Consider the following 144,179-nt stretch of genomic DNA (forward strand, 5'->3'; position numbering starts at 1 on the left):
GCCTCATGAGAGACCCTGAAGCAGAGGATCCAATTAAGTCATACCTAGATTCCAAGCCCACAGAAACTATGAGATAATAAATGTGTGCTGTTTTAAGGCACTAGCTTTGTGACAGTTTTGTTACAGAGCAATTGTTATCTAATGCACTTGCCAAAGGACCTCAGTGGGGAATATCCTAATCCATAAAGCAGTTGCTCATAAAGTTGAACCTCAAAAGTGTAGCTTGGGACTTCCCTGGTGGCGCAGTGGTTAAGAATCCGCCTGCCAATGCCGGGTACACGGGTTTGAGCCCTGGTCCGGGAAGATCTCACATGCCACGGAGCAACTAAGCCTGTGCGCCACAAATACTGAGCCTGTGTGCCACAACTACTGAGCCCACGTGCCACAACTACTGAAGCCCGCACGCCTAGAGCTCGTGCTCCGCAACAAGAGAAGCTACCGCAATAAGCCCGCACACCACAACGAAGAGTAGCCCTGCTCGCCACAAATAGAGAAAGTCTGTGCGCAGCAACAAAGACCCAACACAGCCAAAAATAAATAAAATAAATAATTTTTTTAAAAAGTCCTTGGAAAAAATAATTTGTTAAAAAATACACAAAGTGTAGCTTGAAGTGTAGATGCTTGTTACTCAAAGTGTGACTCTGAGATTGTTAGAAATGCAAAAACCCAGGCTCCATCCCAGACCTACCAAATCAGAATCTGCATTTTGACAAGATCCTCTGGTGTTTTATATATTCACATTAAAGTTTTAGAAATATGGGGATCCCTTTCTCCCCAAGAAGCTCCCCTCCGTGAACTTGCCTGCCACCTTTGTAGTTACTAGCCCTGCAACCCACAGGGGTTGGAGGGCACCTTGTTTCAGGCCACAGAAGTCTAGTCACATCCTTATCCTGGGTCAATGGGAAATACTCAAGTTACCCCTTCCATGTTAATAGGGAATATCTATTTCAAAAGGACTTATTCCCTTAACATCTAGGCAGAGAATGTGCTGGTATCCCTTTTAAAATTCTACTTCTCTGGGCCCCTGTTGCTCACATAAAACATTGTTGGTATCCTCAGCAATCTTTCAGTCTAGTTGGGAGGATGGGGCATCCCACAGATCTGTAAGTAACAAAACACAACAAGAGAACCAAGTTGCTCAATTTGGGGACAGAATGGCAACTGATGACAGCTGTGGTCAAGAATAGGGTTTACAGAAGAATCGGGACAAGAATTGATCCCTAAAGGTGAAGAGCACACAGGACACTGAAGGTGAGAGATGTTGAAGACAGAGCAGGTAGAAATATTTCTGGGGCCTTTGGTGAAGGTGAAAGTAGACCCACTTGGCTGGAGCAAAGACTTTAAGTAAAGGAATAATGAGAGATCAAGGAAATAGAGGTCAACACTGTGGAGAGAGATAAAGAAAGGAAAAAAGAGAAAGAAATGAAGGAAGGAAAGAAGATGGATTACAATAGGGGCCGATTGCTGTTTCAGCCAAGTCATCAAGCTATAACCGATACCATGTTCCAAAGTGAGGTGTGGGCCACTGGTTTACCAATGAGGTCCTCGAACACCAGTAACACGACTCTGAGTTCCTCACTCATAATTGAGGTATAAAAAGGTTGGAAATAATTGAAAAGGAGTGAGGAGTTTTACAAAGAGTTGCTGGTGTTCTTGGGCATTAACCACGGCCCCCATCACCATCAAGGAGGAGAGAGAGGGGTGTGCTTCATCCTTTACTTCAAGGCAAGGGGATCCTCTGGCAACACTGCTCAGCTTAACGTGCGTCCCCTTCCTGGTGCCTGTCTTCCATCTGAAAAGTTTAAATGGTGAGGAATGGCCTGGTCAGCTGCTTTGACAATGAAGCAAAGGAGAAGTGGCTTCACTGGAGGAAGGCGTGACTGTGCTGCCCACAGTTTTTTGGAGCAGAGACTGTGAGGGGGTCTAGGGTCCTGTCTACAAGGGCGTCTGGAGGGGCAAGCAGCCCTCAGGGAAAAGAAGCCAGAAGTACCACCGGATGCCTAGAGCCTGAGGAAGTAGTGAAGAGACAGCCAGAGAAGACGTCCCCCCTCTTTGATGAGACTTGAGGAAGATAGATTCCTGGGCTGGAAGGCGATATGGTGCCTGCAGGTGTCTCCAAAGAACCCTTGAAAATTCGTAAGATAGCAGAGTCTGCGTTTAACCCCTTCCTTACCAGTTCAGCTCTGATGAGAGTTCTAAAGTGGAACTTTCTTGTCCTCTCTTTTTCTCTTCTCCCTCACAGCCCAAGCCTGTGAAGGTAAAAAAAAAAAAAAAAAGTGGTCAACAGGATGGGGATGTTGAGTAGAAGGACCTGACAGGGAAGGAGAGGAAAAGGCCGAGCTCCCCAGGATGCAGACACAAGACGGAGACTTGCATGCAGAAGGCTGATGAGGGAGGGCCCCCGACACTGACTCTGCGGGGGGCGGTGAGTGGGATGGGGCAGAGGAAGACGTTGAGCTGGGGTGCAGTTGTTTGTTACAGAGGCCGCAGCCTTTCCCACGGGGTACTTCTAGAGCTGGGTTGCCCTTCTGAAGTCATCCCTCATTGGCAGAGGGCGCTCTATCCTCCTTTACCCCACTAACCCATCACTGGATAAGGGCTGCCCCTGGGGAGGAGGCAGCTCTCTTTTGCTGAGGCCAATTTCCAGAGAGCCTCTCAGCTGAGAATCCTCAGGACCAATCCTCCGGCAGCTGGGGGACAACTGGGGGGGCATGCCCGTGGATGGCAAACACAGCGTCACTACACTGACAACACCGCCCTCCCAGTGCATGCATCCTGTCTGCAGGAGCATGGGCAGTGGAGAGGAAGGAGTTTTTAACCATTATGGTCACCGGGCTTTTAATTAGTGTCCAGAGTAGCTTTTATTACCTTGAAGTACTGGGAAAATCATGAAGCTTGCTCTAAATTTCATCCATGAGGAAGGAAAGAAATATCCCCATAGAATAAATTTACAGAAATGTGCATCTAGCTAACTAGCTAGGTAAGCTTACTTACATCCCCCAAACCTTGGTTATAACTGCATCGGTTTCTAGAGAAGCCGCATCAGGGGAGATGAGCTTTGCAGAGGAAAGTTCCTCAGTAGGTGTGATTACGCAAAGGCAGGCCCTGGAGCAGGTGTTCTACACTTTCATCTGTGGAGTCTCGTCTCAGAATCATATTTTCAAAGGCATAATTAAAATTAGTAACACAAAGAAAACCAGCTATGTTGAAATCTTTTGTTATTGAAATATTTAAAAAATTCTGATAGTGATATGTGTGCTACTTCACACATTAAACAAGATTTTAAGTCTTGTTATTTAACGTGTAATTTAAAATTTCAAAGTAATTTCCAAATAATAATGGGTACAAGCAGTATTTTGAGATATCTGCACGACTATAATATAATATGAAAATATCTGTGGTTTCTGTTGGTGCCAGTGTTGCAGGCACTGTGGTTTGTTGCTACATTTATCAAAGAAGGAAATGCAAAACTTCACTTCAAGATTATTGAAAACAGTTTTGAATAATTTCAAGATTAATAAGGATGTGATGTTTTCCCCACTAGAAACAACAACCTCCCCTGAGTTCTATTTACAGTCCCCTTGGATTCTGGGTTAGAACCCCTGCAATCTGGAATAGGATCACCTGATCCTCTACATGATAATAAGGTAATGAGAAGTTTTAGAGTGTTTTCTGGGGGAAGTGAGCTGGCAGTAGAGTGTATTGAAAGCCTTGTAATTCTAGGAGAGGAGAGATAGGGCTCTTTGCTCTGACCCTAAGTGGTGGTCCAGTGGTTAAGAATCCGCCTTCCAACGCAGGGGATTTGAGTTTGATCCCTTGTCGGGGTACTAAGATCCCAAATGCCACGGGACAACTAAGCCCGTGCGCCACAACTACTGAGCACACGCGTCACAACTAAGACCCAACACAGCCAAAAATAAAATAAATAAATAAATAAATATTTTAAAAAGGGGAAAAAAAAGATTAAGGAAGTTTCCTTTGAAAAAAAAAACAGCCAAGAGGTGAGTGGGGACCCAGGGAATGTGGTGGACTTACAGTGAGGAAACTTCCATGGCTGTGATGGCTGAGGGGATTCTGAGAACCACCTCATTTCCTGTTCCATCTGTGCTGGGTCCACAGATGATACTGGCCAAACCTTCAGGAAAAGTCTGTTACACAAAGCACCTCTGTGTTAGTATGTCTGGGGGAAAAAGAATGGGCAGCGTACATGTTTGGGGAGGGGGCAATGAAGAGAGTGGCAGCCATTCCTAGAGGCCAGGGTGGCTGTCCCAGAATTGCACAGAGAGCCGCTAGGAGCCAGGTGACCATGAATAAGTGGCTGGCAGTGTGGACTGAGTCAGGATGGCCAAGAGGCCACCCTTTTTCAACCCAAATGTGTTAGAGGTAAGTGACCCTCGACTGAAAGGGAGAAGCTGGATTCTGCCTGCATGGATATGAGGGTAGACATTGAGGTTACAGCAGATTAAAGAGTTGAACGTGACCCTGTAGGCAGCAAAGGGTTGGGTCCTAGAAGGGAAATGAGCAGAGAAATGTCTGCTATCAGTGGGGTTTTAGAAGTAGCACCATAGCGGTGAATGTGGGATCGGGTAGAACAGCGCATGCTGGAGACAGACTGTTCAGAGGCAATTGCAGGACTTGGAACCACCAGGAACACAGAAGGAGGATCAGTCCCTTAGAATCGTGCCTTTTAGGGAGAAGCAGTTGTGGACATGGCTGTGCCTTTCCGAAGTCAAACAGAACTGTACTGTTTCTTCAGCAAGAAAAAAATAAAACAAAACAACTTGTGTGATTGCTTTGCAGCAGATGGAACTGGCCACCAAGTTCCTCCATCTCAGTGTGTGCTCACAGAAGAAAAGATTGTTTAGAATGTCAGCACTGAAAGTTCCTCATTAAGTCTGACGGTGGGGAGTGGTTTGGGGGTGGGGTGCTGGCAGGGGAAGGGCCGTCAACTGCCCTCAGGCTCCCTTTCGAGCCAAGTGGGTTTCTGGTGAAAGAGTCATTCGTGAGTGCCGGGCGCCAGCCACAACTGTGAAGCTCTATTTAGTTCATACCACCCCTGCAATATCGTTAGTTTGTACTGTTGCTTCTTCACCATATCAGCAGAGAATGGAGGGTCAGAAGGATGGAGGAATCATTTTTTTTAATTTATTAAAAAAAATTTTTTTTACTGAAGTATATAGTTAATGTACAATATTATATAAGTTACAACAAGAATGGAGGAATTTTTTTTGGCAGCCTTTAAGTTTTTATTTTATTATTCCATATTTCTTTTGAGTTATTTAACAGGTTGAAAGAAAGTCAAAATGTTCCAGAAATATTTTCCACTTTCTTTTGATTGCAAAACAGGACCCCTTTCTACCAAAGGTTAGTGCTTATCCCACCACCGTATATTAAAGTGGTTAAAGAAATGATAAGTGAAAAAGCCATTAAGCTTATTCTATTTTTAAAAATTTCCCCCTTTTCCTAGTTTTATTCCCCAAAGTCATGCAAAAATGTTGCTTAGATCATGTGAACGGGGGATATAAAATGGCCCTCTCCAGATTACAGTGATTCTGAACAACATGTTATCAAAGAAGGTATTTATGGCTGACAGAGTAATGGGAAAATTGATATTTTAAAATAATAGATTATTCATGCAGGGACCACAATATCTCTATCTTCCTTTAGCACAAAGAGATATAAGACCACGCATGGGGTTGTGATCAAAATCAACAGCTGAATCAACGTGCATGACCAAGCAGGCCTTTCTCCCTGGTACTCGGCACCCTCTTGGCAGAAGGCATGTTGTGACTCTTCACCAGTGGAAAATGGAGCTGCTACAACCTTTAATCCTGCCTGCAAAATGAGTTGCCACAGGTTCATGCACAGAAGTGCATCTACCCTCAAGGAATAGAGGAGTCTTGATAAGCATGACCCTTGGGAGTAAAAGCAGAGGGGAGAAGACCAGCAGCCTTTCAGTCACCGCCTCAGGAAGGACTTAGGGTCTCTAGCCCAGACCTGCATGGTACTAATGGTCTCATGCAGAGGGGCAGAGTTGGTGGCAGCTGGTACTAAGAGCTGACCAAGCAGACTAACTTTTTGGCCAGGCCGAAAGGAAGACGGGGAGAATCCTTGTTATTGACCTGGGTCTTGGCAACAGAACGGCCCATGTGGGATTCTCAGAGTCTTGGACTATGTTGAGAAAGGGCCTTCCCCTCCTGCAGCTCTCTCATCCTCTCCGCCCCACTGCCCTTGTGGTACACCTCAGGCACACCAGACCCCTAAGTTCTCTCCATACATCAGCCCTTTGGTGTCCTAACCAGCCTACAATGAAGCTTATCACCTCAAACCCTTATCCTTCAAAACTGCCAAATGCCCTGAAAAACCTCTAAGATGTCATGCTTTTCCCTAAACTGGGATCCATCTCCTACACTGCCTCCTTCATTCCTACCCTTGGGCCACTAGGCACAGTTACAGAGAATCACTCAGTCAAGTAGATTGGTCCATGAAAAATTCATGGGCTGCAGCCCCAGCTGTACCCTCCGAGATGTGCAGTAGCATATATACTGGGCAGCTCTCCTCTTCCCTTCAGTGACTTCTACTAATCTCAGAATCTCTGAGAATTAGCAAAAAGTGCCCCTCCCTCCAGTTAGTTTATTCTGATACTATTGTACAATCTGGACAGCTCTGCCCTGGGGGTAGGGGGAAATGGGATTTCCAGGGTCCCAGGGGGAAGCATCCCTGGCTGCACACGTACGTGTGCCCAAATTCTGACAACTCGCCCCCCCCCCACCTCCAGACTTTGGGTCCCCACAGTGTCAGCAGCCTGCACACTCCACACATCCCCAGGGAAAGAGAAGTAGGGTTGGAGTCTGATTGTCACAAATCAGGCTTCTGCAGGTGAGAGAAGAAACCTCAAGGGATGCTCAGCAAAGACTGACATAGGACACAGTCATGCATGTGTGTGTGCGTATGTGAGTGTGAGCACCAGTGACCATGTGCATGTGTAGTCTTCCAAGTGTGTGCATGGCCTTGTCTGCAGTGTGGGCTTATATGCACGAGGCCCTTCCCTGCTTTTCCAAGAGTTGATCAGGAGGCCAGAATCTCTTGCCTTCACATTCTGGAATAAGTTCATATATGGTGCCTAGTGTGGTACATGACTCAGACACATGTCCTGATGGCTCTGACCATGGTCTCCTCAAAGCCCTTGCATCATTCCCACTCCTTCCATTGTCAAAGGATGGTTTTGCCTCCATCAATGTGAACCTCCTCAACTTTCTTTCTCAACTGCAAATATATTCATCTTGGTGCCTTTCTTTGGCCTTTTCCCTTCAATTTTAAAGCATGAGGTGTCTGCCTTTTATTCAAGGCTAACAACTCCTATGCTTCTATCAGGGGTCTCCTCTGGACCTTGTGACGTTAGTTATGCCCTTCTTCACTACTTCATTTCTGTCTATTTTCCAGTTGTCCCATACAATCAATTCCATTCCATAAAAATCTTCTCTTGGCTCCCAAGGTCCCTCTACTACTCCCTCCCTCTTCTCTCTCAGCCAGGCTTCTGAGAAGAGAGCTCTCCACGACAATTTCCACTTCTTCATCCTCTACACTCTGGTATCCCCCCATCATTTCCTTAATGTTCTTTCACAAGCGTTCTCAGTAACCTCCATGCTGACTTGGAGGATATCTTTTTCAGTTCTTATTTTACTGGACTACTCTGCACATACGATGCTGACCATCACTTCTTTCTTTAGGACAATCTTGCCTCTATTCTGCTTCCATAATACTTCCCTATGTAGAATCTATCAGTCCGCGTGAGGACCACGCCCAACATACCCGACTAGAGGCTACATTCAGAGTTCCTACACGTGGCAGCCCCATGTTCTCCTGAGACATGGGAAACCAACCCACAGCCAGTCTGTGGAGATCAAGCTAAGCAGGGCCTGGGTGCAAAGCAGCCATGGGAAGGCCCTGCCAAGATGAATAAGCAATAGCAGATAGCAAATTAGCAGATAGCAGAGAGTGAGAGAGAGAGAGAGAGAGAGAGAGAGGTAGAAACACAGAGAGAGAGAGGAAGTATAAACTTGCTAAGAAGTAGAAATGAGAACAATGTGGTAGCGCAGAGATAGAGAGGGAAGCACACCCCCTACATTTACCATCTACTGTTCTCAGTTCTGATTTGTTTGAGGGCTTGAGACTTGGCCATCTTTATATCTGTGAGTGTTTTACCTTTATAATAAATTTACTGTTTATTCAGCTAGTGTTGATGTTTCTGTGTATTGCAATCAAAAGGAACCTTGACTAAGACAGATACCTTGTACTTTGTCGAGTTTCTTCTCCAAAATGTGCATTTGTGGGTTTTATTGGGCAGAAACCATGGGGTTCATTACTATAATTCTCCCTTGCTCTTTACAGGGAATAACCATATCATTGTATGTCCACCCGATTTTGAGGCTCTAGCAGCAAATGGTCTGAGTCACTTATGTGCAATTTTCAGGGGACTGTGTGCCCATGAAACGAAACTTGACCTGGTGGTCAGGAATGAGGCAGCGATTATGGACACCACTGCTAACCCAGCAATCAGATTCCTCTGATGTCCTCTGATGAACATGTTGGCAAAACTGGGACTTCTCTGTTTGCAGCTTCCTAACAGATGATAAAAAATATTTAATTGAAGAACTGAAATTCATCTCAACCTCCCTAAAACAATCTATTTTGGTATAATTTATGACAATTCCTGGGCATTTAAAGTTCTCAGTTCTCCTATTATTGACCACTGTGCTCAGCTCTGACCCACAGTTATAGCTGACCTGTTCTCCTCTCCCTCTTTCCCTCTGTGTACTCATCACCGTGCAGCCTACACCATGCTAAATTCTGTCACTGTACAGGTACTTATACCCTTCCCCCACCTCTCCACTAATCCCTGTACTTCCCTCAATTTAGCCCAAATTGCACCTTCTCCATGAAGGCTTGCTCAGAGCCTCCGGTTGCAATCCTTTTGGTTTTGGAATTCCTATAGCCCAGAGGTTCTCAGCCAAGGGCGATTTTGCCCCCAGGTGACGTTTGGTAACATCTGGAGATATTTTTGTTTGTCTCAATCAGGAAAGGGGAGAGCGCTACTGGCATTTAATTGGTAGAGGCCAAAGAGGCTTCTCAACATCCTACAGCGCACAAAACAGGTCCCCCCAACAAAGAATTATCTAGTCCACAAATGTCGATAATGTTGAGAAACCCTACAGTCGGGCCCAACTTTGGTACCATGCACCCTATCATTTGATTACTCATTATGGTGTAGAATCTTAGGGCTGGATGGGAACCTTTAGAAATCATCCTATCATCTGCCTGAATTTTCTGGGTAAGAAGCAGCTGGTGAAAGTCATAGAGTGAGTCAGTGGCACGGCTTTATCCTGATCCCTGGGCCTTTGACCATTCCCGTTTCATGATGCAGTTGTTTCCTTTCTTCCTTTCTTAACCTGGCTTCTATAAGCCAGGTTAAGATCTATTATGACTCATGTAGTGACTCTCTTCTCCAATCTCCTCCCCTCAGCCCAGTACTAGGAACACTGTACATACTTGTCAGATCAAAATAGCCTCAGATTTTATAAAATATCACTTGATATACCTGCAAACGTATTTTTTAAAGAACTGAAGGCTTCTTTCCTGGATGTAACCTCTCAAAAGGAAAGATGACTACATCTAAATCACAGAAAGAAGGAATTCTACAGAGACCTTCTGCAGAAGTATTTTCAACATTAATTAGAGTAAATACCAGCCAACTGAGCCTTACACATTTAAATGATGGTGATGAAAATTACCACCTTACAGCACAGAGGAAAACAGGAAAGGTTTCTACTAAGAGGAAGGATTAACTGAATTTTATAGAGAAACTGGAAAAAACAAAACAAAATTCGACAAAAAACAGAAAGGACAGAAGATGGTATAAGTGTGTAAATTTGATTCCTAGAAGCTTTCCCCATATATAAATAACTAATTTTCCCCCAAAAAAGTGCATTTAATCAATTGTTGACACAGAGGTCAAGAAGTCCAGGTTAAGTAAAAAATGACAATAAGACTTTATACTGGAAAAGGAGAGCTAATTGGCTAGTATTCTGCATTTCAGAGGCAGAGCAGTATAAGCAGAAGTTCAAGTGTAGGCCTGGAGTGAGCTGATTCTGGATTTGAGTCCTGGCAGCACCCGGAGCAGCTGTGTGACTTTGGTGAATGCCTTAATCCCACAAATTCTAGCCTTCTCGGCTTTGAAGTGAGGATAAGTAATAATACTTCCCAAAACATAAAATTGTGAGGATTTGATGAAGGAACACAGGAAAAGTGCTTGCCCCAGGATCGGGCTAAACCTAAGAGCTGAGTAAAGGAGAGCTAATGTTACAACTATTTCTACCTATGATCCTTTAATTTTATTTCTGAAAAAATGGGAAGATCATTTAGTCTTGTGATGTTACATTTTTATTTCCTCAGAAGAAATATGACATCCCCTTGCTAATATGAATGAGGAGTTCGATCACACTGAAGTCTTCACATTTAAAATAAAACAATAAGCAATAGCTTTTAGATATGCATATGTGGGGCTTTTTTAATCAGCTGAACAAATCTGTAGGGTTAAGTACCTAGAAAATAATTTAAGCTTCATTTATTTCCTTCCTTCCTTCCTTCCTTCCTTCCTCCCTCCCTCCCTTCTTCCCTTTCTCCCTCCCTCCATTAACAAGATGTGCAAATGCATGTATATGAGGTTCTGTGACAGTGAACTATCTATAGAGAGTGTGTCAAGCAGCTAAGTGTTATGGAAAAGTCTGAGAAGGGAAATTTTAGAGCCTCGGTTCCAACCCTGGCTCACACTAGCAATGAGATAGTAGGCAAGTCACTTAACTATCTCTCATCTGTAAAATAAGTGGCTTGGTAGATGATTACTAAGGTTGCTTCTAGCTTTAATTACTGGATTGTACTCTTATTTCTGGAGAGCCACAGACATCCAATTCAAATAGGTTGTTAAAAATGGCCCGGTCTTTTTAATAGTAAGTTCAATCTGTAAGAAAGAGTGAAACACTATTCATTTTTAAAATGATATTTTACATTTTGAATAGATATCTTGGTCCAATCATTTGGCTACATTCTAAGTTCCAAAACCAGAGCTGGCTTTATAGGTGTGTGTTTAATTTCTAGGCCCAGGACTCTTTCATTTTTTTTTTTTAGTTAGAAACCCACATGGACCTCTTTCCCCTGCAGCCACTCTGTATTTGTGTTGGTATAAAACTGCTTCACCTGCCAGACTGAGGATGTGCGGACAACTGTGCAAAGGAAACACAGTGCCCTTCTTTGGCTTCAAAGGGCAGAGGTTCCATCCTTCAGCTCCAGCCATCTGTAGTGGCCTGAGCTTCTGGGAATTCCCACCTCAGTGCAGATGTTTGTAAGAGTCTAGTGGACTGTGTAGAGAACTCAGCGAGGAGATGAAAGAGTCCTCCTTTGAAAAGCTGAGGCTGACAGGCCAAGGAAGAGCCTGGTTCTGTGAAAACCTCCAATGCCCACTCCCTCCTCTTGCTGGTGTTCTTGAACTTTTGTTCAAGGCCTGACCGCCTTGTTTCAGGAGTCTCTAAAGAGCAGTAAAGAGGGAACTATTCATAGAAAGACCCTGACTCCAATTGCTGCTCGTGATGATGATTCAACTTCAGAAACCACTTCTGATCTCTTACTTAGTGTATGCTGTCATTGAGCTAGGTGGGGAGGGCACGGTGGTGAGCAAACACAATGGAGAGCTAATCCCAACTTATCACGGTGGCCTGGTCATCGGGGGTTTACTCCCTAGCCTGTGAAATAAGGATACTACTTACCTCACAGAGCTGGCGGGACGATACAAGGAGATAATAAGTGACCAGGCACTTGAAGAGTTACTTCGTAGAAGTATTTGCAAGGTGCAATGTGGGCACAGCATTTTTTAAAATAGGCGATTTGTTCCTGGAGGTATGTAGAGGTTTTTTCTCCCAATAAGAGCAGCTTAAATGGAAGTGGAGATAGGAAGAAATTTAAATGAATTGGCTTTTCTCATTTTCAAACATTGGAAGTTGACATCCCGCGCAGCGCCCCTCCCCGGACCAGTCACCTAGGGGAATGCCAGCTGAATAGATAACGCCAACAGAGAAAGAAGATCGTGCCCATCCCAATGATGGCCATGTCCACCCGTCCAGAGCTTCCTGACCTGCTCTTTTTCCTCTTCCCACGCCCACCTAGTCCCAGCGCCCGGGAGGACAAGCCCCGGCGACCCTTCCCCGACCCCGGGCTCCAGCGCTATGTGGACGGCTGCTGTCCAGAGGGTCTAGGAAAGGGAACTAGCGAGCGGACAGGAGGGGCCTCGCCCGGTGGGCGGGGTACGGGGCGGGACCATGGCCTAATCCGGGAGACGGGAGCTGCGGGCGGATTTGGAAAGGAAGCCGGGGCGAAGGGGAGAGGCTGGACCAGGCCGAGGTGGGCGGGTCCGGGGGCGGGGTCACTGGATGTGCCGCCTGCCTGTGTAAGCGGAGCCCGGGGCTAAGCTGGGAGAGGCAGGGCAGAGCGGAGGTGGGTGGGGCCTGAGGGGAGGGTCCCTGGCGGGGCGGGGTGCACAGCGCGCTGAGGCTGAGCCCAGCCAGTCTGTCAGCCCGCGGCCTCCAGAGCTGCTCTTCGCGCCGGAGCCCGGGACGCGGCGCCCCGGGGGAGGAGGGCGAAGGGCCGCGGCGATGGCTCCGCCGGGGCTCCTGGAGTCCGCCGTCCTCGCCGCTGCTGTCTTCGTGGGAGGCGCCGTGAGTTCGCCGCTCGTGGCCCCGGGTGAGTGCCCTGTAGCGGGTGGGGCGCGCAGGAGGAGGCGAGGGATCGGGGCTGTAGTCCCGCTGCTCCTCGAGCTGCCCTGGTCCTGGCACAGCCGCGGGATCCAGGCGCTGAACATCTGGCTGTCTGGGGGTGGCCCGGGCCGGGCGCGGCGCGTGGAGATGGCTCCCGTCCCTCCCAGCCTGCTCGGCTCCCGCCTTCCCTCCTCCGAGGACCTGTTACCCCCCGGCTCCACCTCTGAGCTGTCTGGCGTGTAGGGACCCGGCCGGCTCTTGCCTTCCTCGGAAGCCCTTCCGCCCGGGCCCAGCAACCTGGAGCCCTGCGGACCCCTTTCCTGCCCTTGTCCTCAAAGGCCCCGCGAGCGGAAGATCGTGACACCGGGCACCGGGTGCGCGCTGTCGCCGCCTTCCTCCCCCCTCCTTTTTTTTTTTTTTTTTTAATCTTCAAACCTTGAGGAGTTACAATTTCTTTCCTTTCCAAGTTTTCATTTATTTTCGTGGTTGATGGATTCTTGTAACAGGTTGGGGATTTCTGATTTCCTCCCACATATCCTGGATAAATCAGGCTTGGAAAAACGGAAGGCGCGTTTGTAAACTTACCTTTTTGTTTTTCTTCTTTGAGTTGATTCCTGTCACCACAAAAGGAACCTTCTGTGGTCAGAGCAGGAAGCCACCAGCAGAGACGATAAAATGCTGTCCCCAATGATGAACTTGGAGCAGGAGTTTTTAATTGAAATCTAAGAGGGGGTGTAACTTTTACGGAAGTTCTTTCTCACACTCTTGTTTTTATAATTATAGACACCAGGGATTCCTTACCACCGAGCCCCCTCTTAATTGCCACCTTACAGCAGTAGTTAAAAAAAAAGTATACCTTCTTGTCCAGCTGGGGTTACTAGAGCCTGGAATCTTACGTCAGCAAGCTCTTCCAAGCTTGAGCGGCTCCTCTTCAGTCCAAATAATAAGCAATAACTGGAAGCCTTCCAACCATGACTATCTCCTCCATAAAAACACATATACTGCTCTTCACTCCTAAGAAGAATCCACTTGCTTACAGCTTTTAAACTGGCTTATCACTCTGGCCTTCACTTTTTTGTAGAAACCAGAATACGTTAGGAAGGGAACATATGTCTCCTGAGTCTTTATTAGCAGATCTGTATTTCCTTCAGCCACCCACCCTGAGGAAATGGCCGCTAGTGACATGTATTATTGGATGGGAGATTTTGGTTTTCACCCTGCATTTCATTGCTGAGACAGGTACATGCATCATCAGGTTCAAATTGGACCCCAGGTTGTAGACAGTACTTAGAGGGCTAGAGTCAGTTGCTCCAGAATTTGAAGAGCTTGACCCGGGAGGGAAACTGTTAAAAATTCAGCCCATGATGCATGTAATCAGTCATAGCAGGAGAAATCATCTGTAGAGTGAGTTTGTGTTTTGATGGATCTTTGAGCAACACACAGCTTTCAGGACTGGAATGTGATGACAAAACTCTTAATTACACAGTATAACTCTTTAGAAGAATGAGGTATCTAAAAAGGAAAGGGTACAGAGTACAAATGTGCCAGTGTAACTTGAGACCTGTTTTGTGAAGAAAAGATGCCCTGACCAGCCAACATCTGGTCCCCGTGGAATCTAAGATGGTGTTAATGTTTGTAGGGAATGTTTTAGGGAAGTAGGGAGAAAGATGGGGAGTAATGTTGAGTGCCTGCTATGTGTCAAGCTTTGAGTTGGGCACTTTATATTCATTTTTATACTTATTTCTCAATTCTGTGAAGTTCTTATTTCCAGTGAGGCACCTGAGGCCCAGAGAGATTAAACAATTGGCCCAACATCACATAGCTAGTGTATCCGTCAGCATTCAGTCCGAAGCGGAATCACTAGGAGGGGAGTGTCTCTGTGTGTGTGTGTGTGTGTGTGTGTGTGTGTCTACGTGTATCTATATCTTTGATAACCCAGCCTGCTTGATTCCAAAGTTCATTCTCTTTCCACTATACTGCACTGCTCCCCAGAGAGAAAATAGAAAAGAAATCACCTTCAGCCGTCTTGTTGAGATTCTAAGAGAGGGAGTTTAGGACATCATAATATTGTAAGCATGGGGTTATCAGAAGATGGGAAGTAGAGAAAAGAAGGACAGTTAAGTTCACAGTGGGTAGTGGCAATGTCTCTGACTTCCTGCCTAGTAGAAGAATCTCATTAAGCTTCTGTCTTAGTAGCAGCATTCGAAACTATATACCACCAGCACCAGAAGGGATGATTTTCCACATCTTGGCTTATTTATGTCTTTTAAGTTCTCTGGTTACTTAGGGCTTAGTTTCTCTGCAGACAATGGGCATGGCCTTTGAGTAAGGAGTGGGCTGAAAAGGACCAGGGGCTGGTGAATGAGAGGTGTCCTCTCCTGGGGCTCTGTGAGCTTCCATACAGCCTCCTGATTCCTCATTTAGATGCTAAGGATAAGCTTTAGTAAATTCTGGGCTCTCCTTTGGCCAGGTGGCTGCCTAGCTGTATACGTACATTAATCTTAGTCAGTGGACAGAATGTTTTGAGAAGGCACCCCTTGGAGCTTGGGCTTCCATGCCCAAATTCCATTTAAAGGGAAAAAGCAAAATTCAAGGCGTGCCTGCCCTTCCCTATCTCCCCATCCCCACCCCACCCCAGCCCCCAAATAAATTAAACAGACTATTTGGGAGTTTCCGTAGTCTCATTTGAATGAGAGAGACCAAAGCCCCAGGTGATAGAGAAAAAAGTTTTCATTGTTACTTTTTAAAGAATTGTCTCTCATGTTGAAGTTTAATTACACATTGGGACAAAAGAGTAGTTATTTGAAACCCACAAAAAAATGATTTAAATTGTCATTGGTTAAAACTATTATGTTGAGTTGTTTCTGAGAATTTTAGGGCAGTTGCTTCAGAAATTCTAAAGATTTGGTGGGCTGCTGAAAGCAGGGAGAACAGTGAGTCTGGCTAAAATTGGAATCTGCAGTTAGTACACTGTGGGCCCTTTTCGGAGGAAGGAATGCAGTGTTTATTATACCTGTTTTGTGGCAGGCTCTGGTCTAAGTCCTCAGATCATTTGATTCTTACAACATCCTGTCAGCTATATAGTTTTATTCCTCCATGTAGAGATGAGGAAATTGAATTCTGAGAAGTTAACTTGAAAGAGTCACTTACATGTGTAAGTTGGATTTTGACGTTGACTCACATCTATTCAATTCTGAGGCCTATTATTGTTACCAAATCATTTTGTTTTTCTTTAGAGTGAGGAATTTCTTTTTACTGTAACATATTTATAAAGAACCATTAATAGGGTAATGGCATGATAGAGTAGAAAGAGCACCAAGCTCTAAGTCAGAACCCTGGACTTGAAGTGTGCCTGCCGCTTTCGGGAGTGTGGCTTTCTCCGCCTCCATTTTCTTGCCTGGAAAATGGGTGTGTGCCAACCCCTATCTTTTTCTGCCTTACTGGCTGCTAGTGATGAGCAAATGAGCTGGTGTCTCTGAAAGGTCTTGGCAAATGGCAGAGTGGTATATATCTTCTATCCTGTGTATCTTTTTTCCTGTATTTCCTACCCAAAGTGCCCATTAGACTAGACTTATAATGTCAACCAAACTGTCTAATAAATGTAGACCACACGTGTTTTCATTCTGGAAGTGGTGATGGTTTTGCAGTCATAGGTTCATTGTAAATATATAAAGTGTGGAGTGACACCTCAGATTCATGGGTTTGCTGCCACTGACTGGGAGTTAAGTAGCCGAACCTTTTTTTCCCATTTCTCCTCAGCTAAAATACAGTGCTCTTGGTATTTCTGGATAATTCCCCCAAAGATTTAAAGTTTTGGGGGAAGGGGAGAGAATAACACTTGATCTCATTACTCTAAGACACTTGTCACTGTCAGCCTATTTCATTCTGGTCTTCTTTGTATGTATTTTCTACTTGGAGGGGATCATAATGCAAAGATACTTTTTTACCTGGCATTTTTTTACCTAATGTTATACTTAAAGGTTTCTCCATTTCCCTACACACTCACAAAGTGGCTGCATAATATCCCATTACATGGTTCTCTGTCTTCTACCTCACTGTGCTTCCATTTTAGATTTTAGTTTTTGCTAATTATTTTTAAACGAATTTTAAAACTCATTGTTCAGTGAACATCTATGCAAAGCTTTGTCTGGATATCGACGACTTCCATAGAAAATGGGTTCCTGAAAAGGCAATGTTGGGGTCAAAGGTATTCATGTTTGAGGCCATTGATGCCACCAATCTTAGTGACCTGAAGGTTGTTCCAGTTTACATTCTCACAGCAGTGGTCAAAGGACTCACTTTTCATACCGTTGGCATTTTCTCTGAAAAACATATTTGCTAAATTATAAGGCAAAAATTTACACCTTGATTGTTTAAATGTGTATGTCTTTGATTACTAACAGGTTGACTATTTTCTTCTAGTATAATAGTTGAGCCATTTGCACATGTCTGTAATCCTTTACGGACAATTCTGAAATCTGGAAAACTCCGAAAACCAGAAGATTTTTGAGGCTTTTTGCATACTTCGTTGGTGGGTGAAACCTAATCTGAACCAGTGTGAATATCGCTAAGTTTTGGCTGCAGTAATATTAATGAGTTTGATTTCTGAGTGTTACATAGTGTGTACTAAATGCCTTGTTACCTTTCTAGAATCACAAAGTCTGAATTTCCAGACACATCTGACCTCCAGGTTTTCAGATAAGGGATTTATGGTCCTGCATTTCCTCTTCCGTGACTCATCTGCTCTTGTTTATGGGCAGCCAAATGTAAAACTGCTCAAAATAGTAAAATACCCTATGGAGAGAAAGAACTCCTCAAATGAGTGGCACTTCGTGAAAAGAAGCACTGCTTTGGTATTTTAGTGGGGAATCTAATAAAGTGAAGATACTTTGGCAAAGCTGAGGTTTCCTCTGTTCTAGGTGGATTTAGGGATGGATGCCCATTATAATGGAAACTCTGCTTTCCTCTGCCAGTTATTGACACAGCTTTCTTTGTAAGGGAGAAAAGAAACGGAATCCGCCCAAGGGACTTTTTGGGGAGGGAAGGTTGGTAGAGGGTGGCGGATACCCCAGGCAAGCTGAGTTCCCGTGCCCAGTCATCTCACCTTGAGGATCCTTGTGCCAAACTTGTTGAACTCAGGGTTCTTCTATCCCCCCTTTGCAGCGCCCCAAGTTTCCTGCCTTCTTGTCTTTGTTCATCTCAGGATCCCAAACAGCTGCCAGTTCTTCCCGACTCTCCCCTCCCCCCATTTTGTTTGCACACCCCTGGGTATAACTGCATTCCAGCCACTAAGAAAGTGCCTATTGTACAGAGGGCAAAGAAATCTTTGAACCACTTTCCTCATCTGTGTTGTGGAGAAAATATGGCAGAGTTGCCTCATTGGCGTCGTTGTGACAATTACATGAGATAAAAATATAAGGGATCATGCGCAGTGTTTGGCATGTAGTAAATGCTAAAAAAATATATTATTATTACTTTGTCCTTAACCAAATACTACCTGTCATAGCTCTCAGATGGGACCAAGTTGCTGGCTGCTCCAGAATTTTCCTCTCTGGTTCTCTGCCATTGCCTGAGGTTTCCCCTGACTCATCTTGCTCCTGAGCCCAGGCTGCTGAGGCTGCGGTGTCATGGGCACGAGGCTGAGGAGGGAAGTTGGGCAGCGCCAAGGTCCCAGGGGAGGAGTAGGGACCAGTGAGCCTGGCAGGGAGCTCTCTCGGGGTGCAGGGGATATGTGGGGCTGAGCCATTAGCTACCAAAATTAGGCAAGGAAGGAGAAAAAGAAAGAAACCGTTAATCTTTATAAGGGTAGAATGTGGCAGTTTCTTTGGGAAGAATTTTGAAAAATTCACCAACTGGTTTTTCTTTAGCCGGTGGATCTGTAGCTACAGTCACAAAGTTTTGACAGTTTTCCGCTAGGATTAGTGTAATCATCCCATTGACATCCTGTTTGATTATCCAGGGTTGAACTTGTCCTTGTTCATCTTCTCATTGTTCACCGGTGAATGTTATGTTGAAGAAGAATATAATTAGAAATATATACAATATAAATAATAACATATAATATACGATATGTATAATATATGTATAATAAGAAATATATTTAGTCTCTGTCCTCAGTTCGTGACGCAAAGTTCCTCAAACCCTTGGGATTGCCTAAATGATAGGAGTGTCTTTTTTTTGTGAGGAGCCCCCTTTGAGCGTATGCTAATGAGGGGACTTAGGGTGGTGCCCTTGATACCCTCAGGATGGGGCTGGTCAACTGAAGGAGGGTGGGAGTAGAGGGTTGAAACTTTCAGCCTCACCCAGCCACCTCTTCCCAGAGGGAAGGGGAGGAGGCAGGAGGAGGGCCCAAGATTAAGCACTTTAAAAATTTGAATAACAAGACTTGATGAGCTTCTGGGTTGGCAACCTACCCTATGGAGATGTGTGGAGAGTAGCACACCCAGAGGGCACGGAAACCCCACCTCTTTCCCCATCCCTTGCCCTGTGCACCTCTCCCATCTGTCTGTTCCTGAGTTGTGTCCTTTTATAATCAACTGGTGATCTAGTAAGCAGAATGTTTCCCCGAGTTCTGTGAGCCACTCTAGCAAATTAATTGAACTCAAGGAGGGGGTCATTGGAACCTTCAGTCTATAGCCAGTTGATCAGAAGTACAGGTGACAACCTGGACTTAGCATTGGCGTCTGACGGATGGGGGCCCGGGGAGTGCGGTGGGGAGTCTTTGGGTCTGAGCCCTTAACTTGTGGGATCGGATGCTCTCTGCAGGTAGTGTAGGAATTGAGTTAGTTGCTTGGTGGTGCGGGGGAAACACATGCTGGAATAAGGAGGTAGAACCCTGTAGCATTAAGGCTGACGATCTCCTCAAAGCTTATTTAACAGACGAGGATACTGAGTCGGCCTAGCCAGGTCTTAAGGGGGTTCTTTACTCTGTCTAGGACGCTTCCCACTGTGTGAAAGCTGTCTCTCCACTGCAGTGGACCCCGCTTTGCTGCTTCTGGCAAGGTCTACACTTGCACTTGGTCCTCACGCTCGGGGGTCTGGTTTCTCAGCTCTCTGGATCTGGGGTGAGCGGGCCCTGAGAAGAATGACTTTGGCTAACTGACTCCTGAGAGTAATTGTGTTGTTCTTAGTCACGTAAAGTTAGCGTCAGAGGGGACTCAATGGTCCTCTTATAATTCAGCCCTCCCTTTGCAGATGGGGAAGCTTCAGGTTCAGGGGCCTGCGGGAATCAGGAAGGGCCGCAGCCCGTAGTCGAGGAGCAGAGCGTTAGGCTTGGTGACGGAGGGCCTGTGTGTGTGTCTTGGTCACTGTCCAAGGCTCAGATCCAAGCACAGGACCCGGAACAGAGCAGATGCTTAAAAACATTTGAATGAATGAATGAAGGAAAGAAGGAAGGAAAGAAGCCAGGGCTGGAATCCAGGTGTTCTGACTCAGCCCAAGGCGTTTTCTTTATAATAAAGCGAAGACTTAACGACTTAACGCTTTCCAAAATCATCCCTAAGTCTTAGCTGTAAGTCTCCTCCCCCCTCTCCCCTCCCGAAATGGAAAGAGGCTGCTTTGTCTGTCAGCCTGTATGGGCTATATTGCTCTGAAAGCCTGAGGCAGAGACTCTGGTCATGGAGAAAAAAAGAATGACAAAAAAGTAAGCAAGTACTGCCTTATCAGGTGAATATGGTGGGACATCAACACATTTGAAAGTGTTAGTGAAAATTTTCAGTGCAAAGGTTTTCAAAACTCAAATCCATTCGTGAAGTTCTTTTCAAAGACAAATTGAATTCAGTTGTGTTGCTACACCAGTACTTTAAATGCATCTATTAGTTTTACGTATATATATATATATCATATTCCCAGTTTTATAATACTTTATAGCTTTCCTTTATACCTTCGTTTCACAGGTTAATTCTTTAAATTATTTACTCATTCAGCAGATATTAGCCAAGTGCCTTACTGGGGTGCAAGACACTAGGATGAAGTGATGCGAACAAAATAGACACAGTCCGTGCCTTTACGGAGCCAGCGCAGGTTATCAGGGAGGATGATTAAACAAGCAATAATGATAAAGTGTCATTACTACCTCGATAAGGAAAGTATGGCACAGGGCCAGAGTACCTGACCTGGGGCTGGGGGTGGGACGAGAATTGAGTACAGGTTGAGCAAGACTTTCTGGAGGAAATGAAGTTTGAATTTATAGTTGTAAAAGTGTCAGCATTAGCCAGGTGAAGGGGACACGTGGTTGTGGAACAGACGAGGTGAGAACGAGCAAAGCCATAGCATTGGTCTCTAAACTTGAGCATGCATCAGAATTAACTAGAATGCTGGTCACAACACAGATAGATCGCTCTCCCCCTCCTCCAGTGTCTGTAGGTCTGGGAAGGGACTGGAGAATTTGCATTTCTAACTGCTTCCCAAATGATGCTGTCTAAGTATCTTAACCTGGAAATCCATCCCCACTTCATGGGCTAGTCGTCCTGTTTTCCTGCCCATCCTTGAAGCTGAGCTCTAGGATAACACTTCCAGGAAACCTTCCTAGGCATTCTCAGTGATTTTATCTCCTGTGAATATACATCTCGAGTCCATGAATACATGTTGGATCTATAGTATGTTATTTAACACAGAATCATAGGCAGTTGTTTCCACTGTGTTTTGTGTTAACTAGACAGCAGAGCATATAAGACACACTCAAATATTTGATTACTTGATCAGGTTTATTTCTTGCAACCTCTACGAGGAGCACTTTGCTGTATTCTGTTTTGTAGCGATGAGGAAACAGATGTACAGAGGGATAACCAAGACGAAGAGAAGTGAAATGTCTCATTCACGTCCTAGATGAGGGGAAGCCAAAGCTATATATATGTTCATTGTTCTCAAATGTTCTTTGTTGTTATGTGAAATTGCATGTACTCCATGCTCAGCGCTACCGGTGGAAGGATGGTCTTATATTTATTTACTATTATTATTTTTTTACTTTGTCATTGTAGGGCCATCTACTGAAAGAGAAAAACTAAGGCAGTTTATTAATTGAATGTAGATTTTGTTCTTAGTGGAAAATGAGCGATTACCTAAGGAATTCTTCAGGAATTGTCTGTTTACTTTTAGAGTAAATATTTGAAGGGACTAATTCAATTTACATGTCATTAGATTTCGAAATGATTTTTATAAAGTTTTGGTGTGAGGGAGATATTTTTAAAAATCTATTTCAGTTTCCTGAAAAGACACAGATTAAACAATTATGCCATTACCCTTCTTAAGTGGCCAGCTAAGTTTAGCTGAGTAGTTGGAGATTTATAAAGAACCTGTACATAAAATGTCACGTGATAGGTAAGGGTCACAAAAAAACAACAAATTCTTTTCAATATCAGTAACATGCCAATCCTTCCTCCCCCATGCATATACGAACATAATGTGGTTCTCTGAGATTCCTATAACGGGTAAAAGTTGGAAGAATTCACTGGGTTTTCTGTCTCACAATATAACTCGGGAACTCTAATTTTCAAATATTCCAACGGCTCTCCATAGCTGGAAGTCTCCAACACAATCATGTGAATTATTCACATTATAAGAAACGGCAGCCCGGAATTTCCTGGCATTGGTGAAGTGGCAGATGGCTAATGGACAGGCATTCCTTCATCTTTCTTTGCATGTTTGTGCTATATAGTTGTATGGCCTGAATGCTTCTGAGGCTTCCTCAATTCTTTCCAACCTCCTCCTCCTCTATTAAAGCAAAACACAAAACAACCACCCATAGGAAGAAGAAAAGAGGCATGAGCTATCGCTTAAAGCCAGATGATAGGGCCAAGGAAGCTGGGTTTTGAAGGTAAAACTCATTTCCCATGCATGATTGCCAAGTCAGTGTCTTAATAGTCTTTGCAGGTAAAACATGTAGATATTCCATACAAGCAGCATGCAATTCATTTAAAAATGAGGGCCTTCTTTGAGCTACCGTTAGGTGTTGTGTAGGTATATAAAATGAACAACAAACTTGGTTTCCGTTCTCTACTAACTTGTGATTGAGAAGGGGGAGGAGATAAGCTATGAATACAAATTGTTATAGAATAAGGGAGGATGTATTTGGTATCATCAGAGACCTACAGACAAAGTGCCACATGGGATCACAGAGGAGAGAGACTTTCCTTCTGATAGAAGGGATGGAAAAGCCTTAAGAGCCTAAAACTTGGCATTTTAAGCAGACCTTAAAGGGGAGTGTGGGGATGGCAGCCCAGCAAAAGGAACAGTTTGTGCAGAGGTGTGGAGATGGGTCAGGAGAGGTCAGTGCAGACCTGGTGAGACTGCAGAGGGCAGGTTGAGGCTAGGCTGTGGGGCTTCTGAAACTAGGTGCTTGATTGTGCAGGCAGTTGGGGGCTAAGGATGGGGTGCAGTGGAGGATAGGGGGCCAGAAGGGCCCTCAGGCATTGCAGTGTGATGGAGGAGCTCCAGATGCTGAGCTGAGTAAGACCTGAGTACCAGACATGGCCCCAGTACTTTCAACAAGGCCGTTGAGATTGCTGTGCTGTTTCCTCATCTGGAGAAAAGGTGGGGAGGGTTGGGGGTGGGCAGGGAGAGGGGGAGGGAAGGAGAGGGAGAGAGAATGAATATACCTGTTCTTTATACATCTCAAAGTTGTTTGGAGGATCAAACGGATAATATAGTCCTTTGTAAGTAATACAAATATGACCCATATAGTGTATAGGTTTAATATAATGCACATGGTATATAGATAGAAACAGGTTTTCAAAGTTTGCTGGGAAATTAGAATCATGAAGTAAGTGCAGTGTATCGTCTTGCTGGTGTGAAGGCCAGAAAGTGCTCATGAATGGTAAAGGCTAGAGTAAATCCTCTGAAATTGTACAAATCATCTTGCCTCTTGAATTCTTCATTGCCTAACATTTATTTTTAGAGGACTGTTGTGCATGTCCAGCTTTTGCGCTAGCTGTTGTTGGTCAAGTTCTCATTGTTTTCTTCTCTCTCCGGGCGAGCCCAGGTCAGGAGGGCAGTGCTGGCCATCAGTGTTTAGGGTCGTGTCTTTAAATAAAACATGCAGATCAACACTGCGTTGATTAATAAAACCCTGCTTGGCTAAGGGCTCTATCTCTCCGTCACTTCTGGCAAGTCCATTTCCTTAGTCCCTTGATTTCTTATAACGTGACCGAATAGATTTGGGGGAGGAAAAATAACTCACTTGAAAGTAATTTAGTGTACATTAGGTACCTTCATATTATGGACATAGTGCTTACAGAGACAGAGGACTTGGTGTGTCTTAGTGCCTGGGAGCCGGTGGGATAGGAAGCGGGGAGTCTTCAAGGAAGGAAGGAGAATTCTTTTGCTTGAACCATATGATAAAGTAGTTGATCCTTTCCATGTCTTTCAGTGATGCACCTTGATATATAAATAAGACTCTTGACTTTGAGTGTCAATGTGGTATAATAAAGGCTATATATATATGTGTGTGTGTATATATATGTATGTATGTATGTATGTGTGTGTGTGTATATATATATATATATATATATATATATATTTGAGTTTTGTCCCATGTTCCTAGCACAAAACTCATAAACCCTTGGAATTTCCTGAGTGATAGGAGTGTCTTTTGTTATTCTTAATGAGCCCTTTACACTATACCTGAGTTCACCCTAATGAATGACTCTTGGTCCTTAGATAGCTTCAGGATGAGGGCAGGTTGTCAGAGGAACCAACTTCATGATTATAGTGGTTTGGAACTTTTAGCTGCATCCCCTGAACTCAGGGAGGGGTGAGGTTTTGACTATTGAGTTAATCACCAATGGCCAGTGACTTAATTAATCATGCCTATGCAGTGAAATTTCTTAAAACTTCGATAAAAACTCTGAAACGAGGCTAAAGGGGCTGCTGGGTTGGTGAACCCATGGATGTGCTGGAAGGGTGGTGGGTCTGGAGAGAGCATGGAAGCTCTGCGCCACCTCCCCTCCCCACCCCCAATTCTTTGCCCTACACATCTCTTCCATTTGGCTGTTCCTGAGTTGTATCCTTTATAATAAAATTATAAACAATAAGTATAGCGCTTTCCTGAGTTCTCTGAGCCATCATAGCAAATTGTCGAACCTGAGGGAGATGATGGGAAGCCCTGACTTTATAGTGGGTTAGCCTGGTTAAGTGGTTAGATGCCATTTGCAGCCGGTGTCTAACGTGGGGTTTGCACTAACTCCAGGCAATTGGTGTCAGAAATGAATTGCATTGCAGGACGCCCAGTTGGTGATGGAGAATTAGTTGTTGGAAAATGAAGCAGTCAAGTCTTTCTTATTGTGAAATATCAATGCATAATATTAAAACATTGTGGCTGTAATTATCTCTGAAATTACGGTGGTTTACTATTTAAAGACTGAAAAGTCCTTTAAAAAAAAAGTATAGTGGGAAAGAAAAAAAGTTATCAGGCCAATGCCTTATTATTTATGTATTTGCATTGTGTTTTATAGTGTAATAAAGTAGAAGTTACACCACTCTGTGGTTTCCATTGACCCGTCTCTCCTAAGGTGTAGACCAAAGATTTCATAGCCTTTTCTCTGCCTTCAGTCAGTGGAAATATCTAGCATGTAAGTATTATGGATTGCAGTTATAGGTAGTCTCCTCACTAAGGGATTTTCAGTGCTTTGGTTTACCTCCACAGCATTAATATTACTATTAGGATAAACCACAGGAAATTACCAATATTCTACTGTTTTTGACCTACAGTAACAACAGTTTCATATGGTTCAAACTTAATAGGAATTAAGTTCTTATTGACTTTCTATCTGCAGTTTAAAAAAAAAAACAACTGTCGTGACTGCCATCAAGACATTTAAGGGACTTGCCTGGTGGTCCAGTGGCTAAGACTCCGCGCTCCCAACACAGGTGGCCTGAGGTTCGATCCCTGGTCAGGGAACTAGATCGCACATGCCACAACTAAGAGTTAGCATGCCAGCAACTAAGATATCCTGCATTCCGTAAGGAAGATCCTGCACACGGCAACGGAGATCCCGCGTGCCGCAACTAGGACCCGGCGCAGCCAAATAAATAAATGTTTAAAAAAAAAAAAAAAAGGCATTTGAGAAAATACTAAAAGGCAAAAAAGAAAAAAATATATGCTCCCAAGTGCCACCAACAAAAGATACAAAATACTAAAAAGAAAATAAAAATAACTTGTAATCTCACTACTCAGAGATAACAGGCAATAGAGCATAGAGTATGGGGCTCTGGAGCCAGGCTGCCTGGATTAAAATCTCACCTCTGCTATTTGCTAGCTGTGTGACCTGGTATAAGTTACTTGACCTCTCTGTGCCGTAGTTTTGTGTAAACATTTTGGTACTTTTTCTTTCAAAAAACTGAGATGGGACTTCCCTGGTGGCACAGTGGTTAAGAATCTGCCTGCCAATGCAGGGGACATGGGTTTGAACCCTGGTCTGGGAAGATCCCACATGCTGCAGAGCAACTAAGGCCATGCGCCACAACTTCTGAGCCTGCACTCTAGAGCCCGCGAGCCACAACTACTGAGCCTGCGAGCCACAACTACTGAAGCCCTCGCGCCTAGAGCCCGTGCTCCGCAGCAAGAGAAGCCACTGCAATGAGAAGCCCGAGCACCGTGACGAAGAGTAGCCCCCGCTCGCCGCAACTAGAGAAAGCCCATGCACAGCAACGAAGACCCAATGCAGCCAAATAAATAAATTAAAAAAAAAAATTTGTCTCAATAAAACTGAGATCATGTTAGCTCAAAATACTGCTTTGTGTTTATCTCTTCACTTAACATTTTTTATTAACAATTTCAATCATTTTGGCAAAGGGATATGGCAAATCCGATCCCTTCATACAAATAGTTTCTATTGTTTTAAAAAAAAAGGAAGTTTAGGATTTTCAATAAGTAATCAGCAATTTCAACAGTGTGGAGTGTAGATCAGATGGCTTTTTGATTTTGTTTCTTATAATGGTAGCAGGATTTTTCTTTTTTTGAAATAGGTATTTAATGCCAAAAAAATAGATAAATTGACCTGGAGAGACTATAACTTAAATGCACCTTCTCTTCCCAATAGTAGACTCACTAGGGAAAACCATTCTCTCATTCTAGGTTTCTTATTGAAATAGATGAGTAATGATTACTCATGGATTAGTCTACTCAAGACACTAACTCAACATAGAGATGAGCTATGGATAATCCCATTTTGTGGAACTTTACTGAATATCAAAACTGGTAACTCGCACAGGCAATTGAGCACAGAGTACGGGGCTCTGGAGCCAGGCTGCCTGGATTAAAATCTCACCTCTGCTACTTGGCTAGCTGTGTGACCTGGTATAAGTTACTTGACCTCTCTGTGCTGTAGTTTTCCTATCTGTAAGATGGGGTTGAAAACAATAGCGCCTACCTCATAGGGTTATTGTAAAGGTTGAACAAGTTCATACCTGTAAAGTGCTTGGAATAGTAATTATACAAAGTATGCATCAGTACGTGACTAATATTAATAGTATTTTCCTGTGTGTCTTACCCTTGCTACTGGTTTTCAGAGTTCTTATTTGAGTTTCAGGCTACTGACGTTCATTTATTCCCCTTAAATCAGGTTCTCTATATCTAGGGTTTTCCTAATTACTTCTGTTTAATCTTGCCTTTGTTTGCCTTTTCCGAAATGGTCTTTATTTTCTCTCTTAGTTCCTGTTCCTTTGCTCTCTCTAACAGCCCCAGGGGAGAATTCCCGGCAGAGGACTTCATGACTTCCCCAGGACAGGACCGTGGCCCCCCACCTATACCATCTCTGCTCGCCAGTTCCCATATTCACAGAAGGCTGGCCACGTGCCTGTCTAGCAGGAACACTGCCTGACTTAACCTGTGACTAATTGGAAAACCCTGCATTTAGGACTTTTGTAGTTTTCTGTTTAATTGTTACCCCTTCCTGTTCCTGGAAGGAAGAGAAACTGGACTGATGTCAGCGTTATGGGAGTTGCAGACTGGCCCCCGTGGTGCCGCCTTGGGCAGCTGCTCCCTCACCTCCAGGGTTTAAGGTATTTCTCTGCCCCCCACATTTAACTCTGCCCCTCCAGTTGGGCTCACGTGCTTCAGTGTCTTTTCCTGTCTGTTGGCTTTGTATTCCCAGCTGAGCTGGAAGCTTTGTGAGGATAGCAGTGTTTACACTTATTACCTCTAATAACAAGCATCACAGCAATGCTAGCTAATGTTTATTGAGCACTTACTCTGTGCTAGGACCTCGGCTAAACCTGAGTTCATATCATTACTGCTCAGAAACCATTCTATTATTATCTGTATTTTAGAGATGAGGAAACTGAGGCACTGGGAAGTTAATGGTCTTGCCTGGGGTCTCACAGGCAGGAAGTAAGAAAAAGCTAGCTTCTGCTTTTTGTCTTCTTTCTTTCTAGGGAGCAGCTTTGGTTGAGAGCTTGGGCCCTGCTTGCAACAGACCTTGGTTCAAATCCTGGCCACTCCCCAGATGAGTGACCTTGACCTCAATACTTTGTTCTTTAATGTCTCCATTTCTAAGATGGGTTTCATTGCAACACCTATCTAAGAGTCCTGAAGATTAAAAAAAAAAAAAAGGTAACGCGAGTAAGGACGCCCGGCTCAGAAATAAGCACTCGGTAGAGGTTTGCTGCTCTTAGTGACTGGTGGTAGAGTGGTTGAACTCCCAGAGGCCCTGGATGTGGGATGGTGAACGCCCAACACACCCCTGGAGAATCAGTCACTAAATTCCTCTCTCCCTCTGTAGGGCCTGTCACCCGGCAGTTTTCCCTTTTGAAGCCCACCCGGCTCCGCAACACCCCTCGTTTTCCCACGTGGGTAGTTCGTGTTGTCTTCTGCACGGTAGAAATTACTTGGCTGTACTCCCACTCTGGCAGGGGCGGGTTGTAGCCAGAAACCGGGGACCTAGCTCCTGGTGGCCTGGTCCTCTGAGTCAGCGCCCTCTCTGTGGAGCTCCAGGGCAGTCACTGGTTCCTAAGGGAACCCCCTCCTCCCTGGGCCCCCCTCTTGCAGTTTCTGCCAGAAATAGACTATCTGGGCCTGTCCTCTCCCCATTTGGTGGTTTTGTCCTGGCACTTGCTGGTTAGTTTCCTCCCGTAGTTTAAATAATTCCTAACCCAGTCCCTGCTTGGCCTCTTGCGAGGAATGTTCAGGAACAGATCGGTTAGGGATTGCACCCCTGTGGAAAGAGGGCAGCGCCTTTGGTGAGGGTACGTCAGCTCCGCTCCTTGACGGACGCGGCAGTGTGGAATATGATGGAGTCCTGTGAAAATCCAGTGGAGGGCCAGTTCCCAAAGCTGGGCTTGGGAGTGTGCTGCCATTCGTGGCCTTCCTTTGAATCCTTGCTATCTGGAACCTTCTGTTGATTTTGATGAGTACAGGGGTTTGCTTGTATATTTACATCTTTTGGAAAGGGCTTACCCAACAAGTGGGTAAAGCTGTGGGGTGGAGCAGTCGTCCAGCTCTGAAAAGAACTTATTTATATAAGTTTTTAAAAACTGTCAGCATTTGGCAAATGAAGGTACAAGTGCATTGGACATTCTGTCCCACCAAATAGCATCTTAACAAAACTGCTGATCCAGTTGCAGTGAAAGTGGACGCTTGATCAGTAATCGAGGAACCCTTCTGGAAGGATGAAATCTGCTTTCACAATTTGCAGGTTGCATGCGGCAAAAGTTCAAGGTGCTCCTACCGTGTTCCAGGAGCTGTGATAGGGGTTCAGGGTACAAGGATAGGACATTCTCCTCTCTACTTGGGGAAACAGGAGTGTTTGACTTAAATCAGGCTTTTCCTGCAAGTTCTGTCACCCACGTTGGGTTTCCTAACGTTGACCACAGTATGCCCGAGAGATGTGCTTGTCATGAAGTGGGTGGGGGGGCTCTCAGTGGTTCTTGAGTCTTGGTTCTTCTGCCTAGCTCATTTCTGTATCTCCCCAGTGAGGTCATGTTAGACCACTGATTTATTTGCAAAATGAGGATCTCATCCACCCTCTTGGCTACTTCCTTGGGATTAGACTTTTCAGATAAGACAATGACAGCGTCAAGTGTCATCTGAGCGGAAACTTTTATATCTTATATGATGTCTCCAGCTAATAATGTATGTGATTGAAGATTTTCTTTTTCCTTTTCCATTCTTTCTTTCCCTCCCTCCCTTCCTTCCTTCCTTCTTTCTTTCTGAAAGACTTTTAGGTGCCATGCAACTAACATTGTTAGCACAAATTATGTTTGTGACAACTATTGAATTGCTTCTAAGTATAATAGTTTGTGAGTAATAATGTGAAAACATACCTGTGAACAAGATGCTTTTCAGTAGATAGAAAAAAGTCTTCCTTTTACTTTCATAATAGTTACGGAGCAGTAAAATAGCGTTCTACTTTAGAGTGATCTTTTGCTTTTTGTAGTAGAAATTAATATGGGGAAATTTTATGCTGCTGAGAATATTTTTAAAGTCAATACAAATTTATCTTGCTGTAACTGACTTTAATCCTTTTTCATGAAGATGATTCTTACATTTAACAAGATGCATGCAGTTTCCAATGTTTATCACACATGATAGGGTCATTTGGCGAGAGGCACCTTTTTAGTGTTTAAGGGCATTCGGGTGGGTGGATGCAGACCTGGGCTCCAGCCCAACTCTGTGCTGAACTGGTGATGGTTTAACCCACCTGTTTACTGTGAGGCATGTGTCACTTACGAGGTAAAACTGAAAACCAATCTCCACTCTTACAGACGCTGCTAGACAATGTGGATAAGAGTGCAGGGCCCTGGGGTCTCGAGGCTTGGCTTGAATCCTGTCCCACTATATGTTAGGACTTGTTATCGAACCCCCATGGGCCTTATTTTCCTCATCTGCGCACGGGGATAATGAGACAACCTACCTTAAGATGTGGAAATGAAATGGAATTGTGCATGAAACACCGCAAACACTCGGTAAAGGCTGCCCAAAGTCACCTTAACGTAGCAACTCATTCTTTATAACACACCACCTTTAGAAGAGAATCTGAAGTGATTATTAAATTTCTGAAGTCCATTGCTTTGCAGTCATATCAAGCAAATGTCTTTTAAAAAATTCTACTTTTTCTTGAGTTGATGTAATTTACAATTTGAAAGGTGAGGAAGGGTCTACAGTCAAAGTCTCACTCCACTCCTGTCCTCCAGCCACCCACCCACCCCATCTCCAGGAGACTGACAGTGCTACAGTAACTAAAGATTTTAAAAATCCCCAAATGGACAACACTGAAAATAGCAAGAGAAAGAGGAGAGGCAGAGGAAGGGGTAGGAGAATAGGAAAAGAGGAGGGGGGAGATTCAGCTGGGGTCCAAACTGCTGAGCTCTCCCGGTCCCTGCAGCCCCTTGGGCATCACCCTCGCTTATACCCCTCTCTGAGGACCCCATGATGTGCCCCACCCCTTGGAGTCCCCTTGGGACTCCTCAGCCTTTTCTGTCTTAGAGGCATGGTGGGTGGCTTCCTGGCCTGTGTCCCAGTGCAGACACTGGCAAGCTGACCTCGCCCCATGTGGGGTGAGCTCAGGTCAGATGAGCCTTCTGTGTCATCTGAATGCAAACCACTGTTTTTTTTTAAAGTTTTACTTGATTTTATTTATTTATTTATTTATTTTTGGCTGTGTTGGGTCTTCGGTTCGTGCGAGGGCTTTCTCCAGTTGCGGCAAGCGGGGGCCACTCTTCATCGCGGTGCGGGGACCGCTCTTCATCGCGGTGCGCGGGCCTTTCTCTATCGCGGCCCCTCCCGTCGCGGGGCACAGGCTCCAGACGCGCAGGCTCAGCAATTGTGGCTCACGGGCCCAGCTGCTCCGTGGCATGTGGGATCTTCCCAGACCAGGGCTCGAACCCGTGTCCCCTGCATTAGCAGGCAGATTCTCAACCACTGCGCCACCAGGGAAGCCCCCAAACCACTGTTTGAGGTATTCTGGAAGATTCAGGAAGAGTCCAGAAGTTGAGATCCTTGACTTCTCAAAACACTGGTGTCCTAAACTGAATCCCTTCCCAAGAAGTAGCTGTGGGGCTGTAGCTCTTTTCTGTTGTTTTCAATCTTTTGGTGCTCTTGAAGAATTGGTAAATCCAAGACAGTTGTGGAGAATGCTAGGGACTTCCTCTTACTCTGCAAAGTTAGTTTTCCCCTTCTAGTCTAAATGGAAACCTGAGATGGTAAACATTTATAATTTCCATCATAATTTTTGTGTCTTTGTTTCTTTATATTGACATCACCCCAGTTTCAGTTCTTTGTTCTGGTAGCTACCTGGGGTTCAGGAGTAATTCAGTTTTGTCCCCCAACCTCCTGCCCGTCAAGAATGTTTGTTCCCTTTTTTGTCCAGCCAAATTAAGTTTTTCTTTTGAAACCTAATATAAAGTCCTTTTTCTTCCTGAATCCACACTAATTACTTCCCTTCTCAACTCCTATGGTACTTATACAAAGGAACTGCAGCTTAGGGAAGGGTTGTGCTCCAGACGTTCCTTTTTGAGTAATTGGGTTGGAAATTGAAATGCATTTTCCCATTAAAAATAATAATTAGGCTCCCATAAAGGGTATTTAAAAAATGATAAAATGGGACTTTGTGAACTTTTATTATAAAAAAGTTGAAAGAATAGTAAAGTGGACTGCTGTACACTAACCACTTGGTTTCAGTAATTTGCCATATTCACTTGCTCACCCTGTCTATCTATCTGCCCATCCACCCATCCACATACCTCTATCTACCTACTTTTTTTGCTGAACTATTTGAAATCAAGTTGCAGACAGTGTTACATTTCACCCTAAATCCCTCTGCCGTCATCTTGTAGGATTAAGGACTTCCTTCAACATAAATGCAATACCATGATCATAGCTAAAAAAATAAACAATAAATTTGTACTGCTGTCTATGCCATTTTCCTGTTGACCTCAAAATATCCTTTATTGCTGTTTTAAAATTTTTATTATTGTTTAGAATTTGGAATCAGGCTCCAGTCAAGGTTTACTAACCGCATTTTGTCCTATTAGTTTCTAACAAAATCTATTTGAAGCCACATTTAGCCAAGTACTGGGGGAGGGAAGGAACTTTGAAATCTTTGTGTACTCGCCCCTCCCTGTTTTCCTCTCCCACGCTTAATGCCTGTCTCCGGATCTTGGGGGGCTCCTGCTGCCCTGAGCTCTCCATTTTGGCCAGACCCCCGGCCCCAGGGTACAGGGACCTCTTAGCCAAATGCATCTGTAAATCAGGGGTTCATAGCCGGACATTGCTGATTTATGCATGTTTTGCTGGGGAAGCTTTCTGGGCCTCCATCTGTTCCCCTAGTGGGTTTTGCTGTCCAGTATCAAGAGTTTTCCAGCGTCAGTGGAGCATTTCAAGGAATTTGACAAGATAGAGGTAACTGAGTAGCTGTATGCTTTGGGAGGGACTTTGTATCATGGGTGAGTAGACTCTGGGCAGGTGGGTCCTGTCTGGATGTCCCACCCTGCCTAGTCACAGCTGCGGAGTTGGGGAGGGTGGGACCGTTGCAGCTGCTTATCTGGGAGTCATTTGGAAGTTGGCAGCTGCCTGAAGTTCCACTACAAAGTTTAGCACTTATTTATATACTGACTTCCATTGTTTTCCAGTTTCCATATAAGCTCGTTTGTTCTCTTCATACATTTTAGGTTTTTAAAATTTGGGCAAATGCTGTGTCTCAATCACTGGCGCTGGGGGAATATCTTAAAAGCTCTATGGTTTCGGTTATCCCCACAGCTAAAACCAGAAACAGTTTGGGGATGATTTTGTTTTGTGGAGTTTGCTTTGCATTCTCCCCTTTCATTAGTGTACATAATTGATTTAAACCGTGTTTAAACAATTAGCTTAATAAAGGGGGTTGTTTTTCAGGAGCTAGTAGATCTTAGCTCTGCCAGAGTAGGATTGAGAGGCTCTATCCTGAAACAGGATCTGCCTGGGTTTTCCTCTGGACTCTTACCAGTTTTCAACCATGTGACCCTGGGCAAGTGACATACCCTCCCTAACCTCCAGCTTCTCTTTCTAAAATAATAGTACCCACCTCATAGGGTTGTGACTGTCAGAAACCCTTGGGGCCCATGGCCTAAACTCTAAATATGTAAGTCCCCCTAAAGAGATCTAATCAAATATATTAATGATTATGCAGCAGACTCAGTGGAACAGAGGTTGTAAATAGCCTCATATCAGATCAGAACAGGTTTTGCTACCAATGAATTTGTCAGATTTGGTTTTGCTATGAAATGAGGTATAAAACTTTTTGTTTCAGAGTTTTTTGGGTTTTGCCTTGTGGACACGGGAGGGTGGGCTTGTGTTTTCCTCTCCAGTAGCATCAACCCAGAGTGAATGTGGATGGGGCTGGAAAAGGTTGGGGAGTATGGAATTTTGAGAACCAGGAAGGACATTGGTTCTAGCACATAATTTTTTTTTAAATGGTTAATAATTTTCTTTTTTAAAAAAAATATTTATTTATTTATTTGGTTGCGCTGGGTGTTAGTTGTGGCTTGAGGGCTCTGTAGTTGTGGCATGCAAACTCTTAGTTGCAGCATAAATGAGGGATCTAGTTTCCTGACCAGGGATCAAACCCGGGCCCCCTGCATTGGCAGCGCAGAATCTTTTCCACTGCGCCACCAGGGAAGTCCAGCACATAATGTTTCAGCTGAGCAAACCAAGGTGCAGAGGGGTGAAGGAACTTGTTCAGTATCACAGAGGTAGCTGGGGACAAAGCAGGAGGAAGAAAAACCCCTTTAGAAAAATGCATATCTAGCCATCTTAGTCAGTAATCTAAATCAGAAATAGACTACTTTTGGGTACTGTGATTTGAATGTTTGCTGAAAAAAAATAAGGTGTGTATCTGTGTGTTTAAAAACAAGGTTCCAGCCAAGCTTAGTGGGTTATCTACTTACCAGCCAAGTCCTTTTCCCATCACAGAGTTGTTGGGTCACTGCTGGGAAACCCTAGCTTCTGAGAATGTACACCCTTTCCTGATAGGAGAGGAAGAATTGCTATCAGAACCATCAAAATGCTCTTGGCCCTGGTTGGAACAAAGCCGCTTAGGAGAAGTCACAAGGGCCTCTGGAGTCTCAGGTTATTACCGTCATCCCCATTATGTGTATTTTAGCAACCCTCGAGCTATGCCCACTGGGTTTGAGGAATGCCATTTCTGCGCCATTTCTTCTCAGCTCCTCTGACCATCGGGGTCAGTTAGAAATATAAGTATTACTTGGAAACCAAGCTAGAAAACGGCTTTTGATTTTTTGGGTTGCCTTCGAGCCATTCCTCATAACTCTTCGTCAGTTTCTTGCTGTCTTAATGTTTTTTATATAACATCTTCTTTTGTGACTTTGTCAATAGGATCTTGGCAAAGCACAGTACATAGTGGGTCTTCAAAATACGGTGAATTAACCAAACCTGGCTGGGTCTAAGAAAAACGCTAAGGATTTTGATAACCGCTGGCTTTTGCTGGACCTGTTTTACTTGTAATGTGGAGGGGAATCACGTTTATCAGTAAGAGCTGAGAACTCTCTGTTTCTATGGCTCTTGCTGTGTGCAGAGGATACTGGAGATGGGGTGATGGGCTTGTTTTGAAGAGGCTGAGGGACCCGAGGTTGTGGTCTGCATAAGGTGGGCTGTGATTTGGGAGTTGGAAGGGAGGTCAGAGACGGGGGACAAATAGAGTTTTGCAGTTGTTCATCGGGTAAGCTGCTCTGAGGTCTGGTGGTGGGCATTTTCAAAACATCCTACTTCCAGCTGTGCTAATTGGAATCTGTAGTTTTGCGATGTGGGGAGCCTTTAATCTAAGTTGTGAAATATGAGAGCAAACCAGCATTTAGCATTTTAACAGAAGAGTTGGTAAATGATGACCTCAGGTCAGGTAAGAGGAAGCAGCGTCCAAGCAGGCAGGATCCAGACTGCCTGGTTTGAATCCAGCCACTGACGCGTAGCAGCTCTGTGACCTTGGGAAGGCTGCTTGACCTTTCTGTGCTTCCTTTCCACATCTGTGACGTGGGGAGAATACCAGTAACTATGTCATAAGTTTATTATGAAGATTCAGTGCTTGGCTTAGTGCTGGATTGCAAATGCTCCATAAATGGGGTGGTGCTTATTGTTAGTAGTTACAGAGGAATAACAAATTAGTCTGAGCCAGACTTCCATCACTTCTGGAACCCTCCCACCTGAAGCCATCCCCTTCCTGCCTCTGGTTCAGCCTACTTTCCATTCTGACCCTGATCCCTGGTGTCTGATTCCCTTGGGTCTCTTATTCTCTTTCCTGCTCGGGTGGCCCACCCTGCATGAGTTAGCCCAGTTACAGGTTTGGGGTGCACATCTCAGCTGTGCCCCGAATGGCTTTGCAGTCCTTTCACTGGCCTCTCACATTCCTTCTGTCTCTCCACTAAGCCTCGCTGTCTCCGTAAGCCCCTCTTCTGCCCTGGCCCCTCTAGTTCTCAAGAGATGCCATCTCTCATATTCAGGCATCTGTTCGCTCACCTCCCCTCCATCCACCATAAAGAACTAACTCATGGACACCCTGCCTCAGGACGAAGTATCTTTTTTCCTATTCAAGTTTTTAATCCGTCTCCTTTTTGCTCCTTGTCTTCTGCATGTAAGTAAACACTTTGGTTTCAGCCACTTTAAAAAAATTCAAAACTCCAAATAAAAATTTCTTCCCTTCACGCTGAAAGTGAACTCCCTTACCCTTAATGCCCATAGTGGGCTTCTAGAAAGAGCAAATTGGCCTGTTTCTGCTCCTCAACCCAGGGAATCTAGCCTCACCTTCTGGTCTATGAAAAACTGGTCCCTCCAAGGCCACAATGATCTCCTGCCAACCGTTTTTTCCTTCCTATTTTATTTATTTTTTCATTTTATGTATGATGTATGTATGTATTTTAGGATTTTAAAGATTATTTTAGGATTTTAAGTTACTGCAAGAAACTATGGGGAAACAGAAAGGGAGCAAAGTACAACAAGGCAAAAGTTTAAAAAATTCCAAGTTACTTCCTGATTCAGCAGCTAAAGGCTTTCCGTGTGTTCTTTGGAACTTCTATGTGGCCCAATTTGTCTGAGTTTTTCTGAATTCTCTTTCTAGTGGCCCAATTTGTCTGAGTTTTTCTGAATTCTCTTTCTAAAGATTCTTCTTAGGGTGTTTCTCTCTTTCTTTTCTTTATTTTTTTTTAATTGTGATAAGAACACTTAACATGAGAATTACCCTCTTAACAAATTTTTAAGTGCACAATACGGTATTGTTAACCGAGGGCACAATGCTGTACAGCAAATATCTGGAACTTATTCATCTTGCATAACTGAAACTTTATCTCCGTTGAATAGCAACTACCCCTCCCCCCAACCCCCCCACCCCCCACCCCCCGCCACCAAAGCTGGCTCCTGGCAACCACCATTCTACTCTCTTTCTATGAATTTGACTATTTTAGATGCCTCATGTAAGTGGAATCATGTAGTATTTGTCTTTCTGTGACTGGCTTATTTCACCTGTCATAATGTCTTCCAGGTCCATCTTTGTTGTCCTTTATGACAGGATTTCCTCCTTTTTTAAAGCTGAATGGGATTCGATTATATGTATGTGTCACATTTCTTTATCTGCTCAACCATCAGCGAACATTTAGGTTGTTCCCATGTCTTGGCTATCGTAAATAATGCTGCGGAGAACATGGGAGTGCAGATATCTCTTCAAGATCCTGATTTCAATCCTTTTGGATAGATACCCAGAAATGGAATTGCTGCATCATTTGGTAGTTCTATTTTTAGTTTTTTGAGGAAGCTCTATACTGTTTTCCATAGTGGATGTACCATTTTATGTTTCCATCCTATTTTAGCTCCTCTCTCTTGAAGCATCTGACCTAGCTGACTGCTGATTCCTTCTGGAAACTTCTTCTCTGTTCTAAGGTAGAACCCTGGCTTCTCTTCCTCAGGTCCTCAATGGATATTTCCATCTGGATGTCTCCGTGCTTTCCTTTATCACTACATGTTCAAAACTGAACATGTGCTATTGTCTTCTCCATGCAAGTATATTAGCTAGGGCCCTTGAAACAAAGTACCACAAACTGGGTGACTTAAAAAGGAGAAATTTATTGTCTCACTGTTCTGTAGGCTAGAAGTCCAAGATCAGGGTCAGCAGGGTTTCTTCTCCTGAGGGCTGTGAGAAAGAATCTGTTCAGTGCTTCTCTTCTAGATTCTGATGGTTCGCTGGCAATCTTTGATGTTCCTTGGCTTCTATAAAGCGTCATCCTGATCTCTGCCTTTATCTTCACATGGTGTTTTTACTTTGGGCTTGTCTGCCTCCAAATTTCCCTTTTTTTAAAGGACAGCAGCCATATGGGATTAGGGCCCACCGTAATGACTTCATTTTAACTTGATTACCTTTGTAAAGACCCTATGTCCTAATATAGTCACATCCTGAGGTACTTGGGGTTAGGACTTCAACATATGAATTGGGGGTGAGGCAAAATTCAACCCATAGCACCATGCAGACTTGATTTTTTTCCAGGTATTTCTCATCTCAATGAATGGCACCAATGTCCACCATGTTACTCAAGCAGAAACTTGGGAATCATCCTTATCAAATCACGTGCCTTTATATTAATTAACCTAGCATCTAGAGCTTGTAGAACTTGGAGGCACAATTCTGGAATAGGAACCATAGCATCCAGCAGGTTTACAAAGGGATCTGTGACTCCCAAATGGCTGACAACCTCTGCTCTGTATCTTTTTTTTTTTTTTAAGTGTCTACCGCCTTGGTACAAAAGTAATACATACATAAGAATTTTAGAAAACTACAGAAAAGCATAAAAATAAAATTCATAATTATCCTATTATTCAGTTACCCAGAATCACTTATTATTTTGGTCATTTCTCGTACATTTTATGCCTTCATGCATTTTTTCTTTTTTTACTAGTTGGAGCATACTGTATGTAAGATTTTGAATCCAGCTTTTTAAAATTCAACACTGAATCATGTGTATTCCCATATCTTCACAAAATCTTCATAAATAGTTTTAAATGGTGTGTGTTATTTCACCAAATGGATAGATAATGATTGACTTAGATATTTTATTATTATCCCATTGTCAAATATGCAGGTCGTTGCTGTTTTTTGACTTTTATAAATAATGCTATGACAACCTTTGCTATTAATTTGAACTCAAATAAATATTTTTTTTCAGAATTCAGGTACGAGTCAGCAGGGGATAAAGAAAAAAGGTGGACACAGTATCTCTAAGCAAATTATTAGAGTAAATTGAAGGAAAGCTAAGCCTACCTAAGTTAACAAATATCTTAGGCGTTGTGAGTAGTTACTTTGTGATTTAAAAGTTATTCTTAATTAAATTGTTAAGGTAGATCACAGTAGAGTCTCCGGTCAACATTTTGCTCTTCAGTGATTCTTTATAGTCTATAACAGGGTTGTACAATATAAATTTTGGCGATGATGGAAATGTGCTTCATCTGACCTGTCCAATATGGAAGCAATTAGCCACATGTGACTATTGAGCACTTGAAAAGCGGTTAGTCCAACTGAGGAACTGAATTTTAAATTTTATTTATTTTTAATTGATTTAAATTTAAATAGCTATTTGTGGTTAGTGGTTACCATATTGGATACTGCAGTCCTATCAAGGTGATGACTAAACACTTTTATAGTGCTTATCTTTTCCTACATACCCTTTTAAGTGTTTTACATATTAATGTATTTAATCCTCACAATGACTTTAGGAAGTAGTCTTCCAGTTACTATTGCTATATAAAAAAGTACCACAAAACATAGTGGCTTAAAACAATAACAATCATTTATTTTGCCTGTGAATCTACAATGTGGGCAGGGTTCATCAGAAATGGCTCATCTTTGCTCCATGCAGGATCAACTGAGGTTAGAGAGTCTACTTCTAAGATATCTCAATTACACAGTTGTCGTGTTGATGACTATTAGTGGTTTTTCTTCCTGGGGCAGCTTGGGTTTCCTCACAGCATGGTGGCTGGCTTCCAAAAGCAAGTGTCCCAAGAGACAGGAAGTGGAAGCTGTCAGTTTCTTAAGGCCTGGGACTTAGAAACTGACAAAATATCACTTCCAACATATTCTATTGGTCAGGCAAAGCACAGAATATATCTTCAAGGGGAGGAGATATAGACCTCACCTCTCCATGGGAGCAGTGCCAAAGAATTTGGGGACATGTTTTAAAGTCATTATAGAAAGGTACAATCATTTTGATTCTGTTTTACGGATGAGGAAACTGAGCACCTAGCAGTTAAAAAACTTGCCCAAGGTGACATGCCTAGTAAGTGGCCAAGCTGTTATTTATGCCAGGCAGTCTGACCTTTTTTTAACTACAGTGCATCTCTGTAATTCATGTTTCACTAATTTAGATTCATATCTTCTTCAGTTTTTTCCATGGTGCAATAATTATGAGATTAAATGACTGCTATATGTTTGTAAACCACAAACTGTAAATACATAGTATTCGCAAGGGTTTGCTAGATGTCAAATTAATGATGAACACACATTCTCAACCACCTGATTCAGGAGGAGTTGTTTGGCTCCAATTTGGAGCCCCTCTGCTTTCATCTCTGTTTCTACTGCTTCCCAAAGAGAATTTATTATCACCTCCAGATTGAAACAGACCACGATTCTGAGTAAAACTCTTTCAGTCTTAGCATGTTGCCTGCTTTACCTATTCCTGTTGCATGGCATATGTGTTTTTAAAAAGGAATTAATAAATAACACACTTAGAATTATAAAAGGAGTTGAATATTTCTGGTTTTTACTGAAAGTAAGTCTTGAGGTTAAACCCTAATTTAGATGATATATTTGCATATGTTTAGGGAAATGTGTGTGTGTGTGTGTGTATACTCTTATTTATTTATTCATTCATTTATTAATTATATTGATTCTTGGAAGAGAAATCAGAAAAAATATATAGATTATGCCAAATTCTAGAGGTTGCATGATAAAATAATGAATGCCACCTTTTACAAACCTGAGAAACCAGCAATTTCCTTTCATGTTCAAAGATAATGGATAGTTCCATGCGAAAGAGAGAGAGCCTTTTGTCCTGTGGCCTCTGTTTGATACTATTTGCTGCAGTAAAGAAATGTGGTCACGTCACACCTAGTCTTTGTCCCCATGTAATCATTACAACACAGGGGTTTTTTCTGTTTTTTTTTTTTTCATCAAAATACTCTTGAGAGAGTTTATAGTTAAATGCATCTAGCTTTTCAGTTTCTGGGTTTCTCAAGCAATATGTGTGAATCTCCTTGATGTAGAAAAGCTCATTTTATTACTTCAGAATCTGAGTATCCCAAATAATGAGACTTCACTTCAGTGAAATCCCACATTTTTCTTTAGTCCACATCCTACCTGACCCTCTCCTTTGTTTTTGTTTTTTTAAAATCTTTATTTATTTATTGGGTTGCGCTGGGTCTTAGTTGCGGCAGGCAGGCTCCTTAGTTGTGGCTTGCATGTGGGATCTAGTTCCCTGACCAGGGATTGAACCTGGGCCCCCTGCATTGGGAGCGTGGAGTCTTATCCACTGTGCCACCAGGGAAGTCCCTTCTCCTTTGTTTGATAACTCCCTTCTCATTTTATGTGTGTGAACTGGTACTTTGTTGATTTTCCACACAGTCGGCTCTTTCTCCGTTATCTTAACTGGCCGTATCTTACGATTGTACGAGCCGGGCTCACTGTTTTTCCCTCTCACTCCTTCATAGATGTGACTCAGTTCCCCATATATGGGAACCTCTTGGGAGCCTACATAGCACGCTCTTGGGCCCAGATATCCGGCTGCCTCTGGTGTAAGTCCATGTGGCATTTTGACTTGTCCAAAAGCAAATGTCTCCTCTCCCAAAGATGCCCCCTTCCCAGCTGCCCCATTTTTGAAGTCATAAAATAGGTCCCCACTATTACTGTTTCTTTTAGTGCCCCATGCATACCTTCCTCAGCCTTTCTCCCAATCTCTCATGCCTGCCCAGGTGTTCACTTGTTTAGTGCCTGTTTCCGATACTACCCTACAAGCTCCAAGATGGCGTTGGTCATGCTGTGTTATTTTCCACTCTCTCTCCAGCTCCCAGCTGGTGCTTTTCACATAATGGGCATGCCATAAATGCTAATTTGGGTTAGTAAACAAATAAACAAATGCACGTGCTTCCATTTTTATGTTTGTACCCCTGGGCCAAAACTTGATGCCGTCGTGGATTTTTCTCTCTTTTTTCATACACTAGATCTGTCAGTTTACTAAATCTTTCTGGGACATACACTCCATGAGGACAGGGATCTTTGTTTTGCTCAGTGGTATGTCCCAGATGCCTAGAATGGTGCCTGGCATGTAGTTGAGCCAAGCTGAGCATTTACTGTGTTATAGAAATGGTTCTGGATGTTTTACATGGATTAATTTATTTCATCTTCATAACAAGCCTAGAAGGGTGGGTAGCTACTATTAGTGTGCCTATTTTACAAGAAACCAAGGCATGGAGATTAAGTCATTGTCCAGCGTCACACAGCTGCTAAGCAGTAGAGCCAGGATGTGACCCCACGACTCCTGAGTCTGTGCTCTTAACCACTAAGTACTCTGCTGTGATACCACCTAGTGACGGTGTGTTTGCTCTGTGTGGACCCTTCACTGAAACTCTGTACATTCACTCCACGCTGTGTAGGTACTCTTTTAGGTGAAGGAGCAGAGTCTGGTTTGGAGAGGATTAAAAAAAAATTACCCAGGGTGGGACCCAGGTTCTGAGTAGCAGGGACAGGATGGGAACTCAAGACTGTTTCAGCACAAGCCTGTGTGCCTGTCCTGCCAGACCTGCCAGTCTCTGCGTGGCCCGTGGTTTCGGAAGCAGACTCGCATTTAACAGGAACATTTCCCAAGGCTGTCAGATTTTCCTTGTCCCCAGTAGACGTCTGATGCAGCTGGGCATGTTTCTTCCTCAGACAATGATGGCAGCCGCCTGTTACACTCCAGAACTGAGACGACGCCCTCGCCCACGAACAATGGAAATGGACACCCAGAATACATCGCGTACGCACTTGTCCCTGTGTTCTTCATCATGGGTCTCTTCGGCGTCCTCATCTGCCACCTGCTTAAGAAGAAAGGCTATCGTTGTACAACAGAAGCTGAGCAAGACGTGGAAGAAGAAAAGGTTGAAAAGATAGGTAAATAACCTGGATTCTTTTTATGGGAATGTGAGTGCAGACGATTTTTAAATCAGAAACCAGTAATGTATATTTTCCATCTCTATAAGGCAAATGATCCATCTTTTTTTATATATTGACATTATGTAAACTTAAAGCGTACAACACGTTAATCGGATACATTTGTATATTGTAATATGATTGCCATTGTAGCAATATTTAGCACCTCTATCACAGTACGTAATTGTCATTTCTTTTTAGTGGTGGGAATCATTAAGTTCTAGTCTCTTAGCAGGTTTGATGATTATAATATAATATTGTTGCCTATATTCACTATACAGTGCATTCAATCTCTAGGGCTTATTTACTATTTGTTCTAAGTTTGTACCCTTAAGCAACATCTGCCCTATTGTAACCGAAGGTGGTGTTTGGCTGCTCGCTGCTCAAAAGCCAATAAAGAGACAATGTTGGTGGTTTATTTTGGATGCTGGCAACCGGGGTGGGGCGGGGGGGAGGGTGAATGGACTCCTGTCCAAAGGCTGACTACCCCCGCCCCCGACAATCAGGGGGCAAAAGAGATTTTATAGACGGAGGGAGGGGCTACATGCAGAAACAGCACAGTCAGCTCTGACAGTCATCTTGAAATTGGTCATGTGGTGGTCTGACCAGCGTCATCTTGATTGTTTTCTTGTTTTGTTTTGTTTTTTATAAATTTGTTTATTTTATTTATTTATTTCTGGCTTCCTTGGGTCTTCGTTGCTGCGCGCGGGCTTTCTCTAGTTGCGTTGAGCGGGGGCTACTCTTTATTGTGGTGTGCGGGCTTCTCATTGACGTGGCTTCTCTTGTTGCAGAGCATGGGCTCTAGGTGCGTGGACTTCAGTAGTTGTGGCTCGCGGGCTCTAGAGCACAGGCTCAGTAGTTGTGGCGCACGGGCTTAGTTGCTCCATGGCATGTGGGATCTTCCCGGACCAGGGCTTGAACCCGTGTCCCATGCACTGGCAGGCGGATTCTTAACCACTGCGCCACCAGGGAAGCCCATCTTGATTGTTTTAAGTGCAGTTAATCTTCACTTCCAGGGTCAGTTTTTTCCCATTTCCTTGAGGCCAATTCTCAGAATTGTGGCAGCTTATGTCATGGCTACAGTCTGGTCATCATGTAGTTAACTCCTTCCACCTGGTGGCGGTTTCAGTATCTGTAAGAGAGCTCACAGAATGTGGCTCAGAATATTATCTATAGCCCTTGAGGAGGAACTAGAGGTCCTTGCTTTAGCTTGACTTTGCTTAGTGACTAAACTATTATTGTCTGGTCCTGTTTGACTGCTTTTCTCTGCTTCTGCATTTTCTCACTTCTCTGATTAAACTTATTCTTTGGCTAAAGTTTTTCCACAGGCAAAAGGCAAGCAGAGGATGTGGGCGTATAGACCGCAGGGTCCTGCTCCATTTCACTCTCTCCCCATCCCTTATGCCCTGGTAACCACTCTCTATTTTTATGACTTTGGCTTTTTTAGTTTCCACATACAAGTGATAACATACAGTACTTGTCTTTTTCTGTGTGTGATTTATTTCACTAAACATAATGTGCTTAGAGTCCATCTGTGTTGTCAAAAATGGCAGGATGTCCTCCTTTCTCATGGCTGAATACTATTCCATTATATATATATATATCTCACATCTTCTTTATCCACTCATTTCTTGATGGGCAGTTAGGTTGTTTCCATATCTTGGCTATTGTGAATAATTCTGCAATAAACATGGGAGTGCATATAAATCTTCGAGATCCTGTTTTCATTTCCTTTGGGAATGGAATGACTGTATCATCTGGTAGTTCTATTTTTAATTTTTTGAGGAACCTCCGTATTGTTTTCCACAGTGGCTGCACCAGTTTACACTCCCAGCAGCTGTGCAGAAGTGTTCCCTTTTCTCCGCATCCTTGCCAGCACTTTTACAAAATGATCCATCTTAAAGGCAGATGGTGTGGTGTAGTGTCACTGTAGATTTCACAGGAAGCACACCTAGAGTTATAAACCTTGCTTTCATTTATTAAATACCTACTAAATCATTTACTCTCATTTGCCTTGTGGCCTCGGGCAAGTTATATATGTTATATATGCTGCTATGTATAATTTAACTTAAATTTAATTTCATTAATTTAATACTAATTTAATTAAAATTTTAATTTAAGTGAGAACAGTAATCTCCACCTTGTAAGATTATTGTGAAATTTATAGAGAATATATATTTGGTGTTTGTCACAAATGGCCACTCAGTAAATATTAACCCTTACTATTATTGAATTAGATTCCAGTAAGAACGATGGGAAAACTGAATACGTCTCACCATTTTTGTGCTGTTACTTTTGCTGGGGGAGTTCTGTCTTAAATCTACGAGGTTAGAGTCTATGTTTATTAAGTAAATGGTTGTGTGAACATTGCAGTGAAAATATGGCAAGAGCTGGTGCCTTCGTATTGACTTCAGAGTGTCTCAGCTTTTCCTCTTAACATGGAGTTGCTGGATTGTGTTTGGAAAACACTGAGAGATGAAGTCCTGTTTTCTCCACAAATGTACTTTCCAACCACCCTTTAGGGCCTTGGGGAGTAGTAGGTAACTCTCCTTATCCCTTTCAGCCTCTCAAAGGACAGTTTTTGCAGAAAGGTGACGTTTGGAGTAGGTCAGCCTTCAAGCTGGCCCCAAGGGCAGAGTGCGGGAGCTTCTTCATTCCTTGCCAGCTTGCTGGCCTGTTGGTTTTTCCCACCCCCACTGACCTTTGAGCCAGAGAGAGAGCACAGTCGCAGGATGAGTCATATGTGAGCTTATGAGCAAACCAAGGCTGAGTGTTTGTCAACAGAAGGCGGGGCCTCCCCCTCCTCCTTGTAGATGCTCTGTAGGTTGGCTTAGCCATTAGCATGTGTACTGTGCAACCAAACATGCGTATTCACGAGAGGAAGCAGCTTGGATGGAGAAGACCATTTTCCAGATACATGGGTAGGACACCGCATACCTTGATTCCTTCTTTGTGAGCTAGGTCAACCCTCCCTCTTCCTTCTTGTGTTATGGAAGCAAATTATAAGGATCAGTTTCAGAGTGGAGATTTGATTTTTTTCTTTTCAAAGACTATCCCATATGCAGAGTCTCTCAAAGTAAACTGAGTTGGTAGGCAATTAACTGCGACCAACATTTAGATCATTTGGAAGTACATTTAAAAGAAGAGTCTTGTAAAAACACAGACGAACAATTACCCAATTTAAGAAATGAATTAATTTTCTAAATTTATATAGTACATCTGCAATTAAAATGAAATCCAAGAAGTTTTTCTTTTAACTGTCTTTTTTCTTTCCATTTCCCTTAAGGGTTTAACAAAACGATGAGAGAGAAATAATAGTTGTAAGGACTGATATAGATACATGGAATTGTTGTCTTGGAAACTGAATGTGTGTTTGGACTTGAGATCAATGCACAACTCTGATGCTTTTTATGCCTCTTATGCCGGGGAAGTCACTGTGTGCTTTCAGTCAGGCAGCTTGGGGTTGAAGGAAGAAAGCAGAGCTCTTAGCACCATGGGTGATCAGCTGAACTTTCTGGAGACTGTTCAGAGAGGTCTTGGGCTCTGAGACTGCACGTCTCGTTGACCTGATGCAAGTGACCAATTGTAACCTGTCCTCCCCTCCCCTTTCTCTTTCAGAGTTGAACGACAGTGTAAATGAAAATAGTGACACCGTTGGGCAAATTGTCCACTACATCATGAAAAACGAAGGTATGGTTGTTTTAGTGTCCAGAACAATTCAGTGTTCATATGTTTTATTAAAAACCTGCTTCAGAGAGTCGTGATTTGTATGGACTGTCCTGTCAATGTTTCTGAGGTTATTGACACCTTTTACCTAAGCTCACAAATAGCTCAGCTTCCAGCATTATCCGACCGGGAGAGTTTCACAGAAGTGTTTTCTAAGAGTCAGTCGTTGTAGAGTCAGCCCCGGAGGCTTACCTTTTAATCCTGGCCTCGCCTCGATTTGGGGAAAGTCATATTACATCATGGAAGCTCGCTTTCCTCCTCTGAAATAATATTTACCGCATAGCACTGTTGTGACATATTGCACATAAAGTGCTTGTATAATAAGCACTCGAATATTATCGATTCCTTTTTTTGTGCTTTTAAAAATATTGTGGTAAAATACACATAACATAAAATGTACCGTTATACCCATTTTAAAATGGACAATTCATTGGCCTTAAGTACGTTCACGATAATGTACAACCATCACCACTATCTAGTTCCAGAACTTTTTCATCATCCCAAACTCTGTACCCACTAAGCAGTCACTCCCCATTCTCCATCCCCTTTCCCTCCATCCTCTGGCAACCCCTCCTCTGCTTTCTGTCTCCATGGATTTGCCCATTCTGCGATCTATTCTTAAGTGTTAAAACTTTTAAAATATCTAAACTTTATGGCTTTAAGCACTTTTTTCCCTTCTGAAATGTATTCTAAACCCCCATCTTCCTAAACTAATCAGGATTAGTTTAATCTTGATTAGATAAATCAGGGTAATTGTTCTGAAGGTGATTGTCTCCATAAGGTTCCACACCCCGAGTGACTTTTGAGGTGTGTGGCACTCCTACCCATATACCTGTGAACTAAAAATGTCACCTGTCATGTCAGTAAACAAAGGATGTTGCAGCCATCAAGCCATCACGTTACAGCTGCCCCAGCGGTGCACCCTGAGGAGACTCAGGGTGCACAGGATACTGGTCCCAGAGAGCTGAGGTGCATATCAAAGGAATGACTTCAGTGAACCCAGACTCTTGCATCTTCCCATACATAGAAAAGAGCTGCATTCCTTAACTCAGAGATGTCTGGTTTTCTTTCATTAATAGTCATCTTTTGATGTTCCAACTACCTGGTCTTTGTTGCAAAACCCCCTGTATATCCTGGGGTTGCCTCTCCAGAGCACTCCCTCAGAGCTGTCTGAGACACTGTGGCCCGGCCTTAGGTCCTCAGATTTGTCCACCGAATAAAACATAACCTCGCAACTTTTAGGTCGTGCATTTTCTTCAGTCGACATATCCAGTATCCGCAGATCCCCATACTTTGAATTCTCATGAGAATTTAAAAGAAAATGTTTTCCTTGGGCTCTGTCTGTGCCCTGGTCAGTGCTGACACATGCAGCATGCACTGCTGCACCTGAGCCATTTGTCCAAAAGTAGAAATACCTCCGTGCTGCTCAGTAAATACCTGCTCTTCCATCCCCAGCCGCTCCCCGGGGATCATCTGCCCCCATATCCTCACTATTAGCTGGAGCACCTGCCTGGCCCCGGCTGCTGGTCAGTTTTTCTGACTTAGAGAAGCAGCAATTTCACATGATTCAGCATACTTTTCATTGTTCTTTACAGAGTGGACTTTACGTATTTGGCATAGATCTAGGTGCATTGTGTGCATAATCTAATCCTCAAAATATTCCTCTGGAGTTGATATTATTATACCCATTTTACAGATGAAGAAAGGAAGACTCCAAGTGGTTGGTCACACGGTTAAGGAGCAGCCTGGCCCTACCTGGGTCTCTTTCATCTATACAACATTGCCTCGCCTCTCTTCTACTTTGTAGCTTTCAGTTTCTATAGGATGGAAAACCAGATAGCCAAACTTAATATGGTGTTTAAAATAACAAGACAGCAATCACTTGGATTTGATGTCTGTTTTCTAAAGACCTTCCTTCAGGGAACAGTATTTGGTGATGCTATTCTTGAGGACTCAGTGGTTCATATTTCTTTTACATAAAAAAAGTGGATTTTAATTTGCATAAGAAATACACAAATGCGTTCTTGGAATAGAAGCTGAAGCCATGACAAAAGTGCACAGGGTAAGGTTGCTCCTGTGCCTTGTGCGTTTGAAACTGCCTTCAGGGCTTTGGGGAGCTTGGAGGCCTTTGGGACCTGGGCTTCTGAGAGCTGGAGTGGTTGCTGAGTTAGTGAGTACTGCATGAGGGGGTTACTGACAGGTGAACTGGTTGCAATAAGTCAGCTGTGAAAACTTTGCCAGGGGCTGAAGTGAGTGCTCGTGTATAACTTCATAGTAGACACTGAGTGCTTGCTATGTGCCAGGCTCGTTCTAGGGGCTTTCTGGGAACCCTGTGATTCAGATACTTCGTTCCCAATTTACAGTTGAGAAACTGAGGCCCACAGTACTTACTAACTTACCAGTGTCACCCTGCTGCAAGTAGCAGAGCTGAGATTTTAACTCTAGCATCTGATGTCAGTCTTTACTTACCCACGTGCTGTCACTGCCTCTTTCCTGATAGCAGGAAAGACGGATGATAAACTTCCTCCTTTCAAAGAGACACCGTATACAGCTGGGGTGTTTTACAGAACTCCTAAACATTAACTCATTAAATTCTCCAAACTACCATATGAGGTAGATCCTGTTATCACCCCATTTTGCAGATGAAGAAACAGAGGCCCAGAGGGTAAGAAAGTTACCCAAGGTCACACAGCCAGCATGTGGCAGGAAGTTGCCAGCAGTGGGCCCCTTCTCCTGATTACAGCAGACGAGAAGCCTTTGGGTCCCTGGAGCAAGCAGACTATATAATTTCCTCACCTTCCACACTCATAGACTATAGGGCTGTTCTTTTCTTTTTTAATTATGTCCTTTTCCTTTCAGAAAGTAGCCTTTTGGTTTCTGCTGCCTTGATTACCAGTAGGTATGTTGAAACAATACCAAGGCACTGATTTCATTCTTTCTCCTCTGCTCCCCAGTTCTTTCCCTTCTGTCTTTCTTATTCTTGACCCTCTTCCCTGTCAGGGCCTTCATCTGTCTGCCTGTGATTTCTCCAGTGACCTGTGAGGAAGGCTGGGGGCTCTGATCCTTTGTGTGGTCTTGGTTCTCCTTGGCCACCAGGAGACATCTGACCTCACTGGACACCCCTTTTCCAGCCGTGGCCCTCTCTAGCTTCCAGCCTGTGCCAAAACCGCAGCTGGGGTATTAGATACATACTTGGGTCTCTTACCAGTTGATAACCTAGCTTTTTTAGTTTGCCTTTGAGACTTCTCTATAGAACAAAATGTATTTTTCTTTTCTTAGTCATTAACAGACTCTGAACTTAATATCAATTAAGACTTCCCTGTTGAGGTTAATTTAACAACCTGTTGAGGTTATTTTTAAAAAAATTATCAGCACACTATAACATAATTTTTCTTTAAACATTGAAGAAAAAAAGAATAAAACTGAGTACAAACCATTACCATTTTCCCATGTTTATTTACGTTTTCTTTGCCTATATTTACATATTTTAAAACATTTTTAGTCATGATATATGACTCGTCTTCTGCTTTGCATTTTTAATTTGGCTAATGGGGTAATATTTCACCTGTACTCATGGGGACATTCTTGTTTATGGTTTAAACCTATCATGTCTTGAATGTTGCAAATCAAGTTTTGTTTAGGTAAATATCTCTTGAAGGATGAATTTATTGGCTGACCTGCAGACTGATTATTTTCCCCCTAATTCCTAATCCTTTCTAAATAGAGCTGAATTGAAGAGCGTTTGGGTGGCCACTGTATGGAAGTTTGGAAAGTACCTGCAACTCCGTAGCTGAGCTTCTCTGCCAGGCCCTGACACTGTCTGAAAATAGCAACAATTCAGAGTATTGTGATTACTCTCCAAGCGCCCTGGTTATGGTTATTCACACTAGGCAGAGAGAGGGATCCCTTGGTGAAATTCTTACCTTGGGGCTCAATTTGTGTGGTGGCAAAAAGGATTCCTTAATAAACTACCATCATTACTGAGTAGATCTCTGAAACTTGGTATAATGATTATGCAGACATCCTGTGAACTCTTTAACTACTCATCATTTAGATAGAGACTTGGACATTGAAGGAGTAGGTCGGGGTAGGTCGGGGTGAAAAGCACCCACCCCAGAGTCAAATAGACCAGGGTTTGTATCTAGGTCTGTTTCTAGCTCTGTTTCTAGCTGTGGGACTCTGGCCAGTCAGTTACAGTCTTTAGGCCTCAGTGTCTATCTTTAAAATGGGGATGATAATTCTGCCCGCTCTTGGGGAGAATCAAACATGATAGGGTCTGTAAAGCTTTTAGCCAGTGACTGACACATACCAGGATCTTGCCTTGAATGTAAGGGAAAACTTGAAAAGAGTAATGGTGGGAGAGAAGACAAGGCATTTTTGTTGTCTGATTTTGACTGGTCTATGCATATTATCAGGCAGAAATTCAGGAAAGAAGAGAGGAAGCAGTTTCTGGAAATTACTGCCCACTGGAAAATTTCCCCTGTTCTTGACAGGCTTTGCTTGCCCTATAATTGACTCCTTCCATCCTTTGGATGCCCATGAAGGGAAGTATAGTCGGACAGAATGTTGACAACTGTAGGGGAAACCATCTTTTGCAGCCTCTTGGAGTTATGAGTAATCACAAGGAGGAGAAATATATTCATTAGAACTTAATTGGATTATTGCTCTTTTACAGCCAAATTAAAGCTGTGTTTATGTGCTAATGGTGGTGTTCTGTTAAGAGTTTTCTCATCACAGGAAACCAAAAGTGTTCCCAAGGGTTAGTTTACTGAGATTTACTCCCTGGTATAGATTGCAGGGTAGGCTAGAGACAAGGGCATATGTGCGTGTGTATGTGTGTGTAGGTCCCACACACCCACCCTCAATGGGTATGAATGATCAAAACTTGAGTCTACTCTTAAAGCATCACTCATAGCAAACAAAGGGGTTGTTTACTATTGTTTCTAAGAAATAAGGGCAAGATACAGGAATACATGAATACATGAGAAACAACACAAGCCTATAAAGACAAGTTTTAGTAATGATTTTAATATATTTTCATAATCTCTCTGGGAGCATTTTATCATCTGATGTTTCTAACAGAGGTCATCATTTTGATTAATTAATTTTCTCAGGTGACTATTTAAACTTTTGTTTTTGAAAAGCTCATTCTTATAAGTGAATGCTATTAGTGTTATCTTTGTTTTCATACCTTTTTTGTTGTTGTTATTTTCCCCTCTTTTCTGTTTATAGTTTTGAAGTTTAGTAAATGATGGCAGACTATAAATCTCAACTGGCAAATTATTGTGTATTCCCTGAACTCTTTATCTGAAAGAAAATTATTGTTCTGAATTCTTAGTATTAGTTAAAGGGAAAATGATTAGATTGTACTTAAATTTGTCTTACAGAGGGTAATGTGCCTTTTTTGTCATGTGGGAGAAGATACCGCTGATCCATTTCAGCACTTCTTTTGTAATGATAAGAGTCTTATTTAGATCAAAACTTGTGTTTGGAAATGCATTTGTGCATCTTCACAGATAGTCATGAAAGGCAAAGAAAATATTTCTTTTTGAAAAGGATGGTATGCTCCACCAATATTTCTCCAGAAGCCCCATACATTTGCAAGGGTTGTGAAGGGGAGAAAATTAGATTGTAGGGGGCAAAACCCCCTCACTATTTTATATGTAAAACACAGATATGCATATAGTACCTAAACATGTATATCTGCAGTATTATAGTTTCATGGGAGGGTGATTAGGAAACAAATGTCAAAAAGAAGGCTTCTGGGTGGAGCAATAACGAAAAAAAGTTGAAACACTGGATACATCCTTAGCTATTAGCACTTAAAAGCAGCAGTGTCGAAACTAGAGTTAATTTTCCTCCTCTCGGATGTCATTTGAGATGATAAATGTTGGTGTTAGCTCACATGATAAATGGTGATTTTTTCATTGTTTCATTGTCTCTGGGGAATTTGTTGTGGTTAGTCCTGAGGACACTGCTTTAAAAATCAATGGCAATGGGTCAGGAGTCAGTTGTAACATTTGGCCTTGCCAGGAAATAATACCCAAGAGAAACTTGACCATTCACTTCAGTCTGTTATCCTTAAGACTTGTCACCCTACAAAAGACGAAAAGAACATGTGTGTCTGTGCATGGCGGTGGGGTAGGCACCCAAGAAGCTTAGATTCAATTTGCTTTAGTTGACAGCCTGGGCACCCCCCTACAAATTTGGATTTTTTTTTTAAAAAGTTAACATTAGAAGTCTAATTTAACTGATGGGTGTGACCAACATTTGAAATTTAAAGCTATCTGGCTAGAGTTAAGGTCTTGTTTGGTCCGAATGGCCCACCTAGAAAATTAACCCTTTCTCATCCCTGATTCTATGTGGGATAGACTTGATACTACATGGGTATCCAGAATTTAGGGCTAATTCGTTGAGCATGTATAAGTTATTAAAATACAGGTCTCTTGAAACGTACATTTTATGACATATTTAGCAAAGTGAGTTAAATTCAGTTTCCTTTTGGTTAGAGGAGGGGAGAAAGAAATGTCTTCTATGTTATATGGCTAATGACGTGTAGGAAACAAAGCTCTGTAGTAGATCTGCTTTCCTTTGCATAGATTCTCCGTCACTCTCACTAAATTCCCGCGTGGTGAAAAGTATTGGCGGGAGGTGCCACATCTGGGTTTTTCTTGGGAAAGACCCTCCCTTCTCCAGGGCCCCAGGGCCTCATTTGTGAACGGAAGGAACTCCATTAGGTGTTTTTCCAACAGTTTTTCTGATATGATAATTCTATGATCACTCATCTGATTGATTCCATTTTAATTCCTTTAATTAATTAATTAATTAATTAGTTTTTGGCCGTGTTGGGTCTTCGTTGCTGCAAACGGGCTTTCTCTACTTAAGGTGAGCAGGGGCTACTCTTTGTTGCGGTGCGCGGGCTTCTCATTGAGGTGGCTTCTCTTGCTGCGGAGCGCGGACTCTAGGTGCGTGGACTTCAGTAGTTGTGGCTCGCGGGCTCTAGAGCACAGGCTCAGTAGTTGTGGCGCATGGGCTTAGTTGCTCCGCGGCATGTGGGATCTTCCCGGACCAGGGCTCGAACCCGTGTCCCCTGCATTGGCAGGCGGATTCTTAAGCACTGCGCAACCAGGGAAGTCCCCCATTTTAATTCTTGACCTCTTTTTTTTTTTCCTTAGCAAATGCTGATGTTTTAAAGGCAATGGTAGCAGATAACAACCTGGGTGATCCTGAAAGGTGAGTGCTTTTCCCCTGATTTTATGGGGCTTTCGTTTTTAGTTATCCGCTAGAGCAGGTTTCTGTACTTTGGCACTATTGACATTTGGGCCAGGGAATTCTTTGCTGTGAGGAACTGTCCTGTGCATTGTAGGACATTTAACAGCATTCCTGGCCTCCACTTACTGGATGCCATTGTCCCTTTCTCCTGCTGTGTGACATCCCAGAACGAACGCCTCCACACATTGTCAATGTACCCTGGGGGCGAAGTCGCCCCTGGTTGAGAGCAGCTGCGTTAGAGAACAAGGATTAGAGGAAGGAGTAGCCCTGGAACTGGGGACCTGGGTGAGTCTTACCTCCACCACTTCTGGATCCCCTCTTCTCGGGCAAGTTAACCGACCACCCTGAGCTCAAGTTCCATCATCTATAAACTGGAGATAACCACTGTACCAACTTAATTGGAATATTATGAGGAATACCGAATACCTCGGGCATCGAAAGACCTCTGTGAACAATGATGATTAAACGAAAAACCAGGCTGGTTTGGGGGCACCTGCTAAGTTCTGTTTTTGTATTACCAGTTTTAGGTTACAGTGGTTGAGTATCATAGTCCTTCCTAATTAATTACAGGTAACTGTATTTCTATGTAATTTTTCATGCTTCTTGGAGCATTTATTGAGTGCCTGCTGTGTGCTGGGCATGATGCTGGAGCCGGGCCTTCACAGATCCTTGCCATGGAGGACGAAGTCTAGTGGGGAGTGGAGACAAGAAGCAGGGGCTGCTTGTAGGCAGAGAAAGTCCAGGACAAAAGGCCCAGGAGAGTGAAAGTGTGGGATGCCTCCGGTAAGGTTCGGTCCGGTGTGGCCCGAGTACATGCTGTGGACAGAAGCAAGAAGGGCGAGGAAGACAAGTGGGATTTGAGTGACATGGCCAGGAGTCTGGACCTTTTCCTGCTTACTCTGTGGGTGGTACACCCAGCGCATCTTAGCTATTTCATACATGTTTGTCAAACTGGCCACGTTAGATCTGCATTTCAGCGAGGTGACTTAGTGCCGGAAGGCCAGTGAAAGGAGCTCTGGTGGTGTAGTTTATAGAGACGTACGAGCTGTGGTTTCCGCCACACTCCAGCCCTGACCACAGACTCCTTGTGTTAGGACCATGTCACCTCATCGAATCTTTGCCTCAGTTATCTTAGGGCAGCCTGTGGTCCCTGTCATTGGGTTTTGTGCACAGCGAGTACTAGATAAACGTTTGTTGAATGTTGTTAAACTTTCAAATTCAACCTCCTAATATGTGGTGTGAACATTGGTTTACCTCAGAAAGCTGCGGTTGTGTGTTTTTATTTTAACAAGCTAAAGAGCATTCCTAACGAACACCAGGAAACTTTTGGCTCTCTGTGGTGTTTGAGACTATCTCTTCAATCAGGCACTTTTTTGTCTACTTTTGAAGTGGGCGAGTGGGCTGGTTATCAGCAGCATAAAGGCTGGCTTATGCTGTCATGAGACTTCTATATGCCTTTGGGGCTCTCAGCCCAGTCTCAGGAGTCAGGCTCTGCTGTTATGTGCTGCCCTGCCCACCCCACCTACACCAGGTCAGAGGCCTGATTCCTGGTTGGGCTGGCCCTGTCCTGTCTTATTTCCTCCTTTCCTAGTGGACCAGAGCCTTGACACGTGCCTTTTGAAAGCAGCCAGCATCTGACCTATATACTTCTGCTTTTTATATTTTGGATGGTAGGGCTGGGTTTCTTCCAGGTTATCAGAGTGATCTCCCCTGTTTCTGAAGCACTGTAGCATGATGGTTAAGATCATGGTTTCTAGATTTAGTCTTTCTAGATTTGGATCTCAGCTGTCACTTACTAGCTGTGTGACCTTGGGTAAGTTACTTAACCGCTCTGAGGCTCAGTGTCCTTGTTTTTAAAATGAGGAAACTAATAATACCTACCTCAAGGTTTTGTAAAGATCAATGGAATGAATATATATCAAGTGCGTAGACTGCTAAGTGTTAGCTATTTTTATTATTACTATGATCAACATCTGTCTTGAGCATCACTTTTGATGTCTTGACCTAAAAGCTTTCTTCCTTTGACACAATAGTCAGATCGGATCAAATATTCTATCTTAAGTCATCCGATAATTTGATTGGAATTTAAGTTTTTCTGTCCTCCAGGGCACATATATTCAGGGCATCTCTTTGCTTAGGGATCTAGGAGGAACTTGGGTATGTGTGAGAAATTAGTTTACTTGAAATTAGATTGCATGAAAAGGGAGATCGGCCATTTGGAAAGAGACCTAATACTTGAAAGACACACAGTGCATCATCATTAGAAGCAGTGGTTTATTTCTGGCCAGTTAATTCCATGCTAGAAGTGATAAATCACATTGTTACTGTTTAAAACGAACTGTCATTGTATAGTCATAAGAGCTGAGTACCTGCTGCCTGAGATCAGTTCACAAAGCCCATTTGTATAATTGGAAGAGGCATTTTTTTTCTTTTGATTGAAACCTGCTTCTTATATTGCAGGGGGAGAGAATGCCTTAGCTGGTATTTCTTTTAATAACCAGTTCGACCTTTTCCTTTTTTTTTTTTTTCCCACCTTAGCCCAGGGTCCCCTAGCAGTCCTGGGAGCCCGCCTGTGAGCCCCGGGCCCTTGTCGCCAGGTGGCACCCCAGGGAAGCACATCTGCGGCCACCATCTGCACACAGTGGGTGGTGCTGTCGAGCGGGACGTGTGTCAGCGATGTAGGCACAAGCGGTGGCACTTCATAAAACCCACCCACAAGGCCAAAGAGGGCCGCTCAAGGCGCCAAGGAGAAGTTACTGTCCTCTCTGTGGGCAGGTGAGTCCTGGGGGTGCTTTGGGTTTGTGTAACATGATTGCTGTGCTGTGTGGATTTGTACACCCGTTAAATGTACAGTGTGTTCTCCTGAGCCTGGCTCAGGTCCTATGTCTGGGCTTCTTTGATGTTTTCCGGTCTGAGTCCTGCATTTTTCCAACAGCAGAAGAATTCTAAGAGGTGGCTATTGCAAGATCAGGTGTGACTTGTATTAATTAAGGTAACAAATTAATTACTTGCTGTATTAGGGTTCTACAGAGAAGCAGACTCAATAAGATATATATACACACAGACGCACCTGTAAGAGGAGATTTATTATGGGAATTAGCTCACACGATTATGGAGGCCAAGAAGACAGGAAAGCTGGTGGTAATTCAGTCCAAGTCCAAAGGCCTGAGAACCAGGGGAGCCGATGGTATTAGTCCTGGTCCCAGTCCGAAGGCCTAGAAACCAGGAATGCTCATGTCTTATGGCAAAAGAAGAGGGATGTGTCAGCTCAAGTAAGAAGAGCAAATTCAGTCTTCCTTTGCCTTTTTGTTCTGTTCAGGCCCTCAAGGGACTGGATGATGCCTCCTCTCATTGGTGAGGGTGATCTTTACTCAATCTACCAATTCAAATGCTAATCTCTTCTGCAAACGTCCTCACAGACACACCCAGAAATAATGTTTTACCAACTCTCTGGGCAGCCCTTAGCCTGGTCAAGTTGACACATAAAATTAACCATCACACTTGCTCTAATAGATAAAGCCCAAATCTCAACCGTTAAAGAATGGAAGTTTGTATTTCACTTGTGGAAATCGAAAGATCAGTGGTGGCCCTTCAAGCAGTCACCCAGAGCCCTGGGTCCTTTCCATCTTGTGCCTCTGCTGGATTTGCTAGCAGGAGAAAGTACGCAGAGGATTGTTCACAAGAGGTTTTTCAGGAGATGGGCCTGAAGTGGCACATTTCACTCTTGCTCACGTTCCTCTGGCTGGAACTCGATCACTCGGCCACACCTAATGGCCAGGGAGGTAGGAAATGTCGGCCAGGAAGAAGGGAAGAGATGCAGCCTGGTCCACTGCTCTCCAGCCTCTGCCGTGTAAGATCCACGTGGACCCCTGGGACTGCTTGCTTTTAGTTCACCTCCTCCTTTCCCAGTCCTAAAGTTCCATTTACCTGTGACCCATATGTGATGTGGAGCTCTTGCAGTTCAAGTGATGAACAATTTGACGATACTGTATGCAGAGCATGTTTGGTTGATTTTGAGCCTCCTGCAGGAACTGCAAGGCTAATGCTGCATGTGCAAAGGCAGTAGAGAGTTATGGTCGAGAGCATGCCTGCTAGCACCAGACTGGGGAAGCCCTGAGCAAAAGCTGACAGTGTTGCCTACATGATCCTTCTCTCCTTACTGACAAACTCTGGGAAGAGTAGCCTGGACTCACTGAATCACCCTCATTTGACTCCTGACACCACTACTTACAAACTGTTACTTCTCTCTGTGCCTCAGTTTTCCCCTCTATAAAATGGGAATGACAGTAGCACTCACCTTATCGGGTTGCTGTGAAGACTAAATAAGGTGACTCAGGTAAAGGTCTTAGACCAGTTTTTGGTGCTTATTATATACTCAAGAATTGTTGGCTATTATTATTACTGTGATTTGAATTCCATTGAGTTTCATCATGTGTTGCACAAGCAACAAGGAGAAGACTCCTTGGCTCTTTGCCACTCACAACAAAACAGTGCAACTCATGACCACACTGTTTTATTCAGAGCAGAGTCATGGGAACTTATGAATGTGGAATGCGGTGAGAACCTGTAACTTGTTTGGACAAAGTGTATTTTGTTTGCTTTAAAAAAAATCTGCTGAAACTTTCAACTCAGATTCAACATAGCTTTTTTAAATGCCCCCAATCCAACTCTCCATCTTGGAGATAGAATAAATACTATGACTGCTGAGTGATTACAGGCTGCTTTTCAGCAAGTGTTGCTTAAAGAGAGTCTTAAAGTTTGACCGAATAGGTTTGTGGTGACAACTTTTTCCTGATCCTCCGTTCACTCCTTCAGAGTCTCCTTCCTCCTTCTGGTGGGTGACCTCATTTTGGACAAAGAAGGAGAATTTATTTTAGATGGTTTTGAGGGAAATGAAGACCGAGACTAGAGAGAAACTACTGTGAAAGATTTTAGGGTTTTGATGGTGATGGACGAGAAAAGCAGTCCAACTGAGTACATTTCTTTAACTTCTCTCTTAATTCTTAAGGAAAATCTCTTTCTTAAATTCCTTAACCCTTAATGAAAACCCAAATTTGCTTCAAAAACAAAAACAAAAAAACCCAGACAAAACCCAAGCAGACACAAAAACTCTGCCGCCAACTGATGCTGATAAATGTGCGTTTGGGGCCCTGTTTATAGAGACAGACCCTCTGCTGGGTGAAATTTGAGAAGACAGTTCCCTAGTGAACATCAGATTTGCAAACTAGTCGGGCTTTTATCCAGCCTTTTGTTGTTAAAACAGCTGATGTTTAAGCCCAGGTCCTTGTTAGAAACCACAGCTCTGAGGCTGTTTCATATTTGAGTACCTGTGTTTCTTAGTGCATTTCCCATGCTCTGTAAACTGTGCCGCAGAGTCTGTGATGTGTTGAGTGAACATCAGCTGGGAGGTTTGGCAGGGGACAGGGGCCTTGCTGTGTAGGACGGTTCCTCCTGTTGAATATGGTGATTTTCTTTTCTTTTTAAAAAAATTTTTTATTGAAGTATCGTTGATGTACAATGTCGTGTTAATTTCAGGTGTACAGCACAGTGATTCAGCTATATATATTAATATAATATGTATATATTAATATATATATATTCTTTTTCAGATTCTTTTCCCTTATAGGTTGTTACAAAATATTGAGTACAGTTCCCTGTGCTATATAGTAGGTTCTTGTTGGTTATCTATTTTATATATAGTCGTGTGTATATGTGAATATGGTGATTTTCATTGCCGTCCTAACTTTTGGCTGAGTTTGTTTGGGATCCTCCAGGTGGATGATTTTTAGTTCATTCACGATTCTCGTTCAGTGGAAAAGCAAAACCCGTCACATCTCCTCTTTCCCCCGCTCAGGTTTAGAGTTACGAAAGTGGAACACAAGTCAAATCAGAAGGAGCGGAGAAGTTTAATGTCAGTTAGCGGGACCGACAGCGTCAATGGGGAGGTGCCCATGACACCCGTGAAGAGAGAGCGAAGTGGCACAGAGTAGCAGGTAAGTTGAAGTTGCGGCGACATTGGGGGTGGGTGGTACATGGCAGGGAGAAGGTGCCCAGAGCCTCCCTGGGGTCTGTGGTAATACGGGAGTGACTTGGCAGGGACATGAGAAGTGCTTTCCTGCAGCTGGTAAGGCTGTAGGGGACGGAACACCATCACTTGTCTGCCCAGAGCTTTTTGTGAAGAGCCCATCAACACAGGTGCCTCCAGGGACCTGGCCTGCATGATAATGAGTGGGGAGGATTACTTAGGAGGCAATGTGGAGTGGTGGGGACTGGAGCAAACTAGAAATCACATAACCCATCTGTTAGGGTTTGCATTACCACAAGGCAGGACGCACTTAGTGTGGCTAGATCTTAGGCAAGAAAAAGGTGGAAATCTAGACTTTTTTACAGGTGAAATCAACAGGTTTTTAAATGTTGGCGGCTTGGTAAAAATCCTTTAAACAACCACGCAGGCCAAATGAAATATAATCTCGTCATCATTTCTAGGTAAACTGTGATTTGAAAAAGGCTTGAGCAAGCAAAGCAATGCTTTTTTCCTTTGAGTTGGAAACCAGTTTTCTTTGATGTGTCACAGTTCTAAAATACTCTCAGTAGAAGTATTACTCTTTCCACCAAATATTTTGAAGCAATTTAAAAGCAAACGTGAATGCTTCTTGGTTTGGCAGTTTTAACTTTGGGAGATATTACTTAAAAAAAAAAAAAAAAGCCTGTGATAATTTGATATTGGCTTAGCCTTCATCTTCTTTGCTTTCTGTTCTGGCCTGAGTCCCATTCATCCCTTTCATGTTACTTATTATATGTAAAAGTATGCGTGTGAGGACTCAGGAGTGACCAGCTCCAAAGTCTCCAATGGAACTGTCAGAGCCTGAATGTTAAGGCAGAAGAGGTTCCACTTCCAAAGGGAGGGGGAGGCGGGGTAAGGGGGAGGGGACTAGCCAGGTCCTAGAAGGTACAGGGAAACAGCAAGGTCGAACCTGAGCCTTGGAGTCAGGCTGCCTGGTTCAGGTCCCCGTTTCCCACTCACTAGCCCTGGGACCTGGACAAGGTGCTTGGGCTTTTTTATGCCTCACTTTCCTCACTGGGAAATAAAAATGATGCTGCCTGCCTTGAAGGATGGCAATGAGATATCAGGGAAATAACATGGGAAGCCCAGGGCCTGGCGGATAGGAAATGCCCAGTCAGTGCTACTGATTATTTTAAGTGGCCAGTTTGGCGGAGAAGGGGCTTTTGAGTGAAGCTTCTGATAACCTGCCCGGGCTCAGAGGGGTTGAGGATGATCCAGAAGTCATCTGGAAGAGCTGTGCTCCTGAATTCTGTAAGACGTAGGGGCCCTGATAGCTTTCCAGCACTGGTTCTTGCCATTTCGCCCTTGGGAAGATCTGGCCCCTTCCCCTGAGTTGAGGAGCCCAACAGAGGCTTTCTTTAAAGAAGAGACACGGAGCAGAAAAGTCTGTCTTTGGCTTCTCAGCCAGTTACTGGTGTCTTGGGAAGGGAACCAAGAGGAATTTAGGAAAAGGAAGAGGAGGATGAAGATCATAAAAGCAGCTAATGTCAATTCAGTATTCTAGTCTTCTGGGTGTTGTACTGAGATGTATCTCACATGTCACCATTATAAACATCTCCCAGTGGGATGGATACTATTAGCCCAGCTTTATAGATGAGGAAACCAGTGCACGGAAAGGGTAAGTTACGTGTTATGGATCGCATAACTGGCAAGAGGAGCTGATTTGAACTGAGGTCTGTGACTGTAAGACCAGCTGCGCTCTTCTGCCATCCTGGGGTCCTCATGAAGGGGCAGCCCTAGATCCATGAATGAGGAACATTTCCACCAATGATCTGGAACCTGGTGGTCTAGGATGGTAGCCACTAGTCACCTGTGGCTACTGAAATCTAAATTAATTAAAATTAAAAGTTTCATTCTACAGTTGCACTAGTCACATTTCAAGTGTTCAGTAGCCATAGATGACTAGGGTCTGCCAGATACTGTATCTGCACGGGACAGTGCAGATACAGAAAATTTCCATCATTGCAGAAAGTGTTACCAACAGAGTAGACGGTACCTTAGATGTTAGAATTGGAATCCTGAGTGACTTTGGTAAATTAGAGAAACATTCTGATTGAAGTCACGAGGACTTGCCTTCTGGGACGAGAAGTATGTGGCTATTCAAGTCTAAGGTGAGGAAGGCCCAGCCAGTTTAGCTGCAAAGAAAGAGAAAGCATGAGTTGTAATGAGAGTTCTGCATATGAGTCATCAACCTGGCAGTGTGTTGAGAGACGGAGCAGCCCGTGGGTAAGAAGACACTGCTTGCCCTCGGGCAGGAAGCGCAAGGTGATCCCAGGTTAGGCTCAGCCAGATTCCAGCCTTGCTAAAGTGCCGTGGCAGGTTTTGGCCACTACTGCCCGGAGGGAGGCACTCAAGATCAGGGAAGGTTAAAAGAATTAGTATTGGGGGGTTTCCCTGGTGGCACAGTGGTTGAGAATCTGCCTGCCAATGCAGGGGTCACAGGTTCGAGCCCTGGTCTGGGAAGATCCCACATACCGCGGAGCAACTAGGCCCGTGAGCTACAATTACTGAGCCTGCGCGTCTGGAGCCTGTGCTCCGCAACAAGAGAGGCCGTGATAATGAGAGGCCCGCGCACCGCGAGGAAGAGTGGCCCCCACTTGCCACAACTAGAGAAAGCCCTCGCACAGAAATGAAGACCCAACACAGCCATAAATAAATAAAAGAGTAACTGTAGTGCCTTGTACACACACAAAAAAGCTTATTTATTAAAAAAAAAAAATAGAATTAGGATTGCTCAGCTAGTTTTCTTGGTCCAAATTCTGTCCGTATCTGGATTTGATCCAGTCATCTGAAAATCCTGACCACATCTGACTGGTTTACAATTTGATCCTCTCTGCAAAGCACACAATCTTCTTACCATGATTTTGTGAAAGAGCGTTGGATTTGATTAGAAGACCTGGGCTCTCATCCTAGCTTCGCCGCTTGGAAATTGTCCTTAACTGCCCTTACTCCAGGTTTCCTTGAACGTGAAATAGGATATTAAATTCATCGATTGAAGGTGAGTGCCAGGAGAGCATCTGGCATGTCATTGGCTCTCAGTGGTGCTGTGCCCTCCAAAGGTGCAACGAGCACATGAGTGACCTTAGAAAGGGGATGTGTTTTCCGAGCCTTCAACATAATTGTAATTAATTTTGGAATTAAAAAAAAATAATTTTTATTATGGAAAATTTCAAACACCCAAAAGTAGAGAGAATAATGTCACGAATGCCGATGGACTAATTTAATTATAATACGTGCTGCGTATTGAGTATCTACTATGGTACCGGGCATGCCTTAGAAGGCATATTCCATGTATTAACTGATTTAATCCTCACAACAGCAATAAGTAGGTGCCAGTTTAAGCAGAGAGAGTTGAAGCAACTTGTTTAGAGTTACCAGCAAGAATGTGGTAGAGTTTAGAGTCCAACCCAGGCAGTCTGGCTCCTGGAGTCCCAGACTTCACCACTCAGCCGGGTCCGAGGAAAAACAGGTCCTGTGGTTAGAGCCTGCTGAGGTTGGGACCTGCTGAGTGACGATGTCTGATGAGCCCCACAGAGAATGGACTCTGAGAAAGGAGGGAAGGGACTATTCATTGACACTCAAAAATATGTATGTACTTATGAAAATTTTTCTTGCTTGGTTCCTTAATATTTTTCATCCTCCAAAAGAGTATGTTTGGGCGATTTAATATGACTTGATTTTCCAACAAGAGAGATCCTGAAGTTTTTCCTTCTAGGCCCAGAAGATCTCTGGTTCTGAGCTGAATCGGAAGATCTGCACTGGGATGTAACTAATACAGTAAGACAGGAGTGTTATGTACCTTTTGTACTGTCTAATACAGTTTTTAGAGTTGTGTTTTTTTCCTGAAAAATATTTTTGTTTAAATTTGGATTTTTGGCCAAGCTGTTTTACTGGAATGCCTTGTTTTAATGTAGAACTGATTCAAATATTCAAATGCAAATGCATATCTACTCATTGGTTAGGTTTCCTTCTTTAAAAAAAAAATTCAGTGGCTGATACCACCAACTAGACTTAGGATTTCTCTCTCTTTCTCCTTCTCTTTTTAAAAAACAAAATCTGCTGTTTGGCATTTCTTTATTATTTCCCCCCTGTTTCCTTTGCCTGAGTTCTTTTTTGTGGCTAGATCTGACTTGCACTCTGCCTGATTTATTTTGGCAATGCAGTTAAAATGGTTTCTTTTTTCCACAGAAAATGTGTTTTGATTTCTTCTTAGAAGAATAAGCTTTTGTTCTTCAAAGTTAAATAAACCAAATTGCTTTCAGCCTCCAAATGCCACTGCCTTGTCTTCATTATCATTGGGCTTTTGCTTTTTCAAAATGATGCCTTCGTAAGCATTCTCTCGCACATGTTTCTGAAGTATCTACCCCCTTTTCCAGTTTATGGTAGTATCTTATTGAAAACGTTGATTTGGTAAGTTTACAGAAAATATTTTTTATCAAAACAGAAATTCATCATATTAGATAGCTCTGTTTTAAATCGTTTTATTATTGAAGCTATTCTATTAATTCTTATTTCAGTCATTTAGTTTAGTGATTAAAAGCTGAGTTTTAAACTGCTTAGGGTTTCATTTTAACTGTGCCACTAACTACCGGTTGTTTTCAGCAAGTTACTTAACCTCTCCAAGCCTCAGGTTCTTCATCTTTAAAGTGGTGTAGGGTGCAGTGGTGGATGTAAATGACATGATATATGTGTACAGTTCTTAAATCAGGCTTTGGCACAGAGTTAGTATTCACTAAGTCACTATTCACTATTATCAATAATTTCCATCCCGTTCTCAGGGGTCCTAGTTAGTTATTAGCCCATTCCTCAAGCATCACTTTTAGATACTGTAACTCCCTTTTTACTTCTTAAGAACATTAGAGCTTTGGAGTCTGATGACATCTCAGAAATAGATATTTGGCAAGTCCCTTAGGAATTTGGGCCATTTTCTTGTGTGTTAAGAGGGCCTTAGAAATAACATGCCCCTCTTACTGGAGGTGGAATCAGAATTAGTAACAAGGCAATTGAAAAGTGTTGCAACTTAAGTTCTTTTTATTATACAGATCAGAGGAAGGGTTCTATTAAGAGGTAGTGTGGACTGAATTTTCTTCACCTCACCGTGCTACTGCTGGGCTGGGGCTTTGCTCTGGGATAAAAGTCTCCTTTTTGCCAAGACTCATGGATCACACTCCCTCCCTCCTCAGGACCACGGCCAGGCACAAGGTCAGCTCTCCAGATCTTCGGGGCCTTTTCATTTCCTCCTCTAACAGTGAGGAAAGGCAAGCTTTTCTCCTTTTTGCTTTTGAACTCTGGTGACAGGCAGTGCAGTGATGGTCCGGTGGTGGCCTCCCCTGATGATGTGTTGCTTTATTTGCAGTCCTCTGCATGGCTCATTCTTTTGTTAACTCTCCAGGGAAGGAGAGGATGGTGAGAAACTTTAGGTATCACGAGTTAATTTTTTTCTCCATAGCTTATATTTTTTTCAGGGCAAAACACATTTTTTTTTTTTTTTTTTAAAGCAGGAGGATCACAGATTTGATGGAAGCCCCTTAATGTGATTCATTGGCCTTTATAAACAGAAGCTGCACCTCAGATAGGCATGGATAGGACCACCTGGCTTGATTTAGAAATGGCTGAATACATTTCTAAAGAGTAAAAGCAGTACTTTGATACTTGTGTTGTTCTTACATGGAAGACCAGTCATCTTAAATATGGAAGTGGAGGGAAGTTAATGTCTGTCCTTGACCATTCACTGTCTGTGCAAAGCATAGGCAGTAGAACTAGGCAGATGAGGAGAAGAGCTGAGTGGGGGACAGAAATTTAAATGCAACCTGATGGATGGATCATGGGTGATCATCTCATCTCTCCACTTTACAGTGGAAGAGCCAGGCTCAGAAGGATGAATTTTTCCCAGATCCCTGGGCTGGGGAGGGAGAGGGCTTGGGTGGGAAGAAATCCATACTTTGGGGCCGATATGCTCAGTGGCTTTGAAGTTCAAGGGAGCTTTGCTTCAACAAAGAAAAAAAAATCTGCATTCAGTTTAGCCCGGTAACTCACAGCAGTGATCATTTCAACATTATCAACCTTCCCCAGGCTTGGTCTCCTATGGGGACCATCTGATGGCTTTTGGCTGTGCCTGGATCAGTCCAGGTTTGTGAGCTATTCTGTTTTCTAACAAGTCGACTAAGATCATAGACTTTGAGATATCAGAGGAGCTGTGATGGCTAGTTCAGGTCAACTCAAGTACAATTAACATCTTTGAAAAGTATTTGTTGAGCCCCTACTTTCTGCCAGGCCTTAGGAATGCAGCAGTGTGGAAAAGGGACAGACAAGGGCCATGCTTTCATGGAGCTTCTGTTCTAGTTTTTGTAGTAATTTTTCTCCCCATGCCCCCTTGGTCCCCTAGTTTTAGAGTAAGGAGGCCCTAGGACATTACGCTGTTCAAGGTCATGCGGATGGTTTATTCCAGAGCCTGGACTTGGGCTTCCTGATAGTTCAGTCCCTTCACTGTCCCTGAGGTCCTGGATATTGCAAGTGTTTGAAATTGAATCATTTTTAAAATTGAAAAATAAGGCATGAACACAATACAATATTTAAGCACCATAAAAGGCTGCAGGATGAAAAAAAAATGTCTTCACCCTGTCTACGCCCCTTCTAACCACCACACACATGTCATCTCGCAGTCCCCTTCCCAACAGGGGACCACGGTTGTCCGGGTCCTCTATATCCTTTCAGGATTATTCTGTGTGTATACCTACTTAAACAACATATATACGTGTCTACAGCCCCCTCCTTTGCCCTTCCATGAATGAGAGCTTAATTACTTGTCTGCACCTTGCTTTTTATTGAAGTTGATGACTGATAAGGTCTGTGGACTATCTTTTATGCTCCCACATTGATTGAGCCATGAGGAGTGAAAATGCTGGACACGTTTAAAATGTCGTATGTCCTGTTTGTTCTTTGTTGTTGGGAATAGCCCCGAAACATTTACAGACATAATCTGAGAGTTTTGGGTGGGCCTAAAAACATATTTTGCTGTCATCAACACTGATATTCTAAGTTATTCTTGCACAGCCTTGTTCTGTGTACAGAAGAGACTGAAACATATTTGTGAGTATTCCCAGAATTTAGATAACATGAGGGCCCAGAGGGTTTTGTTTTGTTTTGTTTTGAACTGCCACCAAAGCTGTCTCCTCTCCTCAGTTATCTCCCTCAGCAGGGTCTGCTCCAGGGCGCCTCCCTAGTGCTGACCAGAAGGTGACCCCTCAGGGAGCTTATCTGTCCTCCCCGGTGGCCCTGCCTGCCCTCTGACAAGGCTTAGGAAAGAGGGCTGCAGCATCTGCCTTTTTGCCGCAGAAACTGCAGCACCGGAGGCTCACGGAGACTTAGGAGGACGAAAAGGCAGACCTAAGGGGCTGGAGGGAGGCAGAAAACGAAATGCCTTTGGCGACATTTTGGCCTAGAATGAGATAGAAGAGGGAATTAATAGTTATAATCAGGATTTTAATTTTTCTTCATTTGTAACTTGAGACTTTGAATCTACTAACATTAAATAGCTAAGGAAATAGTAGTCCCTGTTTTCTGTAAGTTGTCTATTTTCTGCAAGGATGTACGATGCTATAGTAGCTCCACAGTATGGGTTCTGGAACCAGACTCCTTGTGCCCAAGTCCTGGCCGGACACTTTTTAACTGTGTAATCTTGGGCAAGTTCCTTAGTCTCTGATGCCTCGACTTCTCCATCTGTCAAGTGGGTTTATAATTATAATACCACCTGCCTCATAGGGATGTTGTTCTTTGGTGCTTAGCAAGTGCTAAATAGCCAAATATTTGATGTTATTATTATAATATTATGTCAGGTGAGACCTATTTAAACACTTAGCAAATAAAAGTGTGAAAAATTAATGGTTTTTGATATTTCTTAATTTTCCTGAGGCTCAGAGAGGCAGGTTAGACATAACCTATAAGATGTTGTAGTTTTGTTTGACACTCAGGTAGAGGCTTGCTAAATGCGGGTAGCTGGACTCTTGCTCACAAGGCAGTCAAGAGGCAACGTTTAACTTGTTTTGTTTTCCTTATTAGAAAGAGGTGGGACCATTCAGAGTCTTAAATTATTCTACCTGTAGCTAGCATAGACGTTGAATCAGAGGTTTATTGAGACTAAGAGGGAACTGCTGAATTGCATTTAAATCCTTCCCAGGAGAACCCTTGTGTTTCCAGATACAGAATAACTTTTGATGTCAATTACATTTTACTTGGAATAAAATGCTCTGACTCTCACCATCCCAAGGGCTGGTAGATCACAAACGTTCAGCTATTGTCACTTGGGAAGCCCATTATTGCTAAATATGTGAACACATTTAAATTGTTGTGAAGCTATAACTCAGGAAAGAGCAACCTTCAGACTTCCCAGTAAGATCCAAATCTCATTTGAGAAAATTCAAAACTACAAGGAGTGCACAGTTTCCCACTGGCGTTATTCAGGAAAGAGCAGAGAAGGACAGGCCGCAGAAGACCTCACGGCTCGGTGGATATCTCCGCATGATTGGTGTGGCGGCGACTGTGGCTTCCAGGTGGGACAGCCTGGGCTGGAATCACTGCTTTCTTATTAGTAATTGCGTGGCCTTGGGCAAGCTATTGAACCTGCAAGCCTCAGTGTGCACTTATGAAAATGAGAATCGTCGTTGACTCATGGAGTCATTGAAAAGATTGAGTTACTGAATCCGGAGCGCTTAGCACTGCAGTGCCTGGTGCGTAGTAGAAAGCACTCCGTAAATGTCAGCCACTATTGTTATTAATCAGACATTCTTTCTTCCTTAATCCCCTGTCCTTTGAGGTCTTAGTGTTCACTGTCTGTTAATCTGTTTAGGCTTCTAGTTTCTTAAGACATGGTTCTCATTTTTAAAGGGACCAGATCCTTTTTTCTAGAGAATCCTTTTTGAACAAGGCACACGTGCGTCCTAATCAAAGCTCTGTTGTGGCTTCTGTGGAACCTTAACACCATGATGGAATTCTAGCTTCATCTAATTAGCATTGTGTAAAAAAGCAATAAACTCCAGAGAAAAAGATGACCTTTTCTTTCCAGATAAATTGTTTCTGAGGTTCTTAATTTCTCTCCATCAGTCTTGTTATATGATGGACGTGGTCACACTTGGGATTTCTGAATCGTCTTTTCAATGTAAGGAAGTTTCGCTTCATTTCTCCCAGCTTGAGCACTCACTTGTGTAAGACAGTAATCACCAAATTTCCCCACCCTATCCCACCCAAAAAAGATAGATCAGTCTTGTTAAATATGGTGGGGTCCCACGGTGATGCGACCTGAGAACAAAAGGTGGGTGGAGTGTTTTCTCTCCCTCTGGTCCGAGGCTGCTAGCCTTCCCTAGCATTCATGCCGGCCTGCTCCTGGTCTCTGACTGCTGTGTGCCTGTAGAGCAGGCACCTTTTAATATTAACGTGTTGTGGTAAAGAAATACTATTTTAAAGTATGTGTTTGTTTATCAATATGGTCATATGCACAGCTGTAGAATGAAATGAGAAGAAATTCAACAATGTCAAATGCACCATGACACAGTCCCAGAAATAAGGCTGCAGTTGGAAATTTACAAGCTGTACAAAATGCAGTATCTTCTTTCCTCTAGATTATCACTCAGATAAGACAGGTATTTATCTGGAAATTGAGAGCTGCTGTGCTGGTCAAAGCTTCCCTTTTGTTAAGTGTGTGTGAAGACAGAGAGCCCAGAACTGTGAATCAGTGCTGGGTAGTTTTCAATAGAGCCTGAAAAGGTTAACTTTCCTTTTTTCTGCCTTGTTTCTGGTATTAGTAATGAAGACTTTTAAGCAGCATTTTGTATTTTTCACATTCTCTTTCAAAGATATTGTGTGCAGTGCAGTTTTAATCAGCTGCAGAAGGCCATTGTGGAAGAGAGCCACTGTGCTGGGACGCTGGTAATGGTCACGATAGCTAACTTTTAGGACGGTACTGACTACTTGGCCCTGTATTAAGCATTGTACATATATCATCTTATGTAAAACCCCCAACAGCCCTACGAGGGATGCTGCAGAGAGGCCAAGGTTCAACAGCTAGTCACAGGGGTCTGGATCTGGGGACAGGCCAATGGCTCCAGACCCCTCCTTCGTAGCCCAGCCTTGGTCTTACATGCCCACTCCTTAAAGTTGGTCAAACCTGTGCAAAGAACTCTAAATGGGAAGTTCTACTATGTTGGAATGAAAACTCTTACTGTGATGAAACATTTCATTCTGACATCCCTTGCTCTTGACCTTCTTGTTTTCCTTGATGCAAAAAAGTCCAGGTCTAAGGGAGCCGCTGATAAAAAGAGGAGACATAAAAGTAGTTGAACACCTTTTTTCTAGATAATGGCCTAGTTTGAAGTTTTACTGGGAAAATTCTCTCCTATCTTTTAGCTTTTTTTTTTTTTCCTCTTAGGACAATTTTTCTATTTTTCCACCGCTGGCTTTTCTACTTTTTTCCCTGCTAGTGTCTTCCACATTAATCGACTCTCAAATGACAGTATTCCCAGACTTTGTTCAGTTTTATTGTACAAATCCATAGTTTAGCCATGCTAGGCTGTAGCAATGCAGAGCAGGGAATTACTTATTCATTTATAATTAAGAACTTGGTTCTTGCTGTTTTAGAGGACAATGCTTTATTTCCTTTTCAGCTAAGGGGGTAAGGGTCCTTTTCCCCAACCCATTTAGTTTGGGAGATCCCTCTCTCTGTCTCTCTCTCCTTCACGTATACACACACACACACACACACACACACACACACACACACTATGATTATTATAAATGACATAGTGACAGAAAAGGATAATATGGATAATATTAGGCTACATGTGAAGGATGAGCTATAAAATAAGTACAAAGTAATACTTCAGTGAAGACAACCTATTGACTTTTTGCTATTTCTTCATATTTCTGTAAGCTGGTTTCATCTCTGTTTTTGTTTAGCATTTATAGGAAACACAATTTGGGGAGACAAGAGAACGTTTTGTTCCTTAACCTGGTGTAGGTTTGCCTGCATTGTGTGTATGTTTCAATATACACAGTCAAGTGTAGAATTTTAATCCTATCCTGGGTCTTCAAAACAGGAAAGTAAAGGGGTACGTAACTGTCACGTAGATGAGACCACTGTAAAAAAACAAAAAGCAAACACAAAACTTTGAAAAATAAAAAATTATTTTGCAGGTTTATAGGGGGCTTCATTTGTAATGTAAACACAGATGTTGACATGGGCCAATTGTTAGAAGAACTTAAAAGTATAATACAGAGCCTTCCAAGGTACAATGAAGGCTGAAGACTGAGCATTTTATCATTGTGTTCGTACTCGCCCAGTGAAGTCGCAGCCAAGCTGCACCCTTTGCTCAGTGGAGATGCAGAGTTAACTCAATTTGGTGTGGCCTGGGAAAGTCACATTACCTGACACATACAGGGTTCCTTGTGACTGACCACGTTCGCCCTGTTGCTCATTACTTGACAGAATGTAGCTGAAGAGTTAAAGAACAGGTTCCTGAGAAGAAGTGCTAAAGGACTCAACAGGAAGAATGCCCACCAGTCACCCCAGAAACTTGTATTAAAACAGACTGCTGCCGTCAGTCTACTGTGGTTCTCAAGTTCTGTTCTTTCCTGGTTTATAAAACCTCAATAAAGAGGTCCTTTGGAAATTTTCGTGCTTAAATTTCCTTAGACTGATTTCAAAGCAGAAATGTGTAATGGGGGAAGGAATGCAGTGGGATGGGGTGGGCCGGGGTGAGGATGGATTACAATTCCTCTGTGTTCTTAAATATTTAGGCCAGATTAACATGTGATACGATGCTTGCCAAGCTTTACCTTTTTTGTTTTCTCTTGCAGGAGTGACTTTATGTGAAGACTTCTAAGAGACTGAAAACTTATGACATATAAAGTTGCCTAGGGAATTATTTTTTTATCTTTTATACAATTTCTATGGTGGAGTCTGCAGGCATGTAGATGAAAGCTAAAAGGGAATACTGTTGCTATGCTGGATACAGAATTCAGTTTGCTTTGAAACAAGTTTTGGTTTAAAAATGTCTGATGCAAAATTTATTACATTTCCAGGGAGGAAAAGAGCTCATGTTTTTGTCTTCCCAACCACCACCCCTCCCAATCCCCCATCTGTGGCCTTGGTGTACACACTGCAATTTTTCCAGTATGATAACTATGTACAGTGGAACTATATGTGTATAGTCTGAGCTAATGTTCAGGGTGTGTGTGTCTGTGAACTATATGTGTATAGTCTGAGCTAATGCTCAGGGTGTGTGTGTCTGTGAACTATATGTGTATAGTCTGAGCTTATGCTCAGGGTGTGTGTGTCTGTGAACTATATGTGTATAGTCTGAGCTAATGCTCAGGGTGTGTGTGTCTGTGTGTGCGTGTGTGTGTATGTACACACATGTCTGTGTGCCTGGGCTTCTGTTCCCCCAACCCTTAGATCTCATTTTGCTACTGGTTGTAAGATGATCCCCTTACAGTTTAACTGTTACAAAAGATAAAAGATGAATCTTTGGTGGTGAAGGCTCCTTGAAGATATAGTCTAACCCTGGGCAGTTGATCCCCCAAGAGATCATGGAGTCAGAGGGAACCAGATGCTAGATTTTGGATTCAGAGACGAGAAATCAGCACTGACCTGCTACCAGCATGCCACTCCTAGGTCACTTATAAAATATTGAGAGTTTTGGTTGTTTTTTGTTTGTTTTAACTCAAGCTAAGAAAATCTTATTTAGCCATTGAATAAAGGGGGAAATGGTTTAAAGTCACTAAAAAAAAAAAGTCTTGTTTTGACAACTCAAGGCTAAAACAAAACAAGACGATCTCCACTTCTGGTGCAAGATGGACCCACACCTTCCTCTGGTATGTTTTGCTTGGTGTTCTTCCTGTTCTCCATCTTGTAGCTAGTGCCTGTTATTTAAAGGATTCTTGAGGGTTACTTTCCCCTGTAGGTGTGGAATACCCCACTTTAAAAAAAAAAAAAAAAGCTTTACAGTTTACAGAACACCTCAAAGAACCCAGAGGTGAAGGTAGTAGTACATTTATGGGAGGTCTGGGCCAAGAGGTTGGGGAGTCCAGGTATAGGGAAATCTTCAAGACCTGCCTCCATGTTGGTATAGTGCCTTGGCACTTCCTTTATTTCAAAAAAGAAAGCACAATTCTCATTTGACTCCCAAAAGATGATTCCCATGAAAATGTACTTTAAAGTATCCATTCTTTTTCTGTCACCAGACTAAAAACATCTAACCTTTTAAATGAATGGTAGGTTCAATTTCATGTGAATTTTTGCTGACAACTAATTAAAAGCTGTACATGTGTACGTGCATACACACAGTAGACCAGGGGAAGGCAATATGGAAATAAATTTCACGGTGGTCCAGAAAGTAGCAATATAGGAATTTTGGGGGTGTGTATTAGTGTAAATAATATGCGTGCAGTCTAGACCAATAGTTTTAGTTTTATAAAGAGGAATCATTTTTTGTTTTAAAAATATTATGCCCCCGGAATGGTGAGGAATAAAGTGTAAGATATTCTTCAGCTTTAATTATTTTATAATTTTATTCAGGTCAGATCGCTTGTTTTTTTTTAATAGCAATACAACAGGCAAGAGAATACTCAAAATATTTAAATTGTATTTATACCAAGAGTATGTTTTAAATATTTTCTAATACTTGAGCAGTTGTTGTCTGACTGGCTTCCAAATATGCCAAAAGTTAAGCATTCAATATTTTCAACATGTATGCTTTTTACTGGTTTATATTACCTAATAAGAATCTTTAAGTGTTCCCAAAGCAACGGACGTTTACAGGCCTTTTGTGTTTTTCCTCCTTTAGAAGGCTTGGAGACCCACAACAAAGTTACTCTATAAAACACTAATGATGGACTAACTTCTGATGTAATAAATGAGTTGGCTACCACCTCAATGTAAAAATTTGTAAAGGAAATTTTTCACCGAGTGTCAAATGTATTTTTAACTGTCTGGTTTGTACTTCTATGACTTTTGTACTACCAAAGCAGAGTTAAAAATAAAAACTTTAAACAGAGTGAGTTGTTTTTGAATGATCCAATTGTTGTTGCCTTGGGTACTGAAAGTACAATTGTGGTTGGTATAATTTATCGAGCTTAATATCACAGTGCCTGATTTCTTACGTCTGAATTGTCAAGTGATCATTTGGCTGACTTTCCCCATTGGATTCCTCCTTCCCCCCATAGTAATACCATCCTCACCCCCGATTATTATTTTTAAAATTTGGAGATAATTTTGGATGTAAGGAACAGTTGCAAAAGCAGTACAAAGAGTTCTTGTATACCCTTCACCCCACATTCCCTTATGGTATCATCTTACATAACCGCAGAACAATGATCAAAAGTAAGAAATTAGGGCTTCTCTGGTGGCGAAGTGGTTAAGAATCTGCCTGCCAATTCAGGGGATTTGAACCAGGGTTCGAGCCCTGGTCCGGGAAGATCCCACATGCCGCGGAGCAACTAAGCCCGTGCGCCACAACGACTGAGCCCACGCGCCACAACTACTGAAGCCTGTGCGCCTAGAGCCCGTGCTCTGCAACGAAAGAAGCCACCGCTCGCTGCAACTAGAGAAAGCCTGCACGCAGCAACAAAGACACAACACAACCAAAAATGAAAATAAATAAAATAAATTTATTTTTAAAAAAACTAAGAAATTAACATCAGTATAATACTACGAATTAAGTCACAGCATTATTCTGGTCTCACCAATTATCCCACTACCATCCTTGTTCTGTTCCAGATTTCCCACTGCATTTAGTTTTGGCCTCCTAAATCTCCTGTGACCTGTGATTTTCCCTCAGTCTTTTCTTATTTTTCATGATCTTGACATGTTATAGCGTGTACCGGTCAGTCATGTTGCAGAGTGCCCTTCAACCTCAGTGTGCTAGCTGTTCCTCCTGACTAGACTGAGGGTTTGCATTATGCGAAGGACGCCCTTTCCGTTGCTCCGTATCGGGGGCTGGTGGGGGAGGCCATGATGTCGGTATGAATCGCTAGTGATGTCAACCTCCACCAGCTTTCATTTTGGTAAAGTCACTATTTTTCCCTTTGTAATTAATAAGTATTTGAGGGGAGATATTTTGAGATTAGGCACATACTCTATTTCTGCTTAAACTTTCACCCTTTAATTTTACCACCTGCATTAGTTTCTTTGGGCTCCTGTAAAAAACAAACTGGGTGGCCTAAGACGATAGAAATTTATTCTTTCACAGTTCAGGAGGCCAAAAGTCTGAAATCAAGGTGTCTGCAGGGTTGGTTCCTTCTGAGTCCCAAGGGAGAAGCTGTCCCACGCCCCCTCCTGCCTCCTGGTGGTTGCTGGCAGTCCTGGCGTTCCATGCTGTGTAGCTGCTTCCCTCCAATTGTCTGCCTCTGTCTTCACATGACCGGCTTCCCTGGGTGTGGGCCTCTGTCCTCTCGTCTTCTCATGGGGACACTAGTCATTGGATATAGGACCCACTGTAATCTAGGATGACTTCATCTTAACTTGATCACATTTGCAAAGACCCTAATTCCAAATACGATCATCTTCACAGGAACCTGGGGTTATTTTTAAATTTTTTAAAAAATTAATTAATTTATTTTTGGCTGTGTTGGGTCTTCATTTCTGTGCGAGGGCTTTCTCTAGTTGTGGCGAGCGGGGGGCCACTCTTCATCGCAGTGCGCGGGCTTCTCGCTATCGCGGCCTCTCTTATTGTGGAGCACAGGTTCCAGACGCACAGGCTCAGTAGTTGTGGCTCACGGGCCTAGTTGCTCTGCGGCATGTGGGATCCTCCCAGACCAGGGCCCGAACCCGTGTCCCCTGCATTGGCAGGCAGATTCTCAACCACTGCGCCACCAGGAAAGCCCTAACATACTTTTTTAGGGGACACAGTTCAACCCACTGCACCATCCATTGGTGGATCTTGCCTGCAGCTGTTTTTACTGTGGGAGGGGCTCTTTCAGGTTGGTGTCTGTGTCCCTTCGACTTGGCTCCTTCTCTTTATTTCTTTCTGCCTTCCTCTTTATCCCTTTTGCCCTTTCTTACTTTCTAGAACCACGAGATGCTCCAGGCTCGTCTTCTCATCTTGTGTTCTCCTTGTCTTAGCCTTGGAATCCACCACTAACTAATCAAGGAGCCCTGGTTCCTTTTATTGGAGAATGGTGTTTAGAACTAGAGATCAGAGCACTGGGTGTGCTCATTGATACTGGGGTGTTACTGCTTCTGAGCACACAACTACATACACACACACACACTACTAACCCATTCATATACACACATCTTTATTTATGTAACTCTCTTTAGAACAAAAGCATGAGTTATGACTGCTGCCTCTGACCCCAGTCTAGCTCCACGGGGCTCCCTCTGACCTTCCCACTTTCCTTCTTCGTGACTTTTCCCCAACAGTAAAGAAACCTGCCTCTTACAATCTATAATATTTTTATACAATGTCTCAGCCCTAGCATACGTATCAAGTAGTTTGAATACATACTCCTGTGAGGAATCGGTTTCCAACTAGAGCACTATGCTGTGTACTTATTCTTCTAGTTTTGAGCCTTAGAGAATCCGACAGCCAGAAGCCTGTTTGCCAAATTTACTTAGGTCAGCACCTTTGTTCCCCACACCTCGGGCGGGCTTGTGTGATTCAGTTTTAACACAGAGTCATTTGTCATCATCTGCGTTCCATCTTTCCTTCACATCCCGGTTAAATTTCTTAAAATTTATATGCGGCAGGGTCGTGGTGGCAGTTGTGGCGGCAGTTGTGGCGGCTCTGTCGGGTTCAGGGCGCCGGCCCTGCTGCATGGGTTGCCGGCTGCGAGGCACAGCGCCTCTCTTATCTTCCTGCACGGCTCAGGCGATTCTGGACAAGGATTGAGAACGTGGGTCAAGCAAGTTTTAAGTGAAGATTTAACGTTCCAACACATAAAAGTTAGTTCTCTAACAGCTCCTCCCAGGCCATACACTTCTTTGAAAGGAGGAATCTCCAGTGTATGGTTTGACAGGTTTAAAAGATCTAATGACTGCCCAGAGCACCTTGAATCAATTGATGTCATGTGTCAGGTGCTTACAGATTTGATTGATGGTGAAGTAACAAGTGGTATCAGGAAGAACAGGATATCGGTAGGAGGATTTTCTATGGGAGGGTGCGTGGCAATGCATTTAGCATACAGAAATCATCAAGGTGTGGCAGGAGTACTTGCTCTTTCTAGTTTTCTGAATAAAACATCTGCTGTTTACCAACCTCTTCAGAAAAGTCATGGTGTCTTTCCTGAATTATTTCAGTGTCATGGTACTGCAGATGAGTTAGTTCTTCATTCTTGGGGTGAAGAGACAAACTCAGTGTTAAAATCTCTAGGAGTGAGCACAACGTTTCCTAGTTTCCCAGGTGTTTACCATGCGTTAAGCAAAGCTGAGCTAGAAAAACTGAAGTCATGGATTCTTACAAAGCTACCAGACTGAATGCATCGATTGACTTGTTAATATATAAGTAATGTCTTTTTGAAAAGTGATGTTTACTGCCAAATTTTAATTTGATAAACAACAATTAAAATATTAAAAAAAATTTATATACAGCAAACTTCACTCTTTGGGGTGCCTCATTGGATTCTGATTTTGAATTTTCGTGTGTGTGTGTGTGTGTGTGTGTGTGTGTGTGTGTGTGTTTGCCTTGAAAACAAGATGATCAATAACAGCTTATGCTAAGGAAGTGGAAAAGCTGATTTTACAATTTTCAGCTCTTGAAAACCAGGAAACCCAGCATATATGCACCAGGGAGGATGTTAGGAATTCCTCCAAATCTCATTTTATAGTAGAAAGGGGTCATTTGGGGTTACAGGTTTGTTTTTTTTTTTTTTCATAAATTTATTTATTTAATTATTATTTTCTTTTATTTTTGGCTGCGTTGGGTCTTTGTTGCTGCATGGGCTTTCTCTAGTTGCGGCGAGCGGGGGCTACTCTTCGTTGCTGTGCTCCTCGTTGTGGTGGCTTCTCTTGTTGCAGAGCACAGGCTCTAGGTGCGTGGGCTTCAGTAGTTGTGGCTTGCGGGCTCTAGAATGCAGGCTCAGTAGTTGTGGTGCACGGGCTTAGTTGCTCCGCGGCATGTGGGATCTTCCCAGACCAGGGCTTGAACCCATGTTCCCTGCATTGGCAGACGGATTCTTAACCACCGCGCCACCAGGGAAGCCCAGGGTTACAGGTTTTGTTCTTAATCAGTCAGCCTTTTGATATCCTCTCTAAGATCCTCCCTAGGATTCAGCTCTCTCACTGGCAGGTCCTGGGTGAACTTGCCACGGGGACTGACGGTCCATGGCCTTGTATGCTCCTGCACTTCCTTTTCAAATCCAGATATCGAGCCTTCCTCCACCCTGATCTGATATAGTGGAAGTGTGGAGGAACACTTCCTTCCCTCCCACTGAGGACAGCAGGATGTTGGTGCTTTGGAAGTGGGGTCCCACCATTCAGGGCTTGGCTGTGGTCAAAGGAGACTCCGTTTTTCACCTGAGGTCCTTACCAGTTCTTAAATCCTCTGACCCTTTTGTCTGCAGGGCAGGTTCTATCCAGGGCTTCCTTTGTTCATTCCTCATCTTCCCAGGACCATTCTTCAGGATTGTTCTCAGATCTTCCTGGAGATCCCTCATGGTAGCTCCAAACACCTGAAAGGGCACCTGGGACTCTGTCCCCGGCATTCTGTGGCCGCCCAGCTGGTGTCGCTGCCCACCCGCTTCGGCGGCTGCCCAGGCAGGCGGTTGTCCGCCTCGCACAGAGCTGGCACTTGCCCCCTCTGCCGGCCGAATGCGAGAAGTGCAGGAAGCATAGCTCCTGGGCCATTTATTGGTGGTGGTGTGTCTTCTTTCAGGGCTGGGCGCTCAGAAAGTACGTAGGCATGATTTCACGATGATTTGCTGAATGAATAAATAAACAAAAGTCTACCTTTAAAAATGAAAGATTATCATCAGCTATTTTATGGGAGTAAAAATTGAAGTTTGGATTTTTCCTAACTCATTTTCTGGCCCTACTAGCTGGTCTCTATTGTCTTTCTCATAGGAAATCCCAGTTTCTCACCTGGGAACTTATTTCCCTGCACGTGTGGATGCTGGTAGAAATAATTGAGTTCTGCTTTGGAGGAAACCCCATGCCCTGAACCCTGCCATGGAAGTGGTGTGACTGTGAGAAGCAGTGCGGTCTCAGAGAAGTAGCCCTGGCCTTTGCTGCTGGGTTTGAATCGTGGCTCTGACACTCACTGCTGTGTAATGTTGGGGAAATTACCTTACCTTCTTTTCTTTAAAAAAAAAAAAAAAAATTATTTATTTATTTGGCTGCGCCGGGTCTTAGTTGTGGCTTTCAGGATCTTCGTTGCAGCATGAGGGATCTTCAGTTGCAGAATGCAAACTCTTAGTTGCGGCATGTGGGGATCTAGTTCCCTGACCAGGGATCGAACCTCGGGCTGCCTGCATTGGGAGCGCAGAGTCTTAGGCCACTGGACCACCAGGGAAGTCCCTTACCTTACCTTCTGAGATGCAATTTCCTCAGCTGTAAAATGACCTATCTCTCAGGACTTTTAAGGACTAGAAAAATGCATGCAAAGTCATGGTGCCTGCCATGGTCTCCATGGCCACCCTGATGGAGTGCCCTGTCATTGTCAACAGCCAAGCTTGGTAGCTTGGTAAAGGGTCTGTGTGTGTCTGTCCCACCACAGCTGAGCAAGGTGGCTTGTGAAGAGGCCAGGCACACATAGCTTTGCCCAAGTGTGGAGCTGAGCCAGGACACTTTTTGCTGAACCACAGTTAGAGTTCAGAAGCCTCGTGGAAGAACCACAGAGTAGAGGAGAGTCCAAATTTGGGGGAGGCAGAAGCACAGAGGTAGAAAAAAGAGTTGAGGATGAAGAGGTAGTGTGTGCAGGGGGCAGCTGAAACTCCATCAGCCCAGCGCCTCTCCCTTCTGGGATGATGCCCCCTCCTTTGGAGAACTCTTCTCCTCCCTCTTAGAACCCAGCCAGGCGCCCCGCTCCCCTGACTGCAGCTGGATGTGACCGAGGCCGTGCCGAGGAAGCTGGTCTGAAGAAAGGAAGGGAACATGCAGAGGGAAGAGAGGCAGTCCTGGCTTGCTGTCAAGGCCTAGATTCATTTGACCCTGAGGCCCAGCTGCCCTTCCGAGCTTTAGGAACATTCCAAGGACATTCCTCTTTGGTCTCACCTCCTTCGGGTTGAGTTTCTATCACTTCTGACAACAATCACAAAACCCCACGGTCGGTGCAATTATTCTCAGAAAAGTAGATGCACGAGGAGTATCAGAGCCACATCAATAGTGGAGCCCAGACATCCAGCCCTACAGCTGAGGCTGCCCAGCGCTGCCTCAGATCCATAGCCAGGGGCCCCGGCCCTGGTGTGGCATCTGCTCTGAAATGCTCTTGCAAACCCTCTCCAGACTTCATTGCCTTAGGATAACCTCCCTTCCACCATCTTTCCTTGATTTGCCATAGGGCTCGCGACTGTAGCTCCTGTCAGAGCACAACTTTGGCATTCAGATGACTCTGGCCATCTGTGACCTTAAGGTTTTCAGATCCCAATCTTCTAACTGAAGATAATAGACTGAAGATAATATGTGCCTTTCAGGGAGGCCGTCAGGATTATAAGAGCATGGGCAGATAGTGCATGTAGCATGGGGCCGGACACAGCCAGCGCTGACTCAATGAGCTGCCTCGGAGTTGCCAAACTCAGCCCCTCTTTAGTGAAATAAATGATAGAGTGATGAGTATTTGGCCATTTGAGTGTGGGTTCTTGATGTTTTTGCCACATTAAAATTGCTTCACATTGAAGATGGATCCCAGGTGGGGATGGGGGCGATTGGAGAGTAGGAGGGATCAGGTAGAAGAGGAAACTTCTGAGATTCTGTCTGGGCCTGAGATTCTTCTGGAACCAGGTCAAATGCCTTAAGTGAGAGGATGATCTCATTGCTCCAATGTTAAATGGAGCCGGATCTACAAGACAAGGGGTGTGTTCTTTCTCTGCATGTTCAGGCTCTCATTTTATCTTATCACTCTTAGGATAAGACATGAATGTGGTATAGTCTTAAAAAGAACTTGACTTCTTTTTATTTGCAAGTCATTCTAACTGAGAAATTATAGAGAAAATGCTCTTGGAATCATAACATGAAACCTAAATTACAAAATTTCTGGGTTTGATTATGGATGAATATCTTAATGTTGGCCAAATAAAAAAAACACCTAACAAAACGATCCCTCTGAAATAACTAACCAACCCTACCAAACCCAAGATTTCTATCTTGCATTAAAAATGTATTTTTTTTTTTTTTTTTAATATAAGCAACTTTTTTTTTTTTTTTAAGATTTCTTTATTGATTGATTGATTGCTATGTTGGGTCTTCGTTTTTGTGCTATGGCTTTCTCCAGTTGTGGCAAGTGGGGGCCACTCTTCATCGCGGTGCGCGGGCCTCTCACTATTGTGGCCTCTCTTGTTGCGGAGCACAGGCTCCAGACGCGCAGGCTCAGTAGTTGTGGCTCACGGGCCTAGTTGCTCCGCGGCATGTGGGATCTTCCCAGACCAGGGCTCGAACCCGTGTCTCCTGCATTAGCAGGCAGATTCTCAACCACTGCGCCACCAGGGAAGCCCTAAAAATGTATTTTATTTAATAAAAATGTATTTGTGGCAAGGGAGGATTAAAGAAATAGGTTAGTTTTAATGCCTCAAATATTCATTTCAAACATAGCATGATAAAATTGTGACTAGGCATTAATTACTGTGTATCCTCCAATGGTTAAATGATGAAAATAATGAAAATAAATAATGATGAGAATACAAAATGTATTAAATTTGAAGTGCCCCCAAGATGCATGTTTACCTTGAGATGATTATTAATAATGTAGGTAGAAAGGGACTTATCTAGTTTAGAAATAATTCAATATGATTAGAAGTGGTGCAGAAAGCTTTGGTGGTCATAGAAATCAAAATTTAGTTATTAAAAAAAAGTGTAAATGCTACTCATAAAAAAGTGGTCCAATGTGAGATGACCTTCACTGGGTAATAGAAGCACATCTAACATTTATTATTTACCCGGTGCTGCGTATGTGCTAAGCACTTTATATTCTGTATCTCCTGTAAGTTGCATTACAGCTCAGGGCAGGCATAGCCACCACTTCCATTTTACAGGTGACAATACTGAGGAAAGGAACTTCAAGATACTTTGCACTGACCGTTCATGTGATCATTGTAAAAACACAAATATCATTGGTAGTAGACAATCTCAGAGATTTTACAGATAAGGCCTTGACTAACGTTTCAATTCTTTATTAAAATCTTCCTCAGAACCAGAAAAAGAAAAAATACAAAACAAAAAAACAAAAACCTTTCTTTCCCAATTGACAATACATGTAAGTTTACTTTTCCAATATTGGATTGTTCTTATCTCCACCACCTTGGTTTAAAGTTCCCCCAACTTTCTGATCTCAGAATTCACTTGATTGTTGTGATTGCTGCATTCCCTGAAATAATGGAGACCAAAGGCTTTTTTTCTTAGAAATTTCACATTTTGATTCAGCCCTTCTTTTTTTCTGATGGCAACGTGGCTGTATCCACAGAGAGGCTGTATTACCTATTCCTTAAAAGGAAGCTTGTTGTTCAAACTGAGTTCAGTTGAGATTCTGCCACTGACTGTCTGTGTGACCATGGATGAATCAGATAGCTTTTTGAGCCTCCATTTCCTCATCTGTGAAATGGGGATAATCATACCTACAACTTATAGGGTCATGGTGGACTTAAGCAAGATGATGCATATGCAGAACTTAAACTGTACTAAATGCTTAACAAATGGTAGTTTTTTAGAAAGTTAAGCTATATTTGCACCTATAAAAAAACAAAAACCGTAACTTGCTGTCTCTCAGAAGTTATTACTGAATAAAATTTCTATATCAATAACTATTATTTGGCAAATACTTTGAAAGTGTCTACAGATATGTTTCTCTTGTTATAAAATTTTTCCCTATAAACTTTAAAACATAATTTTAGTCCATGTCTTTTTTTTTAATTAATTAATTTTATTTATTTATTTCTGGCTGCGTTGGGTCTTCGTTGCTGCGCGCGGGCTTTCCCTAGTTGCGGCGAGCAGGGGCTACTCTTTGTTGCGGTGTGCGGGCTTCTCATTGTGGTGGCTTCTCTTGTTGCAGAGCATGGGCTCTAGGTGTGTGGGCTTCAGTAGTTGTGGCTTGCAGGCTCTAGAACGCAGGCTCAGTAGTTGTGGTGCACGGGCTTAATTGCTCCATGGCATGTGGGCTTTTCCCGGACCAGGGCTCGAACCCGTGTCCTCTGCATTGGCAGGTGGATTCTTAACCACTGAGCCACCAGGGAAGTCCATCTCTATAAACTTTTAATTTAAATACTGTACAGTTCTTGGTTTGTCTCCTGGCCAATGGCTGACATCATGAAGATCTTAGAGCCTATGATCATATGGCTTCATAAATGGGTAATTTATAACTTTTGATTCTGTTCTAGGCATGAACATGTAAGACAGGGAGAGCACATTAGTTAATGAGAAGAGACCAGCAACTCTCCTTGGCCTGTAAAAATCTTCCCTTGTTTATACAAGGACCAAAGTTTATATGTACCAATCTTGATAGCTTTAGAGCTATTCTGGAGAATGAAAAAGGATGAGTAGAACCTGGAAATGAAATTATTTTGGGGGCATTTTCTTCTAAGGTTGGTAACTGATGTCAAGAGAGAACTTTATGGCTTTGTTTTCGAAACAGCAAGAGCCCCACTAAACAAATATTCTAATCAGCCTGTCCTCCAACTGTCTCACTTATGTGAATTGGGAATGTGTAGATTTGATAAGGGAAATGAGTAAAATTCTTTGTCTTCCTTCTGGTCTCTGGGTCATATTTTACCCTTGTTTTGTATTAACTATTCCAAAATGCTTAAAAGCAGAAAATACAGAAGTCTCCTAAAAAATCAAGCTCAAAGGGTGAGATGAGGGTGAACAGTAGCGATGAGTGGTATTGGGGAGGTATTTTCACGTTTGCTTGTATTCTAAGTGTATGGCTCACGTGCATATGTAGACCATGTATCTTGTTGAAAATCTTAGTCCAGTTTTGTCTATTTAGAATGTTTTTATAGATAGTTCATTTGAGCTTCTAAATTGGTGGTTTTCAAAGTAGGTTTCACATAACCCAGGGGTGTGGGAAGAAAATATTAAAACCCAGATTGATATTTGTTATGTTAATACTGCTCTACAAAGTATATGACATAGTACACGAGGACGGTACATTTATTTGTAAACATACTTCTATTAGGGGTAGGAGTGTGACATTTTTTACTGATAATTGGTGCAAGATCAAAAAGGTGTGGCAAGTCCTGCTCTAGTCTCAGAGTTTCTCCAAGTGTGGCTGGAGAAATACCCACATCAACTATGCAGATGCTGGGGCCCCACCCAAGACCTGCTGAATCCAAGTCTCTAAGAGCTGAGACCCAGAAACCTGCTTTTATAAAACAAGCACCCTGAAATTTGAGAATGTCTGCCTTCCACTTGGGATGTAGGAAGGATCCCCATTTTACAGATGAGGAAACTCAGGCTCAGGAAAGTTAAGAAACTTAAAGCCAAGGTCATACAATGAGCAAGAGGCACAGGCTGATTCCATCCCAGGTTGATTAGGGTTGAAGAGGGGCACGAGTGTGAGTGCCCAGCCCATGATGTTTGGTCAGAACCTCCGAAGACCTGGAGGTCACCACGCATGGCTGCAGGGGTTAATCGCGGAGCCAACCCCATGTACTTTTTCTACCATGAGGCGCCAAGAGAAGAGTGACATCTGAGTCTCATGTGACAAATACACACCCTTTCCTTCTTTCCCCTCCAGGATTTGAAAGATTGAGTTCAAGATGACTGAAAAATGTGGTGAGCCAAGTTTCCCACTGCTTGGCCCCAAACATTGGTTTTCTTAAGGTTTTTGTCTCAGTTTGGGAGTAAGGTCCTCAGGGTAACATGGCCTCGTGATGGAGACCAAATCTCCACTGGCTACTCAATTCCACTCTGTGCCCATCTTTCCACAAACCACCAAGCAGCCTCCTTATTCAAACGGAGCAGGGCCACCGGAGTGAAATGCGTGACTAATACATGTAATTTCTTTTCTCTCATATTCATCTAGACTGTGCTTCCACAGCCCTGCATTTATACCTTTATCACAACATATCCCAATCTCACAGTTAGCATTAGGAATCTTAATCAGCTGCATGATGTCTTCTCCACTACATGTGAAAAGCTTTTAGTCTTTCATTCAACAAATAATGTACTGAGTCTCACCTGTGCCACACACCATCCTAGATCTAGGCAAAAGTGCTTGTTTATTATAGTCACTTTAGTTGAAAAAAAATTGCTAATGGTCAACTCCAAGCATATTTAATAGATTTGCCTAGCATGTTGTTTCTTAGAGTGGCTGAGAGTGCTTCAAAAGTCAGCCTGTTATATGTCTACTATAACCTAATACATTGGAGGAACTTATAAATTTAGTACATAAATAAATGAGCAACTTATTTCCGTAAGTTAACAGAGAAAGCGTTTACCATGAAAAATAAATGTCAGCTTGTCTCTGTTTAATTATCATCAGCTCTAAAATAGCAGGTTTTAAAAGGAATGAGGTTTACTCTAGAAGAAAAAATAAATAAACAGAAAGCAAGAATTTCCACATTTTCATCATAAAGACTCATTGTACAAATAGGAGTCCCCTTGATGAAGAATAAAGTCCAAGTTCAAGAGCAGAGGCCACGTTCCTGTGACTGCACACAGATGACAAAACTAAGGGAGTCAGATCTGTACTCATGTACTTGCATTTGGTGCTTCCTTCAGTCTTCCTAAGGCCTCCTGCTGGGAGATACTGATGAAGAGTTAAGATGAGAATGGGTGGGGGACAGGCGGGCAAGATAGGCCTTGGGGATCAAGAGATACAGACTACTACGTATGAAATAAATAAGCTACAAGGACATAATGCACAACACAGGGAATACAGCCAATATCTTATAATAACTATAAATGGAGTACAACCTTTAAAAATTGTAAATCACTATGCTGTACAACTGAAACTTATATAATACTGTACATCAACTATACCTCAATTTAAAAAAAAAAAAGAAGAAGAAAAGAGATAATCTTGCCCATAGGGTCAGGGCAGAGGAAGACAGAAAGAGGAAAACGGTGACTGGCTAACAGTTACTGAACGTGGACAAATGGGCGTGTGCTAAGAACCTGAAATTCTCTTCAATCCCTTGCGGATCTGCTTCGACAGTTACAACAATATGCTGTCATCTGCCTTGGAAACCAGGGAAAAACATCTAATTTCATATTTATATGATAGTTCAACTATCAGTAAAAAGTGAAATGTAACTTCCTAGCTCAAGAAAACTACATGTAATATAGAAATAATCTTATATCAAAATCAAGATTTAACATGGTAAATATCCATGCAATGCAGTTTGCTAAGATCATGGAGACTGTGATGTCCACTTCTTTATATATATATATATATATATATATATATATATATATATATATAAATATATCTATTTAATTGGAGTACAGTTGGTTTACGACATTGTGTTAGTTTATACTGTACAGCAAAGCGCATCAGCTATACATACACCTATATCCCGTCCTTTCTGGATTGTGATGTCCACTTCCAATCACAGCCAGTGCCTCACATTCAGAGTGCATCTATGCTGTCAGACTGTCCAGAATGTTTGAAAAGCATCACTATCATCAGCACCACTTTTGAAAAGGGGTGGCACCAGGCTGCAGAAAGAAGACATTACACAGAGCAGGATTCTCAGCTGCTAGACAAGCTGCGGGAAAAAGCTAAACTCTGGAGTTTCTTCTCAACCTAAAGATTCTGACATTTGCCCTGACGTCCTTTGGTGGAGCCTGGATATTGGGGCCGGGGCTGCTTTTAACAAAACACATGAAATTCTGTTAATCTTTTTTGAAGCAGTTATTCACATATAAAGAATCTTTAAAAGTCGAGAGTTTTTAATCATGGTGAACTCTCTGTAGCAGTCCTAAAATGTAAAAGTAGGTAAACATGTAAATGCAGAAGTGTGTTTCCGTGCCAGGGAAAGAGACTTGTCTGCAGGAATACCTCACCTTCCCCTCTCCTTGTCCGATTTTTCTTCTTTCTTCTGTTTTGGAGATACCTGTGGGAAGCTGGGAAGGCTGTAGCTGTCCAGTCCTCCTTCCTCCTTGGACCAAAGGTTCAGACCCCTCCTGTGTCACACTAACTGTAAACAATATCTTTCAATCTCTTGCAAATCAGCTCTATCCCGGACTTTTGTGTTTTGAGGACCTGGTGTGGCAGATTGTAAGCAGACCATCTCATAACTCAATGTCCATTCTCCCCCTTCTCCGTAACTGAATCCTGAATTTAGTTGGGAAAGCCATGCTCATAGCTAGAAAGGTAAGTCTTCCTAGCCTTTCTGGCAGCTGGATGTGACCAAGTAACCAGATGTTGACCAATGAGATACAAGTGGAAAGGTTGAATTACACTTCTAGAAGGTCCTTAATAGAGAGGGAGTGAGATCTTCTGACCCATTATTCTTTTTCCTGCATGGAAAGCAAATGAGTGACTGGAGCCCCGGCAGCCATCATGGACCACGTGGTAATCTTGAGAAGGAAGCCAAATGATAGAAGGAACATAAGTCGCTGATACCACGGCATCCTCTACCAGCCTGGACTGCTACCTCCAGACTTCTTTTACATAAAAGGTAAATAAATCTCTATTTTTATAAGACATTTATCCCATGCAGCTGGACCTGATCCCAACAGGTACACTTACGAAATTGTTGAAGGAACCACTTTGAAATATTAAGCATCTGGTGTACTAAATAGAACAGTAAACCAACAATGCAATTAGCAATGCCAACAGTTTAGCCTTTAAAAGCTCTGAGTGACCTTGTGTGTAGAGATGGCTTGTCATCAAGCAAACCCAGGGAAATGTCTGTCTGTTAGGCTCAGAAATCATGTTTATGTTAAATAATTACCAAAATGGAGTGATGACATTATGACAATCTCTAGAAATACATATTATTATTATTCTCACTTAATTAATGGGTAAATAGAAGGGATACATTACTTGCCCAAGGTCACATGCAAAGCTGGAAATCCAACCAAGGTCAGATTTCAGAGCCTGTGTTATGAAACACCATAATAAAGCATCCTCCATGTTCGTATTTTTCTAAATACTGTTGACCATCCTCTAAATTCTCCATCAAGCCATGTCTAAATGGCTGTCCTTGTTTATAAATTAGAAGGCTGAAACCCAGAGAGGGCTATTCATCCTAAAGGTCAGATCTGCACAGGTAATCATGGTGTCAAGAGTTTGAACTACAGGGACAGAGAGTCAAAGCCATTCTTGGCAAGCCAACCTAGTCTCCTCCTCATCTGTCATCTAATAGTCTAGCTGTTTAAATTGAAAGAAACATCAAGGGTCACTAATGCTCAGTCTGGGAAAATTAGAAGCACTTTTGAGTTAAGACACACAGACACGTATGTTGCTATATTTTAATCACAATCAGACATTAACATGGCACAAAACACTCCATCTGTCTCTTTGCTGTTCCAAATCTCATGAACTTAAAACCTGAATTTGACACAAGCAGTTTAAATAATTATTTTGACCAGACTCCCCAATCCCAAAGGAGATTAAAAAGTAATAATGTAAAAAAATTAAGGTCAAGGTGTCCTGATATCACAGCTAATGACTAACCATTTGTTTACGGGCGGCTCCTCCTCCACCCTGAAAGCTGCTGAGCTTCCCCCTCGGTCCAACAAGTGGTTAGTTATTAGTTCCCTGGGTGGTTGCCCCTGAAGGTAAACTATACATTAGGCACTTTAAGTGGGGGTAGTTACCTTTCTTGGGTTGCGTATAACGTTTGGCTCTCAAAAGCAAGATAGAGAATTTATAGTCAAATAGAATGTTCTGTGAATCTGTGCCCTTGGGATTAAGCGCTGGCATGTGAGCGCATTCTCAAGGACATCTGCACCAGATGTTCTGGGGGAGTCGTGCGGGTTGCCGAGCAGGCTCTTTAATGTCTGCACGCGCTGTGGACACGAGCACTGTGGCCCACTCTGACTTTTATTCTCGTGTCTCGAGTTTTAGCCCATCTAGACGGTGGCACTCTCCATATTTAACAAGTGGTGTGGCCCAGGCGCTCACAGCCATCAGAACAGGTGCTGGGTGTCAACCACCGATAAGGCTGCACCCATGTGCGCTGCAGTCATCAGCTGTGTCTAAGGAGCAAACCCAGCCCCATACGCCCAGCTCAACGCTGGCTTCCTTGCCGGCGCAAACCCCCTCCCCTACTCTGCCTCGTCCACATCTTCTCCCGCAGTAGCTGCCTCTAAAGCGGCCAGGGCTTCGGCCACCTCCGCGTCCTCATCCGCCGTCTCCCCGCTCGCATCTCCAGGGGAGCCCTGGGTCTCCTCCCACCCGTTTCTCGAATCGACCACAGGCACGTCCTGAGCAGGATCCTCTTCTTTAAAGTATACACTTAGAACTTCAGTTGCCACGGCCTCGTTTAACGAATCCCAGCTTCTCTTCACGGAGAAGGGCATATTCAAACCACGCTCCCCCGCCCTGGGGTGAGCGCCTTCCCGGGGCTCCTCCTCTGTGTGGCTCTTGAAAAGGCAGTCCTTTTCTTCGCCATCAACGTGATCGGCGTCGTCGTCGGCTGGGCCCCACAGCCGAGGGTAATCCGGGGCGGGTATCTGGAGGACGTGGTCTGGGACTTCCCAGGTGGGATGCCCCGCCGCACAAGACGCGCTGGAGTCGCCACTTCCGATGACACGGGTCTCTCCTGAAGCCAGCAGCACGCAGTCCGGTTCCCTGGCGCTTCCTCCTTCAAGGAAGGGCCGAGTCGTGTGACCCTTGTTTGTTGCACTGGCCCAGGAGCCCCTGTCCCCCTGGGGGCACCCGGGATCGCCAGCGAGCTGCAGGGCAGCAGCGGGGCCGAGGCCATTGAGGGCCCCGCCAGTCTTCTCGGCGCAGGGTCCCCCCGCCGTGTCCCCCGGGAGAAGCGGTCCTTGTGGCGGCCCGCAGGGCTCCTGCGGAGCAGCCGTTTGGCCCCTGCTTGCGGTCCTCTTGGAGCTCTCGCTCGGAGGGTCATCCTTGTGTACCAGCACTTCGCGGCTCTGTTTGCCTTTTACCTTAACGGCATCGTCTTCATCTAACTTGCAGCTGTTTACTTCGTTGACATAACCAGGGGAGGGCACTTGAACTGGATCGAAGAGATAGCTGGGGTGAGAAGAAAGGAGACCAGTCGGGTTAAGTATTAACTTTATTAATAACTAACTTTCATTATTAATATTTCTACTACAGGCTCTGCTGTTTTCTACAATTCCTGTTAATTTCCATGATTACTCTTTTAAGTCTATATGTGTGCCTCATTAAATATATATAGTTGGTATAAAAATGTTCTACCAACTGGAAATAGATCTTAAGAAGGGACTCAGAAAAGGGCAGGAAGAAGTTACAGAACAAAGTGTGTCATGAAATTGAAAAACAAACAAAAAACATAAATAAATAAAACAAATATCCAACCACAGGAAAATAAGTGGTTAAGAACTGATGGTTCAACCCCTCAATGGAATATTATGTAGTCATTAAAATAGTAAGTATGAAGTCTGGACTAGCATGAAAGATACTTAGAATAAATTTTTTTTTGAATAGAGCCTAACATCAGATTATAGTGGAATAACACTTATATATGTATGTAGGTGTGTGTGTGTATATATAACTATATCTATCTATATATAGATCTATATATAGATAGATATAGATACAGAATAGAACTAACATAATAAAGATAGTTTTGTTAAGGAAGCAAAATCATCAGTTAATTTTTCCCCTTTATTTTATACAGAATTATATTCATGTTGCCCAAATTTTTATGAAATAGAATCTGGACAAAATTAAAAGCACATATGTGACTGGGGTGTTTTCAGTGATGCCATTTCAGGCATCTTCTAAAACTCAAACTTTTCTTTGCATTGAAGCTCTCTGGAGAAATGTAAATTCAACCCAAACCAAATTCAGCCTCAGAGAAAGACAGCGTTCCCAACACACTCTGAGCATTGCACAAAAAAAGTTTAAAAATCCAGGCCTTGTGTTCTTTTAAATGACATTAAAGTGGTTCCAAACTCTTAATTGCCTGGCAATGGTGGTCATGCTCCAAGCTGGGTAAATGCATTGAACCCATGCAGGGTGTTTAAAGTGCTTGCATGGTAATCACAAATTCCTCCATTCAGATGAGACATTTTGTTCAATGTTACCTTTGTAGCATTTTACAGCACCTGCACCCCATCTGGATTACTTTTTGTTATCATCTGGAAAAAAAGGCATAAAAAGGAGAGAACAGAGTGAAGGACATTTTATTTTGTTTTAAAAATAAAAAGTGTTCGTTTTATTTTAGGAAGATACATTAATTCTTTGAAATCAGAATGAAAGGGTTGCACGATTTAATTCTATATAAATGACTGAATATACAAAGTGTCAAATATAAACAGTAGTGTGAAATAAATTGGCAGAAATAATTATTCAACCAGTAGCAATACTTAAGACTACCATTTGAAAAATCTTCTATAAACAAAGAATGAAAAAATACTGTTATAAGATTCTCCAGCACAGAATTGAATTCCATCCTAATTCATTACTATTATACTTCTTCAGTATTAGTGGACCCACATCATCTCCAGTCAATTCGCTGTGTTTATCATGTGAACCATCACAGGCAGGAAACGTCTTAGAATGCCAACACCTACAATTAGCTGCTTTAGTAAGACACAAATCTTCAATGTTTACTTCATTCACCACTTTGGGATTTTTCCTTCTGTATTTTAAGATTAATCAAGTTATCCTGCTGCTGCTTTTGCTTCGGAAGGAATGGACGAACCGCAAGGTAGTGCAAGTACACCGAGGAAAGGCAATAACCAAAGCCATTCTGAAACTGAGCCGAGCGATCCCGGTAACGCTCTCGGGGACTGGGAGCTTCTTTAGATAACGCGGGGAGCTGCACCTTCAACATGCGGACCGCGGCCTCCAGCACCTTCCCGGCCAGCGGCGCCCGCTCTTCTCCCGGCCCCGCCCGCCGGTGGCCCCGCCGCTCCCCGGCCGAGCTTCGGGCGCTCTCGGCCTGCACTGGGCCGGGGCGTCTGAATGACATTTTAATAGGAATTAAGTTTGCTTTTTCTTTCCTAGATACACTCAAAGTTAGTAGAGTTACAATTTTTTGGCAAAAGGATAACGTGATTCAGGGAGGGCACTGGTTACCCGGAATACCTTCACGTATCTAAAATCACCGATTCAGAGTTCTCAGACATTTATTTACACTTGTCTCTTGTGCCAGACCTTTCCCCAACCCTGGGAGTTACGCCATCTCCATTTTGCACATGAGGAAAAAACAGGTTGACGAATGCTAGGGAGAGAAAGGTGGGACTGAAAAGGACCTGTGCGTTTTCTCTGCCATTGCCTTCCACGGGGGACATGGACTTAACTAGGGTGCAGCCCCCGTGCAGCAGCAGATGGCATAAGAGAGTGGAGAGGTTTCCGCGCCAGGGGATTAGCTACTTAGTATTAAAAGATGTCAGGATACGGCAGCTGATCTATACGTTCCATGTTACAGACCTGAGGAGGTTGGAGCTGGAGGGATCATCACAAGCTTTACTTGGACTAAGCTGCTCCTGTTTTGCTTTTCCCACCACGAGTCCCATCCCGGCTACGATCCCTGGACTCCACCCTCTGGCAGTTCAAGGACACGCCCCTTCGGGCTTGCTGGTGGCAGACGGACTCACGTCTTTGCTTCTTTCATTTCCCACCTGCCCTCTGGTCCCCTGGCCTTTCCCAAGTTGCATTTTTTCCTCATGAGTGCCCTCTGAATAAAACCTTCTCTTCATGTAAAACTGACCACACTGTTCTGGTCTTTTCTGTGAAAATCCTAAAAATTAGTATGGAAGAATCTTTAAGTCATCTTCCATCTCTAACAGCTACAACCTTTAAGGAGACAAGCCAGTGACAGAATCTAAAGCCCTAGTCCCTTTGTCTCCAAAAGATGCGTGTGCTAGGGAGAGAGAGGGATTGCTCATCATCAGCTGTGTCACTGCTTCCTCTGTTCTCTCTCCTTCCTTTCAATCACGGATGAATTTCCCAGGATGCTACTTCATAAGCCTTTAACCACAGAGAAAATTACTGGTGCCTTTTACGAAGTATAGACTAGTTGGTTGGTTAGAGGAAACTAGATTTACACCCCCCCCCCCCGCCCCCCGCAAATATATCCAACATCCACATCCTAATCTCTGGAACTTGTGACTGTTACCTCATGTGACCAAGAAAGAAAGTCTTTGCAGGTGTGATTACAGATTTGAGATGGGGAGATTGCCTGGATTATTTGGTTCAGGTCCCAGCTCTGCCGTGTAACTCTAGGCCTCAGCTATGTCATCTGTAAATGGGGATAATGATGCATCTACCACATAGCATTGTTGGAGATTATACGAGTTAATATTCATAATAAGCATATACTTATTACTCAGCTCTGTCTGGATACAGCATGTTTAAAAAAAAAGACGGAAGCTTTGCACCGAAGAAAGAAAGAATCTAGTTGTCATGACATACATACACATACAAACAAGAGCATTAACAATACCAAGTAATACTTGTTTCCAGAATAAGGGCCAAATGGTATATTTCTATCAACTGGGGCACCAACTGAAAGACACACACCCCACGTGCAACAAGAGTTCCACAGAGAGAGAAATCATTGGTGGCTTAGCCAGCAGTATGTGTACAACCTTTTCCTTTTTCAATGTACCCTCAATGAAATTACCCCATTTTCCAAGTCCAGGATTTTGTTTCCAGCCTCTGCTCCCCACTTATGTCCATTTGCTGCAAATAATTTATATATCAGCTGGATAAACAGGTTGAAGAGCCCCCTGTGCACTTCCTCCCCACCATCAGCCCCTCCCCTCCCCACTTGTGCCCTCAAAATCTGGCGCGTTTCCATGCTTGCAGTACCTTTGTTTATCTTGGAATCTGTTTTTAAAAAGTCAGGAGGATAGAAGGCAAGAAAAAAGTCAAAGAAAAGAAAAAAAAGGGCTTTGGAGTGTTTGAGAGAGGGGCAGACTACAGGTCTTAATAATGTAATCGAAGCAATTGTGATATGTGAATCACTGAAAAATGTCAGGCAGGTGGGTTCCAGAGTCGTAGGTAGGGAAGGTTTTCTTCTGGAAAGAAGGAAGAACGAAAGAGACTTGTCTTGAGCGACACCTGGCTTTCCCAGCGTCTCTGAGGCTGACCAAGGTCATCCTGACCCTGAGGCACCCTCGCCAGGCTGGCTGGCTGTCCCCACCCTCTGGAAGTGAGATTACTGCTGAGATTTAAGAGCCCACCTCCAGAGCCTCTGCTTCCCTGTTTCTAGGAGAACTGACATGTCATCTGTGGCTTTCACCCGCTCCCCCCAACTTTCCTTGGAAAACCATAGAATCTGTATTTTTCTTCAAAGCCATGTAGTTATAAAAGGTGTTTTATGACTCTCCCCTTTCGAGTCAAGTTTCCAGTCCCCCCCCCCCACCCCCCGGCTGCCTCCCTTTAGGGTGCACCCCCTGGGGTTCCTACAGACCTGGTCCCGTACCGAGGGCCACGCTCTGTGCCTCTCTCTCCCCAGCCCAGCAGAGGCAGCCTCTTCCTGGTTAGAGGTCCTGCCCTCTCTCACCACCCTGTGTTTTCCTTCCCCAGCAACATTCCTTCTCTCAATGAGATAGGCTCCAACATCCAAGGTTGGGTGACCGCTGACGAAAAGGGTGGGGACTAATGCATTTACACCCAACCCCTGCCTGCCTGTGTCTACAATGATTCTTCTTTCTATGATGAATCCTAACATCAAACCTGATCTGTTTCTCTTTTCATGTGTCCCTCCTACACCACATCTTGCTTTTAGCGAGGAGGTCTCCCATCTCCAGGTGCAAAAAGGAAATACTCCAGGTCCAGCGTGGCACATGGACATGGGGAAAAAATATATGCTCTTCTGAAGTAAAACCCAATTCAAAACGGGCAGTCTGTCTCTTTCTCTCCCCCCCTCACTTTGACAACATCTGGCTTAAAGGTGAGAACTCAGTTGTCTGGGGCCCTTTATTATGGAGCAGAATCAGAATTTGCTTTCTCTTTGGAGTGTAAAAGAGCAACAGAGAAACAAAAGGCAAAGCCTTCGCAACCATCATCTGGTTTCCACAGGAGAAAAGCAAACACCATTAGGATGGTGTGTCCACCCACTGCTGGCGCCTGCCTGCTCCTGGACTCCTGTGTTGGAGGTTGACTCTTGTCCTGTGCTTCGTGTTGAAATTACACAGTCCTGTGTTTGAAGATGGGCATGCTAAAGCCCCATCAGTTACTAGTCAAGTCCCCTTGCGGGAAAATCTGGTTTCACAAGGGAGTTAGTGATGAAGGTGGGGAGAAACGGGGAGACTGGGGGGAGGCAGGAGTTTTGCAACCAGACAGAGAAATTGACTGAGTATCCATCAGGAAGTCAAGGAATATAGAAAAAGGCTCAACCCAGCCGGAAAGGGCTGCCTTTGAATAGTGATGATCTTAAAGAATGACAGGGATAGGTCAAACGGACACAGAACCAGCTTGCAGGGGTTCTACTGGCCAAATACGGAACAACGTGAGCATCAGAATAAATACTAACATAAAGGATTATAATCCATTGAATAAAACAAGGGTCTATGAATCCTTAGGATATAAATCTAAAAAGGGGAAAGCCCTGACTTACAAGTAGACAGTCAGCTAACAAACATACAAGGAATAATGGAACTAGAGAAATCACCATTTGACAACCATCACAGTAACAGTTGATGTAAGCAAGAATCATCAACAGATGCTGAGACCAGCGGGTGAAAACTTGAGGAGAATGGGATATTTAGTCTGAAAAACAAGGACAGACTAAAGAGCTATTCCAGATTAAAGGAGACGGAAGAGACACAACAACCAAATGCAATCATGATCTTTTTGTAAGAGGTCATTATTGACACAACTGGTGAAATCTGAATAAGGTCTGTAGATTAGGTAGTAGTATTAAACCAATGTAAATGTCCTGATTTTGATTATTGTACTGGAGTTATATAAAAGCATGCCCTTGTTCTTAGGAAATTCCGAGTGAAGTATTTCGGAGTAGAAGGGCATGGTACCTGTAATTTATTAAAATGATTCAGGAAGAAGATTATGTGTGTATGTGTAGAGAGAGAGAAAAATAAAGCAAATGCTAACATTTGCGGATTGTGACTTTATGAGGGTCCTTTGTACTTTTCTTGCAACTCTTCAGTAAGTCTGATATGATGTCAAAATCAAAAGTTAAAAGGAAAAAAAAAAAAGTGGGAAGTTTGAAAAAAAAAAAAGCACTAATCTGATGTCAGTTCTGTTCTGCTTGTCCCCAGGCTAGGACCCGTTACCTACAGGAAACCATTGCTATTAAGCTATTCCCTATAAAGAAGCACATGGAGAAAGGTCTTGGAAAGGAGCTCATCAAAAGCCCACTGGCCTTTCTGGATTTAGTTGTCATTCTGAGTACGTACTAAAGACCTTTCCTCAATACCCAGCCCCAGGCACTACAACACTGAAGGCAAAGATGCTTCCTGTCCTTGGGCTGCCCCATCTCAGACGGGGACTTATAGTCTAGGGCACTGGTGTTCATCAGCTGTTGGCCTCCCTTACTGAACACAAGCCCCTCGCAGGCAATGCCTAAGCCAGGGCAGCATCCAGCTTGCTTGGAGCACGTCACACCTGCTATTCAAATGAAGGAATGACTGGTGAGTGACAGGTGCGAATGAATGAATGGTGAGTATGAGCTTTTATAAATTATTCCAGTAGAAGGTTTACCCTTTTCCATAATCAAATCTCACTCCACCCAGTGGTCCAAAACCAAAAGCCAAGTGCATGACACGAGCTGAGAGAGATGGGAGGAACCGTGGTTCCTCTTCCCAGCTTGGGAATTACAGTTATGTAGTTCCAAGGGTCAAGGACATCCTGCTTCGAGGGCTCTAGTCAATGAATGAGCTTTCAGAGCAGCTGCTGGCAAGTGGTTTGAGTTGATGGAAGTTGAAGTGTTTGGAAGAGACACGATAAAATTAAACACTTAAATTTCAACTCCGTTTTGAAAAACCAACTTGCCAGTGTTTAGAAAACAGTCCAGGATTTCACCTTAATCTGGCCAGCAGGTGAAGTTGAAAAATAGGTAGTGAGTCACTTCTGGGTACTGACCTCTTAGACTCAAGCGGATTGGATAAAAATAATTACCACACACTGAAGAAACCACTAGGTGCTTTATAAAAGAAATTAAAGACTGCCTGCCCAACTCCATAGACAGTATTGAATCTATAGTGGAAAAAGGACAAGAAGATAATTCTTGACTACGACCCAATCTCTTTCCTCAGCAGAATCATATCCTCCTTTCCGGGAAGGCTTTGAAAACTCTCTGGGACAAAATTTTCTGGTGTGTTCCCTTTTCTCCTAAAGAGGCTGAACTTCAGTGATTTTGGAGAACTGGAGAGACTATAAGAAGACTGTTATTATCAGCACCATCAAACAGTCCATTCGATGCACTCCCAATAGTCAATGTGCTACCATATATGTATCAGCAGCACTTAGAACTGGGTTTGATGGAATATTTGTGCAGAGGTGTGTTCAAATGTCCACCCCCATCCCTGCCAAAGGGTTCCGTGGTCAAACAGGTTTGGAAACAGCAGAGATGAAAGATGAACACATTCATAGTTATGAAAAAGAACGATTTCACCTTGTTTAACTCAGTATTTCCCAAAATTATTTGACCACAGAATTTTTTTTTTCCCCATAAAAGATATTAACAACCAACAGAACTTGTGTTTTGTGGACCTCTGGGAAAAACAACTGTCATGACAGTCCTAATTATCAGGAGGGGTTTTACGCCCCAAACTAATTATTGCCAGGTGGTGGTTGGTGTTTTGGTGAACTCAGCCAGGCAAAGTCTGTGCCAGGTGTGAGAAATCCACCTTCCAGCAGTGGCTTCATCATCAACCATGTGGATGTGGGAAAGTTGTGTAATCTCCTGATTCCTCAGTTCCTTTATCTGCCCAATGAGTCCATGACATCAAAGCTCTCTTCCAAATCTAACAATCGAAATGCTGAATCAGCGAAGGAAGGTTCCTCCCCTCCTGACCCTCTCTCTGACTTGGCTCACACACCTTTATCATTGAACACCGAGACAAGGCAGGCACCAATATCACTGTTTTGCAGGTGGGGAGCTCTGCTCAGTGGTGTGTGAACTACCCCATCCCAATACTGATGGGCTGCATTTGGGTCCCAAGTCCACAATCACCCCAACCCATGATCCTGACTGAATGCACAAAGCTTCTCCTCCTGTTTCCTTCCTTCAGGCCCCAAGTTCTCATCTCATTCCCTTAGGTCTGCAGCTCTTTGAAAAGGTCTCCTTGGCTTCTTTGCCATAGGGTCCTGCTGACCAACGCCCTGGAGCCTTGAGATGGGGAGAGTGTGTGTAACAGCAACTTCCCTGGGAGGGGCAAAGACTCAGGTCAGGGGGACTCTGAGGGAGGAGGAGGTGCACCTTCTGGACCTCATTTACTGGGATGCGCTGGGAGAGAGAGAGAGAGGGAGGGAGGGAGAGGGAGAGGGAGAGAGAGAGAGAGAGAGAGAGAGGGAGAGGGAGAGGGAGAGGGAGAGAGAGAGAGAGAGAGAGGGAGAGAGTGTGTGTGTGTGGGGGGGCGGGGTTGGAGTATGTGCGTGAGGCAAGTCGTATAAGCATCTGAGAAGATTTATCACACCAGCAAGTCAGCACAGTGGTTTAATGAGTAATTTAGGGCCAGAGTTGTGGGTTCCAACTCTACCTCCACCATTTATTAGCTTTGTGACCTCTAGGCAGATTTCTTAGCCTCTGTGACCTTTAGCTGTCTAATCTGCAAAATGGGAATGATAACAGTTCCTGCTTATCAGGATTGTTTTGAAATTTAAATGAGATAAAAGTATGTATGGCATTTACTGTAATGTTTGGCATCCTGCCAGTACTTATTAATGATTACAAGTAGTTAACATTTGAGTGTTTAATATGCATCAAGCACTGTTTTAAGAAATTTCATTTCAATTTTACAATAATCCTTTAAGATGGAAACCAGTAATTATTATTATTTTGGCTGAACCACGCGGCTTGTGGGATCTTAGTTCCCTGACCAGGGAATGAACCCAGGCCATGGCAGTGAAAGTGCCGAGTCCCAACCACTGGACCACTAGGGAATTCCCTATTATTTTTTTAATTGAAGAGTAGTTGATTTGCAATATTACATTAGCTTCAGGTGTACAGTACGGTGATTCAATATTTTATAGATTGTACTCCATTTAAAGTTATCACAAAATAATGGTTATATTTCCCTGTGCTGTACAATATATCCTCATTGCTTATCTATTTTATACATAATAGTTTTAATCCCATACCATTGTCCTGCCCCTCCCCCCTTCCTTCTCCCCACTGGTAACCACTAGTTTGTTTTCTGTATCTGTGAGTCTGTTTCTGTTTTGCTATATTCATTGGTTTTATTTTTTAGATTCCACATATATATGATATCATATATATGATATTTGTCATATGATATGTCATACGATATATTTATATATCAGTATTTGTCTTTCTCTGTCTGACTTCTTTCACTAAGCATCATACTTTCTACGTCCGTCCATGTTGTTGTAAATGAGTAAATGTAAATTTCATTCTTTTTTTATGGCTGAATAATATTCCATTATATATATCACACCTTCTTTATCCATTCTTCTGTTGATGGACACTTAGGTTGTTTCCATATCTTGGCTATTGTAAATAGTGCTGCTATGAAAATTGGGGTGCATAGATCTTTTCGAATTAGTGTTTTATTTTCTTTTTTGGATATACACCCTGGAGTGGAATTGCTGGGTCATATGGTAGCTCTATTTTTAATTTTTTGAGGCTCTTCCATACTGTTTTCCATAGTGGCTGCACCAATTTACATTCCCACCAACACTGCACAAAGGTTGGGAGCCAGTATTTTATAGAGAAGTAAATGGACATAAAAGCTAGAAAGTGGTACAGTGTGGCTATTATTAATGCTGCTGTTGTTATTGTTTTCATGATTATTAATACTTCCTGATTATATATTACTTATTACATAATATTTATATATTTCATACTATATTAATATAATACCTCTTGTAGGTTTTGTTGTTTTCTGAGTCCACTGCATTACACAATAAGAAGCAGCTTGTGATCCATTAGCTTTTGCAAAAGGGAACTGGATCCTCTTGATTTGGGCTCTGATAGAATTTCATAGGTGTGGTTTCATCTATTGGCCACCAGATGGCAGTATATAGTGGTTATTTAATTTAATTTCAAGGGAAGGACTTGGTATGGGAAAGGCCTCAAACACAGAATTAAAGGCACAAATAGTGTAGGTGCTTTGCCATGTGGTGAAGTTAGGGAGTAGGTGATGTGGTAAATATTCCGACAATTATTGTGTTAAGTCCTGGTGGCCACGGCACCACCTTATGGCAGGGTTTCCTCCAGCTCTGGCTGGGCATGGGATTTATTCTGTAGTCTGGCCAGACCATGGCGGGGTCAAAAAACTCTGGCAATTCTATAGACGCCTCTTTTCACACAAATGGGATCTGTCTTTCTGGACAATAATTCTGTGGAAGAGGCTGCAGGAGGAAGGAGCCTATGGGGTGTGGAGGGGTTCAGTTTCTCCCGTGTTAGCTCTGATGCTGCTGGACCTGCCCGTTTCACTGCTCCTTCCCTATGGCCATCCTTGTGCTGCCCCAGGCCCCGTGTGCTGCCCATGGTGTGAGCTGGTCTTGGGGGCCCATCTTCTGGATGAGGGTAAGTGGCCATGAACTAGGAGGTAAAGATAAGCTATAAAATAAATATGGCCCAATTTGAAAGTTTTTGTGGAAGAAGTCCATTATTTTTAATTTAAAATAAATTCAGAATATTGTGTTTGAAAAGGCAAAATTTGCATGAATTATTAGAATTAAACAGAAGGCATTTTTTTTTTTTTTTAGAGAGAGAGGAAAGTGAATGTAAAGAAGGGAAAAAAACCTGATATAAGCCCGTGACAGTAGCTATAACAGAATAGAAGAAGAAGACAAATTCTGTGAGGGTTGTTGAACAGAGTTATCATTCATCTTTTTTTTCTTGTTGTTGTTTACTTGAAAAAAATATTGATAGCAATTATGCCTGCATAGTTTATTTAAATTTTGTGAGTTTTTTACACTTATCTGCAGTAATATTTGTGTAAAAAGTCAAGTATCCATTTATACTTAGTGCTGATACTAAGCTCTCTATTCTGTGTCATTGATCTACTTTTGCCAAAACCACTGTTCTTATTACTCTAGGTTTGCAATATGTAATAACAGAGAAAGTTCTTCTATCTTGTTTTCTTAAAAGATGTTTTTGGATATTTTTAGCTCTTTGCAATTTCATATAAATTTATTTTTTTTTAATTTAATTTTATTTATTTTTTTATACAGCAGGTTCTTATTAGTCCTCCACTTTATACACATCAGTGTATACATGTCAATCCCAGTCTCCCAGTTCATCACACCCCCACCCCCACCCCCCGCCGCTTTCCCCCCTTGGTGATCATACGTTTTTTCTCTACTTCTGTGTCTCAATTTCTGCTCTGCAGAAAATTTCAAATTCTGTTGGTAGCTTATGGTCAGCCCTCTGGACCAGTTCCTTCTTCCTGTACTCTTGGTGGGAACAGTTCTAGGGAAAGTTTGAGAAGCTATGCCGCTATTCTCTGGACTGTAAATTCCTGGGAGTAGGCTCCTGTCTGGATCAGATGAGATGCAGCTCATTATTGAATAAAGACTAGGGTGTATGGGTGACGGGGCGGGGATCCTGGTAAGCACTTCGAGAGGCAGAGGGCACGGGGTCCATAAGGCATCCTCCTGGGTCTGTGCCGGCCGATAACTCGCATTTCTAACAAGCTCCCAGGCGGTGCTAACGCTGCCCTCTGGGGACCACACTTTGAGAGTTCCTGCTTTACGGCTTTATGGAAATGAAAGCAGGCAGGTCTCTTTGTTTTGCTCTGTTGCTGGTTGGTCTAGGTGAGCTCTACTTAAAGGGGAAGGACTAACACCCTAAGAACGCTTGTGGCTTGGGGAGTTCCTGGCAACAGTGAGATGGCTACAATTACCACTGGCCCCTTTTGGTGACTGATGATATGGCCCAAACCAAGCTGGCCGAAACTAATACCTGTAGTCACTACTGCCAGTTGCACTCCCAATCGGTGCAGTTTACAATCCTGTTAAGTTTCTAAAAATTTTGTCTGTTTTTCAGAATTTGCTTTTTAACAGTTTTTAATTTATGTTCTTTTATCCTTCTCTATGGGCGTTATAACAGGAAAAAGTTACAATAAACCACGTGCCCAATAATATGGGATCAACCTGGACAACCTAAATGTTTACTAACTGAGGAATAGATGAAACAAACCCAAGACATTGGGCTGGTCCACTGCCTGTCTGCTCTTAGACTGGTCCCTGCCCCTCGCCCACTCAGTTTCTCAAGGCACCGTAATGCTGAGGAACCCTTGCCCTCGGGATCTGGGTAGTCCCACCAGTGGAAGGTGCTGGTGGAAGACTAGAGGGGGAGGATGGGGGATGTCAGGGTATGTTTCCCTTTCTCTCTACTTTGGACAGTATGCTGTTCATCCTGGTAGTGGCCAAATCTCCTGCACAGCAACAGATGCCCAAGAGCCCCGCCCTCCATGGTGCCAGAAAGAACCGTGGTGCCTCACCACGGCTCCAGCCATTGCCCCAGCATCTGGTTCTGTGTCTCATCCTGTGGTGGTAACGTCTCCCCGCCTTGCCCATCTCTGCGTTGCCTCACCATCTCATTTGGTTTCCCAGCTCTTCCAATACCCACATAACCCACTGATTATAACGTCCCTCTGTCTGAAAGGAAGAGTTCCCATTCCTGGCTGGACCTTGCCTAATACAAATAATATCCTGGTCAAAGGCTTTCTAGCTAAGTTATTAATATACAATAACAGTATTGGACTCTGCAAAAATTGGTATTATCTATTGTATAGGTTGCTGCTTGTTGCATATCTGACATGGGAGGGGGTGTCCACAGTGGCTGGGGAAGGGACTTTAGCCCCTCCATCAACTCCATCAAGCTCTCTTCCCTTTCCCACCCAAAATCAGTCTGCTTGCTGTGTAATGTAACTTCCAGACAAGTCTCCTATCTTCCCTTCCAAGCTCTTAAACTCTTCCTATATATATTCTAAAACTGCCACTGGAGAAAGTATAGGGGATACATGGACCTTCGCACTATTTTTAGTAATCTCGTGAAAGTACTCAACATCATTCACGCGTGTGGGTGACAGTGGTTAATATATGTTTCGATGTTCCTCATGTCTGCTAAAATACAAAGGGTATCTCCTATTATTCACATGGGCACCTGGCCGTATTAACCCACTCCCCATTATCAATGTAGTGGCAGGAAGTTTATTTTTAATATGCCCCTAAATCCTTCAGTGAGTCTCTAATTCAACAGTTTAAGACAAATATCTAAAACTCTTAGAGTCGATAATCCAGATATCACCATGTGCTTATCAATTGCTTTTGAAGTAAGCCTTGAGGAAGTCATGCAAATTATCACAGACAGCTCTGAAGTGAAAGAGACGTTATAGAGAGCTCAACTAATCACGTACACAATCTGACTTAAAATGACAATTTATCATCAATGATACGGGATTAGGTATTTACCCTGAATTCTACTACTTGGGTAGAATCTTGTTCACTGATGAACCAATATACCATATCATTGAAAACCAAACCAAACCAGACCATTATCAGGGATAAATGACCACAGCACCAAGATTCAGACCCAACTGAAGATGGGGGCAGGCCATGACCTTCTGGGTGTTTTTTAGTTTCAGGGAATATGCACAAGTACACTTTGGAGAGTCTTCAGATGGTACAAACAGAGTTTATTTGAGAAGAGGATTTAAAAAATTTGAAGTGAAGATGACGTGTTTTCACTTAACACGTGCAGTTCTATGTCTTTTTCATGTGGGATTCAGTGGCCCCCTTCCTTCATACTCTTGACCACCATAGTAACTGTATCATCTGACAAAACTCATCTCAACTCAGCTTGGTGGGCTGATCTTGACTCTGGCTGATTGGAAGCTCAGCGTCACCAATCTTTAGTAGGGAATCTGCTTAAAAACATCCGAGACACCCTTGCATTAGAGCATGATTGATTTCATTTTTACGGCCACGTTAACAGAAGGACTGGTCAAAGTACATGTATAAAATCATATATGGGTTTAGAAGAAGAGGAGGAAGAATTTTAAGATCCAGGACACAGAAGACAGTCTGTCTACTGTAATTAAGGGAGTGGACTCTGGAGTCAAAATCTGGACTGGCCTGTTCTAAGCTGGATGATCTTGAGTAAGCTGCTTGACTTCTCTGAATCTCAGCTTTGCCAACCATTAGACAGGGGAAACAGTAACATCTAATTGTGCAGGGTTCCTATGAGAATCACATGGCTTACACACAGGATGGGCTTGGCAAAGTATGACTGGCAAGTAGTAGGTTCTTAGTAAATGTGGGCTGCTCTCATCTTCATGGCCATCGTCTATGAGAGTATTAGTTAACCACTGGCTTAATGACTTTCAGACACTGTGAATAGAAATGGGTGATGTTCTGTCCAAATTCTCCCTGAAACCCCATGGGAATTAGGTGTGTCGCCAACGCACAGTATGTCTCCAATGTTGATAAGTAGCCTTATCTGGGAGGTGGAAGAAGTCTGAAGCATTTAGAAAAAGTTAAGTTCTGGAAATGATGAGGAAGTTGCAGAGGAGGCGACGTGGAGAGACGTTTATATAATACAGTCTTGTAAAGCTATAAATAATGATAGCTTTAAAAGCAAGCACAGCTCAGGACTGGATGCTTGCACTGAAGTAGTTCTGGGTAATTCCCAGTATCCTAGATGCCCAAACCTCAGCGAATCTTAGAGAATATCCTACCACCCAACCACCTTATTTTATAAATGTGCTTCTGGACTCAAGGCTGGAAGCATGGACTGGTCAGAGGACAAGAAAAAACAGATTGTCCCATGTTTGCAGAAAACCCTATATGTGCAGAATTGGGTCACCAATGTTTCTTTGAAGTACAGTAAAAATAGTTTTTGCACTTGAAAAGACTGAGCATGGTTCTGAGGTCTCAAATATCCCTGAGCACTTAACTGAGGACAAGACACTCTGCTAGTAACTAGGACACAAAGAGGTAGAGATCTCTGCAGTTTGTTAAAGGGCTCACCACCCATCATTCATGCACCAAATATTTCCTGAGCACCTATTATGTACAGGTACTGAACTTGATTCCAGGGAGCTGAAAAGAGTTCACAGTTTAGCAAGGAAGACAGATATATAAATACATGACTAATAGAGTATTAAAAGTATGAGATTAAACTATGTCATGCAACATGTTACATAAGGCAAGGAGCACCTGAGTAATCTCGGGAAAAGATTGGAGGAGACTTGTGGCCACAGGTGAGCAGATAATGGGGCTGGTGGGGTTCCGGACCACATTCCAGGGGATGCTACCACTTACACTCTCTTTCTTAGTAAGCCCACTCTTTTCTCTACGTGTGCACTACCCTTGCCTTGTCCTAAAACATTATCATTTTTTCTTACCTGAATTTACTGCAAAATCCTCGTCTCCTGCATCCACCTGTGTCTTCTAAAATAATACATTTGCCACATGGAAGTCACATGATCTAAGACATAAATCTGAATCTTATCATTTCCCTGGGCCTAAAACTTTTCAAAGGTGTCTAAGACCCTCAGGATATTTAACAACATAGAATAATGAGGATGACGATAAAAACAGCAAACTTACACAGAGCTTCCTATGTACCAGGTGTTAATCCACGTGCTTTATGTGTACAATTGGTCCTCATTATTTGTGGATTCCATAGTTGTGAATTTATCTACTGGCTAAAATTTAATTGTAAGTCCCAGATGAATAATTGCTGTGTTTTGGGGGTCATTTTTGGGCATGTGCAGAATGGTGAAAAATTGGGAGTGGCCTGAGGTGCACGTTTCTAGCTGAGCTCAAACAAGGTAACACTCAGCCTTCTTGATTCAGCCCCATATTGTAAACCTTTCAGTGTGAAGACTTGTATGGGTCATACCATTTGTCCCATTTTAGAACTGTATCCCCTAAACAACAAAAGTAAAAAGGAAATAACAGAATTCTACTCAAACCTGAATGAGTCAGAAAGAATAGACTTTGGGGATTGCTCTGTCTACTGGCTTTAATGTTTCAGGTAATAAGAACTGTAGTGGAAGACCGAATAATAGAAAATGTCACAGAGAGTGGAAAGAATAGACTTTCTTCCCAAAGCATAAAAAAAAGAACAGCTTACCTGTTGTGGAGATTGTCCATCAGGTTTCTCTAGAAGTTTAACTTCTCTTCCTGCAACCAAAAAAAAAAAAAAAGAAAGTTGAAAACTGAGGCCTACAAGTTGCCTCCTTTTCACAGCCAAGTTGCATCTTGAAAGCCACAGCAGAAAGCATTTCCTGAGGGGCCCAGGCAGTGATGTGTGGGAACAGAATTCCTGGCCTAGAACATTTAGCCCAGGCAGGCAAGGGCTTTGAAATTTGCCAGCCTGAGTTTGCAGCCCAACTCCTGATACTCAGTTAATGATCAATTAACAATTTACCCAAATGTCAGTGTTTCATCTATAACATATTATAGTGAGATTTAAATGACACAACAGGAAAGCTGCTTATCACATGCTGGGCATGTTGGAATTGTTCAATAACCAGAAGCTATTGTTAGTTATTGCTGCTGATAAACATTACATGACAATACACCTCTTCTCTGATGGGTAAAGTTTTAACTAAGCAGAAAAATAATGCAAGGAATTTACTTCTTGGAGACATATCAAACAATCAAAGTTTCAATGAATATATGCATAATATTTCAATAAAATACTTAATTTAGAAAATAGCTCTGCTTATAATGAAAATAACGAGGTATACAATTTGAGAAAGTAAAGCAAATGTTCAGATTTTTACCAACTTCTCTGTGATTATTAGAATAATTCACTATACATAGACAAAACTTTTTAGAGAAATGCTCTTAGACCACTCCCAAGTAAACTACATTTTGGGATAATCAATTCTGCCTTAAATTTATCATATAACATTAGAATGGTTATATCCTTTTGGAAATTCAATTTCATATTCTGTCAGCAATGTCTTTTCACTCAGTATTACTTCTTACTGTTTAATAATTCCTTGAAATCTAATACATTGCTCAAATGTCACATAAATGTTATTCTTAATTTTTACCAAGTACTTAGAATTCAACTCAAATATTATTTGAAAAGGAAGCCACGAGAAAGACAAAGTCCAGGCCTTCAGGGAGCTAGCCATCTATTGGGAAGGGCAAGGAGACAAGAAAAGGTTAGGTTACAAATCACTAAAATATTAGGCAGGGTGCACGTAATGCCATCAAAGGAACACAAGAGCTGAGGGGGTTCAGGATTGGGAGGTTATGTAACTGGGCTGACAGCACCTGAACTATGCATTCATAGAAAGATGGGAAGAACTGTGGCAGATAGAAAAATGATGATGGTGAAGTGTGGAGGGAGGGCCTTTTAGGCAGAGGGAATGTGACAAAGAGAAGTCAGGAAAGGATGGGGTATTATTTAGTCACCAGATAATTCAACCCCTACTGTGTGTCAGGCACCACTAAACTGCAGTGAATGGGTCACCATGCTGTGTGCCCTACAGAATGACAGCCCTATGTGCGGGAGAGTGAATATTCTGGATTGGCTGGTGTTTAAAGAACTTGGAACTTGCCATGTGGTTGGTAGACAGATATTACAACTTTCCTACAAGTGTTTTGTAGGAAACCAACGGGATGTGGCAATTCGGAGTTACAAGTGAGAACCTCCTTAGAGTGAGGGATGGACCTTTGAAGAGGGAGCACTTAAACTGGGACCCAAAGAATGAGATGGAGCTAGGTGTGCAAAGAATAGCTCTCAACAAGTCACTCCCCTTTAAGAAGCCTTAACTGGCTCTGCATTGCCTACCAATCTTTAATGTCCCCAGCTAAGCATTCAAGACCTGCCACAATATGGTACCAATTGGCCTTCCTAGATTATCCCTGAAACTCCTCTAGCCACTACTATTTCCAGCCAACCTGGATTTTTCACTGTTTTCTAAACATGTCTATATACACTTTTTCTTATTCCTATACCTTTGCACATATTGTTCCCCCCAGTTGGCATGCCTCCACGCCCACTGGTATTTTGCAGAATTCTACTGATCCTTCAAAACTCCATGAAGATTTAAAAAAAATCCCACCTAAAGGTAATTACTACATTCTTTTAATTTCCACAGAATCTTTAACTGTTTGGACGGCTCTGATCACTTTCTGCCTTGGATTACAGTGTAGGTACACCTCGTTTTATTATTATTTATTATTATTCATTTATTTATTTTTGACTGCATTGGGTCTTAGTTGTGGCACACGGGATCTTCTGTTGCGGTGCGTGGGCTCTTCATTGCAGTGCATGGGCTTCTCTCTAGTTGTGGCGTGCGGGTTTTCTCTAGTTGTGGCACAAGGGCTCCAGGATGCGTGGGCTCTGTAGTTGTGGTGCGCAGGTTCCAGAGTGCGTGGGCTCTGTAGTGTGTGGCATGCAGGCTCTCTAGTTGAGGCGTGCAAGCTCAGCAGTTGTGGTGCGTGAGCTTAGCTGTCCCGCGTCATGTGGGATCTTAGTTTCCTGACCAGGGATTGAACCTGTATCCCCTGCATTGTAAGGCGGATTCTTTACCACTGGACCACCAGGGAAGTCCCAGCACACCTTGTTTTATTCTGCTTCGTAACTATTGCATGTTTTTTGTTTTGTTTTGTTTTTACAAGTTGAAGGTTTGTGGCAACCCTGCGTTGAGCTGAGCAAGTCTATTGGCACCATTTTTCCAACAGCATTTGCTCACTTTGTGAGTGTCTTTGTGTCACATTTTGGTAATTCTCACATTATTTCAAATGTTGTCATTATTATTATATTTGTTACAGTGATCTGTGATTAGTGATCTTTGATGTTACTATTGTAACTGTTTTGCAGTGCCACAAACCGCAGCCATGTGAGACAGCGAACTTAATTGATAAATGTTCGTGTGTTCTGACTGTTCCACCAACCAGCTGTTCCCCATTCTCCCCTTTTCAGGCCTCCCCATTCCTTGAGACACAACAATATTGAAATTAGGCCAGTTAATAACCTTACAGTGGTCCCTAAGTGTTCAAGTGAAGGGAAGAGCCACACATCTCTCACTTTAAATCAAAAGCTAGAAATGATTAAGCTTAGTGAGGCAGGCATGCCAGAAGCTCAGATAGGCTGAAAGCTAGGCTTCTTGCACCAGTTAGCCAAGTTGTAAATGCAAAGGAAAAGTTCTTGAAGGAAATTAAAAATGCTACTCCAGTGAACACACGAATGATAAGAAAGTGAAACAGGCTTATTGCTGATATGGAGAAAGTTGTAGTGGTCTGAGTAGAAGATCAAATCAGCCACAACAGTCCCTTAAGCCAAAGCCTAACCCAAGGCAAGGCTCTAATTCTCTTCAATTCTGTGAAGGCTGAGAGAGGTGAGGAAGCTGCAGAAGAAAAGTTTGAAGCTGGCAGAGGCTGGTTCATGAGGTTTAGGAAAGAAGCCGTCTCCATCACATAAAAGTGCAAGGAGAAGCAGCAAGTGCTGATGTAGAAGCTGCAGCAAGTTATCCAGAAGATCCAGCCAAGACACTTAATGAAGGTGGCTACACTTAACACCAGATTTTTAACATAGATGAAACAGCCTTACATTGGAAGAAGATGCCATTTAAGACGGCATAGCTAGAGAGCAGTCAATGCTTGGCTCCAAAGCTTCAAAGGACAGGCTGCCTCCCTTATTAGGGGCTAACGCAGCTGGTGACTTTAAGGTGAAGCCAATGTTCATTTACCATTCCGAAAATCCTAGGGCCCTCAAAAGTTATGCTCAATCTACTCTGCCTGTGCTCTATACATGGAACAACAAAGTCTGGAGGACAGCACATCTGTTTACAATATGGTTTGCTGACTATCTTAAGCCCACTGTTGAGACCTACTGCTCCGAAAAAAAGATTCCTTTCAAAACATTATTGCTCATTGACAATGCACCTGGTCACCCAAGAGCTTTGATGGAGATGTCCAATGAGATTAATGTTGTTTTCATGTCTGCTAACACAACATCCACTCTGCAGCCCATGGATCAAAAAGTAATTTTGACTTTCTAGTCTTACTGTTTAAGAAATATGACTTGAAAGGCTATAACTACCATAGACAGTGATTGCTCTGAGGGATCTGGGCACAGTCAATTGAAAAGTCTGGGAAGGATTCACCATTCTAGATGCCATTAAGAACATTTGTGATCCACGGGAAGATGTCAAGATATCAACATACACAAGAGTGTGGAAAAAGTTGATCCCAGCCCTCGTGGATGACTTTGAGGGGTTCAAGACTTCAGCGGAGGAGAGGGTGCAGAGAAAAGGGAACCCTCCTACACTGTTGGTGGGAACATAAATTGGTGCAGCCATCATGGAGAACAGCATGGAGGTTCCTTAAAAAACCAGACAGAGTTACCATGGGATCAGCAATCCCAGTCTTGAGCATATATCTGGAGAATACTCTAACTCAAAGAGATACATGCACCCCAATGCTCACTGCAGCACTGTTTACAATAGCTAAGACATGGAAGCAACCTAAATGTCTATTGAAAGAGGAATGGATAAAGAAGATGTGGTGCATACATACAGCGGAATACTATTCAACCATAAAAAATGAAATAATGCCATTTGCAGCAACATGGATGGACCTAGAGATTATCATACTAAGTGAAGTAAGCCAGACAGAGAAAGACAAATATCATATGATATTGCTTGTATGTGAAATGTCAAAGACAAATATCATATCACTTATATGTGGAATCTAAAAAAAATGATACAAATGAAATTATTTACAAAATAGAAAATGACTCACAGACATAGAAAACAAACCAAAGGAGAAAGGGAGGGGAGGGATAAATTTGGAATTTGGGATTAACAGACACAGACTACTATATATAAAATAGATAAACAACAGGGACCTACTGTATAGCACAGGGAACTATATTCAGTATGTTGTAATAACCTATGATGGAAAAGAATCTAAAAACATACACACACACACACACACACACACACACACATATAACTGAGTATACACCTGAAACACTGTAAATCAACTATACTTCAATAAAAAAATAATGAGAGAACAACAATAAAACGTTCTTGGAAATTAAAACAAGACAGCAAAAATGAATATTTCAATGGAGAGTCTAGAAGAAAAACATGAGGAAATCTCATATAAATTCGCAAAGGAGATAAAGACATGAAGAATTAAATAGAACTGACATAAAAGTAAAGCTCCTACAGGCTTCAAGAAAGAAAAAACTGATCATATACAAAGAGCTGGGGATCAGAATGGTTTTAGACTTACACACACACACACACACACACACACACACACACACACACACACTATTCTAAACTTGGCCAAACTACCAATGAAGTGAGAGGGTACGATAAAGACATTTTCAGATAAGAAAAGTCTCAAAAATGTTACCATTCATATACCTTCCCCTGCTGGGAAGGAGACTATTAGAAGATGTAACAAACAAATGAGGTAGCAAACCAAGAGCGGAAGGCAAGGAATACAGGAAATAGGGCATTAAACACAGGAGAGAGAAAAAAGTAACCCCCAGGACGATGGTGATGGGAGATCCCAGAATGCCAGCAATGCGCACAGCCTGGAGGACAGCTCATTCTGACTGGAGAAGACGAGAAGGCTCTGGGCAGTTTTCTTTTAAGAGATGAAATTGATAGAATCACTGAAGTGTCCCAAAGAGAAAGATATATACAATAGGGAAAGACTTTGGGGTCCAATCAGTGGTAAGGATGTAGAATACTGAACAGATGAAAAAAAGGAGCCATTTGTTACCTCCAGAGAAAAAGATGTTCAGGAAAGGAAATATAATTCCCTACCTGGCTTAGCTGTGAACTGCATTTACATAGTTATAATAAATACTAGTTATTCATCTAACTAAAACTGGAGGGGGGCGTTCAGTAGGGAGTGGGAACATTTCTTATGTGTGTGGGGCAGGGGGTGGAAGCTGAACCATCTTTTACCACACTGGAATATATAATGTCTGAAACACTTTAAAAAAAAAAAATCAAGAAATGGTAATAGAAACATTCATTTAGAGAAACTGAGGCAAATAACCAAAATAATCAGTGAAAGAAGTGATTTCCTTTGAGGAAAGAAAGATGTGCTCACGAGTAAGCAGTCTGGGCTTTATCTGAAGATTTGGGAACCAATTTAGTCCTAAGAGCAAAGTCATGAGAAAGGGTAAACCAGATGATAGCAAGCAATAACAATGATGCTTTTGAAAAAAGCTGACTCCCATCCACTTATTTAACCTACAATAATTATTTAATTCCTAGTACCGTGGGCCAGGTCATGTGCTAAAAAGAGATGATTTAGCAGGATGAACTGCTTACAGCCTGGTGGGGTGGGCAAAACAAAAACAAATAATTACGATCCAGTGACATAATAGAGTTTAGAGGCAAAGCATCATGAAAATGTGGGGACCAGCAATCAACCTGTCAGAATATTCTAGAGCCACACAGCCCAATATGGTAACTACTAGTGCCATAGGTGGCTATTTAAATTACTAAAAATTAAGTACATTAAAAGTTCAGTTCCTTGGTTACATCAGCCAGCCACATTTCAAGTGCTTGAAAGCCATATGCAGCTAGTGGCTATCGTATCAGACAGGGTAGACACAGAACATTTTTCTCATCACAGAAAATTCTGTTAGATGGTACTGGTCTACAGGTTCTTAAATGGTGATTTTTACAGTGTTTTCAAGTACATCAAACCCCTGAAGGGATCACATTCCATGGGTCTATTAGTAAGTAGAGCCTTGCTGAGTTTGATATTTAACTAGTTATCTGTACATGGAGTGGAATTTTTACTCCAAGTTTAGTTTTCAATTGGAGCCACCGCTGGAACTAGAAACGGGTCTTTCTTACATGTCCTGATACTGTTTGACCACAGATGTTGGGGGCAAGTGCTGCTGGTGACTAATAGTCTTTGAGCCTTTGGGAAAGCACTTTCGTGTCGTGAAAAGAGGGGAGAGTTCTGGAGAACTCAGAAACTCCTGAGTTTGAATTTTAGCTCCACTACTTATAGCTGTGTGGCCTCAAGCAAATCTCTCAACCTCTCTGGGCCTTTGTTTTTTCAGATGTGAGGTTTATAGATAATGCATGGATCAGGATAAGCAGGTAGCAGAAGCACAAAAATGGCAGCTGCTATTCTTCTCGTCATTCTTAATCTACAGGTGAAGAGGGGCCTTCAATGAAGAAGAGGGCTGACTCTCCTCACCTCTCATTTCTTCTCATCACTGCCCTGATTTCTGGCTTTTGCGAAAGGATCTATCATTGACCAGGAACTTTAGTACCTATGAGAGGAAGAGGAATTTAAGTTCAAAGAAGGGCAAAGGGAAGAAGGGGGAAGGGTACTGGCATTTACCCAAAGCCCAGGACATGCCAGCGTCCACCCCCAGGTACTACGTGTCATTCTAGAAACCCTCCCCAAGGTTGAGGAGAAGTTGAAGGGCATGAGAAGGTGGCTGGAGGGGAAGAGGCTTGTGGGTGGTGGAAAAGGAAGCATGGTCACACATAAACCCACAGGAGTTAGGTAGAAGAGGGCTGCGAACGCCATGCTCAGGGCCCGGCTTGATGAGATTCGCAGTTCACACTAATGGCAGCAACACGTGGGACTCACGGTGGGCCGAGAGCAGAGGTGGCCGAGGGGGGCTGAGCCAGCCTGTGACTTACCCACAGACGGGCTTTTATTCAGAACTTAAACCATACAGCCCATCTCTGTTGCCTTCTTTAACTTCCATGAGAAGAAAAACAAAGTTTCTCCCCAAGTGGAGATAAATTCTAAACATGATAAGCCTGAGTTGGCACCAAGGCTGCTTGCCAGAATTAACTTTTCCTTGTAATTTGTAAATGCATTCAGGCTTGTTTTCGGGTTTCCTTTTATGGGCTTCCCCCCACCCCCACCCCTCAAGCAGGGCCAATATCTGAATAGAAAGAAAAGATCTCCAGCTGGGCTCCTTTCTCCGAACTAGCTTTGCAAGCTTTGCAGCATCTTCCTTGGATACGATTCAGCTGGGGGCCTTCCCTGTATTCCAAGAGGAATTCCTTCGTCCTCACACAGGGGCCCTTTGTTGTCTGAGGTTATGGGAAGCTAACCACTACTTTGCACAAGGAAATATCTTTTCCCAGTGCGAAGTAATGATCAAAGAGGAACGCCATTTAAACCAAGGGAAAACAAAACCGTGATTGATATCTAGAATCTCTACGCAAAAAAAGAACGACCCTAGTTAGTTACTTCAGTAAAGCACGATCATCTGCAGTATAAAGTGTAAAATTCACTCATCTATTGATGGATTTTAAAGTTTAGTCCTTGGTACAAAGTCTAAGTACTTTTTTTTAAGTATAAAAACTTTTTTTTTCTTTTGTAGCTGCTCTGCTCATAAATATCTCCATATTGATGGATTTTAAAGTTTAGTCCTTGGTACAAAGTCTAAGTACTTTTTTTTAAGTATAAAAACTTTTTTTTTCTTTTGTAGCTGCTCTGCTCATAAATATCTCCAATCTTTTCCAAATGCTTAAAGAACTTTTCTCATTAAAAAAAGATGTTTGTATGTGTACATATTTATATGTAAAATACATATATATAAAATAGATGTGATTATACACACACATGCACAAATATATACAAAGTTTGGGAAAAGGGCAGAAAAAAGCCAGCTGTAATCATAGCAATCTAACCTGTGTTAGATGCTCAGTTTTTTTCCCAGGATTTTAGTTTATGTCCATCTGCATACCTGTTTTTTTGTTTGTTTTTTTTTAACATCTTTATTGGAGTATAATTGCTTTACAACAGTGTGTTAGTTTCTGCTTTATAACAAAGTTTATCAGTTATACATATACATATGTCCCCATATCTCTTCCCTCTTGCGTCTCCCTCCCTCCCACCCTCCCTATCCCACCCCTCTAGGTGGTCACAAAGCACCGAGCTGATCTCCCTGTGCTATGCGGCTGCTTCCCACTAGCTATCTATTTTACATTTAGTAGTGTATATATGTCCATGCCACTCTCTCACTTTGTCCCAGCTTACCCTTCCCCCTCCCCGTGTCCTCAAGTCCATTCTCTAGTAGGTCTGTGTCTTTATTCCTGTCTTGCCCCTAGGTTCTTCATGACCTTTTTTTTTTTTTTTTTTTAGATTCCATATATATGTGTTAGCATACGGTATTTGTTTTTCTCTTTCTGACTTACTTCACTCTGTATGACAGACTCTAGGTCCATCCACCTCACTACAAATAACTCAGTTTTGTTCCTTTTTATGGCTGAGTAATATTCCATTGTATATACGTGCCACATCTTCTTTATCCATTCATCTGTTGATGGACACTTAGGTTGTTTCCATGTCCTGGCTATTGTAAATAGTACTGCAATGAACATTGTGGTACATGCCTCTTTTTGAATTATGGTTTTCTCAGGGTACATGCCCAGTAGTGGGATTGCTGGGTCGTATGGTAGTTCCATTTTTAGTTTTTTAAGGAACCTCCATACTGTTCTCCATAGTGGCTGTATCAATTTACATTCCCACCAACAGTGCAAGAGGGTTCCCTTTTCTCCACACCCTCTCCAGCATTTATTGTTTCTAGATTTTTTGATGATGGCCATTCTAACCGGTGTGAGATGATATCTCACTGTAGTTTTGATTTGCATTTCTCTAATGATTAATGATGTTGAGTGTTCTTTCATGTGTTTGTTGGCAATCTGTATGTCTTCTTTGGAGAAATGTCTATTTAGGTCTTCTGCTCATTTTTGGATTGGGTTGTTTGTTTTTTTGATATTGAGCTGCATAAGCTGCTTGTAAATTTTTGAGATTAATCCTTTGTCAGTTGCTTCATTTGCAAATATTTTCTCCCATTCTGAGAGTTGTCTTTTCATCTTGTTTATGGTTTCCTTTGCTGTGCAAAAGCTTTTAAGTTTCATTAGGTCCCATTTGTTTATTTTTGTTTTTATTTCCATTTCTCTAGGAGGTGGGTCAAAAAGGATCTTGCTGTGATTTATGTCATAGAGTGTTCTGCCTATGTTTTCCTCTAAGAGCTTGATAGTGTCTGGCCTTACATTTAGGTCTTTAATCCATTTTGCGTGTATTTTTGTGTATGTGGGATCTTAGCTCCCTGACCAGGGACTGAACCCACACTGCCTACATTGGAAGGCAAAGTCTCAACCACTGGGTGGCCAGAGAAGTCCCCATGATGATTTTTTTAAATGGCTGCAAATTATTCCAATTAATTATTATATAATTAATAACGGAAGATATATTATGCCAGCTAATTAACCATTTTTCTCTATCGCTTAACATTTTTGGAACTTTCCATTTTCAGTAAAGTTACCCTCCTTGCAGTTTCCAAGTTCAATGTCCATGGTGCTGACTATAAACTTTATGTAACTGTAACGTGTGACATGATTTTGATTTTCTTGCCTTTCCATTTCCTAATTTTCTTCTGCTACAAAGTAAAGATGATCTATAGGACCCAGTCGTTAGAGACAGCCAGGAGGCTGTTTCTCCATCATAAACCAGGAAATGCTGGATCTGCAAGGCATCACCGCTCTTCAAACTCAGAGCTCTATACAGGTAAAAGACCAAGGAAAACCTGCCCAGCAGGCAGAAATCCTCTTTTCCCAAACACTTAAAGACCCTGAACAATAGATGCCAGGGAATCAGACCCAAATTTTTAACTTCTATTAAGTTAATCTTTTTTTCTCTCTCTTTGCGGCACAAGCTCTTCCCAGGCAGAGGCTTAAGGTGCATCCCTCTTAACAGCAGGGACCCCAGAAGAAACGGCTGACAGTCATCCTGTAAACTGTAGGTGCTCCAATGCCCTTTGGATATTCCCTTTTCTACTTATAAAGTCCTATTCCGTCTCAGTTTTCTCACATAAGTGGCCTAAGAAGTGTGTCTCAGAGCTGCATGCTGTCTCTCACACCTTCATTTACCAAGGGCAGCTGAGGGGATGAAATGGAGGCAGAGCCTGGGGGCCAAGTCACTGCAGCTGTGGGGCTGTCAGTTCACTTGTGAACGGGAGCTCAGGGAAGTTGTGGGCATAGGACTCTTCACTGGGCCCAGGAAGGCAGTGTAGTTACACTCAACAGATGTTCAAAACCCAAACTTGGGCTCTGGATCTGATATGTGTGTGTGTGTGTGTGTGTGTGTGTGTGTGGTGGTGGTGGTAGTGATGGTTTCTGACACTTGAATATCCAGTATGTGTTTGGTACTTGACACTCATTATTTCATTTTCTTCCCAGCAACTCTGTGACATAAGCATTACAAGCTCCATCTTATGAATATGGAGACTGGTTTAGCAAGCTTAACTAACTCATATAAGGTTACACAACTAGTAAATGGTGGAGCCAGGATTCAAAGTTCAAGCTTTTTTATTCACACCATAAAGTCTTCAATATGACAGGATTCATGTCATCAAGCCTATCATCATGGGGGCAGGTAGGAAATGTGGGAATATGGGACACAGGAGGTCAACTAACCTGGGCTTCCCATTCATGAAGGGCCTCAATGTAGACTCTTGACGAGTATCTCCAAATATACGCCCAGAGCTACACGGACAGGATTGAAAGAAAACAATGTTCATCACACAGCTTTGAACTTCAGCCCCACGTTTCTGTAGTAAATCACCAGCAGTTCCCTATGAACTAATACTTTACCTTGAGAATAGGAAAATTTTATCACCTTTATGCATGTGTGCAATATTGCAAATTTGTACAGATAAGCATTTAAAATATCCTTCAATTTTCATAATCCTGCTTTGTCATTATTTTACTTCTTTAATATATGAATAGCCTTGAAAACAACAACAACAAAGTAATCCAGGCCTCTTTCAACCTCTGAGTGACCTTGATCTGACATTATGGTTGTTCTAGAAAAACCAGGTTGTATATTAACTGTAAGTGTAACGCAAAAAAGAAAAGTTAGGGACAGGTTTCTGTGCAATTACTTCAAGGGAAATTTTCAGGGGCAGGGAGTCAACTTTCATGTACCTGTTGTAGAGACTCCACTATTTGTGATTCCTTAAGTACATGCATCTTAAGAACCTAAGAGCTGTTATCCCACGGATTACATACATGGTATTGGCACAGGTAAGCAATCAATCACCAGCAGATTTTATTATGATGCTAATGGTCCTCCAGCTCCTGGGCCTCTCTTTTCTTGTGTAGGCAGGCAAGGGCCCTGCTGCCAAGAGGCCATCACTCTCTGCCCCAAGCTGGCCAGCCACGCCACGACTGACTGAGACTACATGTATTAAAGGAGGGACTTGAACATGTCAATTAAGCTGTCCCTCGCTAAATTTCTCCCATTCTACAGTGAGATTTGTGAAGTGTTTTGACACCCTGGCTAAGCTACTAGTCTTAGTAGAGAGAGACAATAAGAACAAATAAATGGCTATTAAACTGCTGTGAATAAAGATTAAAGTTAGAGTCACAGCATTTTGGGGTGGGAAGGCCCTGAGAAAAATATTACTCTAGCCCACATGTGTTACAGATTGGGAACTGCAGCCCTGAGAGGCTGTGACTGCCAGTATTATTTTTTTTAATTTATTAAAAAATATTTATTTATTTATTTATTTATTTATTTATTTATTTATTTATTTGGCTGCGTCAGGTCTTAGTTGTGGCACGTGGGATCTTCGTTGCGGCATAAGGGGTCTTTTGTTGTGGTGCGCGGGCTCTCTAGTTGTGGCTCGCAGGCTCCAGAGCACATGGGCTCAGTAGTTGTGGCACGTGGGCTCTCTAGTTGTGGCACGCGGGCTTCAGAGCACATGGGCTCAGTAGTTGTGGCGTGCAGGCTTAGTTGTCCTGCGGCACGTGGGATCTTAGTTTGTTCCTCCTGTAGATCCCTAATCAGGGATCGAACCAGCGTCCCTTGAATTGGAAAGCGGATTCTTAACCACTGGACCACCAGGGAAGTCCCCGGCCAGTATTATTTTTGCTACACCATGCTGCTGTCCTTGTAGAGATCTAGAGCAGGGGTCAGGCCACCTGTTTTTGCTAAGTAGAGTTTTACCGGAATACAGCTATGCCCATTCATTTATGAGTTGTCTATGGCTGCTTTAGAGCTACACAGCAGTGTTGAGTAGTCGCAACAGATGTCGTATGACCCACAAAGCCTAAAATATTTACTCTCTGGCCCTCTACAGAAAAAGTGCTGACTCTGGCTCTACAGGATGAACAAAGTAGATGAGGAGGAACCAAGCCATGCCAGAACCATGTGAGTGAACTTGGCAGTGGGTCTTTGGAGGCCTGCCAATGGGCACCTGAGTGAGCTTGGAAGCAGGTTCTCTAGCTCATATGCAGCCTGGAGATGAACAGGGCCCTGGCCAACAGCTTGACTGTAACCCCAAGAGAGACCTTGAACCAGAGGTGCCCTGTTAAACTGTGCCTGGGGTCCTGTGAGATAACAAATGTTTGCTGTTTTAAGCTGCTAATGCAGGGGGTGGGGAGGGGGTACTTTGTTACATAGCAATAGATAACTAATACAATCGTGTCTCATTAGCTGGGCTCACCTTTTCAAGGCGAGTGAAATTCTACCTCCTGGGTCAAAGTGCCATTACGATCTGCTCTGTGGGGCCTTTTGGACCCCTGGTCCCCGTCTCCAAATGGAACCATCTATGCCAACTGCTTACTTAGAGTCTATCCCTTGGCCTTGTGGTCAGCTATGTAGATGTCTGTCTCTCTGGCTGGTGCTGTGTCTCATTCAATTTTGTAACCACAGAACCTGATTTAGTACCTATTATTCATAATGGGATTATAATATTTACTGAGTGCTTACTATGCATCAAGCACTTTATGTGCGTTATCTCATTTAACCCTCACAACCACCTTAGGAGGTAGATACTATTTTTAAGCCCATTTATTAGGGGAGAAAGCAAAGGTTAAAGAGGTTCAGCAATCTGCCTTTTATCCTCTAGTGAGCTAGCGGGAGCACCAATATTTGAGCTCTGACTGACCCTGAAGCTGCCACATTCTGTTGACTGGGACCCAAAGTCCCAGGATATGTGGCTGCAGTCTTGGCACTGCCACATTTAACTGCGGACCCAGAAAAGTCACTCACGCAGAGGACACCAGTGTCCTCCTTCATAAAGTGGCGATGATGATGATGATGATGTCCCTTTCCTATCTCTCAGAGTTACTGTGAGAAAAAGCACATGTGCTGAAATACTGATTTTTAGTTCACAGCAAATGTGGAATCAAAATGAAGTGATTTTCTGATCTTTGACCAGGCACCCATGGCAGACCTAAAAGAAGCTCAGGAAAACAAGCAGAGTTGGACAGAGGTGGGAGGGCACTTCAGGGAAGACCCAGAGGGAGGGGAAAAGGGACACTGGAATCTGCTTCCGACACCCCTTCCCACTTCCTGTTCCTCCCTCTCCTGCTCTTGGTATCACTGTGGCCCCCGTGCCCCATCTGCAAAACTCCCCCAAACAGTGGTGGGATGGGTAATGAGGAGAAATCCTCAGTTCTTTCACACTTTGGGAGTTTTTACTGGGACTGCCCTGAGCGCTCTCCTCCCTGGAAAGCCCTCTTCATGTTATCTGGCTGACTCTGACTTCTCACTACATCTCGGCCTCTTCCAGAAATAAAAGTGTCCCGGATCCCCCAGGCTGGACTAGTGGTCCTGGTTCTGAACTCCCACAGTACCTGCCATACCTTGCATACAAGGGAGTCTGAATTTTTCACAGTTGCATCCTTAGTGTGTAGCAGAGTGCTTCACATACATTTGACTGATTTTAGATGAATAAAGGAAAGAATTTTCACCCACTTCTAAGGCTGTTCTGTGCTAGAATGTAAATCCCATAAGGAAACTGCCTGGTGCTCAATCCAGCACCAGGCACGTAGTAGGAACTCAATAAACATTTGTTAACCAGCTGGCCCTAAACGTTTCGCCTCATATTACTAGATCCAGGGCAGTATGGTTTGATTAAAGGGAGCTGAATTCAAGGAATGGCTTCGAGGTTCGGAAGACACCCCAACTGTGGCCGCACTAGAATGGATTCCCAGGAGCTTCCTGGACATGGTTTCTTGTGACTTAAGTTCCTAGACTTCATGATGCTATAACATCAGTGTGTGCACTCATCCTCCAGGAAAAGCATTATCTATCTATTCTGCTCAGACTGCAGCCAAATGACCTTGGATTTAAATTGTATGTTTCTTGGAGCAGTGATCTTCAAAAGTTAAAAAAAAAAAAAAAGATAGGTACTTCTGTATGGACTACCTATTTCATCTTGCTTCCTTAAATGCCACTGATACACACACACACACAAATACCAAAAACCAACACTGCTTCTCTTCCAACTAACAACAAAATCCCAAGAGATCAAAAACTTCCTCAAGGTTTCCTTTCAGTTATCAGTTCTGATAAGTTAGGTAAAATGGACATCCCAAGAAAATAAAGAACCTGACATATTCTTAACATCAAAACCAGAAAAAAATGCTGCCTAATAATCACCCAGAAAACGTGCACTGTCAGTATTTCCCACCATTACTTGGCAATCCACCTACTTTTCTAAGGGAACCAAGAACTCTGCAGACATCATCTGTCTCCATCAAGATGCCTGTACAAACCTGAGTCAGATATATCTTGCCCAGTTATTATTTTTATCTCTCCCACTTAAGCATTCCTAATCGTATGTAAGCAATTTTCCAGAAAATATTGTAAGTGTCCCTAGCTATTGTTCTTTTACTTCCTTCATTTTTTTTCATTAATAAATATTAGATGTCCATAAGATTAAGGTAGGAAGGATGGCAGTTTTCAAAATTTTGCATATTAAAGTTTGCTCAAAGAAAATGAAAAACTTGGTCAAAGGAAATTTGCTTATTTGTAAGCTAAAATCAACAGCCAGCCCCACTTCCCACAGTGTGGAGTGCAACATGGAAAACCCAGTTTGTGGAAACAGTCCAAAACCAATTAAAGTAGATTTAAGTAACTGAGCATATAAAAATATGCATAACAATCCACAGATTTCTAGAGTATTTCTAGAGAGTGGTACAGGGTAGAAGGAAAACAAAACCAGAAATTGATAAGCTCTTAACCTACTTTTAATTCACTCAACTAAGTAAATATCAGACTGGCTTAAATTCCCAAATTTTCAATCCTTAATGTTTTCTTAGCCTGATATAGTAATACATAAAGTGTATTAACTTACTGTCTTTGGGGGAAAAAATACTGCTGCTTAAACCAGAGATAGCTGGAAAAGGATCCTACAATCTTCATTAGAAAAAAAAAGGTACATGTATGCATGGCAACAAAATCCATGAGGAGACATTTATTTGTAACCTGCTTTGGGGTAGTCTGAAGATTTCTTGACAGCATTCCCTCTCGCTGGTGGACTAATGTAGAAAATTTAACACCAGAAGAAGTTGGCATGCTTTTTAGCGTCTCTTTTTTAACAATGGGATAAAAAATTGTATTCCTATTTCAACTATGTTCAAAATTGTGCCAGTGCTTTGGGGGAATGCAAGAATTTTGCTCTGCGGTTCTAGCAGGTGCAAAATTTGTAGATCAATTATACCCCACAGGCAGTGGTGCACTGGCAATGTTTAACAACTGGTTCTACAGAAAAAAAAATGTTTATTATAAATAAAGCATGTGTAGCACACAGTTTATAAGTAATAACAAAAACCCCAATAGTTTCTTTTTATAACGAATTCCATAGGGACAACTTATTTTCACAGAATGCTTTAACTGAGTTTTGCCAGACTCTTTTGCCAGTAAACATAGATTTGATTTGAATGTTAGTTGATATTTTCATTTGAGTTAATAAGTTAGACAAAAGTGAAAATAGGAACACATTTCTTGGAATTTCGCTTGGTTGTTAATGACTAGTTCTTTGCTGAATCAGACAACAGCTTTTAAATACTGGAAGAAAACTTCCTCCAGGAATTTTTTGGGTTATCCTCATGTAAAAGCTACAGACTCAGCAAACCTTTACGTTTAACTTGCATTAACATTTTCTTCATCATAGTCTTAAGTGTCGTCAAGCAACCAAATATTAAATCAAGCCAGACTTTATAGCATTCGCCACTTTCCATGGTGTAAATGCTTCTGTCATGGCTGATTTCAAGCTGGCAATGTTAGGTCCCTGAACACAAAGCTGGAGAGATGTATGGTTTTGCACCATTACGGAGTGTTTCTACCACACAGATACGATAGATGTAAATACCCTCAAGAACACAGAAAACAGTAAAATAATTAGGAAGTGATGAGTTTTGAGTATGTATTAACTTTGTTTTTACTTTAATAGAATTTAACTTTTCGTATCACCTCACAACATTTCTGAAATTCCAAAATTCCTCAGCCAGTCCTGCTGGCTCCAGCGCAAGGTTTCAGGGTTCTGGCCTGAAGGGCAGACGCACTTCTCAGACAATTTTCCCTCAGGCACACACCACTAACCTCCAATTAGCAGTGACCCCAGGCCCAACTTCCCCTGCTGGGAGTTAATCAATCTCCAGGGGTGGGATGTTGGGCATTAGGTTCTCAGTAGAGTATTAACACTTAGGGAGGGAGGAAATGACTTCAGCACAGTCACATGACTCCGAGACATTACTCAGTTTCCTCACCTGTAGAATGGGGATGATGCTGTTTGTAGCGCGATTATAAGGATTAGAGATAAGGCATACAAAGGTCCTAAAATAATGCCTTGATATAACTGTTTATTGTTAAGATGGTGGCAGGATCACTGTAAAAGACTCCTTTTCTGGACACACATGGATCCGTCAGGAAGCTGCTTCCTCTCTAATAGAGAAGCACTTTTCAAATGTGAGTGAAAGACGAGCAAGCCAGGTCACAATCAGATTTCTTGAGTATATGAAAGATAATTACCTGGCTCCCCAAATCACTATTTCATCTCTGCTCAGGAAATAAAAAAAAAAAAACACACACACAAAAGTGAAGGGAAACTTATAATTGGAGAGTTTTAGCACAGACCCAAAGGGTAACTTGTAACAGTAAATATTTTATGTTGATGTTATTTTATGTTATGTTTATGTTATTTTCCTATCCCAGAGGAAACACACAAATGTTTGTAGAATTGAAATGAATAATCTCTTTCTCTCTATTCTCCTGTTTTAGTTTCTTTGGACTGAACAAATTTCAGAATTGTAAATGTGGTGCCTATAATTACTCCAACTTAAATCTGGATGCCTTGAATCATCAGAGAGGCTGAAGTCCTTTGGCCTTTCTCTTCCTTTCCTTCCTTTTCTAGTACCCAGGGTCCTGCCTCACCCTCTTCTGGAACCCACTGTGCTCATTCACTCTTCTTGGGCTCTCCATGGGGGATTACTGCTTTGGCCTCTCTCAATATCACCTCAGTCATTTGCCTTAGATACACTTCAGAAGAGGGTATCTATTTAACCTTCATTTCATTAAAAATACTCCTCTCTTCACTAAGCAGTAAAAGATGAGAAGTCATCACACAATGGTTTTAGGTGTGGTAGCCAGCTTCCCAGCTGGGACCCCATAATCCTCACCTCCTGGTATCACATCCTATTGCAGTCCTCTGCCCACACTGAATCAAGGCTACGTGTTCAATAAAACATGGCAGAAGTGATGATGTGTGACTGTCAACGTCAGGTTAGAGAAGGCATAATTGCTTCTGTAACAGTCTCTCAGGTGGTTCACTCTGAGGGAAGCCAGCTGCCCTGCTGTGAGGACACTGGCGCAGCGGAGAGGCCCCGTGGGGAGGAACCCACCTGACCCACCTTGGAAGTACATCCTCCAGTGCCAGTCAAGCCTCAGTGACTGAAGCCACAGCCAGACACCTGACTGTACCCTTAGGAAAGGCCCCAAGCCAGAAAGGCACACCTCTCAAATTCACGGCCCTCTCTTTTGCCCTCACCGCAGGATAAATTTCCAGGCTTCTGCTGAGGTGGAGGGGATGCTGTCACCCAGGTGCTTGCAGTGGCAAAAGGAGGTAGGGTACCAGCTGCTTGTTAAACCAAGTTCAGCCGCTCCTGCCATTCTGGCCTCAGCCTCCTCTCAGCCTGAGGCGCCTGCCGCTGCTGGTCCTGGAGCCTTTGCAGGACCCTGCCCTGAAAACTGGTGGGGCCCACTGTCCCGCTTCCAGCTTCTGGGTCAGCTCTCTCAGGGCCACTGAGTTCGTGGCCACTCATCCACCTGTCTTCTAGCAGCACTAGGTGCCTCGGGTCTCTGAAACAGGGGATGTCCAGGCAATATTCAGGGTGGGGACCATATAAAGATAGGAGGATGGAGTAAATAAATAGGCACGAAGCATCCCAGGATTCCTCCAGTCTACTTCTCACCCTCAATCTCCTAAACAAACACTGGCAGCCAGGCCCTTACCTGCTGGGCAAGAGTTTGCAGGTATTTTCTTACAGGATCTGGCCAACACGTGAGAAAAGCCCTAAAGACACTGACATTAGAAGTTCCCTAACAGCTGGCTCAGCCAGCTCATTACAACAAAAGTCATCATCAATAAGTGCAACCTTCCCCCCACCCTCACATTCTTGTTCGGAACTTCAGTTTTTAGTTCCTTACTCTTATATCTGAGAACACTAATGATTATCAAATAGCTGAAGAAAACCAAAAAAACAATGCGGAGAGATCAGGAACTGTGGAGTAAAAAGAAAATTTCAAAATTTATTATTAAAAAACTCATAGAGATAAGAGAAATACGTTGTCTCATGAAGCAAGAAAATGATACTGTTAAAAAAAGAGCATTCAGAGAACAAAAAAAGACCTCTTAGGAATTAAAAACATGACAGCATAAATAAAAACTTCAATTGAAGGAATCTAAGTTAAAATTAAGAAATTGGAGTGAAAAGACAAAGAAATAGGTAACAGGAGAGGAAGAATAAGAAAAGCAGATAAATAATCCAGGAATTCCAGGAGATCTAGAAAGTAAAACAAAACACCCACAGAAGAAGAAACATCAACAAAATAATTCGAGAAAATTCCCCAAAACTGGAGGGTAGATTTTGTAGATTTTAAAGGCTTACTGAGTATCCAGTGCAGTGGATTAAAAAAAACAACAACTGGTACTGAGGAATATCATTGTGAAATTTCTCAATATATTCAACCAACTTTCAGAGAAGAAAATACAGTTTTATATATGTATAAAGGACTGGGAATTGGAACGGTGGTTGGTATTAGAATACTTTTCAACAGCCATACTGTGAATAAGGAAACAATGGAGCAATAGCTTCAAAATTCTGAAGAAAAAAAATTTGCTTGAAAATAATTTCCAACAGAGAACTCTCTATGCAATCATGCTATCAGTCAAGTGAGGTATTGATAGAATACAGACATTTTAGACAGGCAAGTTCTTACATAACTTTAAACCTCCATATGCTTTTTCTTAGGGAGCTACTGTAGGATGTGGTCCATGAAAATGAAGGAATAAAACAAGGAAGAAAAAAAAAAAGATGTGAGGTCTAGGAGATAGCTCTGACACAGGAGAGAAGTAAAGGGACTCTGTGGATGGTAATGCAGAAGACCTCAGATAACCAGGCAGAGGGGGTAACCAGTCCAGATGAGCAGGTCAGCAGTTTCTGAGAGAGACTTCTTCAGACGCATGAAACTGACATAATTGACATAACACCTGATATGAAACTGATAGAATCATGAAACACCTTCAGAGAATATCTAGACAACTGGCAAATATTTCAGTACTGAATGAATGTTAAGTACATAAAACACACACACACACACACACACACACACACACACACACACACCCCCCCCAAAGAGACAAAAATAAATAAACAAGTAAAAAGAAAATTATTAACTCCAGGGATAAGTTGTGCTGATAAGAAAAAAATAGTTTAGTATATGCCCCATTTCTGAATAGCACATATAGTCATAATAATGTAAATTTTGAATACTTTTCTAATCAAAACTGAGATATAACTATACTGTGAGGATGGCAATTGCACATGGTATAGACCAGGAGAATAAAGAGCTAAGTCCTCATGTTCGAAGGTGAAAGTTAATGTGCGGTGCCTCAAACTGAAAAAGCAGGAGGTGGCAATACTTACTTGCCATTTAGGCATATGGAGGCAGAGTTGAAAGTGGTCTTTCTGGGGAGGGAAATGAGGAGCAGGGGTCTGGGACCTGTTCTTTCTCGTACGAAACCTCGTAGAACGAGCAGGTTTTAAAAATTGTACCCTGCTATATATAACTTAGATGAAAAATTTAAAAAATAATTTAAAATGTAATAGTATATAGAGAGCTAACATGTGACTTCTTTTTCAAAATAACATCTATGCGATTTTGGTAAATAATATTTTGGGTGTTTACTTTCCTTTTTAAGAAATTGAGAGGCTTGGACTACGTAACTGCTACAGTCCCTTGACCTCTACACGTGTATGTTTTTTGTTATCTCTTTGTATGTGTCTGGACTTGTGAACACAAACATACAGAGATCTGATAATCAATAGTGGAACTCCCTTGATTATTTGATCATTAAAAATTAGTATGTATTATCCACATATCTGCAAAGACACAATCCGATACTACCAAGTGAAGGAGAACAAGGCGGCTCAAGCATCTACCGATTTGTAGAAAAACACCTGAGGCTGCATTTCTGTCTTCCTCTGTCCATGTGAGAGGAGACACAGGAAGAGACTAAAGTTCCCTGCTGGTTAGACTCTGGCCTGTGACGCACGCACTGTGATGAGGACCTCAAAGTTAATATTTGTCCATCTCAGGGAGTTAAACTTGGCTTGAGAACTTGGGGGGTGGGGAGAAAAAGGAAAGTGCTACATACTCTGGTGGAGATTTGTGCTAAAGTCAATGTTAATCTTGGTAGCATAGCCAAGTCACTCGCATCCTCTCTAGCATGTGCCGAGGAAGAACATGGCGAGTCCTTCAACAAAACCAACACTAAAATGGGGAGGGCTGGGTCTGGAACTTTGAATTAAAGAGAAATACGAGGATTGTGAAGGTGATTTCTTGCTAGCTTGGTGACTGGTAAATCACTTAATCTCTCTATGCCCTGAATTCTTCGTCCATAAATATATATTCCATTTAGCTGTTAGAAGTATACGTGTTAACACCCGTAGAACACTGAAAACAGTGCCTTGATATATCTTCTCTAAAAATAGATGCAAAGAACATAACTGATTTATAGGGGTCTTGGATTCATGGTTGGCGTGCACTTGCATGGGCTCTCTCTCTCTCTCTTTAACCTGGTCTTTATTTATGTAACCTGGTCTTCAGGATAATGGAAGCTCTAAGAGGAGAGACTTTCCCATGACAGATTTGGTCAAGTCAATCTCAAAAAGTCAAGGAACGTACTGCTCACTGACCATAGTAAGCTTGTTTGGCAAAATCTCAGGTTACATTCATTTGCACTACCATTTAGTATCTGACGCTGAAGCTTTCCTTTGGTTGCCAGATGTATTTGGCACTCTGGAGGGGATGGACAAACTCTGTACTAGTGCCAAGTCAAGGAGTCCAAGGACTGGTTTAAGGACAGGCCCTCATTCTTTTTTGTTATCCCAGGTCCTCAACAATAATCTGGCATACAGAGAAGGAGCTCGTTTGTTGAATTTAAAATGAAAAAAAAATACACTGATATGCTTCTCATAGTCAAAAGTTATATAACCATACCTTATAGTCACCCACAATTCTCTCATCTAAGAATGCAATCTTATTTTTCACAGTCATTTTTCTGTTTATACTAAAACTTTTATAGGTTAAACCACTATATTAAATGGAATGTTAGTGTATCATATTACAGTATGTGTAATTTACATTTAAAGAAATTAATAAAGAAGACTGTCATCCTACGGAAGTAGTACTGTTTAGTTGTGAGCTATTTTTACCTAAAAAAACCCCAAAGAATATGAATTCCTTATCAGATTTATGGTTTGCAAATATTTTCTCCCATTTCATAGGTTGCCTTTCTCTCTGTCATTTCTTTTGCTATGCAGCTTTTATTTATTATTTTTAAAAATTTTAAAATATTAATTAATTTTATTTTTGGCTGTGTTGGGTCTTAGTTACGGCACGCAGGATCTTCACTGCAGCACGCGGGATCTTTTGTTGTGGCGCGTGGGTTTCTCTCTAGTTGTGGCATGCAGGCTCAGTAGCTGTGGCTTAGTTGACCTGCAGCATGTGGGATCTTAGTTCCCCGACCAGGGATCGAATCCATGTCCCCTACATTGGAAGGCGGATTGTTAACCACTGGACCACCAGGGAAGTCCCCCATGCAGGTTTTTAGCTTGAGGTAGTCCCATTTGTCTATTTTTGCTTTTGTTTCTTGTGCTTTTGGTGTAAGATCCCAGAAATCATCGTCAAGATCAATGTCATGAAGGTTTTCTGTTATGTTTTCTTTTTGGAGTTCTATAGTTTCAGGTCTTAGGTTTACATCTTTAGTCCATTATGAGTTGATTTTTGTGTATGGTTTAAGATAAGGGTCCAATTTTGTTCTTTTGCATGTGGATATCCCGTTTTCCCAACTGTCTTTTCCTCATTGTGTACTCTTGGCACCCTTGTCAAAGATCAGTTGAACTTATGCTGTAGACTATAGGTCTGTATGCCCTAATGAATGGGATTAGTGCCTTTATAAAAGAGACCACAGAAAACTCTCTTGCCCCTTATGCCACATGAGGTTATGGCAAGAAGACAGCTCTCTATGAACCAGGAAGTGAGATCTCACCAAATACTGAATCCCAACACCTTGATCTTGTATTTCCCAGCCTCCAGAACTGTGAGAAATAAATTACTGTTGTTTATAAGCCACCCATTCTATGGTATTCTGTTATAGCAGCCTGGATGGACTAAGACACCATATATTTATAAACTTATTTCTGGACTTTTTATTCTGCTCCATTAGTCTATATGTCTGTTTTTATGCCAGTACCATACTGTTTTAGTTACTGTAGCTTTGTAATACATTTTGAAATCAGAAAGTGTGATACCTCAAGCTTTTTCTGTCTCAAGTTTGCTTTGGCTATTCTGGGTCTTTTGTGGTTCTGAATGAATTTTAGGATTGTTTTTTCTTTTTCTGTAAAAAAATGCCATTGAGATTTTGACAGACATTGCATTGAATCTGTAGATCATATTGGGTAGTATGGACACTTTAACAATATTAAGTCTTCCAATCCATGAACACGAGCTGTCTTTCTATTTATTTCTGTCTTCTTTATTTCTTTCAACAATGTTTTGTAGTTTTCAGTGTACAGGTCTTTCACCTTCTTGGTTAAACTTATTCCTATAAAAATAAAGTATTTTATTTTTCTGCTGCTACTTTAACTGGGATTGTTTTCTTAATTTCCTTTTTGGATAGTCTGTTGTTAGCACATAGAAATGCAACTGATTTTTTTAAGTTGATTCTATATCCTGTGACTTCACTGAATTCCATATTAGTTATAATTTGTGTGTGTGAATGTGTAATCTTTAGGCTTTTCTACATGTAAGAGCCTGTGGATTTTTATAATCATTTCATAAATGGTGGTAGGACAGCAGGTTATTAGGGAAAAGTTAGATCCTGAATTAAATGAGAATAAAAATATTTGGAGGGAAATACAAGTGAATATTTATCTAATTTAAGAATAAGGAAGGGCTTTTCAGTTACTAAAGGTCTGGAAGAAACACAAGTAAAAGATTAACAGATTACATAAAAAGTAAATATTTTTTACCTTAAGAGGTGAAAAACTGCAAAGATCAAATGGAACAACATTTATGACACAGATGATAAAGGGTTACTATCTTTAACTTTAAAAGGGTTCGTAATTCAAAAGGATATTTATTAAAGACATCAACAAAAAAATAACAAAGGACATGGCCAACCAATTAAGAAATGAATAAATACTAAAGCCAATGAACATGAAAAATTATTCAACTACAGAAATAAATAAATGCAAATAACTGTATAACACTTTTGTCAAGTAAGTTGAACTTTTTGTTTAATGATAACAGCCAGTGTTAAAAAGTCTTTAAAATATCAGTAATTTTTGCTCCAAAAATTCTAGTCCTTGGAGGCTAAACAAAGAATGTAATCAGAGAATCAGAGAGGTATGAGTAAAGATCTTTTTATTTATTTATTTATTTTTGGCTGTGTTGGGTCTTCATTGCTGTGCATGGGCTCTCTCTAGTTGCGGAGAGTGGGGGCCACTTCTCGTTGCGGTGTGTGGGCTTCTCACCGCGGGGGCTTCTCCTGTTGTGGAGCACGGGCTCTAGGCATGTGGGCTTCAGTAGTTGTGGCGCACAGGCCTAGCTGCTCCGTGGCATGTGGGATCTTTCCGGACCAGGGCTCGAACCCGTGTCTCCTGCATTGGCAGGCAGACTCTCAACCACTGCACCACCAGGGAAGTCCGATGAGTAAAGATCTTTTAAAAAGGGTGCTCCACTTAGAATTATCCTTAAACAAATTATGATATATTCATAAGATGGAAAAAGAAAGTAACACTAAGTTTAAAAAAAGTAGGGTATGAGACTAAGTGAAAAAAAAAACAGGGTATGTATATGAAGTGTAATGTAAGATTTATTATTAATGAATCACCACATATATAGTCAAAGGGAATATACTTAAATGAAAAAAGTCATCTTGGGGTAGGCAGTAGGTTTAGCTTATGATTTGTCTAAATTGGATCAGATTTTTTTTTAAACCATGAAATATATTTATTGGCAGTATTTGCATAATAGATTTTATTTTAGACTACAATGATAAGCTACATAAAGAGAGCAGGTATCATATGATGCTGGATGGGAATATTCTTCTAAAGCACATTTTGGAAATAATTAATAAGCATGATGTTAAAAATTATGTCTATCCTGCAGATTCAGGGAATACTGTGGAATACTGGGAGAGTTGTGTTAAATTCTTCCTCCACATTTGCCTTTTTCAATTTCTTTTTTATCTATACTTTTTGCTTGTATTTGAAGAAGCTGAGTTATTTGGCATACAAAATCATAATTTTATTTTTTGTTGGAAACTATACCCTAGATCAAAAATTGAAAGATCATATTTATTATTTTATGTTTCTTTCTCTTTGAATGTATTTTTTTCTGATATTAGTATGCAGCCCCTGATTTCTCTCTGTTTCATTTGTTTGCCTTATCTTGGCCTTTCCTTTTATTGTTTATTTTGTTTGTCACATTATTCTGGGTGAACAGCAATTGACTTTACTTCTTTTCTGACCCAACCTAAGAGTCTGTGCCTTTTAATAGAGAAGCTTAAACTACTTACATTTATGGTATGCACTGACTCTCTCCTCTCGTCTTATTTTGCCATTTTCTTAATGTCTCCTGGTTGTTTCCTTTATTTTCAGACTTCTGCTTTTACTTTTTGCTTTGTTTTAAAATTTCTCCAGCATGTTGCAAGGTATATGCTGTGTTTTAAAAATTCTCCTCATGAGAGAAAATATTCTCTTTTTATCCTCCTTTTTAAAAGGCATTATTTACCTGAAGTGGTACCCAGATGAAGTTTTTTTTTTTTTTTAAAGCAGGAAGGGAGATAGCAAGTGGATTTTTTTTTTTTTTAATAATTTGGACAGACCATGAGAATAATTCCTTTTTATTTATTTATTTATTTATTTATTTATTTATTTATTTTTGGCTGTGTTGGGTCTTCGGTTCGTGCAAGGGCTTTCTCTAGTTGCGGCAAGCGGGGGCCACTCTTCATCGCGGTGCGGGGACCGCTCTTCATCACGGTGCGCGGGCCTTTCACTATCGCGGCCCCTCCTGTTGCGGGGCACAGGCTCCAGACGCGCAGGCTCAGTAGTTGTGGCTCACGGGCCCAGCTGCTCCGTGGCATGTGGGATCCTCCCAGACCAGGGCTCGAACCCATGTCCCCTGCATTAGCAGGCAGATTCTCAACCACTGCGCCACCAGGGAAGCCCCCAGATGAAGTTTTAATGCAAGCTTTCTAGTTCAACACTGATTGTGTCACTTTTGAGGATAAAGGCAGCACTTATACTAATTATGCAAGAACAACAGGTTTCAACTAGAAGCGTTTTGGGCAAATAGGATGGATGGCCATCCTATCTCTGGGTGATAGGAATAAGGAGGTGCAGGTTTGGGGGTGGGTAGAAGATTTTGCTTTGGTGTATTCGGTACCTAAGGTGGTTGATGAACATTCAAAGGGAGGTATTCTGTTGGCAGTAGTATATATTGGCCAGAAACTCAGAAGAAAGCTTTGGGCTCAATATAAAGATTTCAGAGTCATTACCAATATAGCTAATAAATAGGGCCATGAGACTGAATAACAAAATAGAGGCAATAAGTATGTAGTGTTAAAGAAAGGACTGAATCCTGATGAACACTGCTTAATGTAAAAAGAAGAAGAAGAAAAAAAAACTACAAAGGAGATTAATAAATTGCAGCCAGTGGGTAGGAAAAAAAATAAAGAGGGTTGACTCCATTCCTTGCCATGCCTTCTTATGAGACTTTCAAGATCAGGTAATTTCTGGCCAAGAAACAAAAGCAGAACTGTCCCATTCTGCAATGGTTCCAGATGAAAACTGGTAGTAAAACCAGATACGATTCCAAAAGGAGACACTGGAGAAAGACCAAGCTGGGTCTATACGGATTGCACATGACACGGCACCATTTATGCTGTATCAAAGTCATTAGCATCTTTCTAAATCAAGCTGAAAAAAAATCACCATTATCTGGACAGTTGGACAAGTCTTACTGGGAAAATGATATTTCTATGCTCCTGTACTAGTTGGTTGGTTCAGTAATAAATATATGAAAACTTTTATTTGACAAACAAACAAATACATAAATAGAAGTGAGTGTGGTAATAAAGCAGGTAAAGAGTTTCAGGGAGCAAGGATTGACCAGTAGTGTTAAATGACACTCAAGGGTCCAGTAAGCAAAGGACTGTAAATGCCTCTCAGGTTTAGCACCAAGAAGTTACCAAGAAAGGTAACTGGTGACCTTGGCAAAGGCAGTTTTGGTACAGTGGTGAATCTGGAAGCTAGATTGCTATGGGTTAACCAGTAGTAGGAGGTGAGGAAGTGGAAACATTAGGCATAAAAACCCTTAGAAGGAAATGGGCTGTGAATGGAAGGTGAGAGAGAGCGAGAAAGAAGAAAGTAGGATTAATGGAAAGTCTGCTTAAGTTGAGAGTTTTCAAGTTATTTGGATATGATAGTAGAAGACAGTTGGAAGAAAGGGAGGAATTGAAGACAGAGGTAAGAGACAGGATCATGGTTTGAGCAAGGTCTGTTAGCAGGCAGGAGGGAACAAGGAAGGATTAATCAGCCTCAGATAGGAGATGGTGGGGAATAAGGTAGACCTGTGCTCACTGTCTTCATTTTATGTGTCTTCCTGTTCCACAGAAGCTAGAAATGAGAAAAGCGCTCCCATACCAACTTAGATTCAGACAATCCTATGCAAGATGAGAAAGCCAGAAGAAAGGGAGGTACAGGTTGTACTTTGGCTACTCCTGCTCTTTCTACTGGCAAGCCCCACAGGGACATGCTGGGTTTTCTGTTAGCACGTTAGCAGTGTTCCAGCATCCTGGTGCTTTGTGGATGTCAAGAGGCAGAATGGGGGGCGTTTGTTTTTCTGTCTGTGCAGATCCATGAGGCATGGTGTGACTCTAGGGCCATCACTTGTAGCAGCTCACCAGCTAATCCCAGCTAAGGCGGTGTTCCACCCATCATTTCCAACTCCCCCTCTATTTGGTTGTGTAAGAGGAGGCAGCTGCCTGGAAGGGTTAATTCTGTGGTGGCTTTTTGTTGTTGTTTTTGTTTTTAGTGTTATTGAGCCTGCTACTCAAGCCTTGAATGTAAGCATTCAATTCCCTGTATTAAATTTCCTTTTGCTTGACATAGCTAACGTAACTTCTGTTTCCTGCAAGTGAACTCTGATTGAGAGGGACATCTACTCTTGTATCAGGAGGGAAGGAAGGATGGATATACATGTAGATAAATTTGTGTGTGTGTGCGTGTGTGTGATGGCAATCTCCTCAAATGCAGGAGTTTTTTAAGCTGCGGTGTGCAGAGCCTCAAGGAGCTCCTAAATAGGGTTCACGGCATCTGTGAACTTAAATGAGTAAAAGTCACATCTCCTTCTTACCTAACCTCTAACTTAAATTTAGTATTTTCTTCAATTCTGAATGTAGGCATCAAACCACAGCATCATTGGCAGTTCCTGTGACTTTGCCTCTAATAGAAAGCAGATATTTTCATATTATATTAGAGCTGTTGTAGATCTCAAAACATTGTTTATGCTCATAACTATGGTATGTATTAGACTCTTGTTAGATCTTGTTCTGTAATACATTTATAAAGAAACACACACTGACGTTTTTCCAAAGATGACATAACAGGCACATGAAAAGACGCTCAAGATCACTAATTATTAGAGAAATACAAGTCAAAACAACTATGAGATATCACCTCACACCTGTCAGAATGGCTATCATCAAAAAATCTACAAATAACAACTGTTGGAGAAGATGTGGAGAAAAGGGAACCCTCGTACACTGTTGGTGGGAATTTAACTTGGTACAGACACTGTGGAGAACAGTATAGAGGTTCCTCAAAAAACTAAAAACAGAACTACCATAAGCTCCAGCAATTCCACTCCTGGGTATGTATCCAAAAAAACCCAAAAACAAATAACAGAACGCAAAAAGAAAACACTAATTCGAAAATATACATGGCACCCCAATATTCATAGCAGCATTATTTACAATAGTCAAGACATGGAAGCAACCCAAGTGTCCATCAACAGATGAACAGAAAAAGAAAATGTACACACACACACACACATATACACACAATGGAATATTACCCAGCCATAAAAAAGAATGAAATTCTGCCATTTGTCGCAATCTGGATGGACCTAGCAAATATTACACCTAGAAGAATATGTCAGAGTTAGCAAATTCTGTATGATACCACTTACATGTGGAATCTAAAACATAACATAAATGACTATATATGCAAAACAGAAACAGACTCACAGATATAGAAAATAAACTAGTAGTTACCAAAGGGGAGAGGGAAGGGGGGAGGGGCAAAATAGGGGTATGGGATTAAGAGATACAAATTACTGTGTATAAAATAGATAAGCAACAAGGATATATTGTATAGCACAGGAAATTATAGCCATTATCTTATAATAACTTTTAATGGAGTATAATCTGGAAAAATACTAAATTATTATGCTGTACACCTGAAACAAATATTGTAAATCAACTACACTTCGATTTAAAAAATGGAATATAAAAAAGCACATTACATCACAATTTTTAAAAATTGTTAACTCTATTTCCTTCGTAGTCCTATGTATTTTATTTTATGCATTTAAAAATATCATCCTGAAAAGGGGTCCATAGGCTTCAACAGACTGGTAAAGCAGTCCATAGCATAAAACATGTTAAGAAGCCTGTTCTAATGTATTCTATTTTGCCTGTAAAGTGGGGTTTCTAAACTTTGGCACTAGCGATATTTTAGGATGGATCATTCTTTCTTCCGGGGGACTGTTTTTGCACTGCAGGATGCTCGGGAGCCTTGACTATGCTAGGAGCACCCTTCCTGCCCACATGACAATCAAAGAAGTTGTTACCTGCGGGGCAAAAGTGACCCTGGTTGAGAACCACTAAGGTAGTGCTAAGCGTGAGGAAGGTGACTAGGTCTGAGATCTGACTGGAGGAGAGAGGGCTCAAAATGGATGCAACAGAGGATGGCAGAGAGAAATTACTAAAGAAAACATGCAATTGAGTGATGCTGAGGGACCAGCTGAAATCATCTACAGTCATCCCTCAGTATCCCTGGGGGATACAGGATCCCCATGGATACTACTGATAAAATCCAAGGACACTCAAAGTCCCTTATATAAAATGGCAGTGTATTTGTATATAACCTACACATACCCTCCCATATACTTTAAATTATCTAGATTATTTATAATAACTAATACAACATAAATGCTATGTAAATAATTGTAAATACAAGGTAAATGCTATGTAAATAGTTGCTGGTGTGTGGCAAATTCAAATTTTGCTTTTTGGAACTTCCTGGAACTTATTTTTTTCAAATATTTTTGATCTGCAGCTGGTTGAATCCACAGTCGCAGAACCTGCAAATATAGAGGGCTGAATGTATAGAGTAGCCCACGGATAAGAGGTTTTTCAATTTGTTTTTTTTTTTTTTTTTTTAGTTAATTTATTTATTTTTGGCTGCGCTGGGTCTTTGTTGCTGCACGTGGACTTTCTCTAGTTGCAGAGAGTGGGGGCTACTCTTCGTTGCGGTGTGCGGGCTTCTCATTGCAGTGGCTTCTCTTGTTGCGGAGCATGGGCTTTAGGCTCGCGGGCTTCAGCAGTTGTGGCGCGCGGGCTCAGCAGTTGTGGCGCATGGGCTTTGTTGCTCTGCGGCATGTGGGATCTTCCTGGACCAGGGCTCGAACCTGTGTCCCCTGCATTGGCAGGCAGATTCTTAACCACTGCACCACCAGGGAAGCCCCTCAAGTTGTTTTCTTCTACTCACCATACATGATGAATATTCAAATGATGGACAGTCTACCATCAACAGCATTTGTGATATAGGTGCTGACTTACAAATGAGATGGGCTGGAGTTACCTACAACGTCCGAAGTACTGTTTCTTCCCCTGATCCAAATGCTAACATGTCTTAACATGCTGGTTGAAAAAAACACTTTATTCAAGCAGAAGGAAAACGAGAACATTTAGAACTTAAAATAACTGTTATTGCCCCTTGTTCTGCTATTGTCCAGAATAGCAGCGACAGGAAGCAGGGTGGGTATATTCTGGACTTGAATGGATCTGGAGGTTGCTGCTCCCAGAAAATCTGAGCCCAGGTGGCATGGCTGTGAAGGATATGGAGTAACCCTATGATCGGGCAATTTGCCTCCTGGGGGATTTACCCAGGAGCAATGAAAATATATATCCACATAAGAACTTGTCCAAGAGTGTTGACAGCAGCTTTATTCAGAGTAGTCCCAAACTGGAAATAACACAAATGTCCATCAACAGTATAATGCCCTGCGGTGTGGTCATACAATGAAATACTACTGAGCAAGAAAAAAGAATGAACTGCTGACATATGCAACAACACATACGGAACTCAAGAACATGCTGAGGAAAAGCAGCCTTACACAAAAGAGAACATACATTCTTACAGACTGTATGAGTCATTTATATAAGTTTTAAATAGGCTAAATGAAGCCATGGTGATTAAAAAAATCAGAATAGTGACTGACTCCATTGGAGTGGAAACAAGAATCGATTGGGAAGGGGCATGGAAATTTTCCTGGGTGATGATCTTCTCTGTATTCCTTGATGAGGAGTTGCGTTATACAGTTGTATGCAGTTGCCAAAACTCACCAAATTGTACACTTGGATTTATGCATTTCACTGAATGTAAATTACACCAGAGGAAGGGGAGAAGGAAGGGCAGGGGGAAAGGTGAAGGAGAAGAAGAGGAAGAGAACGGCAAATAAAAACTGAACTCACAGTCAACCAAACACATGTTGAAATGTTTGAAATGAAATGACATCTGTAACATACTTTGAGATGTAGTCAAAAAAAAAAAAAAAAGAGGGATTGGTGGATAGCCAGGTGGTTAGATATGTGATAGAGAAAAGACACCTAACATTAATTGTAGATTCTAGATGGTGAGATGTGCAATTCTTTAAGCTTTTCTGTAGCTTGAAAATTTTCATACTAAAGAACATGAGTGTATGGCCATGTATCTCTTTTTGCCTTTTTGAAGTATTTCATTAACCTTTGGGCCAAAAAAGCTACTTGAGAACCATCAAAGCATTTCATATGGTTCTTGCTCTATTTTAATAAATGGAACCTAAAATGTCACACTTATTCTCCATTCCGTGAATAACAACAATCACTCACACTCTGTGCCACCACCACCTCTGGATCGCTGGAGCTGTCCAGGCACCACCGGGCTAATTACCTTACACACGTCAGCCTCCCATAGAGAACTCAATGGTTTTCTTTATTGTCTAACAGAAAGTTCTAGAACACATCTTCAGAACTCCCAGACAGCCGGGAACTAGAACAGGTGTCCAAGAGGAAGACTATGTCTGTGATGGTGGGTATTTTTAGCAGAATGTATTATTCAGATGTGTTATGAAGGTGTGGGACTGTGTGTGTGTGTGTGTGTGTGGGTACTGAGCCGGAAGTGAGAGAAGGAAATTATATTTTAGAAAGAAGGTACACATTATAAGTCATAAAAAGGAATAGTAACTTTATTCCAAATTCTCTAGAGAGAGAAAACTTTTTCCTTTTCTCTTGTTTCTTAAGCTCGTATCCAAAGCCATATGATACTGTCACCTGGCAAAGGGGTGTGACAAAGGCTGCCCGGATCTGGCACCTCTAGCTCTTTTCTAGCTTCCCTTTCTCAATAAACCTTTGACAAAGGTCAGTTGTTTGAAAGGCTGGGTTTTTCCTTGTTTGGTCAAAGCGTTTCTTGCTCAGCAGAAAGATTAAATGTCTCTGAGTGTCAATAAATAAGTGGTTTCAGTGAAGCTTTTTGGAATCTATTTCCCTGAAGGCTGCTTGGTGGCGTGCCTGGGATTGCTTTGGTTTTGTGTGAAACTAGTAGGTAAACAATGTAATTACCAGGCTGCCTAGTCCCTGCGGCTCCTGACACCTGCAGAGCCACGCATTGAAGAAGAGGGCAGGGATAAAGTATCTTCACCTAAAACCAGGAGTCAGGCTTTGAACTTCAACTCAAACTGACAAAATGCCAAGGCGCTAAAGTGGCAGAAGTTGGATTTGAACTAAAGGGATCTCAGGAGCCCTGGTGCAGCTGTGCCGGCACTAGGAAGGTAGTGAATTAGGTAAATATCTACTAGGAGAAAAAAAGACAATAAGCCAGACTTAAACAAAGACATCAGTTTCTGATTAACTTTACTCTGGATGGAGGCCATAATTCAAACCTGATTCATGAAACAGTGTCTAACAGTTCTGGCTGTGTACAGGGGGAATGTATCAGAACTGGATTAGCTACAGTAACCCCACACCAAACAAGTTCAGGGAAATCTGTTTGGTTCATTTTATTTGCATGGACACCTCTCTGCTGTCATTAGGGAGAGAAGGGCGGTTTTCTGTAAAGCCAGATCAAACTATCTCTTCCTGAGAAGCAGCTGAATGACGTGCAAACCAAGCATCTTCTGCCTGTCCCATTGGAATAATATAGTAGACGTGTTTCATACAACGACACACTTAGTGGTACCCAGGTTCCAAAAAGTAGCAGACAGACTTTGAAACTTAATAGGATTCAGGAGGAAAAGAAAAATCCTGGCTCCTTCCTTAACATAAATTGTATATAATCAGCAAATCAGCAGGCAGTTTTCATTGGTTTGTGACTCATTTGGGACTTAATTCCAATAAAGATGATGTGGTGACATTTAAAGGCTTGGCCGAAATTAGAAACATAGGAAAACTGAAGGTGACTTTGGTGGAAAATATAGAGTATAAAATAGCGTGCAAAATAGTAAGACATTCACTCTTTAGGTGGGTTTTATGAACTGCTGACTCAATACATCCATACTGTTTTGGCCATCTGACTACTCTGCCAGTCTGATGGTGTGGGATGAGTGACAGCCTTATTTTCACAGGCACAGAGTGGTTTTTGTTTTTTAAGATAGAATGATCCATCAACATAGTCTTCTCGGCCATTCTCCCGGGACAAGAAACAGAAGAAAGTTGAATGACTTGCTTTCTGAGCAGAGAGTGAAGTAAGAATCTGAAGTTTAGTCCCCGTGCATCTCACACACTGCACCCCACACACTTCACATTTAAGAGACCTGGTTACATGGATGCCGGGCTACAGACTGGCTGGTACAGTGGAATGGAGCAGACCAATGTTCACCTGGCTTAGGTGCTCTGCTGTTTCAAGGCGAAATGCTGGTCTCACGGGGTTAGAAGAAAAATCCAGAAGCATTCCTCTCCTCCACTAACATCTCCATCTTTGATAACTTGGGCATGGGGATGATCAGAGGGAAACTGTTTGTTGCATTTTTCTTATCCTTTATTGGTACTTTATAGGATTACTAATAAGAAATCTGAGTAAGTAACAAAAATCTTGCCCCAGCACGTATTGGGACTTCTCTATGGAGAGTGCTGATGACGGATGGCCCTTCATGACACAGGACCACCAGACCTTGGATGCAGTGTAGGCCGTGGATGCTCAGTGGTGGCACCAGCGCTAGCAGAAGAGTTTATGCTTCTGGGGTTGTTCCGGGCTGAAGTGTATCCCTATCCCATAGCGTCTCAGAATGGGACTGTATTTAGAGAGAGGACCTTTAAAGAGGTAATTAAGGTAAAATGAGGTCATTAGGGTGAGGCCTAATCCAATCCGACTAGTGTCTTTATTAGAAGGGGAGATTAGGACACACAGACAACACAGACTGTGGGAGGACCATGTTGAAGAGGCAGCAAGGAGAGAGGCCTCAGGAGAAACCAAACCTGCTGACACCTTGACCTTGGACTTCCAGCTTCCAGAACTGTGAGAAGTTAAATGTCTGTTGCTTAAGCCACCCAGTCTGTGCTATTTTGTTATGGCAGCCCTAGTGGTCTAATACACGGGTTTACAAAGAAAACGTGAAGAATATTTGGAATTGTTCGAAGTACAAGAGCCTATCTAGGCTAACTCAGAGTTGTCGGAAGTGTGTTCCTAGGAAGTTAGTAACTGTTACTGGGGAAAAGAAAGGGGGATTCTGGGCTCAAGTGAATTTGGGAAATGCTGGATTAGACAGTCAGCCAGGTTTCTTTGCTGCAGAACTTCTCGGAGCCTTTAATGTGCTGAGGTGCATATTATGAGTTTGATTCACATGATCCGTGTGCCATCCTTGACACCTCTCTTTGCCTCACTTTTCATTTCCAATCCATGGCCAATTCCTGATGACTTTATCTTTTAAATATTTCTTGAACGAGTTCACTTCCATCTGAACCTTCATGAAACCTGGGTTGTACCAACATTGCCTGACAATTTCATTTTCTAAATATTTCTTGAATTAGTTCACTTTTCTCTACTGAACTGCCATTGAAACCTGGACCAAATGACCTATGTCTCTTGCTTAGTCCACTGCAAGACCCTTCTGACAGGTCTGCCCACACCCACTGGGTGCTCTCCAGGCAGTTGTCCACAACGCAGCCACAGGAATCTTTCCCAAGAACAGGCTGGATTATGCCAGCTCCCTGACTGTAAAGACATTGCAGTAGCGTCCCACTGCTCTTAAAATGAGAAGACAAAATTCCTTCCCACTTCTCCAAGCTTATATTGAACCATCATCCTCCCTGGGCTCCATCCATCCTCACAGGTTTTCTTTTAGTCCCACACTGTTCGGCCTCTACCCACTACAGGGCCTTTGCTCATGCCGCCTCTTCTTCCTGGTTAACACCCCTGATCTTCCTCAGGGAAGCTTTCTTTTACTTCCATTCTTGGGTCAAAACCCTGTACCATTGATTCACATTGCACTTGTCACTACTGAAAATTACCTACATGTGATTATTTGGTTACTACCTGAATCTTCCTCTTCTACATTGAAAACTCTGAGTTTGTAGAAACCTTTTGTGAAATACCCAGTTAATTTATTGATGAAGGTCCGGGGAGGACACCTCTGAAACACACCGTGAAGAATTTTTATGAAGAAAGACAATGAGCAGGGTTCAAGGAGAAAGGTTTTGTGTCCTTAGAAACAGGCAGTTGTTGTTGCAGCTTAGCTAAACAACCCATGTGAAAAGTTGAATATGGAAAAAAATATGATATTGGGTCTAAGTTCTGCAGGTATATGTGGGTGTTTAACTTAAAAAAAAAAAAAAACCAACTTTTGATTCTGAAAATTTTCAAACCTACAGAAGACTTGGAAGACTAGTACAACAAACCGCCACATACTTTTACTCAACCTGTTTAATGATGTGATTTTGCTCCAGAAAAGCTGCTCTTTTCTGCTTTACTGTAGTCAGTGTAATTCTGACGGTGCCTTCAGAAAGATATGACTACGTAATTTGATCACAAATGCTCATATTTCAGGAAGGCTAGACATGCCTGCTGGCGAATGATTAATCAAGAAATATTCAGGGCTCGATCTTAAATAAGGTACTGCGGGAGATAAAATGACATTTATGGGACATACTTTTAAAAAATTTACAGCCACCTGAGAAAACAAAACACTTTCAAATGAAAGAATAATCAGCAATAAAAATAACAGATAAGTGTCAACTGAGGGGGAGGCAGAGAGCACTGAGAGCATGAAGAGGGTGAGATTGTTTCCAGTTATGTTTCTTCACAGAAATGGATTCCCTACGGAAAGCAGCACATCTTGTCATCAGTTTATTTCCCTGTACTAAAATACCAACTTGGAAAACTAACTTTATAAGGCAAATTGTAAATAAGTATGTCTTTCATGAGCACACACACAGTGTGAAAGGTCTGATTCCTTATTTAAGCAATATTTACAGTTGTTTTAGTTCTTTACTAGAAGGACAATCCAAAGCTCAGGGAAGTATCTGTTCCTTTAAGGGTCAACCAAGTTGGTGGACTTAAGCCAAATAATTAACCCTTTTTTTTTCCCCCCCTGACAAAGAATAGGCTACTATATTCACCTGACGTATATAGTCAGTCTCTCGCTAAGACCTGCCTTGGGGAGGGGGTGACTCCCACTGAACTGGCCCCTAGGGCTAGAGATCCAGGGATTTCCCTCTTAATCCATTATTTCCAGATATTGCATGTAGGTCTAGAGAAATCAGAACCAGGCAAATGATGAATAAGATCACAACCTGGTACAAATGTGTTGGGGAGGGGAAGACCACTAATAGCAGGGCGAAGTGAGCGGGGCTGTGTTTTTAAATTAATACAAGCTGTTAACTGCATTTGGGCACCATCTAACCTACTCTAGACTAGAAACTTGCCTTTAGAAATATGAGCTC

At 42.4% G+C, this 144,179-nt stretch overlaps 3 protein-coding genes and 1 pseudogene across 6 annotated transcripts in view; 2 read left to right on the plus strand and 2 right to left on the minus strand.

Annotated features, from left to right (window-relative positions):
* Positions 1 to 12,596: 12,596 nt before the first annotated feature.
* Positions 12,597 to 74,047, plus strand: RELL1 (RELT like 1). The gene is made up of 7 exons (XM_007178833.2): positions 12,597 to 12,789; positions 42,680 to 42,901; positions 46,559 to 46,630; positions 53,842 to 53,899; positions 56,477 to 56,713; positions 59,793 to 59,931; positions 71,850 to 74,047. Exons 1-6 carry the CDS (start codon positions 12,702 to 12,704, stop codon positions 59,926 to 59,928), a joined length of 813 nt encoding a protein of 270 aa, XP_007178895.1. The 5' UTR covers positions 12,597 to 12,701; the 3' UTR covers positions 59,929 to 59,931; positions 71,850 to 74,047.
* On the plus strand, positions 69,290 to 77,466 carry LOC103005634 (lysophospholipase-like protein 1). The gene is given in 6 exon segments (XM_028165586.2): positions 69,290 to 69,309; positions 69,851 to 69,923; positions 71,479 to 71,589; positions 74,935 to 75,008; positions 76,741 to 76,808; positions 76,811 to 77,466. Coding segments are annotated over 6 exon segments (1,002 nt in total).
* An 11,074-nt stretch (positions 77,467 to 88,540) lies between these two features.
* C5H4orf19 (chromosome 5 C4orf19 homolog) overlaps positions 88,541 to 144,179 on the minus strand; it is an 84,870-nt gene continuing 29,231 nt past the window's right edge. Inside the window, exons 2-6 of one of the 4 annotated variants that reach the window (XM_057546231.1) lie at positions 117,817 to 117,885; positions 113,567 to 113,642; positions 106,488 to 106,537; positions 91,324 to 91,377; positions 88,541 to 90,286 (exon numbers count right to left, since the gene is read on the minus strand). In XM_057546231.1, coding sequence (XP_057402214.1) covers positions 89,353 to 90,286; positions 91,324 to 91,355 — 966 coding nt within the window. In that variant the 5' untranslated portion in view covers positions 91,356 to 91,377; positions 106,488 to 106,537; positions 113,567 to 113,642; positions 117,817 to 117,885 and the 3' untranslated portion in view covers positions 88,541 to 89,352. The remainder of the gene's footprint in view (positions 90,287 to 91,323; positions 91,378 to 106,487; positions 106,538 to 113,566; positions 113,643 to 117,816; positions 117,886 to 144,179) is intronic. The other 3 variants (XM_057546230.1, XM_057546233.1, XM_057546232.1) reach the window with 3 other exon arrangements.
* On the minus strand, positions 91,458 to 92,213 carry LOC103006204 (CDGSH iron-sulfur domain-containing protein 2-like; annotated as a pseudogene).

The sequence above is a fragment of the Balaenoptera acutorostrata genome, chromosome 5 (genome assembly GCF_949987535.1).
Source record: "Balaenoptera acutorostrata chromosome 5, mBalAcu1.1, whole genome shotgun sequence".
NCBI lineage: Eukaryota > Metazoa > Chordata > Mammalia > Artiodactyla > Balaenopteridae > Balaenoptera > Balaenoptera acutorostrata.

Excerpts from the sequence above, each read along its gene's own strand:
- RELL1 (XM_007178833.2), top strand. The coding sequence starts at position 12,702 with ATGGCTCCGCCGGGGCTCCTGGAGTCCGCCGTCCTCGCCGCTGCTGTC. Across the intron at positions 42,902-46,558 it reads AGAAAAGGTTGAAAAGATAG|AGTTGAACGACAGTGTAAAT; the intron begins GTAAATAACCTG and ends TTTCTCTTTCAG. Across the intron at positions 46,631-53,841 it reads CTACATCATGAAAAACGAAG|CAAATGCTGATGTTTTAAAG; the intron begins GTATGGTTGTTT and ends TTTTTTCCTTAG.